Below are 115,974 nucleotides of genomic sequence, written 5' to 3'. Positions count from 1 at the left end.
CGGGGTGCGGCCCCTTTAAGGCCGAGGCTCTCCTGCGCCTCTCGGCGAGTCACCGCGCGCCGCCGGGGAGCGGCGGTCACGTGGGGCGCAGTCTTGTGACCGGCCGCGAGCGCAGCAGCCGGGGCCGCCCGCGCGCCAGGGGCCGCTCAGCCGCTCCCCCCCCTCCCCCCCGCCGCTCCCTCGCGCCCGGCCCCGAATGCGCGGGGCGCCGCCGGCGGGGCGCTCGCGCCGCCGCTGAGCTCCGGCGCCCCCGGGCGGGGCGGAGGGGCGGCGCCCGCCGAGTTGGGCGCTGAGGCGAGGGCGCCGCTTCCTCCTCGCCCGCCCGGCGCTCGGCTCGGCTCGGCTCGGCTCGGCTCGGCCCGGCTCCGCGGGCAGGCAGCGCCGCCGCCCCCCAGCATGGACAACAAGCCCCTGCTGCAGGAGCGGCCCCCCGCCTACAGCCCCGCCGCCCAGGGCGCGGGCTACGAGTACGGGCAGAGCAACTACGGCGCCATCCCCGCCCCGCAGCCCGGCTTCCAGCCGCCCCCGCCCTACCCCTACCCGGGCGCCGCGGCTGCCGCAGGTGGGTCCGAGGCGGCGGGGAGGGCTGGCCGCCGGCTCGGGGGGCTGGGGCGGGGGGGGCTCCCGGCGTGGCCCCCGCCTTGCGCCCCGCTGCCCCCTGCGCTGGGACGGGGGGCGGCTCTGGGGAGGCTCGCCCCCGGCGGCTGGAGGCGGGGCGGCGGCGGGGGGGCCCCGGGGGCCGCGGGCTCCGGAGCAGGGCCGTGGCCGCGGCGCGGAGCGGCTGGCCGGCAGGGGCGAGCGGGGCAGCCGCGGGAGCCTCCCGCGCGGGGTCCCCCGTCAGGAGCGGCGCGGCCGGCTCGTCGCGGGTCTCAGGCTTAAAAGCGGCGCGGGGAGGAGGCGTGCGGGGGACCCAGGCGTCTCCCGCCTTCCCTAGGTGCCTCGGCGGTGCGCCGTCGCCTTTGTGTTTTGCCCTCCCTAAAACACCGGCCGAGCTCGCGTGCGCGTCTCATGTGCGGGTTTTCCGCCTCAGAACAGCGGCCAAGAGGCAGAGCCGCGCCAGCAGCAGGGCAGACCCGAACTTGCACTTTTCCCTGCGTGCGCTCCACTGTACTCTGGTTAATGTTTGGTTTTTTCTGACACACTTCACTAGTCTTGGAGAGACGTAAGCAGGTGAGTAGATACAGTACTTCTGTTAACCGTATTAATACTAATCTCTGTCAAAGGAAGAAGTAGCCTCTCGGGAAAAACTCTGTAAGGTTGAGGGAATGCTTCAAAAGTTACAAAAAATACACTGAATACGGCAGACACGGGCCCCAGTCATCAAGCATTGGGTTGCATCTTGGGGCCATGGATTAATTTCCTGCTAGTAAATTGGAGCTTATTTTCTACAATACAAAAATCACTGATTATTTTCAGTTTAAGTAGTGAAGTTGGAGGGTTTTAGAGATGCATAACTTGATTGAAGAAAATCTGAGAAGTGTGCCCTGGGAGAGAAGCTCAAAATGGATTATACCTGGGCAAAAGTGTACCTTCACAGTATGATTATGCTGCATACATCTAACCATCCCTTTAAAAAGCATTTTTATTTTTGTTTAATTTTTAATGTTAATGCAGTAGTTAAGGGCTTGTGTTTTCTAACTACAGCTGTTAAAATGACACACTTGGATTTTCTGAAAGGTGTGGGTTTTTTTTTTCTCTGCTGTGCAGCCTTCTTCCTTTCCACTTGCATCTTATCACTCCTACCTCTGTCTCCAGTTACAAACCTAATATGTGGAAGTTAAGTGGGAAACCAGAGGGAGATTCATTCTGTTTCAACTAGCTTGTCTGCTGGCGTGGGACATAACCTAATACATAATGTCAAGAAGTGAAAGCTGTGATCGTTGTTTGTTTAAACTGTCTGTCTTTCCCTGGTCCTCAAACAGCGTTGAAACAAATTCGCAAAGTTAATTATTAGCTCGGTGTCCTTTTTAGATGGTTAAATTGTGCTAGATACTTGGATTTATGAAGTGGCTCTGGTATTAGAGGTGCTGAGTAGTATGTTCCAACTCTGATAGAGCTTCTTAAAGTGCTCAATCAAGACTACATTTCTATTTATTTTTTCCCATGTTGTATTTCCATACTTTTAAATTATCATTGTTCTTTGTGCCTTACATGTGGTGATTGAGGGTTTTTTTTTTTCTTATTTTAGGGTATGCTGTTCCTCCACCGACATCACAGCCAAACTATTCGAGCACGTACACCATTATTCAACAGCCTGCTACCACCACTTCTGTAGTAGTAGTTGGTGGCTGTCCTGCCTGCAGGTAAAATAGCTCTCTAATTGAGCAATAAATTCAGTCCTAGGTTTTGTTCTTTAAATTACAGGTATCTGTATAGTTCCTTGGTTTTCAATAGTTTCTCTTTGTGTGTGTGTATTAGAGATGAAGTAATTGAAAAAGCACTGAAATTTAGCATTGGGGTGCTTTAATTTACGTGGTGTGAGCTTGTCCTAATGGACTTGTGACAATCGCTGTAATTAATACAGTAGACTTTATAGATAAACATGAATCTGGTTTTTATGATGGAGGAAGATCTGTAAGTGGTATTTTTAATGAAAAGGCAGTTCAGTTACAGATGTAAAGGGTCAGCTCTTGGGAGAGAGGATGATAGGAAGTCCTTTCTGGTGTGTTTATGCCCTGTGATAGTGAGTAGCATGATTTTATTGTGAAACTTTTGCTAATCTTTGACCATAGCCACTTCTGGTTATCTGGCAGTCCTGTGGAAGTGCTTCCGCTGCTGTGGTGTGTGTCCCCCTTCCCAATGTCCAGACTGTGCAAAACCAGGCCGGGTGATTGTCAGTATTGGTTGAAAACATCAGTATCTTAAGGCTTTATAAGATCTCTTTCTTTAAAAATCCTTTTACTGCAGAAGAACAGGGAGATTAATAGATTTGATTCAAAGTGTTAATCTGATGAAATGGTGAAAACGCGAAAAAGCAGTCAGCTATTAGTTGGGAGTTGCAACAAGAGAACAACTTCCCCCTCAGAGATCAACAGCCATAAAAAAAGGGAAGCAAGCACCCTATTTCCACATGAGTGCTGTAAGTCAGCTGTAGGCCCTTCTTGTCCCAGGATATTAACTAATGGGTGAGGGCAGCCAGATTGCTGCTGGTGCAGTTCAGACACTGGTGCGCCAGGCCAGCTCTGACTCAAATGCAGAATCATTCCCCTTCTGTTAAAAATGTACGGGAGTTACCCTTGTGGCATCTTGCGAGGAGGCACTTAATATTCTGCAAGTCTGAGCCCTTGGCTTATCTGTTTCAAAACGTGTAGGAAACAGGCTTGCCAGAATAGCAGAAATGATACCAGGTGTCAGCGTGATGAACGTGATAGAGATTGCCATCGTGGCAGAGGCTCTCCCCCAGATGCCTTTTGGTTTTGTTAGAATTGGTGTTTGTCTGAGAGTCAGTGCCTGCCTTCAGAGGTGGATTTAAGTAAGAAGTATCTTGTGGTGCTATGCAAAAACAGGTGCCTGCTGAAATGCCACTAGTTAAGGTTGAAAAACCTGTACCAGCTAGAGCTATTGATCTAGAAATTGTATGTTTTAAACAGTGAGGGGAAAGTAACCACTGAGCTGTTCAGAGGATATGGTAGATGCTGCCACCTAAGTAATTACATTAAAATGTACATTATGCTTTAGCTCAATGAGAAGATAGGAAAGATGCTATCTGTTGCTTGGTAGAAGGCAGGCAGTGTGTTTATACAGACCTTCTGGCCCTAAATGCCAAAATGTTTTACTATGGAAGCGGTCTTTGCAGTAACTTAATATTGGTAGACTCTTGCTGCTATTCTTAGGATTTTTTTTTTTTTCTTCCTGCAAGTTATCCTGGGATGCTCTAGGAGGCACCTTTGAAACAATCATTTGCAAGTATAGTATCTAACTTTTGCCAAATTTGGGAAAATGAGCAATCTTTTGTAAGGTGTTTTCAAGTGACCTCACTTGAATAGTTAAGAAAACTATTAATCAGCAAGTCATCAGACTTGCTTTGCTGGAAGTACCCAGTGCTCTGTAAATTGTGGACTCTTTCCTAAAGCAAAACACCCTCCACAAAAACCTTGTTTACTCTTGGATCTTCAGGTTTTGTTTTAGGTGGTGGGGAAAAAAAAAGAAAAGTTGTGAAGAAAACTATGACACGTTGATTACTACGAGGCATAATACCGCACTGCTTAAACTGGGGGGTGGGACTCTTCTCAGCACTTCTGAAATGCTCTTGATCAGGGAATCCCAAGGACGAGTAACTGTAGTAATGGTGTGTTATAGTCTTTCTTGCAGTATTGCTGTGTTTTTTCCTAATTGTCTTTAGAGGAGTCGTCAAAGTGTCAGGGTAGGAGGGGAAGAATCTCAGATTGCTTGTCTTTTGACTAGTTCAGGAATTGATAGTCTGGTACTTCAAGAGAAAGGACAGGGAGGCTGGGTGAGAAGCATAATATTAGAAATATTCACAGCAACCTGAAGGATCAGGGTTCATGTTCTGGAAGGTCACACCGGCTGCTTCTCTTAGAGAAAGCTCATAATCCTCTTTGACTTCCCAAGACCTTAAACATAGTTCTAGTTTACTTCCTCAGCCTGGAAACCTATTTTATGAAGAATGCAACATGCAGTTACACTCTGAATATAACACTGAACAGTAAAGTTGTTGAAAGGGCATTGATAAACATAAAAAGCTAGTAATGGTACATAAAAAACTTTGCTCTTAAACGTCAGTCATCCTGTTACTCTTCTGATTTGATGCTGTGCATCTGAGGAAAGAGCCTTGCTTGTGGCTGTGGAATAATGTCACTGATAGAGTAGGCTAAAGCCCATCAAGAGGATTTCTGCCATCAGAAATAGAAGCTAGTCTTTTGTGCTATGGCATGTATGAACGTTGCTAACTGAAATCAAGACCATTTCCAACTTAAAATACATGGTGTTGAGGAGAAATATGCAGTATAGGTCTGTTGTTTGGGTAGGAGTCTTTTTTATTGCAGTCACGAATGACCTTGGGATTTATAAGCTAGCTACAGGAGAGTTGATCTTTAGGCTTGATTTATGGTACGAAGTCACAAAAAGTACAAGGTATCTCCAAAAGCAGCCTCTCTACAAGTAGGTAGTATGCCCCGGTCACTATGTAATTGCATTTTTTTTTCTTCTATCTCCTGAAGTGTTGCTGCACCTGAGAGATGACTCTTGCTTAGCGTTATTCATTAGTCAGATCATCCTCATTCATTGTTGGTCAGTGTTGCTTTCTAATTAGACTTCAGTATTAATGTATGTTCCATCCTTCCTTGCATTATTAAAATGTCTTGGGTGGTTATAGTCTGTTGTCTTAGTGTGAGTTCTCCTCCCAACCCTCATGTACAGAGACTGAGTTGCAGAATGTGGTCAGCTTTATTGCTTGTAGTTGACATCTAAGGATTGGCCAAGTCCTGCTTTTAAACTGTTTTACGTTCCCAAGTACAAATTGAGTCATTACAGCCACTAACTTTAGAGATCCAGCTGTGTAATTATCTTTTTAGCATGGAGAATGCAGGCTTGCTGCTTCTCTTGTAGTCACTTTCATTTTCTTTTTCTCCATTTTGCCTTGTTGGGTAGAGCAAACTGCAAAGGAATGTTCGCTTTCCTATTACTTGACAGAAGAAAGATGCCTTTAAAAATTGTGAAAACATTCTCTTGATGGGATGTTTGCAAAAGCTGATTCTTTCAAAATCTGGGACAGGGCCTGTGATGGGCCCTGTTGGGTTTTTATTTTCCTGTTTAACAAGTAGTCAGTTGTTCGGAAGAAGGGGTTGAGGGAAAGGACATAATGCTGCTGCATTGTAGCGGTTTTCTCTTCTGACAATTACAAAACATCTGCTTGAGAAGTATTGTAGTGGGTCCCAAATTACAATCACACTGAAGCTTCTTTCAGGATTGGAGGATGAGACATGTTTGATTAAAACTCTTATTTATTCTTGGATCCCTTACAGCCTTCTACCTGCCACAGTGTTTGGTGTTTTGTTTTGGGGTTTTTTTTGACTTGACAAAGTAGTGAGTTCTCAGGTTTTGGCTGAAATTTTGTTTTCTTCAATTGAGTGCATCTCTCCTGAGAGAATAGACTCTGGGAAAATTGCACGTAGGTGATAAAGTCCTTCAAAACTTCAGTCTTCTGGTTTTTCTTCAATTCTTTCAATCACAAATGCTGTGTGCGATCTGATAGAAGGCCATTCAGGATATAGGTTTTCTATAGTTATTCACAACAACTATATTTAGACCTTATGTAAATATTCTTAATCAAATTTCATGATACATACTGGTCAAATATGCAAGGAATTAAAAAAAAAAAAAAAAGACAGACCTAGCTATTTAGAGAGCATGTCTGATATTCTGAGGAAGACCTGTGAATTTTTGGTTTCTAACAGCAGGCTGACATGCTAGAGATCCATTTGAATCTTGTGAGTGAAGCCAACTTTGAAATACCTTTTCAAGAGTGCTGTAAAGAGGAATAGCTATAATAGTGCAGCAGCTCCCGACATTGGTTTTTGTTACAAAGGTGATCAGCCTGTGCTGGGAATCAGCGTAGCTCCCACATACTCCAGTTTGCAGCTTTTTGTAAATGTATGCTGTTCAGGCAGACTGGGGCGTTCATCCCTGCTGTGCTGTGATTTGGTGGCTGGAGCAGTTAGGGCATGAAATTCAGCAATGACTTATGCATGTGATTGTGAAGAAGAAAGCCTTGATACAGCACACTTGAGCAGATGCCATGAGTCTGCCATTTGGAATTACTGACTAGGGTAGCTGTAACTTTTTTTTTTCCCCCAGCCTAACAGCAGAGGCACGCAGCTGCTTAGCAGGAAGTCTGCTACCTAAGCCCAGAAGAGAGGAGGTGGTAAGCCTGTTAATAGGGTCTCAAGTGAGAACAGCATAGCTCTTGCTGTTTCTGAGGATTTTGGTTCTACTGCTCTGAACTGATTTATGGACAGTAATCAAAACACATTTTTCTAATAAATGAGATTTTATGTGATTAATAAGATACAGCAGGAATGCATTCCCTAATGGGACTGTATAAAAATGGTAATCTGGTCCCTAATGCTCAGTCTGTCACTGGGCCTGAGTTGATAGCAATTTTTTTTTTTTTAATTAGTGTCACTGTTTGTCTTGGTGTCTGTATTCTGGTAATTAGGATTTCTTTGTAGCAATGAGTTGTTCTGGGTGAGAGGAAGAAACTGGTCATCTTTGGTAATCAGAGGTGATACTGATTTGGCTGTGTATGCAGACAAGTGGGGAAAAAACACACCAGATCTTAGTCTAGTTCATTATGGATAGATGTCCACCATCTACACAGAATTTTAGCTGGCATGTTTAGCCTCATTTGTGAGGCTAGGCTGTTGCTGTGAAGCCATGAAGCTTGTCTCTTCATTAGTGTGTTCTCAGAACTGGAATTAAAGTAGTGGTGCTACTGCATTAGAGAAGGCTGGTGATGTGTAGGCATTTCAAGAAAGACAACAGCTAGATACAGGCTGTTCCCATTGCCAGAATTTCTCTGGCTCTGCAGCCAGCCCTCTGTATAGGAACTGGGACCTAAAGCATAAGGAAGTTCAGACAAATCTGCAAATACTGTGGCATCTCTTACTTGAAGGTGACTTTTAAGGATAATTGCATTTACATATACGTACAGCTTGCGTTGAGGAGGGCAAGCTGGTGGCTATGTATAGATTTGGGCTCCTTTCTGTGAATATGGATCAACAACCATTCAATATGCCTTCAACCTGAGGCTAGAGGAGCGGACACTTCTCTTCATGGAAATTAAAACTGTAAACATCCCATGCTTACTCAGTAGTTGCCTATATAATTGTCAATTCTTTTTCTTCTGCTGCTTGCAGGTGAAATTTAAACACTTAACCTAGCTGCTGTTGTTGCGTTAGCTAGGACAGACATAAAGAAAAGCTACCTATGTTTGTTTTCACGTTCAAAATTAAAAGATTCAGTGTGCAGCTTCCAAAGTCTGTGCTCGTCACTGGTCTGATGTGTCCACTGAAACCTAAAGTTAAAGACTCGACCAACCTCAGTGGCAGGAGAGATGGGATACTGATTTGAAAATTCCACTTGCTTGATCAGTGAGGGAGTATCTGCGTAGAAGACAGCAGTCGTCTTAAGTGCACTTTCTTTTCAGGTCTTGCAGAGCTTCTCACACAACTAAACTGTCCCTCATTACCTGGGATGACCCTTTGACTTAATTTGTAAGGGATGAAAAATGCTGATAAGCACACATTTAAATACTGCGATGTAATGTTAAGTCTAAAAATGCATGTGTTTAAATTGTACTGATGCTGTGTCTGCAGATCTTGCTATTGGCCCTCTGATCCTGAGCATTTGACTTAAGATAGTAATGTTTTAAGACTTATTTTCAAGAAGGGGGTTGTCTGAAAAGTAATTTGGTTTTAAATACTTGTCAGTGGGAATAATTGACCTTACTTATGGAGTTGGCAGCTGCAGTTACAGCTTAAATCTAAGACACTGCTTGCAGTATAAATAAACCTTTCCACTTTATTTTTAGATTGGGAGTGGTGCAGTTATAATCAGCTTTTATGTGGTTTATGCTGTAGAACAAAATTTGTTTGGTTACATTAGTGAATCTACAGTTTGAATATGGAGTCTCTAATTACTCTGCAGCTCAGGTAAGATACACAAGCAAAAACTAAAATATTAATTCTCTGTTATAAAAAGCTTTTTTTTTTTCTCCTTCTAAATTTAGTAACTGGCTAAGCAGTGATTAGGTAAGTGTTCATCTAAAATTAGGTGGTGACACAAATCGACAGGAGCCAAAAAGTATTTGTGTAGCTAATGCTGTAGTAGTAATCACACTGCTATAGACGTGATAGGAACTGGTGCTGAAATAACAGGTATGTTGTGGTGGAGGTCATGCAGATACAGCTCTGGTAAGCTTTCCAAATGAGGGTCACTTGGAGCTGGCTCGGTCTGCTGCTTGGCTGGACTGTCCCCAGTCTTCCTCGGTCGCTGATCCAGCAGCGCTTCCTGTGGCTTGCTTGGTCCTTTTCCCTGGGTCCAGTGTTGACTATGGATAGTGTGTGTGTTTGATGTTGTGGGTTTGTTGGGGTTCTTTTGGGGGGTGGTGGTGGTGGGGGTGGTTTGGTTTTTTTAATTGGCATTTTGCATTACCACAAAACACTTCCCGAATAACTCTGTTAGGGGTGAAGGGAGTTGAAAATAAATTGTCTTTAAAGTGTCAGGGACATCTGTTGGTCACAATAGACTTGGGCCTTGCAAGCTGATTAAGAGGGTTGATTGTAGTGGGTTAGACAGCAGTCATCTATGCTTGTGTTTGCAGCTACTCAGGGGTGACCAGAAGTACCTTGATTGATCCCTCGCTGATGTTTAATTAGTGTGCTTATTCTTTAAGGTCAGATCAAAATTACGCTGCTTATACTCTTTAACGAAACACTGGCTGGCTTGTCACAAAGGTAGACTTCACAGCAGGAACTGAATATGGAATTATTAAGAGACAAGGAGAAGATTTGAAACCTAACAAAGCAAGAGTTGAGTGCCTGTAGGAAGGGAATGCTCCATATGTGTGAATGAAAAAGATGGCATTAGTGTAATAGCAAAACAAGGCAGGAAATACAATAGCCTTAACGTGCTGTGTGCTGCACTTAGTATGCATTTTCCAAAGTAATATTATTTTGGGTGTCATTGAAATGCCTGGAAAAGGGACCTTTGCCTTTGGATCTGTAGTGCTGAAAACTGTCTAAATCTTTAACTACTCGGAAACATCTAGATTACGTCTGAGCCTCTCGGAACATACAGTGTGTTGCTGGGTTAACCTGTGGAGGGCGGAAAAGGAGAGGCCTCACCGCCTGAGCTTCTACTGCTGAGTTTTATTTGGTCTGAGGGTGCTCAGCACTTCATGCATTTCACAAGTACAAATTGCCAGATTCAACTTCTGCAACCAGGCTTCCATTTTTGGTTGAATGCTAGTGTCCTTTCTGTCACTGTATCTGCACCAGCCTGTCTAAACAGCTTTGAACTGCTCTGCATTTCAGTCCTATTAAGAGATTCTTCCCAGGAGATGGCACTTCCAGTAGCACACCTTTTCCCTGGTGAATGAAGTGGACAGTATGAGAGCCTTGTTTACTGACTCCATTCTTTAATTGCAGTCTAATTTTGAGGGTCGCTTGCAATGTAATTTTACAGTTTTAGTGTCCAGATATGCCCTAGGCAAAGAGTTGTACAGCAAAAAAGTTATGCTAAAGCTTTCCCGTTAGCCTTAAGCCATGCTACATAACCCCTCCTTGTTTGTACACAATAACGTGCTCAGATAGGAAGGACAGCTAGTTGGAAATTGCTGGAAGCAAGTGTTAATAGGAGGCTCTTCAGTGCTGCTTTAAGAGTCAGTCTAACAAAAGCATCTTTGCTTGGGTTAGTATGCTCTGAACTTGACCTAGCAAGCAGATTTTGATGTTTCCTGGCACAGGCTTATGGTATAACAACTGGTTTGGGATTAGGATTTGAAGGCTGGGTAGTAAGGGTAAGTTGATGGGAGCTACATTTTCTTTACTATTTTTCTTTCCTTTTGATTCTCCTTCATTAATTCACGTTTTTTTTTGCCTCCCCCCCCCATGAGGACCAAAGCTCTATACAGTGGTCTGGATGAAGCATTAATAATGCAGCGTATATGGGAAAAGTTTACTTCATGATATGCCCTTGTATGATACTGCCTTTTTTCTAGTAGTGACAGTGACTGCTGTTCTGTTCATAATTTTTCAATAACTCCTTCCATATTTCTTTCCCTGGCAGTACTATGCCCTCTGACTGTTTTCCCCATCAGTATTTCACTTTGCTGGGGAATGCTCTGTGGGGAGAGGGGAAAGGAACCAGGCACTGCTCCCATGGGCTGAAGTTCTTTGTAGCAGAACACTAGACACAGACTAAAAAGAAAATATTAACCAAGCTGAGCAAATCTAGTGCCTGTAGTTTCTCTGAGTGCTGTTTGCTGAGGTGATGCAGGGCAAGTGCTGTGAGTCAGTGACTGATGTGCCAAGACAAGGGTGAGTTTCTGCTTTGCAGCAGAAATGGCCCGGCTCCTTCTTGTCTGCTGGCATGCAGTGTAATTTGTCAGCACTTTCACTGTAGAGGTAGAAATGTGTTGCATGCCAGGTGGGGGGTACATGATGCCTTTCTCTCTGACCCTCATAAACCACTGGACATACTTGTCATCAAGCCAGCAGAAGCGTAGAGGCTGGCTGATGGCACACAAAACTCTGCTCAGCATTCCCACAAGAAGCGCTTGCAGTATCAGGTGGACAGATGTAGGCATTGCCAAACCTGACCTACAGAAGAAAGCTCTGGGAAACCACGTCACGAAGATGATAGTGCTATTTCCAAGGAACTTGCTGCTGCTGAGTGTGCCTGTAGTCGATGGTCAGTATTAAAATTTGTAGTAGAAATACCAGAAATGAAAGTGGGATTCTGTGTGCTAAGTCCATACCTTCTGTAAGTCAGCAACTCTTTGTGGCAAGAATCAGTAATTTGAATCAAATACAAAACCCCAGCAGGTAAGTTGGACCAACTGTCTGGTATGGCAATCTGTTTAGGTCTCATAGATGGAGACTGTCATATGCTTCTGGAGAAGATGGGAAGAAATCTATTTATAAAGAAAAAAGTTCCACTGTTACGTTACGCTTGATTCCTTAAACATTGCTTTTGCTTCAGTTGGAGAATAAGATGCTACTGATACTGCAACTATTTTACGAAGTACTCAGTAAATGTTTGGGTTGGTTTTTTTTTTTTTTTTTTTTAGTGCTTCTGATATTCACAGTACTACCTGTGGGTGACATGCCAGAACTATTGTCCTTTACAACATGTGCTGACTGTATCAGTGCGCTGAGTATGGCGAGTCCATCCTGGAGAAAGGCAGTTTTATGAATTTGCGCAGTATCATGGATACTTTGAGTTTTATGTTAAGCCAATGCTGATATCTGGATTTGTGATTTAGTGACAGAGGTATGGGAATAGGAGGTAAAAGAGACTGGTGAGAGAGGTGAAACTTCTTCCATGTTTGAGGAGGCTTTCCTGAAGTGCTTTAGAGCCATGGGGGGAAAAAAAAGGTGGCACCTACACCACCGAAGCTAATTCTACAAAAATGTGTTCCAGCTCTGGGAAAAACGGTAGGATCTGAAGTCCTGGAGAGTTTGTCGTAAAGGCAGAACACCCATGCAGAGCTGATCTCTCATTGTCCTTATCTCTCTGGACCCACAGATATCAGTGTACAAGAGAAATCTTACATTGTTGTGGCAAAATAAAGTGTTTGCATGATAGATGGAGATCTGGTAGTGCGCGTACCCACCTTAAAGGAACAGAGGAGCGATGTTACGTTGAGTGTGTAGGAGTAGCCACAATGAACAGCACAGGCTACGAAAGTTTGAGCTTTGGGACACTCGTGTGCTGAGCCTAGAATCCGTATGGTGATTTGAGCATTAGTGTACATCTTTTAACTTGTTGCCTTAAAGGAGTGTTATTTGAGGATATGAAACTATAAAGCTACTGCTGGGATCAACTGTACCCTGACAAAAAGTTTATACCGAACAGAAAGTTGACTCCTATCACAAGAACTCTGTAAACAGAAATAAAGTAAGTTCATCAAAAGGAGGGGACTGATGTTGAAAGCTTAAGCTGAACATGAAGTTGTGTAAGCAGCAGAATAGCAAGAACACTTTGAAAAGCCTTTGACTGCTTATGAGGGTTGAGGGGAAGGAGAATGGTTCTTAAGTTTAATCAAGTTGTAGTATTTTGCCAACTGGAGTAAGGAAATGGTCTCTGAGTCTGCATCTTCCTTCCTTCCTTCACTCTACTTACATGTGCAGTAGGTTGTTGTGACTGCTCTGTAGAGGAAACAACAACTTGTTGGCCTTGGCACCTTGCTTGTAGCATGTATTTCAAGGTCACTTAGCTCTGTTTCTGTTGACTTTCACTGTACCAGGGAATCGAAGAGGACACATCACATTCAAATGTTTTGCTAAACTCCACATTTTTGCTATTAGTATAGCTGCTCAAATTCCAAATACTCAGGCTTTACAGTCTGTCTTCATTTGGGGGGATGTTTAGATACAGTATTTCAGAAGGACAGGGACTGAAATTTTAGAGGTCTGTTCAGGTAAACTTCTGCTGTCACAGAACTGGGCTGAAACAATTTCTCATGTAGGGTGGTCATTCAGTTGGGATGCAGCTGGAGCCAGATGGCATCAATAGCAGGTTCTCCTGCAGTTCTAAAGGGACATCAGTTTTGGAAGTAGAAACCAGGAACACCTCCTGAGGGTTATTTTAAGTGATTGTATTGGGCATTTGGACTTCTCTAGCTACTAGAAGTAAACTTGTTAAACAGCTTATGACAGTAGTGCTGCGCCTCTGAGCTGTTCTGGTGACTTTGGAAGTCTGAATGTGAGTAGTTAGCTTAGTCCTCTACACACTTACTTAATTGGCACCTTCCACAATGAAGTGCTGACATTTGAAGTATTCTTTCACTGTAAATCTACAGTTAGAATTTTTAAGTCAAGTCCTCCTTCTCTTCCTACATTGGTCAGAGCCCTAAATGCCCAGTGCACCTTGCTCTTTGCATGTTAATTATTGACTTGTGCTCTCTGAAGAAAGATATGCCAGCACATCTGAGAGAATGTGCTGGCAACTGCAGGAACCAGACATGGCCAAGTTGTGTATTAATTTGAAGTAACCAGACTGAAACAAACCTATTTGCATCTTGCTCTCTGCAGTGGTTTTAACTTACTTAGTGAAAGCAGGAGCTGGATGATTCACCAGCAGCCCTTAACCAGCATTACACAACTCTGCCCATTCAAACTTTTCTCTTAAGAAGGAGCTGAGAAAAAGCACCAAATCATCAGATCAAAACATTCAGAAACCAAGGATTATTTTTTCTGAAAGAACTCCAGTGCACATATGCTGTGGGAGACAAGAATGAACGAACTGAGAGGGTTCACCCCAGGATAATTGTGGAAACTAGGTAGGCAAAGCATGTGACACAAGTGTGACTGCTGCCTGTTGTAGAAGACCTAAACAGCTGAGAAACAAGAGTTGTTTGGTGTGCAATAACCAGTATAACAACACTGGTACAGTTAAATCTTTAGCACTGTACCACTCCAGAAGAGTCAGTAAATTATTTTAAAAGCAGGCTGCTTTTCATTTTTATGAAAGTACATGTTAGTGACACTAAGGTTTAGTTCTAGAAAACTGTAACTTCACCTATAGAGAAAAACTTGACCCCAAGAAGGGCTAGCAAGGAATAAAGTTTGCTTACAGTCTCTGTCCTGAATGTGTGATCTTTTATTCCTGTGTGGTTACTTGGCAAGGTTAGTTGAGCAAGAATACAGGAGAACCACCATGACTTTCAGATTCTTTAGGGCTCAGAGATGGCTGCAGAGGCACAGGCTTTCATGGTAAAGCTTTCTGAATTGAGAGTGCATGCGACTTGCTCCCACTGTATAGCAGGTGCTGCACCTGTATGCGTTCTTCAGTGTACTTGCATTGACCAATACTTGGAGCTGATACAACTGCTCAGAGCTGCGGTGGCTGTTTTGATCTAAGTGCCAGTCCTGGGCTACAGTGATAGAGAAATGGTTGCTGTCTGGAATGAAACAGCGAGGTTGAATTAAACCTTTTAGACTTCTTATCTACAGCCTGATCACCTGCAACTTTCCTGTTTTTCTTTTAAGTGGTATAATCCAAACCTACTGCTGTAAGCTATGAAAATAAAGCCCTTTTAAAGGAGGAAAAAAAACCCCAAACCAAACCCAAAACCTCTTTGTACTCTATCTTGTTACATAAAATGATGTGTTTTTACCGACTGCCAAAGTGGTAACTTTGGGGTGAACTTGGTGGGTGACCTTGACTGAGTCTGTTTTCCATTTTTACAGGGTTGGCGTGTTGGAGGACACTTTCACCTGTCTTGGCGTTTTGTGTGCCATTGTATTCTTTCCAATTGGGATTCTGTTCTGTCTTGCACTGAGGCAGAGAAGATGCCCTAATTGTGGGGCAGCTTTTGGCTGAGGGGCTGAATGTGGACATGCTTATGGAAGCTACAACTGTTAGCATACTCTTTCTAATGTAAATGTCATGTACAATCATTTTATTTGCTTCAGACCTGTTTTGTAAAGTGTGAAGAAATTTAGTCTCTCGCATGTAATTTAAACTTAAATCTTTTATGAGCATGTGCATTGCAAAACATGAAAACCCAACTTGTTTTCCATGTTTAATGGCACCTGTTGAAAACTAAATAAAACTGCTTTTCCTTTTGCAATCCTCAACTTGTGGCTGGATTATTAAGTATATGACTAGTGTGTCTGGTAACATGTAGTCTGAAAGTAGAGTTAGTAATCCTAGCTACAAAGAAGCATAAATGATAAAAGAAGGACATGGTTTAGGGCTGTACTTGTTCAAGCACATTGGCAGTTTTTGAGGAAAGTATTGCAAGTGTAGTGTGAGAGGAGGAGGTGGCATGAGTGGACTCTACCTCTGCAGCCATCACATGCTCATATATTATTTTTTGATATTAAGTAACTGAAAGGCATTTCACATGACTTGAATTCACTGTTTATAGTAGTAGAAGCAGGCACAACAAAATGAATATCCACGGGATACTGTAGGAAGCATGTACATATGTAAAGTAGAATGACTTAATATAAGGATTAATCACTGGCAGTAGTCACAGGACAGACTTCATGCAGCAGGTGGGAAATATCACCTGAACTGTACAATGATAAAGCACCCAACACTGATGCAGAGTGAAGAGTCAGTTTCTAACATTCTAGGCTAATATCTGAGGTAATTGTTACTATAGGAAAAGTCTTCCAGACAAGCTAGCTCCATTGGGTTTAGCAAATCTGAGCCTGATGTAACAAACTGTACAGCTCAGCTTGTGACTGAAGTTAAAAGCTGTGTTTCACATAACTCACTGTGCTGTGCCAGCATTTATGGCATCACTAGGCTCCTTCACCAAAAATTTTCAGACTTAATCTGTTTTTCTTTTGTGGAAGGCTGCAGTAATGGAGTAACTTCAAAGGCAGCTTTTTATATTATCATTTGAGGAAAAAATCATGACACTGTTTTATTACAACTTTTTATAAGACTGAAGTGTGACAATGTGTTTTAAAGAAAAAAATTACCACTGAAGAATGTATTGACAGTGCTACATGAGACTTAAAATGGGTTTGTTAACACTTGAAAACTTGTACCTGAACATTAAGCAAAGCATTACAAATTGTCTATTCTTAAAGGATAAATATTTATTTATAACCTAGGGTGTCTTTCTTAAACAAAATAATGTATAATCACTTTATACAGGCAATTCTCTATTCTGGAATAAGGCAGTTGTTACATTGTTCTGTTTGGGAAGAAAAAAATTAATCTTTTTCTTATTTAGTAAGTGGCATATGCAGGCTTATATTCTAGAACTTACCATTGCAGTTTCCAAATAATGAATGCTAAAGATTCAGATTTGAGAGCTATTATACTGCTTTACTAGAGTATCCAAACTATCTCCAGTATTTTCACAATTCCTACTACCAAAAAAAAGCATACTGTAATATCAAGCCAAAGTGCTCAAACATTAGCCCAAAGCAATTACCTCATTAGAAAGTATAGTTTAAAAAAAAAATCAGAAATCCATTCCAGTATGCTTCTACTGTACAGTAATTACATTTAAATAAATTTTTAGAACAAGTTTAGCTAGTAATTGTCATTATTGAAAATGGTGTTTATGAGGAGGAAGTACATGTGTATGGACCATATATTCATCGAATAATTGGTGCTGATCTGTCATTTGTTACTGTTGGTCTGAGTTTCACAGTTGCAAAAGGATTTTCTCCACTGAAAAGAAATGCACAAAGTTACTAGAAGGCTTGCTGCAATACAAAACCAAATTTATGCCATGCAGTTTCTTCATCCAAGTTGTTTGAAGACTAAGTTATGGTTTTAGACTAAAGGATTCTGTGCAACTCTTGGTTTACTTGAATTTTTAAAGCAAGCTTACATACGAATACTCACTTCGCAGTGATCCAAAATTTGGGAAGTTAATGCCCAGTTAGATCTGGATTTTTTTTTTTTTTTTTTAAAAAACAGCTCCTTCAGTCTTCAAACAGCTTCAAAGATTTTTGTTTTTAACCCTCATAGTTTAAGTCCTGCTCCCTGTCAGACTACTGGAGAAACACTTACTTTTCTGAGAAGGGCCTATGCATTGTATTTTACTTGATGCTACTCCTGAGAAAAGTGCAACCAACTTTAGCCATAATGTCTTATCAATGCCTAGGAAAGGTCATGGAGAAATTTGGGAAAAACATCCTTATTTCCCCTCACAATCAATACTATAATATAAGCCAATATAAAAATCAACACAACTAAATTTGTGTAAAAGCTTTAAAAAACATACCTTAGAAAAGGTGGTTTTATAATGCCATTCATATCAGGTTTCTGAAAAAGAAAAAGAAGATATTTACATAGATTTACAAAAACACACTACAGGTGATGTCACTAGCCTGCTAAGGAAGAGACCCTATCATTCAAGCAGGCTAAAATATTTAGCCATTTAGAATACTTAGGGTGTAGTTCAGTTGAAGCTGTGGAGGGGAGAATTATCTCAGAACATCAAAATTAGAAAGGTAAAAAATGGTGTTAGTATTATCTGTTTGTTTGGGGTTTTTTTGTGTCTGTGTGGTGTCCATTTAATGTCAGTGATCACCTGAGGTCTGGCTGGGCATTTTACAGGTTAAAATAGCAAATGAAATGTCACTGCAACAGCCATCAACCAAAAAAAAAAAAATGGACAGAACTACTTGCAGCACAAATACACCATACTGTTTCTATAGCATAATATAGTGTTATGTAGAGGGTGGGGTTTTTTTTGTTGGTTTTTTTTTTTTTTTTTTTTTTTTTTAAATGCAACCTACTGTGTTTAGCTACTGTTGATTTACACAGTACAAGTTCAGGTATCTCCCGTGGCTTGTGGGAGTACTGGTGGTGAGTAAAAAAAAAAAAAAACAAAAAAACCAGCAAGGAAACAGCTGATGGCATGTACATATATAATTTGCACTGTTTGTATGGGAGTGATACAAAAGGAGGAGCAGTTTTGCATAGCTATTGCTAATATTTCATTATAATGAAACTGTCATGTTTAAGCGTACAATCTGAAGAGTCATTTTTATAGCTACAGTTTGCACTGTACTGTGAGGTACTTCATTCTTGTGAAGTTAAGCGAACCCAGAAGATGGCAGTGTCGCTCTGGCAGTGCTACTACAGGATGCAGTGTTTCAGGTGTGATAAAAGGGAAAACTCTTGCAAAGTACTACCCTTGGCAAGCCTGTCGTGCTATGTGGAAGTTCTGGCAAACAGTTAATTTCTACTCCCCTCCCCCCCCGCCTTTTAGTAATAATCATACTTAAAAATTACATATTTCAAACAGCAAACTAATTGCATTGCTTCTAATAGGTGTCAGATAAAGTTCAAAGTGAAAATTTGAATATACATTCTTGCACGCAGAAGCAGAAATATGCAGTCACCTTTTATGTAGCAGCTTGACTTGTAGTAACCATTCAATACTTAAAATTTTGCTGCTGAACAATGACCCGTAAGCCTTTCCTTTTCAGGTACACTATCTGTTGTACCAGCGGTTCCTAGCTACCATAGTCACAATACCACGATGCAGGTGAAAAAAATCTCCATTTTTTCAGGACCTAATTCAGCAGGGTTCTTAAGCACGTGCTTGACTTGTGATTACAATGAAATTGCTCATGTACATCAGTCATAAATAGAATTAGACCTTAGAATTAGGCCTAATTAGCCCTTAAAATTAATCAGAAAGAACAAATGCCTGACTTACGTGCTACTTCTTCCTGAACACCAACCCTATCAAAGCTCCATCAACTACTAAGTCATTTTTAGTTGATACTGTTCTGCATAATACTGTCCTACATAACCCAGCATGAGGAATTTAACTTGCAAGAACCATTCCTCATCTTTCCTCCTTGAAATCCTGAGCTATTTTTTCCTGTGTGTTCTGCAATAAAAATAAGATGCCTCAATGATTCATTTCCTGCTTCTGCATAAAAGACACTGTAAGTGTACTGTTTTACATGTATGTAAATTCTGTACAAGTCTACAAACCAGCCTGGTATAATGTTGAGCTTATTTCCAAAGCCTTGGAAATGGTGGTGTGGGGACTGGTGACTTGCACGGAAGCGGGAAGACAAGGAAGCCCTGCAGCTTTCCACAAGAATGAAAGTAAATAGTGACTTTGAAGCAAAACACTTGGTTTTAAGTGCAGCAACTCTCCTCTACAGTTCTCTTCCTTATTTTGTATGGTAACAGGTAAGAATAATCATGGGGTCACAGTAAAAATGTGGCTGCTATGAGTTATGGGGTACCTCAACAAGAGTAGTCATTATTTTATATTCCAGAATTCCTGATTTTTTTTTTTAAATCTTGCTCTCGCTGTGGAAATTTAGAATCTCAAAAAAGATGTATTTGTTTCCCACTCCTAAGAGGCTATAAGCCCATTCTGGCCTCCAAAGAGAATAGACTGCTCTAATTAGAATTCTGTCCGAGTGTCAACTAAATGATCTGGCATTCCTCTTGGTTTTTCAGTTCAACAAGAATGTTAGTCCACAAGCCTGAAGTTTATTCCTAAACCCCACAACTAATGCCACAGCGCAAACAAGACAGCCCTTTAAGGTGACTACTCTTGTGAGCCGACTGAGGACAGTTAGCCATACTACAGACAGCAGCACAGTGCAGTGACACTGAGACGATTTAACGGCTCCAGTAATTTTAAAGCTCTATAGTAAGTCACCTTCCACTTGTCACAGAACTCACTGTACTGCTTGCTTGGCAGCTCCCACCAGCTGATACATCTTTTAACTGTTGCAAACATAATTGCATTTGAAGGACACGTTGATCCCATAGGTCTCAACAGCTAGCCACAGAAAAAATGAACCAATGTATAAATCTGACATTACGTAATTGTTAAGGCTCATTGCTTCTTAATCCAAAAATGAAAACCCCAAATGTGTCAAAATATAGATGCTTGTCTTCATAATCATTTTAGAAGTTCCCAGATATTTGATTTGGAAGTGACTGAACACTAAAATTTAGATCTTATTTCTTGATATTCATTTCATGCATTGGAAAGGCTTTCTTCCTCATAGAAAAACATTGTCCTAGAAACATGACATTGCTGCACAAACTACACACCTCCTATTTCATTCCTGATAAATAAAACCACTTACTTGAATGTGGATTCAAATATGCTACATTCAAATATACAGATACTAATATTAGACTGTTCTGATGAAAAAAAAATCAGCTAATCTTTTAATAGCAATATTTAGAAAAAAAATATCCAAAACATTACTAGTCTAGTCTACATGGGGTAAGATCTCTAACTGAGGTGAGAGCTTCACAAGTCCCTGTCAAGCCATCCTTTTAGTTACGAAAGGCTCTTAGCTCTGCTTCTAGTTCTTCATGCATTTTAAGGATCACAGCTTTTTCTATAATGGGAAGCACTAGCCTTTTTTCCCCTTCCTGCCAGAGAAAAGATACTTTTTTGTTTCAATTTCTGCATCTGCAAGAGGTATTTTGGCAGTGGTTAGCAGAAGTGTGTCTCTCTTGTATCAATAGCCGTAGAGTCACTTTACAAAGCCAAGTACAACTGGAGGGAAGATTTCCGAAAGGCCTATACAGCCAAACCCCCAGCAATTTTTCCACATTTTTTGTATTTGTAAAGTTGAGATGATCTGTTCTTCTAAGAACTAGATAAAAGTCTATGATGTGATTACAAAAGTGACTTCTTTGAAGACACACTATTTACTCAAGAAAATGATACTAATTTCATTTCCTTTCCTCACATTTGTTAAAGTTCTGTCTTACTCCATGCTTCTGAAATGTAGGTAATAGTTCAAAATTCAGGTATTACTAACAACTGATGTAATTTGTGTCACACTTGTGTGTTTCCAATGGTAGCTTTTTCTAGAGTTTTAGAGTGATGTATTGGAAGTTATAGTTATATTTTTGTTATTATTAAGCAAATGTTTCTATGTTTACTTAAACACAGTTCATTCTCTTTGCTTGTCAGTATAACAAAGACCTGCTCACCACCTCCAATGCTCAAGACCTCTAAGTAAAAAATGTTGTAGATATACATGATATCCTAATAGTAGACTTAAATGAAACAGGAGAGGAGGCTTCTTAAGATGACCGTTGTTTCCTGATGCCTTTCCATTTTACAGGAGTACCGTTACAAGTATTCTGTCATCCTTTGAACTTAAATAGACTCTTTCACCGTTAATCAAAATGTGATGCAATAAACTTCCAGTTTCTACTTTTTAAGCTTCTTTACTTAATTTTACTTCCATAAAGTACAAATTTACAAAGGCCACTTCAATTTTACTGTATGATTCGACAGATTACTTAGAAAGCAAAAACATCCATCAGGACAACCCAAAATTTGTTTAGAAGTTACATTGATATACAAAATATTTTACTCATACCAATAAATAATAAAATGTGAATTTTTTAGCTACTGGCAGCCAACTATAGGATTCCTGACTTCCGAGAAGTTTGCTATGGTACCTATTAATGGAACTCTGCATCTTACTCTGGTACAGTGTCTCAATTTTAGCTGCGACAACTATAATATATTATCTTAAAATCACAGAAGGTTTTTTGCCATCAAAATGTGATCTCTGCTTCAAGAGGCTTTTTGAGGGAAGTCTCAAAAACATTTATCACCATTAGATACGCATTGGCAAAGTATTTGTTTAAACAAGCAGCAAGAAAAAGACCAGTAATTGCTTAATTTGATTAGATTAGTCTTCAGTTTGAATAATTGAATGCGGACTTAATAGCAGAAATACTAGCTTTATATAGCATTATCTATTAATAAAAATGTATTTCCACTCAGCTGTGGTTCTGCTGAACATAGATAGTTGTTAGTATATATATCCTTCAGCAACATCCACAAAAGCAACACTAACTTGCACGGGGTTGGGTAAAGCATTCCTGAATACAGAGTTTATGCTGTTTTAAATCCCCTGTCTCACTATAGCTCTAAAATCATTTAAGATGATGGATTTGTACTACTTTCCGTGAGAATTTCTTTTTGTTTCACATATTTCATTCCCAAGAAGTTTGCTATGCAGAGTAAGTCTCCTAGTACTCCTAGTTATATTTCTGAACAATTCTTCTTCCTTCCTATTACTACAGATGGATTGAAATGCCAAAAAACCATGATACTCCTGAGGACAGCTGCATCGAAGGGCTGCTGAAGTGAAGTATGAGTAGCTAAGGTAGAATATTCCAGGGCCTCATTTAAGAGCTCAACTAAGTAGGTCAACAAAAGTAAGTAGGGTAGAACATTTGGATTCATGGCATAGATTACTTACCGGACCTGCATTTTCTGGTCTGTCGGTTGGTGTTTTAACAGTAGTACCTTTGGAAGACTCCATTCTCTTATCTGTTGGCAAAGATCCCAGATAGTCTGGTGGTGGGAGGACAACATCACCTTTTTCCACAAGATTTACAGAACTAATACTTCGGATTGGTGCAGGGCTGCAAGACAGAACCCAATAAATAACATTTTCAGTTCCTATAACACATCTCTCGCTTATCTTTATCCCCAGGAAAGCACAAAAATGCACGAGCTGAAAGCTAACAAAGGCGTACAATCCCACTGAAGTCAGTGGGACCCTAAATTAAAGTTGGGGTGAAGCTAGTTTTTGCATCTTTGTGTAACCATTAACACATTAATGTAATCAAGGCAGCATACTACAGACTGTTAGAAGGTATTTACTATATATGTTACTGAAAAACAAAGAACATGAGCAGAAAAGTAACATTTTTAATAAGTGTTAGAGAAGATGTGGGCATTTCTGCAAGTCCCACCCAAAGCGTTACCTTGGCACTGGGACAAATGCTTTTTCTTCCACTGGTTCTTCTAGCGGTCTAGTATACGATGATGGAAACCATCCTTTTCTGTAATGGGAAAGTTTTTCAATTGCAATGACAGCCAGCAAAAAGGGTGGAAAACCATTTACTAATATCTGCTAACAAAATCTGATGTGACAGGTTTTTCCTTCATGTTCAAATTGGATAATATATTAATTATCTTACACTTTAGTTGTGTCATGTTCCCCGTAAAGCCAGCCATCCTTTTCTTCAGCTACAAGAAGTGTGATGATATCCCCCTGTGCAAAGCTGAGCAACGTCTTGTTACTTCCAGCAGTATGTGGGAAGATTGTCTTTACTTTTTGCTTTTTCATTATATTTAGTCCTGTGGCAACAGAAGTTGAACGCGATAAACTGGCATCACCTGAATTCTCTGTCAAAAAAAGAAAAACAAAGCAAAAAAAGCAAAATTAGCCACACACTAACAAAATTAAATACTATTAGTAGTCTGACAGGAAAAAAAAAAAAGTTGACACAGGAATACTCAAGCGCAAATCAAGTTCTGAGACTTTGTACTGCATTGGTTTCCACTCAGACACCTCTCAATTATCTGCTGATGTTTCTTATCATCGTGAAGTTCTTAATAGCATGTCCATTTATATACACCTATACATCCCCCCCACCACAATAAAGTTGAACCAACAGACGTAAGTTATGTAAATTTTAACTTGCTACTTCATTCCTCTTTTGGCATGAAAAATGCTAAGCGTTCACAGTCATAAAAGACCTCTGAAAATTTTCCATTCTAAAAAAGTGTAACTGTGTATAAAGCCCAAGATTTCATTTTCAAATGTGCCTAGCACTCAACTTCAGCTGAATCGATGAGAGTTGCAGATACTTGGCACTTTGCAGACACCAGATGTTTACCAAAAGCCAACGTAAAGGAGGTCTCAAAATTGTATGTTATTTGACCAGTACAGTATATTGTAAATGCATTTTTAAGGAAGAAATGCTGGAATTGCTATTATCATTTTGAAGAATTCTGCATTTCTTATGCTGCGATCTAGGCTTAGTTCTCTTCCTTCCTTCTCTATAGCAGAAAAAGTGTAAAAAAAAAAAAAATCAATATATTAGACAAACAATCTTAATAGGATTTTACATTTCAGGAAAGAAATGCAAGACGGTGCTCATTTTGCCCCATGTGCATTCCTCCCTAACTGCAACGTGCCCTTAAAGGAAACCAAAGCAAGACTGTAATAGTAGTTTACGTTTATTTGGGTGTACTGAAATAATCACTCGGATGTATCTTATTCAAAATTATAGAATGTATTCTTCTGATAAGATTGGAAGTCATAAGAGCAGTGAAGCTGGGTTAATCAGGGACACACAGAAAATGATTAACATAGAATGTACCCATCTTGACCTGCATTTTACTGCAAACAATTCTTCTCTTACAACACATATTTCTCCTGTTAGGTAACTTACATGAATACTTTGTAAAGACCATTTTCTACTCCTTTATACATCCTGCAATTCACATCATCATAGTAGTCAAGAAGTCCTAAGATAATTTCAAACACTACAGTATGTCATTTACACTTACATAGTTTGCAACAAAACAACACTCACCTGCTGAATTATTTAGTTTTTCAGAAGACGTCTTTGGAAACGTTGCAGGACTGTTAAACATATCAACTAGTGGACTAGTGTACGCCCTACCTGTAGGAGCAGGGGGCACCTTTGATGCATTTTCATGATGAGGATAAAAATCATTTCCAATCTAGAGTCACAAAAACAGTGTCACAATACTGAGGAGACAGTGACAACTTATTTGCAACATTAAATTCTAGAAAGCAGTGCTTAAATATTCCCAAATGATACATATTTAGACCTGTCAGAAAGTGCTCATATTCGTATAAAATTGCTGATAGAAGAGTTTGTAAGAGGCTTCTGTCCCTTGATAAACATTTGTTAGTGGGAATGCTATGATAGCCTTTTTTCCCCCACAAATAGCATAGTTACACCTAGGTAATCTCCAGTTTTTTTTTTTTTTTTTTTAAAAGTTTGCTAATATCATGTAGAAATTCAACAACTAATGGTGACACAACATATAGATAGGTAGAATTTAGAATTTAATCTGTACTCTAATAGGTTAATAAGAATCCTGGAGGGAAGGAGAAAAGAAAATAGAAAGTAATATTTTATATGTAATTACTATTGCTTACAGGTAAGAACATAGGAAATGGAATGGTTAGAACAAAAGTAGTCCTGAGGCTGGGCTCTGCAGAAAAAACCCTAGGCACCCAACTGAAAAAACTGAGCCTTGTTTGGATATGTGCTTCTGCCTACTGTACTGTGTATTTTTCCAGTAGCAGAGCTTCAGCTCAATGATTTTGTTTTCATACCCAACCCCAGTATATTCCAGCTGAGGTACATCATAGACTCAACCCCAAATGCTTAGGTACAGAAGAAGCTAGTGAAGCCACTCTACTCCCATTTAAGAGAGAAAACCTTTAACCATTAAAGAACAACGTACCACGGTATTTCTCTCTATCATTGGTGAAGGCTGTGGAGTTCCTGATACTGGAGTGGAACCAGGTGTCCTTATTTCATCTATCATCATTTTGACTTTTTCAGGCACTTTGGTGGCATCGCTACAGATTTCCTGCCAGCCAGGCAGCTTGGATTTTAGGAAGTCCGCACACTGCATCCAGGTTTAAAAAGTACTTGTCAAAGATATGCTTTTTCATAAAATTGCACAGATCTACTTGTTAATTTTTATTATACCAAAATGATAACACCAGCAAAATGGAAGTCTTCTCAAAGACTTTTTTAATACCTCTTTGAAACAAATAATATGTTGTAGCAAGAGATTGTCCCTTTTCAGGGTCAGATACTGGAAATACCTGATCAGTCCATACATTTTTCTCTTAATGTATGACTTTTAAAAAGTCACAGTAACCCTTTATTGTTGCTACAGTACTTTTAAGAGAATATTGCATTGTAAACATTTTCTGTGAAATGATCATAACACTTGTCTGGCACTACAGTGTTCCTAAGTGCTATCTTAGCTATTTATGGCAGTCTGGCCTCCTATATGATTAGATTTCAGGAGTTTCATTTCTGTTTACACTCATGCCACTGACCTGAATGTGATAGAAGTGGATGTGCTGGGTAAAGCTGCAGTGCTTGTCAACCAGAAAGCAGAATCTTCTTTTTTCTTCAAGGAGAGCTTCTCTGCAGCCTTCTGCAATGAATCGCTGAATATCACTCTGTCGAGAGCTCACGGTTTCCAAATACTAAGGAAAAAAGAAAAAAAAAAAAAATCACATAAACAGTATCTGAGTTTTATTTGATACTACTGAAGCAAACTCCAAAAGCCTTAGAAAGAGTTTTTGGAAAGGCAGGTGGGGTAGGGTGGCTCTAATTGCAAGTCTTCCTCTTTTCATGCACACACCTAACTTCCCTAATCTCATCAGGTAAATGTATATTCTTATTACAGGCAATCAATAATCTGTTGGGGGGCGGGAAGTGAAGCAAAACAAGAAACAGTCTTTTAGCCTCTGAATAAAATGCTGCAGTAAATAAGAATATGACATCAAAGCAGCAACTGTGCTGAGCAATTTTAAGGCCACAGGTGTTCTAATTAGACTAATTAACCTTCATCTGCTCCACAGCAGTTACATTTACTCTCAGAAAGCTATGATGAATCTCTACTTCATTTTAGAGAGAGGAAAATGAGTTACTAAAAAGACTAAACTATATTTGTCTGAGGTTATGAGGATTCATGACTAAACTGTGATTGTTAATCCTTGAATTCTCAGTCCAATACCTAAAAAAAACCCAACAAACTGTTATGAATGCAGGTTAAAAGATAGGTATTAAGAAATAGGAGCTAGTACTATTTATGTTTACTGTACTGTTATAAACAAAGCTTCCTTTGAAAAGAAAATTAAAGTAGAAAATGGAGGAAAAACCCCATATAAGCTAGCACAAAATAAAAGTATTGTGCAAATAAAAATATCAATGGCAAGTATTTTCTGAGAGATATATGACAAGCAGAATATGACTCACTAAAAAGTTTCTCTTCATTGCCTTGCCATTTCTTATGTCACCTCAAGATGGCAATGCTGTTTTAAGATCGGTAGGAAAGGTACTAAAAGTGCTAACAGAAGTTGGCATTTGCCTACTTCAGGAAATTAATTTATAGCAAATAACTACTGAATTTGCATAGTATAGCTGACTCCCTATGTAAACCTCTGCATAAAGCTGTAGTTACAGAGATACTTTAAAAAAAAAAAAAAAATTAAGTAGTGGTCAAGGGATGAAACCTAGAAACTGAAGCAGAAGTCTCTGAATATGTACAGCAGAGCAGTCCAGAGCTTAATTTCAACTGGAATACATACTCTAGGAGTGCCTTTAATATAAACCAACTTTGAGGAACCAAAAATGCATGTTCTTTGAAATTGTAGTTTATCTGTTGCCAAACAACTTAAGAGGAGTTACATGTATTAACTTATAACATTGCATATACAAAAACTGTGGTAAGCCTCAGAAGTCAAGTTTTAAAACAGACTCAGATGTGACCTGTAATAGCTCAACATTTTCTGTTGATCAGTTCTCATACAACAAAAGAAACAAATAACTTAAGAGACAATACACTGACCTCCATTTCTTTATGCTCGTATTTCATTACATTTCGTGCTCCTTGGCTTTTCCTTCTGATTTTTTTCAGCTCAGCCTGAGACTTCTCTAAAGAATCTAATTTGCTTCTGTGTTCAGTTTGGTACCTCTTTAACGTTGCCTGCAATCAAAGCATTTAAAACATCTCATAATACACTCAGCAACGTAACTGGGTAACTGACTAAAAAGCATGCCCATAATCGAGGAGATATCACTAATACACATCAAATGAGTTAGGTAATTGCCTTTCTCAGCTTTAGTTCAAAAATGCTATTAAGTTACACATTGGTTCCCTTTTTAACTCAAAATAAGCATGAAAATTTTTGTCATGTTTATGTATCTAAAGCTCAGGTTTAACATATTGATTAATTAACTGTTCAGAAACAATTTCTGAAAAATTCTTTGACTTGCAATAGATAAAGAAAATATGACTTTTAGAATTGAATGTACTTACATTCATATATTTTACATCCAAGTCTGTTTTCTTCTCCAGTTCAGATATAATTTCTTTATGAAATGTTTTGAACTTTAAAAGCAAATGAATGAAGGGTTATTAAAAATCATCAAAAGTAATTTCTAATTTCAAAAGGAAAATAAATTAAAAAAGAATTTTTTAACTTACACTCTCCTCTAGACTGTCATTAAGTTTCTTGTGTGTTCTTGAAATTTCTATGAGAACTTGGCCTGTTGATAAACATACAACCATATTTGTTTCTTTCATAGAGTTCTGAAGTTAGTTAGAGAGCAGTAATAAAATATATTTACTGATATATTTACTAAGTAGAATATATTTAAGAGGGATAGGAATTTTCTTGCTGTTGCTTGCCACAGCAGTTTAAATAACTAACTAGATCTGGCTACAGACAAACCAAGAAGCCCATAAGTTATACAAGAATAATTAATCATGTATTATTATGCAAAAGGGAGATGGAGTGCCAGACAAAATAAATACTTCCTTCTCTCCAGAATAGCTCATATTGATTTAGTAACAGCCTGTTTTCTTGCCAAGTCAGAGAACAGCACACAAGAGCTAGAGATAGTTGTTACTATCAAGATAGCTGCTATCCATTTAGTCTGAAAATTAAACTTTAATGTTTATTAACTAACTGCACCTTCAGAATTAACAAAGTAACCTTTCACATTCATTCACAGCACACCTGCTAAAACAGATCTGATACATATGCTGACTAATCCCCCATGCTGTTTTATCGGCGATTGCAGCCTGACTGTACGGCACTAGCTAACAGCCAAGCAGCAGCAGATCTCAGCATCCTCTCAACAGATCCTAAATGTGCCTGTTATGCTGTGCTGTCTTCCAGCACAAAGTTACACAGTTTACTCTTAAGTGCAAGCAGTTAAAAGCTGGACTGCTTCATTTTGCTTTAGGAGGGTATAGAGGAAAAACACCTCCATCCTTTGGGTGTGGTGCTGTGTCCAAACCAATGTAAACTGTGCCTGGTGTGGTCCTGCCCTGTATGCGGACAGCCACATCATCCTGCTCTGGATACAGATGGCCACATCATCCCCGCTCCCTTCTTTGTGCTGGCGCTGACAGACTCCCTGCCTTGTCCGGGAGATTGCAACATACTGCTGAAAAGAGTAGTTGGAAGTGTCCTGAAGTGCCCAGTTTGACTTCACCCAAATTAGACCCGTAGACCGTTACCAGGTCTCCACCTCAGCCTTTACAAAAAACTGAAAGTGCCAGGGCCACGATCAGATTCCCAAACTGTGTTGCATCTGAAAGTCGTGACTAAGAGATGTGTTTTACTGTCGTTCCATTTCCATGGCAAGAACAGCAGGTTTGGTTCACTGGCATGCCTCCTGCAGTAATCTATTCCTCAATCAACCTTGCAGTTATCCCACCGTGAAGTCTTTGCTTGCAGTATTAAACCTGCAATAGTGCTGTCCTAATATACAGGCAGGCCTTACAAAGCTACACACAATTCTGTAATTCTGATTACATAGCACTGGCAGAGTCACTGCATGGGACTGCTCTGTATATCCTCTCCTATTTCTTATCTTACACAATTCTCAGTTTCCTTTTTTCAAAGAAAAAAAAAAAAGGATGCATTAACTGTTCAACATGCTGCTTTACAAATCTTGTTTTCTACCATCCATATTCTTTGAGAACCCCTCCTGAGTTAGTCAGCAAAGACTTATGATCCTATAATGCTTCAGATCCTCCAGGTGCACACAAAAGCTCCTAAAAGGTGCAGGTAATGAAAAAAATTTGGCTAAATAAAATGAATGACAGAATTTTTCATGAGATCCTTCTCATTTTCTCCTGTCTCAACATCTCCCCAGCCATCAAAACCAGTCTCCTCATAATGCATGTTAGTGATTTGGTATCCTTCCCACATAACATAGATGCATTCCCATAGTGCCTGGGTATGTATTATCACCTTTCTCCCTTCTAATCTGTCATTCTCAAATTACAACATCTCAAAATTTTAGTTTCTTTGAAATGAGAACCGTACCTCCTGTCCCGTGAAGCAATATGACACAGCAGATCTTTAACTAAATAATGTAAAATGTGGGTCTGCATTATTGTTTATGGGGAAACATGAGGTGGTTCAGGAAGAAAAACATGCATGTCTCCTGACTTTCCAGGAATCCCTCTTCATGCCCCAATCCCCCAACCTCTATGTCTCTTTGCACATCAGGCTACAGGAGACTTGGAAGAAGGATTCAGAATACAATGAGAACAGTCAAACCCTTGATTAGCAAGAAAAAGTAATTCGCGCTCAGGATGGTAGATGGGAGAGGCAGAGGGGTGCCTACCGAGTGCTATGCTTTCTTTGTATTTAAAAGTTGCTGGTGACTACAGAAATATAAATACTGTGAGAAGTGAGATGTGCTATAGTAATTAGTTGCTCATATGCAATAGAAAAGTAAATACAATGTAGTTACATAAACACTTGAAGTAATGGACATGAGTAAGCCACCTTGTTATTTTAAGGCCATAGAAGTGAATGCACTTTAGTCCATAGTGTTTCTGTTTCACTGAACTCAACTGAAAAGATACAATTTAGACTGTAACGGGCCTTAAAATTAGAAGAGTTTCATAAATACCTATCCGCAACTTAAAAAGGAAAACAGTGTTAAAAGAAATCAGGAAAAAATAATAAAGAAATACTAATAAAATTACAAAGTTAGTTTGGTTTTAAATATGCAGGCTAGAAAGCTATTTGAGAAGTTACAGAAATTCAGGGTGAGTGTTGAAATGGCCCTCAGAATAACTGCCCTTATAGATTTTTGTTCCTTTTAAAATGAACTTATTCTCCCTCTTTGTAAAAAGTACGTTCTGAGAATCTGCTGCCAAAGCAGCACACTTAGCTAATACTTGGCAACGCTAAGGCAGCCAGCCCTAGCGTTCCAAGTACTGAGAGACATCCAACAACGTCGGGTATTGACTCAGCTCTCGCATCGCTCTTTCACCCTCCCTTCCTCTGGCCTGCCCTGCCACCACAGTGTAAACGCTCAATAAAACAACCCATTCACCTGGTGTGTCAAGAATGGAAAACCTGACGCTCAGAGGTTGTTATTTTTGTCTCACACAGCACTTGAACTGACTGCAGCCTTCAAGTCTTTCAGCTTTGAATGCTTGGTTAGAAACAGGTTTTTTCATCTTTATTTCAAAGAATACTGCCAAAACATGTCCCGAAACAAAGAGAACTTTAAAAACTACACTTCCTTCTAAATGGTTTGTGCTGGATTATTTTACGAGTTTATTTTAGAGTGTTCTAGAACACTTTTAAATAGTATTTTTAAATATCAGTGACTGTATCTCTGATTGCATTTTCTTTTTCTCTCAACCAAAGATTCCCTGTATGCTGTGCATCAGGCAAAAGCCATTTTATGCTGGAATCTCCTTACTGCCACCGGTAATCCACAGGCACTGTATGTACTGGCTCACCCATTTAATTTCCTCTTTCAAAATGTTGATTCAAAACATGAAAAGAACCCATAGTAAGTACACTCTGACCTATTAAGATTTAAATTATAGTTTAAATTATAGGTCAGATTCTCCACTTTGAATAAATAGAGAACATTTTTACAGTGAACATATACCATGTTTTTTTATTGCCAGTTTAAGATAATGGGTTAGCTGCATTTTGATGGCCCTCCCAAATAAGATTTATACAAAGAGATAAGTTTTTTGTGAAACACTGACTCAGGAAAGGCAAAACAACCCCTAGCCTACATGTAACAGTGTCCAAGTGGAATGGAAATTGAACAACTTCAAGACAATATTTTGATTTTAATTACAATGGTGAATTATAGAATAGCTCTAAAGACGATGGGTTACTCTGGATTAATAACAGCATAACCTAAGGCCAGGTTCTAGTGTTCAGTAATTATTCATCTTGTAAAAAGGTACAGAAAACTACTTAAGGTGAAGACAAACATGTATTTCTCACATCAACTAAAAAAATACTTTGCTACGTATCAAAGCTGCTCATGATCAGGTTTTATATATGAGAGCTCGTAATACACAATAACCAAATATTAACCTTGTCATCATTTACTGGCAAACCTGAAACCTATCAAACATAATGACATGACTAGACTGCATGGTAACAGACCACTTAAATCCAATTTGCAGCAGACATACTGTAAACTTGAACCAGTTTTAGGCATCATATTATGCAATGAATTAATAAACCAAAACTACCGGTCTTGATGATAAACATAACTATTAAAATACTTGCCTTTCAAAGATACTTTTTTCTGCTTTCTAGTCCCCCACAACCTGAATGTGAAAGCTTCGTGACTAAAAGACTAGAGGCACATTAGATATTCCCACATTTGTTTTAGAAAACAAAAATGTAGTTGTAAATGTTTATAGATACTTGTTCTGTTATTTTGCTATTACCTTATAAGTGCACTACAGGGAAGAGAAGAAACCATCTCTTTCAGATAGGGATTCTGGGGGAACATCTCATATACCTTAAATAACTTAAAAATAAACCAAACATTTCTCATATATGGTTCTTGAAACCATGCTGTGTAATACAGCTATAATCTGAAATATGACCATGAATAGTAATGCCAAGTTGCATGGTAAATTTATTTTAGTTTCAAATAGGTTCCATGCACAGGTAGAAAGATCTTTTAAGCTGAAACTTCAGGAATTTGTGGAATATTTTTAGGCTTAACCAAAGCTGTTGGTTTTATCTATATTCTTTATTGACACAGTCAGATAGACTAGAATTCCATTCATGCTGTTGGTTTTGTTACTCCCCCTCCCACTCCCAAATTACTAACCGAGAATGTGTAACAGTTATTTCTCCATACACAGCATCCCATGAGCAAGAAGACATCCTTAAAGACTGTCTTCACAGTAGATGAAAAACAAGGAAAGCAATTTGTAACACATATACTCATTGTAAGACCAGAATACAGGACTTCTGCAGCAGTTACACTTCAGCCTCACTGTTTGCATTGGCTGATTGTACTGGTTATTTATCTTTTTAGCATATGTTGACTGTTCTTACGAATAGAAGACTAGAAAAATTAGTTCAACTTAGAAACAAAAGAAGAACTCAATCAATAGAGTTCTGTCATAGAAACAACTATTTACAGCTACCAACAAAACATAAACATTGGTTTACAACTTAAACTTTTAAAATACTAACTAGCTATATTAGAATCAATAAAAGTATTAATTGCATCACCTTACTTGAAATATACTTCAATTTTGTTTTATTTAGAGGAGGTTCTCTTGAAAAATTTCAGGTCTCTTAACAGAGAATCTTTCTAAGATGTCTGGGAACAGACAAAGTGTTTCATTATATCACTCATTTACCTCCTGTTCTCCTATTTTGCATTCCGGGCAGGTCTAGTAACTTCATGTCTTAGAGATGAAACCACATCATTATTTACATTAAACAAGAGAATGAAAGGCTGAGTCAAAGCTACACATGGAGACGTCAAAGCTACACATGGAGACAATATAGTTCCAAGTGTATTATTAGATGCCATTTCTGTCAAGATGCTCTCTTTTTTCCAAGTTATCCTTTGCCCAGAAGAAAGGCATTTATGACAAGGGAAAGTTAGAAACAAAGTCCTCCGAAGCCAGTAGCCACTGAAAGGTAGTAAAATAGAAAGTTTCAAAGGAATACAGTGTAACAAATAAATATGACTGAACAAAACATCCGTTAAGCCTCAAATGCATTAAATTTATCACTCTGTCATAGGAAGGATTTATTGCAGAAGGATTTAATTGTGCAACAGATGCTTTAAAGAAGGCAAAAAGTCTTGATGGAATTTAATGTGAAAGAATACAATCATAAAGAAGGACAAAGGAATGTAAAACTTCCCAAACTCTAACTGCACTTTGCTTCTAATACAATTTGTCCAGAATGCTTTAAAAAACTCCCACAATCTGTAGAATTAATACTAATATGTGTATAAATCAATAGGACTAGGTCAAGTCTACCTTTCCTTACTGCATGAATGAACATGAAATAGGAAGCAAGGAGTAAATCTCTCTGTAGTTCTTTTTATAAAATGGCATTGACACATGACCATTCAGTGCCATTTCATGAAGGTGACTGCAGAAGGTGAAGGGGAGGAATAAAAAAACCCACCCCTACAATAGAGAAAGAGGGAAGAGATTTCAGAGTATAATAAAGTATTTTAAGCCCACTATACATGCTAGATGCAGTGCCCCAAAGCAGCACCTCCAAATAGATACTTATGTTTTGCTAGAACAGCAAATAAACAAAATCTGAAAATAAAACAAAAATAGAAGCAAAGAGAACTTCACATTCTAAATGGCATTCTCAGATCAATTTTTAAACATGCAGATTCTCACTAAGGCTATGAACAACAGATATGTTTCTACAATACAACAAGCAAATAAGATAATTAAAACAGATTAAGCATGGGTTAAAGGAAATGAAAAAACCCTCCACAACACAACAGCTGAAATCTGTGTATTCATGTACTAGTCAGTAAAATAAAATCCAAAAGTTATATTGATTATGAACCATGAGGAATGAAACCAAGCATTATAATATTATTGGACATGTAAAAATTAAAGTACTACACAGTTAAAGATACATAAAGATATAAAAATGTAGTCCTGATAACAGCATGTGTTGTCAAAGTTATTTACATTAGGTTCCCACACAAAATAAAATGCAGCAATTATTCATTTAACATACAAATAATCTCATGCTTTCAGCTCCCCTTTAACTATGTAAGCATTTTAAATGAAATTGCTTTCAAAGCATCATTTTTCATCTAAAGTTAGCTCACAATATTTCAAGTAATTACCTGAAACTGATTTAATGCTCAAAGTTAGGAAGCTTCAATTTCTCCATAGCTCAGTTTTAGCAGTATTTTTTTCACAAGTTCCATTACTTCTAAGTATTTAAAATCTTTTTCGATATTTCAGTCTCATTGATACAGAAGAAAGAAACAGTCTTCCAAAGTTCATAAGACCCTGGAAGATGCCTAAGTCTAAATATGTTGCGTACTTTCCCAATACATAAGACAATTAAAATTACAATTTTTCTTTAAAACTTTGGAATATTTAAGTATTAGAAGATACAAAGAACTCCTCATCTCTTTATGCCTCAGAAAGTCTGACTATTTAAAAAAAAAAAAAAAGCCATATTCAGTTAAACCCAAGGATCAACTTACTTATTTAAATATACTTAGAATGAATTCTTTCAGCTTGACAAGTGATTTTAAGAAGTACTACAAAATTCATACCATGCACTGCACGCTATAAAGTGGGCAATGCACTGTTCATAAATCAGCTATTCCCACGTAAGTATTCACTCTCGTAAAGTCTTAAGAAGTTACCAAGACCATTACAATTTCCAGTTACTTTGCATTTGTTCTTGGTGTGATGCTCCTATTTGACAATTTTAAACAGAACAAAAATATTAGCTTATATTATATTTTAAAGAGGAATGTGCCTTTATTACAGTTTTAGCAAAGTTCAGTCTGCTAGCCTAATTCCCCTTTCTCTCCCAAGCTGTTTTGATCTCTTAGTCAAAAAAATTCAGAGATTAGAATTTTTTAAACCTACTATATCATTGAACAGATGTTAATTAACATGAAATATTCATCTTGTTTCAGGTGATTGGTAAGCATAGTAACTAAATTTTAATGTTAAAAAAAGGAAAGGGAAAGGATATGCCACATAAATAATGCATGAAAAATGGCAAACTTGTTTTTCCACCTGTTACTCCATTACTAATATATATGAAGACTGCTGCAGGCATTTATTTTTTTACCCAAACATACAAAACCACAATATATTAAGGCATGTTTGTCAGAGACTGATCTTTCATAGCCTTGAAAGCCTTATATACAATAGCTTTTCATACTTGAGCTGCAACAGTGTTAAACAAGTGATTTGTAATCCTTACACAAGTCAGGTGCAAAGAAAATAAGTTACAGCACAACCACAAGCCTGAACTTGTCTGTCTGAAACCCTGCTGGTTTTAGGCAGATTAGTTAGGGAAGATCATACAACAGAGCTAATCTCTTTTTCAGCAGGACTGGAACAAATCATGCTAAACAGCAAAAACTGAAGTTCTTCCTGGTTTTCCAGTACTAGAGAGAAGAAATATTTAAGTTATCATGAGAAATGTTACATGATATTCAATAAAATGCAAGGAATCACTGCAATTTTTATTAGAGCACTTTGGCGCTGGAGTTTCCCAGTCTTAGCAACATTAAAAAAAAAAAAAAATCCACACCCAAACTGAGCCAAAAGTTTCGATAAAAGCCTTTTTTCCTCAGAAGTCCAAGACAACCGGTTCCAACCCCCGCCCCCCCCCCGAACATTAATGAGATCTACAACTGATACTGGATTTTTTTTTGTCTAGAAATAATTCATCAGGAAGAGCTGACTGTACATACAAAAATATAGTTAGACCTTTGGTTAAAGGATTTACAAGCTAATTACAACATTGTGAAGAAAATGACATCATATATATAATTTACTTTCCATTTTCCATCTATTTCTCTCACTGTAGAGGACAACTAAGTGTGTTTTCTCTACACAAGCTCGTTTCTTTGCCAACAGACATACCTGGGGGTGGCAGTGAAGAAAAACTATGAGTGCTAAGCATCAGCTGAGCGAGAACAGCCTCCTGCCTGCTGCACTAGCCCCCGCCCCTTGCGATCATGCGACGTTTGGGTAGGTGCAAAGAGCTGCCGGGGAACACGCACCTGCCGTGCACGCAGAGTGCCAGCTCTCACACTCTGAATTACTCTTTCCTAGGCAGACACTAGCCACAATCTAGAAAACATTGCGTGTACGCACAGGTGAAGCTCAGGGCATCCTTTCCAGGGTTTCCACTGCGAGATGAAAGATGTCTTCATTACCTATGAGACTCATGTGAAATGTAATTCTTCCAATACAGTCAGAAAATCTTAAAGGATGCCCTTCATGGTATTTTTGCTATTTTCTCAGGCCTTTGAGGCATAGCATGAAGATATCAATTAACTACACACTCACGGTAGGTGTTTTGAATATCTAACTTTTCCCTCGAGGGTGTGCGGTCACATGCATCATTATGGAGTTCTGTGCTAAACTCCAGAGTCATTGTACCCACCACGTAGGCGTGCTTACAGCAACAGGTGTAGAGACACATAGCTGTAACGCTATGACTGCAACACTATAACAATGCATCACAAGGAACAGTGCGACCTATAACTTAAGTTAACCACCCTGAGAAATTCAGGGCTGTATCTTATAAGAGTGTTATACCCGTATCTTATCACTGACTAAAATCAGGAGAATCAGCTTCAGTTTACAGGTTGCTGTAAGGAAAAAAAGGGGGCAGGGGGGAGAATAAAATACTGAAATTGACTCAGAAATATGACTAATTATCTAGAATTGAATCTGAAAAAATAACTGGAAAAATATCACTAAAGTCCTAATGTATATCTGTCTTCCTTTTTCCCCCTGCTGCTAGTATTCTGCAACGTCAGTGCCCTGCAATTGTTCCCAGAGAGCCTTATGTATTTTCATATTCTATTCCTCCCTTCAGCCATTTCTAGAATTTGCATCTTATCTGGAAGTCTTCATAAGAGCAGTTACAACAACATGATTGTATATAGAACAACTTTTTTTTTTGGGATAGTCTTACAAGAACAAGCTGCAATATCCATTTTTAAGCATTTACATTCTTTATGTTTAATAACAAACCCACCTCCTGTTCACACCGTTTCTTGGTAGGATCATTTGTTTTATATTCTAGCAGGGAAAGATTATAGAACTTAAAAATAACAGCAACCAAAAGATCTTAAGCTAACGACCGTTTGTTCAGCTTCATTGTATGATGCCACCTGATCACTCGTGGCCCAGGACACGTTTTGCAGCAAACTTCTACAGAGATTATTTATTGCCTTGCGTTTTCTGTTTGTTTGTTTGTTAATAATTGTTCCGAATATCAACATGGTAACAGGTTTCTCTTGCCCTTCGTTTTGGTTTCTTAATAGCACAGTGCCAAGTATTCTCCACCATTCGTGAACACTGACTTGCAGGAGCTTCTGCCAGGCCATTGGCAGGGCACATGCTTGTGAATATCTGAATAGTTAAATTGATTTATAAATCAGTGAATAGATACAGCTTCCAATAGCTCTGCAATAGATGGGCAGGCAAATTATTAGATGTGGGTTAAGTTGTTCATATTTAAAAATCTAAGACTGAAGTTTTTCTTTCTTCCAGCAGACTTACCAAAAGTTTACATGCAGAATACTGAACATCAAAAGCCACAGTACTGATTCTAGAGGAAAAAAAGTTTGTCGATATGATTGTTTGGCTCCCTTTAACCTCATAAATGACCGTGAAAAGCAGAACTATGAATAGCAGGAAGTTTCCAGTAATCCAGTTACTGTTTTCATCAGTGGAAATGTTATCTAAAAAGGCTGGCTCATCTCCTTCTAGCTTTCTTATAGCAGATTGGAGGGCTATATAGCACAAACCCAGAATGTTATTTTAAAATTAGAAGATACAAAACCCCACTCCTGAAAAAAACCCACACGACTACTTTGTATTTCCTTTTCAAGATAGCTCTCTGTGTACCTGCCTTTTATAAGAAAAAAAATGGAGTGGCTTCTTCCAATGAAATTTCATTACAAATACAGTAGAAGAGCGTTTTATTAATGCTCCATAGGAAAAGCTGGCCTGATACACTAACTACTTAAACTGCAGCCTCTAAGCTAGTTTCCCAGAAGTTTCCATCAGATGAGGTGCTAAAGGGGTTCTGTACTTGCTGGCACACTTCACTTGCCTTTCTCTCTGATACAATCTGTGCCAAAAGCAGAACATTTGTACTATAGAAGAGACGACACCAATGCGGCAAGTAAGATGGGACAAGATGACAGATCTCTTTTCTTTAGTTGAAATGAGCCGGTGAAGGCAAGGGTGCTAGGTGTCATCTTTCCAAGACAAGTGAAATAGGATTCCAGCTGAGAGGGTCAATTTATACACTAAAGTAAACCAACAACTCCACCTGCCTGCCCCCCCCTCCTTTTTTTTTTTTTTTTAATTGAAGTGCAACTAGCTACATTCATCCTAAAGGATGGAATTTTCTTTTTCTGCCTGGCTTTCTCAATAGAGACAGTGACACTCAAGTGCTGTATCACAGAAGTAGCAAGAGAGCTATAGCTTTGAAAAGTACCCGCTCAAGTGGCAATTTTGCTTATTAATCAGGAAGGAAATTGACAGTTTTGAATGACAAATACTTGCAAAATAAGTGTTTTAAAAAGATGGTATTGCTTTACATTGCAGTCTGATTAGAAATTCTTCAGCAAGGAGATATGTTCTTTTTAGCAAAATAAGAATTTTCCAGTTGAGTTCCAAAAATTTTTTTTAAGTGAGTTGGCCACTTAAAGCTCACAGTTGCCGATATAGAAAAGTCTCTCACTTCTGCAATTAGAAATGAGGCGGGAGTAACAGAGAGAGAGAAAAGTCCATAGGGTTTCTCTTACTTGGAAATGTAAAATGAAGTGGTTATCACCAGGCAGGGGGGTGGAATCAGACAGAACTCTCTATAGATTGAACTTCACACTACTTTAATATTAAATTTACATTATTATCAAATTTTTAATCACTAGTTTGCTTTAAAAAAAAGCTAGAAAACAGTTACCAAAGGATCTCTATGATCCTGTTAGATGTTACTCAAGGGCTCTGACTTACAAGCTTACTCATGCAGGTTCATAAGAAATGCTACCTATTGGATAAATTGCAGGCCTATTCACTAATCATTAGCTTATTCTCTTAACTGACTGATGGTTTATCAACCTTGACTCTCAAACTAATATGCAGTTACCCCAATAACTACAGACATTTGGCTAACTGCAGAGAAGTAAAAGGGCTCTCAAAAAAAGGAAACATGCATATAGAGAACCCCTGCTCCAGTCATCCATATCATAGTATTACTGTAATTACTATATTACTATGTGTATTACTATATCACAAAAATTGAGATTTTGTATTTGACAACACATGACAAAGTTGTGGAGACCTTTAAAATTACACCACTTGATGAGCAAACCTGTGTTTCGTGAATATGTTCAAATACTGTCTTTTAGACACTAAGAACATCCTTTCTTTTGTGCATGAGAGGAATATCAAACTCAGGGCCCATCCTCTGTCAGGCAAGAATTCCACTTACTTTGCACACCATTAGAAGTTTTTGGGTTTTTTTCTCCCCACTTCTCCCTATCTTGTGACTACCACAACACAGAGCAATCTTTTAGTTCAAACTTGCTTCTCTAGATTACCTGTAGAGGTTTTTAATCAGAAAATTTCTCCTGAAAAGACGACAAATTTTTCCAAATTCTTGCATTTCAGACTGTAGATGAGCATAAGCTTTTGCATACCTGTTTCCAGATAAGTTTGAACAGAATGAGACTGTGGGGAAAGAAAGAAAACCCACCCCTGTAACACAGAATAATCCTTTAAATAAATTATCAGTCTTGGTTAGATTAGGGAAGAGATTTTTGTCTCCTCTCATTTTCCTTTTAACATGCTGAAATTCCGCAATTTAGTTCCATTGGTCAAGACCATGCAATGTAACATTTTTCTTACAATTTGGCTTTTTATAGTTTGACAAGCAAGGAGTAGTTTACACTTACTAGTTCTTGAGCAATAAGCTCTAGGTACAGACCCATAATATAACTGTGGGTCACTGCTATAGATACCGTTGCCACACAACAAATAAATCGGGACTTTACACCCACAATATAATAAATGAGTTGTAGCTACAATAACTGGCAAGTGCTAAAGAGGATAGTTGGGAAGATATGAGAAGTAGTATTCAATGAGTGAGCAGGAAATAACTTCCCACTTCTGTGAGCAAGTGAAGGCTACAAAGACAGCCTATGTTACTAGAACAGTGAGTTTATTAAAGTTATAAGCACTAAAAATCGATAAGACAAAGCCTCATAAACCCGTATTTTGGGCAAGACAGAAAAGATTAGCAACACATCATGAAACTTACTATTTTAACACTCTACCAGTGGTATAGTATCTACCTGAATTTTTTTTTTTAGTGGATTATTGACATACAAAATTTCATTGTGCTGATGTGGTGTGCTGGAATTTGAATAGTATGAAATCTTAACATTTTTAAACATGCAGTTTCTTGTTTCTTATCTTTTCTTCCTAGTGGGATTTCCAGAAGGTGCCTAGGAAAGAAAGATATGCAAATTCCATATTGCAGAATAACTTGAACTACATAAAATCAGGTTATGTTCCTAAACGTTCATAGCCAAGTCTGAGGGACTACAAGCTTAGAAATTTAGGGAAATAAAAAATTAGAAAGAATGCTGGCCTAAGTCAACTTATCCCTTATGAATAAGGACTGTATTATGAATGCAGTATATTCTTCTACTTCCTCAACTTACTCATATTAAGTTATTCTGTATTAAAATAATTCAGAGAGCTTCAGCCAGACTTGAAAGATACAGATACTCAGTACAAAAGCTCTTAATCAGCTGACATATCCAGATTTCCATTTCATTGTCTTGTTCCCCTCTTCTGTTCCAATCTCATTTGACAGAACAAAGCACTTTCTGGCACTTTTATTTGATTTTTTGCCCCATTTCTTCTCTGCCCTCTATGCATTTTACCCTCTACTTCAAAAATATTCTTTCCTATTTCTTTTCCATTTCAGTTTCTACCCCGCCTATGTGGTTGGTATCCATTTTGCTGCCTCATTACAGGAAGACCATGTTCTGCATTTCCTTATGAGAGGGAAAGATTGACTGTGCTTTTGATACAAATCTTTACATCACACTTGGCAGTAAATATGCTGCGGGTCACCCAGCAGGTTTGGGTTTGAACTGTAAAATGACTCAGTGCAATATTCCAGTAAAGATTCTCCATAAATTCTAAAGAATATCGTGTTTTAGCAATCTGAGCCTGGTAGTCCTTTTGTAATTAAGTGTAAGAAGTTTAATGCAACATGACTGAATTTAGAATAATACATTATTTTTCAACTGCCTCTGCTAAAGGTGAAGTTGCTACAGGAAAGACCCGAAACCTTGGTTCCCATCTCATTCCCCTGTTCTGTTCATTACTCAGAAAACTAATTTTAATATGAACTGTACCTGCAAAAATTACAGCTTGATTTGCTAACTATCAGAGAAAGGGGAAGAGGGGGGAAATCTTGTTCTAACACCTTCTTTTAGAGCCAAAAAGTACCTAGTGGCTGATGGGTGAAACATGGAATGGAATGCTAATGGAAGAGGCATGCACATTTAAGATGAGTCAAATATAATTAATTGGCAGATATTATGCTTTCCCTTCATTTCTGCTGTAGACGATACAATGAGGTAAAAAAATCAGCACCGTGGATTTCTGACTACTATGCAGTCTTGCCATCCATAAGCCAGTTGGCCCGATTGTGGTTAAACTCGCAAGCCATGGTGAGGGAGGGGCTTGTTTGTTTTTTACAGATTAGTTTCAAGCATTAGTTTAAATATTTACTTTGGATGTTTCAAATTTTTATTACTCAGATAAAAACACTTATGTTTCCTGGTTGTCCAAAGACCTAAACACTGGAAATCCAGACCACAGTACCTCAATTTGTGCTCAAATATTAAAGTATTCCAAAATGCTTTAGAACTTGGTCATTGTCAGTTTATCTAATTCATTGTTAAGAGCCAGGATAATGTCTTAAATATTAAAAATAGAATGATCTCCTACTGACATCTGTGGGAATGTTGCTATTGATTTCAGTTAATACAGGAAGAGGCCTTATAATTTTAAACAAGGGAGAAGTAAAGCGTTACAGAAATATTCTGAACATCAGATTTGGATACAGATAACACACACATATAAAATTATGGAAATTGCTCCCCTCTGTTTCTTTGCCAGTCACCTTTAGACTGTTGCTCTTATAAAACAAGCTACTGTGTCAGCTCACTCGATGCTCAAGAGAACACAGTCCTGAAAAGTAGTTCACAGGCATATCACAAAACTTAACTGATGACTACTGACCTCTTTTTTGGCAAAGATAACAGGAGTATTATATGTGATAGAGTTGTTAGTGGCCAATAACATGTCTTTTGGCAAGTCTAAAGGATCTCACAGAAGAGACAGTTCTGCAGTGGGCTGGGCCTACAGTAACTCCACTAGGGTTTATAGGGTCCACAAATGAGCAAATCACAACAAAGTTTGATCTAGTCTTTACCCATCCAATACTGCTCAGCATTCATCTTAATATTTTTAAAATACTAAAAGGTGCAGTAAATTATTTTTTTCTTTTTAAGCAAAGATACTTTTAGAGACATCTGGGGTGTATCATATTTCTTTACTAAACACGTCAGTATTGTAGTCCAGCTTCAGAACTATTAAGACTTTTTCAAGAAAACACAAATAATCTCTCACAGACTCCTAACCACATGATCCTGCCTTTTCCAATGTTCGTTGACTTTCCTTATCTCTAAAGTAAGTATTCTATCACAGAGTATGCTGAAAGAAATCCAGAGCTGCTGTTTTCCTCAAGAAGAAAAGATTTTTCTGCAGTAACAGTTTAAGTAGAAGATTAATAGAAAGCAGCGGTAGAAGCCTGACCCTGAAGAAGGCCATGTTTTCTCAATACAGTATATCTAGAAAAAGGTTTATAATTGCAGGGTAGAATTCACAATTAAACAAAAATATATTTTCAATCAATATATTTCAATCAAGTATTGGCCCCAATAATAGGGAAACCCAGTTATTTTCATAATTCAGCTCGAGACTATCCAATAATACTATTTTCAAACAAGCAGACAATATCCCACAGCTATACAAAATTCAATAAATAGATTATTTCCATGCATATGACCAACTGCTTGATGGCAAAAATTGTAATTATGAATATGTTGATATTTTTGTAAGACTCTGCATGGTTGTTACTTTTAACTTTCTCATACTTTTGTTCTATAGTTTGAAACCAGCAACTCTCCTTCCTGTAAACAACCTGCAAAGCAAATACAGAAAGCAACTACATTAAGACTGTTTGCTTTGTACTGTTTGCTGTTCTGCCGCTCCCAACTTTCAACAGAGAATGTTAACACTCACACAAAAGTGATTTCAGAACAAATCATAAAAATGTATGCAGGCACACAGAAGCCAGTGGCCACCGTCAAGGAAAGTCTTTCCACTCAATTCTGCTTCAGCAGAATAATTAAAAAAACATTTACTAAACCCATCCTTTTTAATCAGCTGAATTAACATACTATTGTGAGTTACAGGAGCGGATGGATGTATATTGCATCACTGAAAGAGTCCTACATTGCCTGTAATCAAAAGTTCAGAGACAAGACACTTTATCAAGATATTTTTGTGAAAAAGCAAATGTAGGCTTTAAACAAATGTTTCCTCTTTACAGCATAGTTCCTGTTTCTTTGTTTTGTAGTGATGTTAGAATCTTTTGTCAGAAATATTACAAATACTTCGATGACATCTTCACTTTTGTGGATTGAGCAGTATTATTTCAATGCTAGTCAAAGGAGTACAAAACTAAGTGCTGCTGCCAATCTTTCAAAAACTCAGAAATTATTTTCAGGAAAGTACAGAACTTGGATTAATTGTACATTAGTGTAGACATACTACATCTTTGACTCTACAGTTTCTCTTTCAAAAGCTCAACTAGAAAATAAATATAATGCATCTGAAAACTTTTAGAGATACACTTGATCAAAAATAACAAAGTAGAACTAAACTCTTCACAGCAGAACTCATCCAGAAAATTGTTTTAGTTTAGAACTGCTGTCATACACTAGGACTCCTCATACCAATATTCTGTTGCAGAAATATTTCAAACATTCATCTCTGTACTAAAAAAAAAAAAAAAAAAATCAAGCTACACATTTTTCCACATTTATTTATTATAGAATTATGTGAATTTAAAAAATACATGCTTTCAAATGCATAAGCAGAAATATATTCACAAAAGTAAAAGAAAAAAGTGCTTTTGTCAAAACATTAAGTGTCTTGAGAAATAAGGTCTCAAAAGGAATCTAATCCCTTCCATCTATGCGTTATTTAAGAGTAAAACACTTTCTGATCCTTCTCTACTTTTCCAATCCTTCTCTATTTCACATTAGTTCTGTGAACTGCCAGCAGGAAAACAAAAACAAAGTCTATATTTTGAAGTAACAAAACAAGATATTCCACTTACCTAATTCTTTAGAAACTGGAGAATCAGCTGATATATCCCCAATCTTTGCAAGGCTATCATAATATGCTCTTCCAGCCACTACCATAGCTTGGGTGGAGGGGAGTGGAGAAAAAAAAAAAAAAGGTATAAAAGGTGTTAAAAAAAAATCAATGTATTTTCCATTTTCATTAATCTGCAATCCTATGAAATTTTGTAATAAAGGGCACATCGTAAGAGAGGGGTATACGGCAATAAGGAAATCCTGCTATCAGAGAAAGTTACTCAAGGCCCTGCGCTACCTGCCAATTTGTGAAACCACGTGACAAAGACAGAACACCAGAATATATTAATGAAGTCTCAGCCTGTGATTTAGTTCCAACTTCCACGCATATCCAGGAGCAATCAGCATTCAGTGGGTAGGTTTAGCCATAAGCCATTGGTCAGGACATAACAAAATTCCTTGGTATAGATAAAGCTGTTGGAAAAAAGCAAAATGCAATCCCAAATTTACTAGAAATGCCATGGTCTATGCCCTGTATTGGCCAGCCAGGCCACTGATCTGAGAAAAGGCTTCTGGCCATGAGACAACGGATCTACAGTTGGAACAAGGAGACATGGAGCCATTCAAAGCAAATCATCGTTTACTGTTTAAGTTAGCTGAAAGAGTAACTCACTTCAAAAAAGCTATGATGAAATACAGTTCACCAGGTGTGATATATTTAAAAGAAAAATGAAATGCAAAAGGTTCAATACATCGGATACAGCCGCTCCTGAAAATTACCATTATGGATAACACTGTAGAGTCATCATATACTGCAATGGCAAAATGATTTCTTGTCAAAACAACACATTGAAATCTGAGGATTCTACATATAAACACCAACTTTTCCACTTTAAGGAAATTTTAGCCCTTAAATGCTAAAACTTAAAAAATTAAGTCTCTGAAAGATGATGTTCAGGTTATGGAGATAACCCATTTGGCATTCTTTTCTCAATTTTCGTCATACCATCAATGTTCCCGAGATTATTATAAATTACATTGTTCAGCAACTTAGTGACCTTAAATGTTGGAAGATACCTGGTTTCTTGGACAGACATGGAAGATTAGCATTGATATATACAATTTCTGCACTGAGTTATTTTGACACTCCAGGAAATTGCCTACTTTTATCTTTATTACTGAACTCAGGATGGCAGAGAAATCTGTATTCCAAGTACTTTAAGCAATAAAAACCTCAGGCAACAGGGGCATATACATTTTAAGGAGAAACCTGAAGGTTTAACATTCCTGACCAAAAAGACATACCCTAGTTAACACTTGGATGCTCGTTCCCCCCCCCCCCAACAGTTCTATTGTTTATAGTTCAATTCCAGTTCTACAGGAACCAATATATATATCACTGAGGTTTCAGTTATTCTCAGTTAATCATTTCCTGGTTATAGCTGATTTAAACAGCAAAGCCAGTTTTGCTAGAATGAACACGGAAACATCAAGACTGAAACTGCACGGAAGCCAGTAGTGAGAAACAGATTACATATGTAGTAGATCTACACCATGCAATGGTTGCCTTGCATCTTCACAGTACCTAGGTCTGAACTACACACCACGAAAAGAAATAACAAGGACAAACTGGAAAGGTTTTGTTGTAAAAGGCAGTGAAAAATACTTACTGAAGTAAGCCTTCATAATTTTTTTTTGTAGTAGTACATTTTTTAACCTAAAGTGGAAGCCAAGCAGACTCTCACTGTTGACTTCAGAATACTTCTTTCTGGGGGGAGATGGCAATTGCCAATTATAGTATTTTAGGTCTGTATTTTATAGTTTTCACTAGCAAAGGTGACATCTTTGGTTACCTATCAGTATGTTCATTGAGAAGCCTGAAACTCTTCCAAATGGACCAAAGATTCTTTCTGAGACCCTGCTGCATTAGACAAGAGTAATTTCTGTCCAAGCTGCACCTCATACGTGCTCTATATTCAAACTTTCTGAACAGAAGAACTATACCGGTGCTACTGATGGAGCAGCATGCCACCCATACATGAAGATTTTATGCCATTCCAACTCTTCCTATCTAATGTTTTCTGAAGATAGCCCCAAGTCAATCTTTTATCCTAATACAGGCACTAAAAGAGGAAGAAAATGTGTGCTTTCTCCTGTGCTAATCAAGCTAAATCAAGAACTCCACTTGTATAGTCTCTTCTCCAGTACTATGGCTAGTAAAATACTTCTGCAGAAAAGGAGTTTTGACCTTTTATCCTCAAAATGTCTAAAAATACATTATAAACCTATCAGAAGGTCTTGTAATTTTTGTTCTTTGTCAGCCTACTCTGACTTGTTTGGAAAGCTGTGAAGTATCTGTTCAGCAACAGAATATTTACTTCTTGTTACAGATCTATTTATACCACTCAGAACTTCCAGAGAAAAGATTAACAATTTATGAGAGCCCAAAGATTACTTTAATGTAGTTTCTCAACAGTTGTTGCAACATCATAAACATTTATTCATTTGAAATTAAGCATTCATGCTAGATATGCTTTATCAGCCAGTCTTAAAAGGCAAACTTGCTAGAACACAATACCCATCAGCCTCTCCAGTGTTGCTGTGCACATTTATACTGTGAATTACTGATGACAAATTTAATTAAAAGAGAAGCAGCACAATGTATCAACAGTAAAGTATGTAAAAAGCAGAAGCCTCAGAAATCAGTATACAAATCTTTCAGCCAAACATGAAAATACTTGTTATTACTTCTGGTACTGCCTATAATCCCTAAGGTTAGGTATTAGGCAACCATAATGTTAATCCATCAGGTTAGGTATTACTGCAGATAACTCAATATTTCCCCATTTTCATCTCCAGCAGGCTTTGGCTTTATCTTTTTCTCAAGCCTCATTAAAATTTGCATGAAGAGAGATTTCAAAGTCTATTTGCCTATGCACTACTTCTGCAGTATCACATTGCTCAGAGTACTAGATTACATGTAGGGGAAAAGATATGCCACAGACTTGAATGAGGCAAAATGAGAGATTTTTACATTGCTTTAATATGGTATCAAGCAGCTCAACAGGTCTGCATAGGTGGAATGGAGCAAGCTCTAACAGGTCCTACAATATAAGCTTGGGGAATCTAGAGCCCAGTCTTGAAAACGCATTCTTAAGATGGATAGTTTCTGTCAAGTCAATAACAGAAGTAAACAACCACATTACAAAAAGTTTAAGAGATTTGGTCCTTAGATTCAAATTTATTCATTCCAATTTTTACTCCATTAAAAAAATACCATCAGGTTTAGTATGGATAAGAAAAAGAAAAAATGAAGCCACTCCTGCAGCTCTTATTCATTCCAGTTGTTCTGTTCACAGGGTTACTTATATAGTGATGTGTATAGGTCAGTGGGAACAAATCTAAGAATGTGAAATACCTTTGAAAGACATTTCCAGGGGGAAAAAAAAAAAAAGAGAACATCTAATTTACACAACTTTTTTTTTTTTCCTATTTATATTATTATTCTAATGTAGGTTATTTACACTTTATGTTCAGTTTATTTTGCAGTAGTTCTGTGCCTAAGTGTTTGGGATGCAACTTCTGCAGGACAGTTAAAAAAAAAGGGGCAGGGGGAGAAGGTACATATGTTTGGGTATTTGCACTTTTTTGTTTGTTTTTTTTCTTTTTCCCCTAATTAAACATATCCAAAGGTCAACTTGGAAAGTAAGCTTATACACAACCCTCATATCTAATATGTATATTTAAATGAAAATTAAACATTCTTTCTAAAGTTATCACCTAGAAGACTTACCATTAACAGCTTTTTCATAATTCTTCCCCAGATTTATTAAATTCCTCAGTCCTGGATTGAACTGCTCCATAACATTCTAGTGAACAGAAAACAAAATTTGTGTTATAGCCAAGGCAATTCAACAGTGGATGAAAGTATTTCTCTCAGTGTGACTTAGGTCTAGTTTGTTTCATATCTGAAAAGTCTGTGGATGGATGAAAAATAGAAGACTTGGGAGGAAGAGGAGAGCGAAGGATGGAAGGGAGAAGAAACTGAGCATTTAAGATCAACAAACAGGAAAAAAAAAAAAGGTAAACTATTTCAATAAGGGTAAAAAGGAAACTGGCTGTTTGTCATATAAAAGGATGCCAAGTATGGGATCAAAGTTTACACAGATCCTTCTTTTATGGTAGGTGATGGTGAAATAAGAATGAGAGAAACACCTTTATCCACTAATTGTTTTATGAAGTCAGACAATAAAGTGAACTTTCTGACAATGGTTCAAGATTTGATTTCTTCATCCCCCTCCCCCGCCACCCCACTCCCCCACCCCCACCCCCACCCCCAAATGCTGGAAAAGGAAAAAAAGAAAAGAAGTTCACCAGATACCTGATTAGAGAAAGACTAAGCACTTTATTAATCTTTTCTAAGTTACAGATAGCATTCAGGGCAATTGGTTTTTTGGTGGTGGGGTTTTGTTTGTTTGTTTTTAGTTTGAAAATGCTGCATTTTGTTGTGCGAAGCTGTAGTTGTGCCTGAAAGAAATGAAAATTATGACCTTATTTAAATAGGAGGGGAAAAAAAAAAAAAAAGAAATCCACTACAGCTGCTTTGGCTGTTAAATACAATTACTGGCTGAAACAACCAGAATCTGAAATCCAGCAGCTCCAAGCTTGACTACTCTCATACTGAGCAAATTCTATGCACTGCTGAAGTGGTAGAAACTGTGACTGGCAGTTTCATAGTGCAAGAAAATAGCTACACCATTAAACAGAAAAGTTTCAAGTCTTTGCAAAAAGTAGAAAATAAGTTAAGCCTTGAAGTTTGAATCCCAATTTGAATTTTCCCTGAAGTTCAGGGGTAAAGAAGAGGCTTTTGCCCACTCCAAAAGGGAAAGTCACCCATAAAGTTTGAGTTGTCCCTACTCACAGGAAAGCTTCTATTTCCCTCCTTCTGGTCGAAGACAATAAATCTCCCCCCTCCCCCCAAAATCAATAGTCAAAAATTACTTTTATCTTGTTATAAGCACTGCGCAGGGAAGGAGAAGCTGACATGCTGATATAAATGCAGTAGTTATTCACTCCTCAGAATCAAGCCCTTTAGGATGTATTGAACACATGTAGCACAAATAGTGATATTCCAAAATATTGGATGTTGCGATTAACTTTTGAACAACACTAAATAAATTTGAAATAGAGCCCTCCTCTGAGGTTCACTTATTTGGTGGCTTCTTGGTTTCTTCAGGTAGAATCACTCTCTGAATTAAAGACACGGCATGTTTATTTAACAAAACCCCCTTTGTATGTATGTGAATAACTACATCTGATCAAGTATTCTAGAATTTGCTGTATGTGTCTGGTCATTTAATAGTCAAGTAACCACACTGTTCTAAAACGTTTCTTTTCTCTCCTCCCTACAAAATACAATTTCATATAACACCAGCTGCTAAGTCTCAGGAATAATTTGGTAACGAATATTTTCTTTCTCTTAAAAATAAATTTAGTACAAGCCCTATATTCCCATAGAGGAGAACCTTAGAAGTGTGCAGATTCTAGACCTTCTTTTCCCAGAATCTTCCTAACAAAACTATAGCTGTGACATTACTCTGTAAAATTTTAATGTCATGAAAGGAAGATCATGAGATACCTGAAGACACCATTCTGTTATTCTTACTATTTTTATGACAACTCACATCTTTCTAGATATTGTTCACACAGCACAACTTTTGAGTTCAAGGAATTCAAAACAGACACTTTCTGTTTACAAGAAATACAAGATGCCTGACAGGTGAAATAGTATCAAGCTTTTGTCTGTTATACTACTAACAGAATGAAAATATTTATATTTAGTATATACATAGACCCAGAAAGAACAGGAATACCATCACATTTGTCTTATTTTCAGGCAAGGTCATTCAGACAGAACTTTATTATTATTTTTCAAATCTAGTGCTATACCTGAACTCCAGTCAATTTAAAGAGTGAAGAAAAGAATTAACTCCAGATTTCAGCAATAATACTTTATCAGTCACACTGAGTAAAAAAATATAGAAATTAAAAAAAAAAGGATATAACAACTATTAGGTTCTGATACTGGTATAGTATATATGACATCAAAAGCAGACACAGAACAACAATACCTAGCCCAGCTGCCTTCATTTGTACAAATTAAATGCAACTGGGATTGTTTTCTGGTCTATACCATTAAACTCTTGCCCACCCAAATGTAATCATGGCAAGCAAACTATCTATTGTCCCCAGGTCCCTGCTTTGTGTTAACTCACAAACCACATCCAGAAATCATTTGGAAAAACGTGTTTCAGGTTGGGCCAACAATGCCAAGAGCTATTCTAACAACTTAACAGTATAGATTTTCAAGCTCCAGTGTCTGGGAAGATCCCTCCTTCCACCCCAACTCTTTAATTTACTCCTGCCAACGGTGCTGCTGTGCCTCTGTTGCCCTCTCCGTAGCTGAGGCAGTGCAACTGTGAGGCTTTTGTTCCAAGGCATAAGTCATCTCTTCCTATTCCAACTTTTTGCCATTTCTTCCCAGCAGCATACTAAAGCTGATGTCTGTTGGCATATATGGAGTCAATGAATCACAAGGAAAAAAAAAAAAAAGGGTGAATTAAGGGATTGTGTTAGGATATAGAGTCCCATATTCCAAGGATATGGAGGAGAAGAAAGGCGTACATGACATAAAAACCTTGTGTACTCATGGCAGGTAAGAATCCCAGTGCCACCTTGAATTGCCACCCTGGACTGAAAACAATTTCCTGAAAGACAGATCCTGTCCCTGCTTACCCTGCTCCTCGCAACAAGAACTTACAGAGTAAAACCCTTACTGTCACCTACCCCAAAATTCTCATGGTAACATGATAATTACTGGTCTTGAAATACTGATTTTTGGAATGACTGTCTTAAGGATTCGGGAGTTAAGATTCCAGTTTTCTTGACATCTTCGAATTCAGATTTCAAACAGAAAACAGTGATTGCACCTGTGTCATTAGTTGTTTTCATTTAGGAGGAAGTGAACAAAACCCAGCAAAAATGCCCCCAACAGCTCCCATCTCTGAAGCCCGACCCCATAGCTCCTTATTTTCACTAGCCGACTTGGTATGTATCAGGTATTTATGTATAGCAGATATAGACCATGCTGTGGAAACGCAACAGGTACACTGAAACACAGAGAACTCTGAGGAAAAGCTCCAGTACATCACATCTGCTCAATGTGTATGTAAAACGGCTCGCAAAGATGAAGAAACAATTTATAGCTCAGTGCCTTCAGTAGCTGGAAGGCATACAACTAATGGATCTTTTCTCCATTAGACCAAGCAGTCCCTGGAAGTTTTTCAGTCTTTGCACTGCCACAGTGGTTGATTGTTAGCAGAATCGCCTGCACCAGTCGCTAGACGTGAACGCCTGAGAAGCAGCAAAAACCCTTCGCAATGGAAATTCCCCTTTGGAATTTGCTTGGTTTAACACAGGGTATGGTTAGCTGATCCTCACAGCACTGTGCAGGGCTCACCTACTTCCCTACTAAGGGTTTGTGTCTGATAGAAAGACTTGCCTCCCTGCCCCCCTGAGCTGATCTAGTGAAATAATTCTTAGATGATTTTCCTCTCCTCAACATTAGAAAGGAGCATAATACGTATTTTTTTCTTCCTACTGAAGACTAGATTCTCAAAGCAAGCAAAAACCTGGCCATGCTTCTAGCGCTCTTTTTATATAGTTAATGACTGTTGCTGTCTTTGAAGCGCTGTCCAAGAAGAAATATCTAGAGCACTTTTTCAAAAAGGGAGACTGTCACTGGCAACTCCCTCTTCAGGATCAGGTATAAATTTGATATTGCCAAGACATTTCAGATAAGTTAAAATGATTGCAATGTTTTGTTCAACTTCAGAAGTTATAGGGAAAAAAAGCAACTCAGAAATCAATTTGTATAGCTATCTATTTTCAGATGATGTCTTATAGTTTTATAGCTTCCCTTATTTACAGTCTAAAGAAAAGGTCATGAAAATGAGCGGAACTGAACACCAGTACAAAAATCACAAGTCATACATTAAACCCAGATCTGAAAACTTCTAAATGCAGGGACAGAGGAAGAAAGAAGAATTTCTGATCAAGAGAACCACTAATTTTAAATCGTCAAAATTCTCAGAAAATATCACAATCTTGTTATGTGCCATTCTGTACAAAGTCATGGGAATAAAGCTTTCATCTTAATCCAAATAGACATGACAAAGTAAAAAAAAAAAACAAAACTGGGAGACAAAGTAGCTCACAACACATCATTTGCCTGTACAGTGAGGAACACAAACTAGGCCTGCTAATTATCAATCTAGCGTCCTATATTCTAGCGACACACTACCTCTCATGAACAGAATAATTAATTATAAGAGAAGAGGAGGCACATGATCAGATCCTACAGCTTTCTATTATTTAGGATGAATGGAAATAAACGGAAACACTTTCAAAACAGGCAACAGGAAACATCTTTTTATGCACAGAATTCCAGAGTCAGCAAAAGGGACCTTCCAAGAAAAAGCATAAGAGAAACCTACTCTGGTCATTCAAGTAACTAAATCCTCCTATAATCCAGTATGAAAGTTGCTGTGTGCCTTTCGCCACATGAAACCAACATGAGTTAACCAGCCTGGCAGCAAGGAGCTGACTGAAGAGGAACAAGCCTTATATTTCCGCTTGTTGTGTATAGGTATTATATCTCCCACAGTTCCTGATGGTCATATAAACAACGCTAATCTTCAAAACAAATGAGAGCCATTGTAAAAGTGCCTTCCTGTAAATGCTCAGCTTTGCTTTTTACTTAAAGACACACCTCGCAGAACAATAGCTCAGCAGGTATGAATACAACTAAACAATGCATAGACTCCCTGTAGTTTCAAGTTTACATCCTGCAGGCAGTGGATAACAATGTATTTGGGTAGAAATCCGAAATTATAGAACTAGCACAGAAAAGTAGATCTTGTTGTCTAACATTACTCATATTACCATCACTATAGCTATTAATAGCTAACCTTTGTATAGCTACTAAGTTTAGATTGTTATTCCTCAATTTGGAAAACAGTAAAATTAAGTTTTTTGAAAAAGTCTTTAGTGTTGCTACACGATGTCTGAGAACCCACCTGAGAAAATTTGAAAAGCTGTACAGAAAGTAAATCATACTGTGCTCTACTGTACTTGAAGCATTTTGTACATTATTGGATTTCATCTCCGCCTGTATTGTGAATTTCAAAAGCTAAAGTTTTCAGAAGGGCACAATTAAGCCCTCAACACATCTCATGTTAAGCTCAGTTGTAAGTTAGCTTAATATTAAAACAGGTTTTTAATATTGTTTTGAAACAGGTTTAAAAGAAGGGAAAGAAATCCGGATGCTAGTGTTTATTGAAAAGGACTAGTTCTTGTGACTAATAATTAGTCAGCTTGATGGAACATTTCTTGTTTAAGAGAAACATTAATACATCATCCATCAGTGTGTTTCATATACAAACTTTTTTCAGGTTATGAACACATGAGCCAGGATAGACTCTAAGTAGGCATAACTCTCTAAGTAAGGTCAAAACAGTTAACTTGCTCTAAGATAGAGCTGGACTTTACATACACACAAACTCCCAAAGGCTCCTCTTCCCCAAGTTAGATTTATATTTCAGTCACGCAAAACAACAGCCTTACTGCAGCATGTCCTAGGACCATAGCTGAATTTTAATTTTGGTAAATAAGTCTGGTAGCTTAATTTAATCACAAGTCTTTTTAAAATATGGAAACATGGAATTTAGGGCTTTAAACTGAATTTATCAGATATATTTCCATCATAAACCAATATAGCCTACCAAAATAATTCTATATGCCCCTGTAGAGAACACAGCACTCCACTGAACAAAGTTGCTGCTTTTTTTTGTTTTTTTTTTTTAGTTACACTTTGGCTGATAACCAAACTTTCTGGGTAAGATTTACTTGAATACAGAGAAATACATCTTTAAAATCCAAGATTACTAACACCAATGAATTACAGCTATCACGCTATTATTAAGTGCTCTGGAAACCTCAAGCTACAGGAGCAATACGCAAGCTGCCTGCCCAGCCCTTAGAGCATACAGACAGAACGACGGGTCTGTAACTCAGTACTTTCCTGTTTTGTCCCCTTTCCCCTGCACTGCGTGTATTGTAGCTGGATGCCAAGTAGCTTTCCCCCATATGGAGCCGATAAAATGAGCTGCAGCGATACAGGAACACGTAACAACTTTCCCGGGGTTACCGATTGACACAGTCTGTGTGTGCGAGGGGCAGCGCGCCACATCACTGCGGGGAGTTTCAAGGGCAGGGCAATGTCACACCAGTGTCACACCAGCGAACCTCTCGGCAGCTCCTTGGCAAAAGGGAGGCTGCGGCCCTCTTTAGTCATAGGCTCCCACACCCTTAGGCTTCATTTTACACGTGCCATTCCTATCATGCATTAAAGTGATTCTTCAGGTATTACATAAAGAGTAAATGTCAGCCTTGATTTTTGTGTGCACACATGCACGTATTTGTGGATTATGTTGCTTATTTAGTCAGGTTAGCTAAAAAACATTGAGGTATTTGGTTTCCAATGTTGTTGCCAACAAAAAGGATGAATAAGATAAAAATACAAGGGCATTACTTAGCCACCTGATGACTTCTATAAGTATATTTTGAAGCTTTGTATCACACAGGTTACTAGGTATTTAATAAATCCAATGGATTAGCACTGTAAGAAAATTAAAAAAAAAAAAAAAATGGAAAACAGACTAGCAAGGCATTCAATTTCATTTTCTATTATTTTTCCAGGTCACCCAAAAGTTGCAGTGGGTTATTTTTTGGTTTTTTGAGAAGTCAAAAGACTGGTCCTGCAGCACACAGATGCCATCACTACACTACACTGAATTGGTTTCCCCAGACCAAGCCTCTCTTAGTAGGAGAAACAGAAACACTGCTCCCGATTTTATCAATACCAGCATGGTGCTTTGAGCGCTGTACTGCTAAGGATGGCACATGGCAAGAGTAGAAGTTACATGGGCATTATTAAACAAAGGAGAGCACGCTCACTGTGCCGGCTAAAGCACAGCACAAAGAGGTGTTCATTTGTTTTAGATGAGGGAGCTGTGATTACAGTCACAGCAAATGCTGCATACACGGGCTAGTGCTCTCTGCCCTTAAGAAGTAAAGAACTATTGTCAAGATTTTAACTCTGATACAGAAATAACCGCTTTAAAGTAGACCCAGAATCCATTCTCTGTCTGAAGCAGCCTTTATACCTTATCTGGATAAAGTTTCAATTTTTAATGAGGGCAGGGCAGGAGGGTTTCCAGGCCTGTGAGTACTAGCTATGTGATGCAACATAACAGACCTCTCAAAATGCCCACGTAGAAGACATTTCATCACACTGTCAACATTAACTTTGTATTACTGTGTTTTTGCTGGTTGTTTCAGTCTTAAGTATCCCCTTGAATTCGTTTAAAAAAAGAACAAAACAAAGGGTAAACTTTCCCAGGAAATAAGTACTGAGTAACAGGGAAGGTTTTGTTTACTTAGAGGTCTGCCAGTCCTTTAAAGCCTATATTATATCCATTAAAACACACATGAGATTTTTCTTCCCTCTCCTCTGTAAAACTGTTTTAGCTACATTCTGGAAGTCAACAGACAGGGTAGGACATTCCTTTGTCGGCACAGCCCTGAACAGTCAACTTCCCAGGCTTCTCTTCTATGAGCCTGTATTTACAGCCTGCTCTTCTGAGAAAAAGGAATTTATGTTTGCCTATGGCCTTGCCATGAACGTAACTGATATCAAAAAGCACCAGACCGTTTAAGATGACCTGCACCAATTCTAGAGGACAAAATTTATAGCCAAGTAATCTCATTTTTTCAGTAGTTTTGCATGCACTTGATGTTTAACTCCAAAGAAAGTAAACAGCAAATACAACATGACACCAATATAACTGGACTACTTGAAGGAGTAAAGCTGACTTAAGTGTGTTGGAGAACAACAAAACTAACAGCAAAATACTCCAGTAAGTGTTTGTGGTTTTAGAGACCTTTAAATGATAACAACAACATCTTCAGAAATACGAAAACATTTGATAGTAAACCAGTAAGATTTAGTAAATAGTAAAACAGAACAATTCCAGAAAGCTTTCCTTCGGACTCAAAGCTGCAAATGCACGGCAGCTGTAAGTTCATTTGCATGATCAAATGCATTTGCAAATTTAAGTGTTTTCTCTACTACAACACACTGTACAGAAGATTACGGATCCAACACGGCCATTGCTACTCAACCAAAAGTATGATTCTTAAGGGAACTTCGCCCAATTAGAATCGGTGTGTTTTGGAAGGGCTGAGTTTACAGGGAGAAAGAGTTAAAAACAAGTGTCCAGTGCCCATACGCAAAATATTTTTAATTCTACAAATACTGAGACATTTTAGAAAGTTTAACAGTCTACCAACATAAGCTGGACTACCCTCACCAGTCAGTACTTTGAGGCGGTGCTAGGGTGTACCACCATAAATCTGATTATCGGCTCGGGATGCAGGCAAGCAACTTAACTCAGCATTAAGCCATTTTGAGGCTCCGGCCCGTATGAAGAAACGGTTTAAGCAGAGGACCACAAGCAGCACGATCTCCAAACCACCTTATCATCAAAACACACTGGGGGAATTACGGCTCGCTGGAAAACTGAGCCTGCTAGAGAGGGAGAAACCAGTCTTAAAGCCTGCCTTGTCCCGGAGCTGTCGCTCCCAGCTGTAAAGCGGCCCAACCCGTGCGGCCGGGGCCGCGGCCGTGCCCGCCGGGGCGGCCGGCAAAGCCCCGCCGCGGGGAGGGGGCGGCCGGGCCGCAGCCGCCTCAGCCGGAGGGCGCCGAGGGGGGCCCGGCCTCCCTCAGAGCCCCTTCGCGTTCTTTACACGCGAGCACCGAGCAGTCTTGCACACGCCGGGATGGGCGAGATCACTCGCAAGGGAGGGAAAGAGGAAAAAGGGGGAAAAAAAAAAAAAAAGTTCGCTCCCTCTCTGCGCGAGGAGCCGAGGCTGCCCTGAGCCCTCCCGCCGGCCCCCGCCAGCGGAGCGGCGGCCACCTTTGCCCCGCTGGCCAGCGCCGGAGGCGGCTGAGGCGGGGGACGTTGGCTGCCTCTCCGCTGGCGAGGCGGCGGCGGCGGGGAGCCCCCCCGGCCCCACTCACTTTGTAAGTGCTCTCCGTCAGCTTGTTCACCTCCTCGGGGCCCCCAGACATGGTGCCGGCGGGACCAGCCTCGTCCTCCGCAGAGCGCCTCGACCCCAGCCCAGCGCCGCCACAGCAGACTCGGCTGCTCCCACCGCCGCTAAGAAACTGTCAAAAACTTGTGGAACCAGCCGGGCAGCGCCGCCGGGGCGGGGCCTGCGGGGCCGCGGCTGCCTGACGCGGCAGGACTGGCTGGGCGGGCGGGGATCGCCTCGCCTCGCCTCGCCTCGCCTCGCCTCGCCTCAGCGGGGAGGGCGGGCGGCCCGCGCCGCCCCTACCTGCGTTGTTGCCGCTGCCTGCTTCGCCCGGGAGGCGCCGCCTGCCCGCCTGCCCCTCCGGGAGGCGCTGCCGAGCCTCCCCCCCGCCGCCGCCCCCGCCGCCGCCTCAGGGCTCGGGTCGCGGCCCCGCCGAGCGCCCGGTGCCGGAGCGCAGCCAGGGCCGTGCGGAGGCCTTTTCAGCAGGCAGCTCTGCTGTCGATGCCCGGCCAAGCCGGAGGTAAACTCTTCCTCCCAGCAATTAAGTGAGGGTTCTGTCGCAATTAATTAATGAGTCTTGTCAGAATTAACTTAGCGTAGCCCTAGCAGTGCTAGTGAGGCCGGGGGTGGTCCCCTTTCTCCCTTCCACCGCAGCCCCACATAAGGGAGAGGTGGGGGGGTTTCCTCAGGCCTCTCAGGCAAGGACAAAAATGTCTTTCTCCTGAATCCTGGTCCAGTGCACCACCTGAGCTTCGTGCTACGCGCTTGTTTTCTATTTCTTTTAAACATACACCAGTAAAACAGTGCCTCCAGTCATCTTGCCTCTGTGAAATGGGGAAGGAAGGCTGGGGTAAGCTATAAATTTTTGTAGACCGTAAATTGTCCACAGATTGTGAGATTAATTTAAAGTATGCTAGTTGGAATATCTTTCTGATAATGTAATACCACCGCTATCTTGAAGGACTTTGTGGGAATTCCATAATCTTGGGTATTTAAAACTTGGACGCAGTGCTAGGTATTGAGTGCGTGAGGCGTAATCATCCTTACCCATTGCACACCCTTCTCTTGGTCGCTGCTTCTCCCTCCTTTTCCACCACTTTATTGCAGCAATAAAGTCATGGCAGACATGCAACAAAAGCTGGACTTGGAACAGAACCCTAGATGTTGGACTCTGGTGTGGGAGGAGGTTGTTATCAGGTTTCGAGAGCTGTAAAAATGTTTTCATTCAAGCATGTGGAGGTGTTTATACCTTTAGAACTACAATTTACCTTCTGGGAAAAAAGTGGGCACTTAGAGCGCTATCTTGAATACAGCTAAAATGCTGGGCAGAGAAGGAGTTTTATGAGACTTCATACTCCCAGCTAGTCTTTGCAGACTTCCGGTATTTCTGGTATTAATTGCCTTTCTGTAATAATTCAATTTATAATGTTATCCTATAGGTATAGCGAATTATTTTGGGCTCAAGTCTACAATTTATGTTCCCACGAAGCAGAGTTTGCTCATACAAATGGTCCTCTTGAATGTGATGTGGCTGCTTGCCTGAGCATGGCATGAAGAACTGCACTGTTTATTCCCAACTCTTTTGTCTGAAGAGTTTTTTACAACTCCGGAAACAGACTGTGCCTGGGTACTACTGCTTTTGTGTTAACCATATGCCAATGCGTGTAAAGGATGTTCCTCCCTAACAGGCTGGCATTCAAATTTGAGGGAGCAGGTACCCAAAGGAAGGTGTAGAAAAGGACTTTTGCTTTCCTGACTCCTGCTAAAGGAGCTGGGAGTATATTGTGTAGCAGGGAGTGTATTATTCCCATTAGCGGCAAAGCATTTGTCTTATTTCCTCTGAACATTATGGAGCTCTGGGAGCTCACCTAGGATTTGGTGTGTTTGTTTCCAGTTGGCATGCTAAGTTCAGTCATAGTAAATGGCAGTGTAAGTATTAAAATATGCATATCAGAAAGAAATTATATGGATAATTAATGTAGGCAGAATGTTTAAGAATGTTATGATACTTAACATATTGTGGGCATGGATGCTCTACGTTTCAAAATATACATCTCTAAAGGTCTTTTTACTTTGTAAGCAGATGTAAATATTTTAAAGGTCTACTGAACTTCATATTCTCTTGTGTTCTTGACCTTGGTATTAGTTTCTGTGGTCTTCATGTATATACAATTTTTAGAGTTTTTACATAATCTTTTCTAAGTTTTTAGTGCTGTAGACTATTAAAAAAAGGAAAATAAAAGTTTGAAATTAATAATACAATTGTGAAGTAGTGGAGGAAAAAAAAGAAAACAAAAAGCAGGTTTTAAAGAATAGCTAAGTGGGAAATGAAGCTAGCAAGGAAGAATCCTTATTTTGGGGTAATGATTGCATCTATTAATTAATTTATGTATAGATTAAAATAAAAATGACCATAAACCATTGAGACAATTAACATAGGAAAAAATGTTAACAGATGGAAAATAGCAGGACTGACCTCTCTTTTAAAGTAAAAGAATTAACAATGCTTCCTTTAAATTCCTGAAATGAACATTAGAAGTAATAATTTACAGAACCATTATGAGATTAGGTTTTGTGTTTATTGAGGAAGAAAGCAAGAACTTATTCTATTGTTGGAAGTAGATGCTAGTATAGAAAAAGTAGTGTGGAAAATAATTTTGTATCTTTAATAATGTTTTCCTTTGTTACCATAGTTTTGTATTGTTTTTCCCAAATCTTTCGAATATTACAACTGTATACAGTATTTGGAAGCATTTCCTGTATTTTCTTTCTGTTGTGCTGTTAGAAATATTTTATGTATCAATCATAATAATTAGTAGTATTACTCTGTTCTAGTTTAGTGTTGTGTTTTACTGTGTGACTGACTGAAACACTTGAAACTTGACAGGCAAATCCAAGTCTTAATTTATAAGTATCCAGACCTTTGCTATAAATCATAAATTTTCAAATTCACTCAGAAGAAAAGTCTGCTTGAGCTTGTAATACCAATGCAAATATTTTGTTCTCTTAATAGGGGATTTTTTGATCTTAAATTGTGTTATGATTAGTGTTAAGTTACTGACTTAGCTGGAATTAATCCTGATGTGTACAAACAACATGACTTTAGAATGGTTCAATGAGATCTCATTTTTGCAAGTTGCTTAAGGATGCTCTTACATTTAAACGTGTGTGCAGTAGTCCTCTAGTAACATACCAGAGTGTTTTGTCTAATCAGGACAGACTTTTTAATAGCTTGCAAAACTGATCTTTGTCTTTATGCTCTGTTGCTTACATACTACTGTAAGCATTTATAATAAACATACTAATATGAGACATTTTTATTTAGAAGTTTCTGTTTTCTCATATTCATCAATAGCACTGAATCTTGGGTGCAGCAGTGTTTGAGTACTCAGGGTTGTGCATTTTGGAATTGTTTCTTAGAGACTCTAAAGAGTACTTGCTAACTTTGCTCTGGGGAGGAGTTCAGAGCAGGACTCTAGCTGTGATCACTGATCATATATGCTCTCTGAACTGATTGGACCTAAAATTATCTGATTACTTTTTTTGATGCTTACTTTTAACATATATTGTTTTGATGGCCAGAAAAGATGAAGAAGGGAATATTGTTACTTTGGCGGTGAACACATTCTACGGTATGTCTGTTGACTATCTTTGTACTGCGTCTCAAGCAATAACTGCATCTCAAGAATAGTTCACGTTAGAGGGAACCTGGCAGGTTAATAGCTTACCTGGTCCAGTCTCCCGTGAGAGTAGGGCTAATTTCAGCAGTAGGTTGCTCAGGGCTTCATCCAGTTGAATTTGGAAAGTCTCCAGGAAGAAAAAGTTGAGGAACAGAATGGAAACAGTTCTGTTTGAAACAACCTGTAACTCAACAAGTAAAGAAAATCCTCTACAGTGTTATTTGTTACATTTTATGTAGGGCTATCCCCTGAGGTATGTTACCCATCCAGCAGAGTTGCCTGTCCTTAACAGATATCCTCCATGTTGTAACTAGAGCTTTGATATTAGACTGTAACACATTGCCTATTGAGAAAACAAAACTCCTCTCCTTCCTCGCTACCTGTCATTCTGCCTCACATTACACTTTCCTGATGTCGACAGAAATATTTGTAGGCCTGTAATTATGCATAATCTCCAACAGACCCCGTTGATACTGCAGTTTAAAAGAGATGACTTGGACGTCAGCGTCTCCTGATCTAGTCCTTGCAGTGGCTAAGATGCTTCTGGCCCTTCACACGGGTGCTTAGCTAACAGGAGCAGCCAGGCACAGGGACTGGCCTGGAGCTGAGGCTGTCTGAATCTGAACCCATCTTCCAGCAGGTATTTCTGTGAAGTGCACGCTCTGGGCCCAAATCCGGCAGTTGATTCCATGTTGGCCAAAGGCAGAATTGCATAGATTTGCTAGCAAAACTGCTGTTGAGAGACTAACTCAAAACAAGTGCTTGTATTTATTCCATACAGAAGGCCAGTTCTCCTTTGTAGCATTTAAGCTTTGGAACACGAGTAGCAACAACAAAAATTTCCCCGTGTATTGTCAGCTTTACAGAATTGTAATGAGAAAATGGTATCATTGATATATCTTTTGGAAAAGTACATACTCAGAAATATTCCTTTGAGTAAATATATCTATTTCTTTAAAATCACTAATATTTTTATGTATGATTGTTTTCTGTGTCCTATTTGCATGTCAGCAGCATAGTCAAATATTCTTTGGAAACGATTTAAGCAAGCTGTAATGGCCCATTAATGTCAGCTCATCATTAGATCCTTAACATGTGTTTTAAATAGCTTAATATGACTGTAACTAATTACATAAATTGTGGCTAAGCAGCAATTGCATATGCATGATGTAGCCAGCTGTGGCCTATTTAATTCCCTGTGGTCATTAGCAGACATTTAACTCAATTAAGAAAAAAAAATGTACACAGCATGTTATTTAGTGATACCAAACAACATTCAGAGTCAGAATAAAATTTTCTGAACAGGAAATTAAAGTGACTCTACCAGCTTGTTTTTCTGATTGCTATATATTTTTTGTCCTCTGTTGACACTTAGAAGGAATTTTTCAAGTATTTTAATCCCCTTCAAGCTGACAATACAAAAGCACACTAAAAGTGACACAAAGTGTCATTGGAAAGAAGTATGTAGAACTTTTGAAGGGTTACTGAACCTTTTGCTCTGATTCAGCTCTGGTTAGTTAAATAGAATTACTCCATTTTTAAACTGATGCAAGCAAGCACAAAATCATTTTGTTCCCTGCTGTTCATTGTCCGGAGCTGGTTTCAAAGCAAGCGAGCTGTAACTCAGACCCACAGGTCACCTCAATAAGGTACTGAGCTCTCTGATCAAGGAATACACTTAATCAAATGCTTAATTTAAGCATGTAATTAATTCACTGCACTCGGGGGGGGGGGGGGCAGGGGACGACGGACATGACACACGGAGGGATGGACACCAAGGAGGTGCAAAATGCTTTTTATGAACTCCTCTTTCTTCAGGCTAAAAATGCGGTTTGTTTTGTCTTGGAGATGAATGCTTTGGATATTTGTATTTTGTGTCTTAATTGTCTCATCTTGCAAATTATTTTGGCAATATTATAAGATGAATTATGGTCTGATTTCTTCATTGTGTTTTATTTTTTGGGAGTGGAAAGAATGTATGGCATAGAAGAATGCAGTTTTAAAAAGGTTTTTTTTGAGATTGCCTAGGATTTAGACAAAATTCAGCATTCAGGGGAATCTGATAGGCAGTACTATTAGCAATATTATTTTTTTTTCTGCTGCTAATTGAAATATTTAATTAAAATCTGTTATACCCACACTGTGCTCATTTGTTGCTGAAAGTAGATATGCTTACTTTAATTCATATGCTGTGTCCACTAGATGGCAAGCAAGCTATGCATGATGGAACCAAATAAACTTGCATAATCTTTATGCTCAAGGCTTTCTCAAAGTGCTTTATAATGTAACAAGATGGATATTAGTGGTAAGCAAATGGAACAGCCTTTATATTGCTCATACACAGCCTTGGAATTTTTTCTCAAGAGTGTAAGTGCTGTTAGGATGTTCATGTTATTAAAATCTAAATATGCCTTGGGATTTGTAACTATTTCAGAAGTCAGCACTAGTAGCAAGCCAACATCCTAGTGAAACTCTGGTTATAAACTTCTAATCCATTTAAGTTCCAGTGTTTTATGAGGTGACTCATGCCAAAAACACAGTATTTTAAATAACTACATATTTGTTATTCTCCCTTTTGTAATTTGTCACCTGGGGATTAACTAACAAGTGTACTCTGTTCCAATGGATAAACTGGTTTTGCCGGAGGCTGAGTGTAGAGTAGTGCAGCTAAACGTAGCATCTGCACATTGCTGGTCTTAGTAATATCAGTAGATTGCATATTATAACCAGAGTAAGAATTATCAATGTTTGTAATGGGGTAGAACATAAAGACCTCAACTGGGATGTGATGCTATTGCTGGGCTGGCAACTAAACATGCACCAGGTGTAAAGTAGCATTTCTGTGAGTATTTTCAAAGAACTAAACCATAAATTTTGATGCTGTCCTTACCTCTTCCTTTTCACAGCTAGAAAAAGATAAAACAAGTACATAATACTGATAATTTGATTGTACTTTAAAAATGGCAAAAACCCTAGAACTGCATTTTCATATTGAAAAGAAACTTGTAGCTCATTAACACTTCTCTTTTATGCAGCCTGGGGAATTACTAGAAAAATGTTCAAGAAAGGTTGTATTAATAATAAACAATTCAAAGAAAATACCATTACATTCTTCCTGTAACTTATCATTTAGTTATGACCATTTTTTAGAATCTGTACTGATACCAAAAAAGAAATCCATTTTTATTTTTCGGTAATAAAAATATAATTATTCCAAAACCATACATAGATATTTTTGGATTGAACCACACTGAAATTTCTTTGTATGGACTCCTTATGAGCCTACCGCCTTCTCTTATGTTCAGTTGCTGTTCCAGGAAGCTGCTGAAGTAGAATATAACACCGCTGTGCCTGCCCACTCCCTGTTTCTAGACACCCACTGGCTAGTGGCAGTACTAGCAATGCTTTCTAGAAAATGTATGGCCAGTGATGGTTGATGCTCAGCAACGCAAATCTTGGGAGTAATCCGTGCAGCCTGTGATGGATATTTATAATCATGCCTGTCACAAGTGTGTGTGCAGCCTGACGGTGTGCACTGAGTGTGTCTCCGTAGATTACTCCAAAGCAGGTGCTGACAGCTGAGGTCTTGCATCTGGCTTGCAAACCACCTGAGAAGTGAGATGGTCGGAGGCAGTGGGCTGTTCCACAAACATGGGAAGATGCTGATTAGATTAGACTGGCAAAGGCAGTCTTGGAGATTTTGGTGGAGAGGATGATTAATCTGGTTGTCTGAAAGGTGGTAGCTCCAGGGTCAAACTACCTCGCTTCCAGTCACATAAGATTGGGAAAATAGCATGGTTAGGAAGTTAGAGTGATTGTGGGTGGCTTTTCAGCTCCTGATTAACTGTCTTAATTGAAGTCAGTACAGTTCCTGTGGGTCTGCTGAAAGAGTTTGGCTTGATGTTCATCATTTCCGCTCAGCTTTCTCATTTGAAAATAAAAAATGTGGGCTATATCACAAGGAATGATTCTTAGCCTCAAGGCAAACTGGTGTGGGATGGCTCAAATCCACCTGGTTCTAGGTGGGTTTGCTCTAGGGCATACTAACTGCATCCATACTGGCCAACACGTGGTTTGGGTCACTGCTGGGCTCCACCCATAGGGCTGTAAACCCTTAACCATTACTTTGTTTTGTGTTTTTCAGTTCAAAGTGTCTGAACTAATCCGAGGGCTGTGTTGTAGCTTGCCTGAGTAACATTTGCATGGAATGATACTGCGGGTACGTGGTGCATGCCCTGGGGCTTGGCACGAGGGGTGTGAGAGTCTGAGGGTGGTTTGAGCTCCTCAAGCATTACAGCAGTGTGCTGTGGAGGCGGCTAAATCCAATGTGGTTGTACGTGTTCGGCCTTTAAGGTGGGTCCTTGCAATAAGCTTTTCTCAGGGTGCAGCTCAAATTTCATTTTAAAAGTAAGTTAGGAGCAAGAGAGATCCTGCATGTAAAGTATCGTGTTATGTAGATGATCAGCGGACTGGGATGTAGGAGTGAACTAAGGAGCTTGTTTGTCATCCTCACCTGACACATGAGGAGGAGAAAGCACTTGGCTTCTGATAACTGTGCAGTGGGCCACTGGCTTTCAGTGCGGTTCTAAGGCATAATTCTTCCATAATAAGCCAGTGAATTATTAGAGTTATAGATAACTTATTAGGTAAGAATCGTTTATGTCATGCTACAATATGGACACTGCAGCTGCTCTGAGGAAGAAGCATTTTGCTATTTCTTTTGTCCTTTTCACATAAGGACTATAGTTTCAGTTTCAGGGATTCCTGGGGATCTTTTAGAGCTAACTCTGTCCTGGAACCAGAGAACCTTGTGTCTGGGTGCAGGAGATAAATGGAGTTGCTTCTATGCTGCTTATTACTGCCACTCCATCCTAGAATTCACTGAATTGAATATTGAGATTCTCATTAACTTCATGGGTTTCTAAATGGATGATATGTTAAATTTTGAAGCTCTGTTTCATGCAGAAAGCCTGTACAGTGCTGCTTGTCCAAACTAGGAAAGAAGGCATGTAGTAGGTCTTTTTTTGACCAATCTTGTCTATGAGATTCGTGTCTCTCTTAAATTTAGGACAAAATTTTGCTTGAACTAGAATCAATGGAAGTTTTCAATTTATTTCAGTGAAGCCCAGCTTTCATTTTCATGCTCCTGGTTTGTGAACTTTTAGAGAGAAAACAGTTCCTCATAAACTCTTACACTGATAGGATTTGTGAAACATAATTTGATACTATTTCCTCCTTCTTTGACTCTTAAAATATCAGAACATAGCTGTTATACATACCACATTTTTATTGCCTGCTCTTCATCAATCAGTTGGTTGTGCTGTGTATGGAGATGTAATTTCTTTGTAAAGCTGTTTTTCATTAGTATCAAGGAATATACATAATTTGCAGCAAAGCCTTATATAAAGTTTTATATCTCTGCCTACATTGTTACTATTGTAATATTGCTTAGCAACTAAATCAAAAGATCAACAATGAAAAAATGCTTAAACTCCCTCTTTACAATAGAGAGAAGGGCCTAAGCTGCAAAATTCAGATACTGGTTTGGATCTGAAATTTCCAGAAGTTCAGGGATATGACACTGGGTTTACACTTTTAAGTGTGAAAAGTCATCAGAGTGACCTGGTTCTGTATATGGCATTTACAGACCAAGACACAAAGATGAAACAAAAGTATTACCATACATAGTAATGAATTAAAAAAAGACAATTATGATTGTCCCCTTTTTTGGAATACCCAGAGAAGATGTAATATTTTACTGGGAGCTTATTCTGGATCAGTATACTAAGTCCCCTTCCTCCCCCAGTTGACAGAACAGATGGTTCATCTATCCTACAATTTCTGAATCCTTCAAAATCCACACTGTGAGGAACTGGGGATAGGTCTTTCTTTCAAGAAGTCCTATAGCTCTAGTCCATTTTAATTCTCAACTTCATGGCTAATGCTTCAAGTATTAACCTGTTTTGTTGATTTTTCTGGAAATTTCTAAGGGATGAGGTGGTGTGTAGAATTAATACTGCTGATGAAAATATCAATACAAGTAGTACTTCTTCAGGACTGCAGAGGAAATGTACAGGGAGAGTATCTACAACCTCTTTTCCCCAAACTTGTTTATATAAGCCCATAGCCTTTCAGCAGCAGAACTACTTTACTGCGAAAGCTGCGTTCTGGGGAACCTGACCAGTTCACGTCTGTCTATATCCTGTGGATGGCTCTTTAGGCAAAAAAGGATATTGCAAATTATAAAGGTGAGATAAGAGCTGTAACAGTGTAACAATGACAATATTACAAGGACTGCTAAGGGGAGGGCTGAAATCTGGGTTTATTATGGTTGGCTATGTATTCATAGTAGAATAATGCTTATAAAAAGAATAAAAGCATCCTTGACAGTCAAGGACCAAAATCTGTACTCATGGAAAACAAAAAGGTGAAAGATAGGCAGCATTGTAGCAAATGGACAAGGAGATCTTGAACACCTTGATTAGTAGCAACCATAAAACTAATTACTGGAATAACTGCAGGCAAGGAGGGAATAAAAGATAGTTAATTTCTTTTTATTTTCTTTCATTGTGGGGAATTTTCCAAGACTTCAAGAGAACTATGACAACTACCTAGCATCACATCAGGAATGACGTGAAAATGACCAAGTCAAATGGGCTGTGTAATTGGGAATTTAAAACCATGCATTGCTTACATTGATGGATAACTTTTTACAGAAATGAACATTTTGTTATGGTGATTCACCAGCTAGCAGCTGGATATTTTTCCCAAAATATTCAGAAATATTCAGCTTGCTAAGTGCAGCCAACAATTTGTGCTGTTTGGGTATTGTTAATGGATTAATATAAAAATGAGTAATATTTTGTTAGCTCTTGGTTCTAGACTATGTGGGCCAAAATGACATCTCTTCATCAGCAGCACAAAGTAGTTGAAAAGGCAAAGTGGCCAGGTAGGAATTCCACTTACATAGGAGGAATCCCTTGATAACAGACAACTACCATAGCAGCTTAATGTAAACATTTCTCCAGTGTCCAATCTGTTGAAATTCCTGAGCAAAATGAGAATTGGAAATTTGTTTTGAAATTCCCGAGCAAAATGAGAGTAGGAAATTTGTTTCCGCTTCTGAGTTAGTCTCAGCTATCAGCACAGTCCACCAAGGAAGTGGGTAGCAGCATATGAATTAGGGCTTGAATTCTGTTTGATGTTAATGCTGGTCTGACTCACACTGTGATCTAGATTTTACCACAGCTGCCCTGGAGTTTGAGGTCTGAAGACAGAGCTCCCGGGCTGCCACTCAGCCTGTAGTATTAGATGCAGCTGGGATCAGGTACACTTCAAATTCTGAGCTCCCTTTTCTTTTTTTTTGAGTCAGTCTCTTACTCTATTTCTTTAATTTTCAATTTCTCCTGCCCCACCTACAGGTACTATTTACCAATACAATAAAATTAAAATATTGTATAAGATAAACCACATACACAAAACCTAACAGAAGTCCTGTTCCCCCTTTTCAGATCTCTAACATTGTGTTCCCTTTCTCCTTGCCTTCCCTGCTCATTTTGTGGCTCTTTTCCATCTCAATTTCTCTCTGCACTCCTTGATTACAGATGTAATATTTCCCATATCAAATTCAGAGCTATAAAAATAGGCCACAATGCAGAAAATATTTTAGAGAGGGGCTGGTTTAGTTGAGTTAGCGAGGTTATGTGTTGGAGAATAGTGACACATTAATTTATTTATCTGCAGGGAACCATTAGTGAAGTTTCTTGTTTATGCCCTTTCGCTCTTTCTACTGATTCATTCTCACCTGTTTTCCAAGGCTGTAGTGACTGTGTAGAAATATGTGACCTCAATAGCTCAAATTCGTTAGAACATGATTATCATGAAGCAAGAGGGCTAGCAGATACATTTTAAGTGAGAATGTAACATAGATAGGTAGCTCGTTTTTTTATGAAAGTGTGAAAATTTGAGTTACATTTTTATTGAGTTAAGGCAACTGTGTCTCCAGCATCATTTGTGTACCTGCTGTACATTCAGTGATGTGAAACAAGCTGGAAGCGGCATCCTTCCGACTACTTCCTCCTGCTTTTATTGATTTAAGTGAGGCTCTTGGGTATCTGATCCTATCCTGATGCCTGAAGATTTATTCGTATAACTCCCCATGCGTCAGCATGATATTATACCACTTGTTCTCTAGAGAAAATAATTAAGTGAATTACTAACGCATAAAATGCTCAAGTTAAAATGCTTAAATATTCCATTTGATGCAGTTATATATAGCTTAATGTAATGTAATAAGTGCAGTATCCTCTTAGTCAGAATGCCTTGTGCAGTATCCTTAGTCAGAATGCTTTGGCTTTCATCTCCATTAAATGGAATACTAATTAACAGTTGATTCCAATTGTGTCAAAGTTGCTGTGTTGTTATATTTTTAAACAAGACCAGAAGGTGAAAAAGGACTAACCTGTATATAAATTGAAAGTAATCATCAGAGGTCAGTGCAATAGTCCTATTACTGTATAAAAATGAAGAGTTTTGGATTGCAGTTGCAAATACTGTGTTGTCACATGGGGTTTCTAAAATGAGACAGGAACTTAATCTATTGACTGACTTGTAGCAGAAGTTGCTCCTGGGGAAGGCAAGTTAGTTCAGCTTAAGTACAGTTATTGCAAAGAAAGTGAGAATAATAACCAAATACAACCAGTGATGAAGCAGGTGATAGAATTCAGTATTTCATTGAAGGAACTAGCATGAAAATGCAATTCCAGAAGACCTGCATGTAACACTCAGCACCTAGTGGATGCACATGAGTTCCCAGTATCTTGGCCAAGAAAGCTATCACATAACTGCCAGTTATTTGATCAATGAATAAGCTATTGATAGCTGGAACATTTAATTCTTTTTCTGATTTATTTTTTTTTTTTGTTAGAAAGGCTAATTAATTTAAATTGACCTTTTACATGAAAGATGGTTTAATTTTGGGGGGGGGGAATTTTTAGTCCTGAAACTGCTTAGATGCCATTTATTACAGTGAAACAAAATCTTTTTATGTTTGGATTTCTCCATATTGTTTAAAATAAGATAAAAACTGAAATAAATATTTTGAAACATTTTATGTTACATCAAAAATTTTTTGCTGGATACAGTTCTGTTCGGCTGGGAACAGAACTATCAGTTCCTGATTTTTTTTTTTTCTCCTTAATTTTTGCCTTTTGTCTTGTTTCACTATGGAAACAGGCACTTTAACCCCCAAAATCTGTAGTGAAAATACAGCTGAAATTCTCCTTTTTACTGCAAAACATATATGTGTGTGTTTTTGTATTCTGATTATATTCAAACAAGCCATCACTGAACACAAAATCCATTTGGGATTATCCTAATATTCATTCATCTTTATGATTCTGGCTATATTGCTTTGTCTCTGTACTTAGACATTTATATAACAACTGTAGTGTACTGGAAATTGAACACTGACTGCGTATGAGAGAGGACATGAAGAGAAGGAAAAAAAAATTTTCCAGCAGAGCGGTGTATGTGTAGATTTCATGGTGCAGGTGCCCACCTCCTTCATAGCATTCATTTAGCACTAAGAGTTTGATTCAGTTTTTGCTAATTTAATGAACTGAAACAGTATCTAAGTGCAAAACTCACCTTTTAGAATCAACTTTTCTTTGGGGCCTGGTAAGAAATACAACGTACTGGCTCTGTTTCTGCTTGCTGGGAAGGAACACAGATGATCAAAGCTTGCTGATCTATTGGCAGCATTGCCTTCCTATGGTGATCATAAAGCCCTATGTACTTTATAAGTAAAATGTATTGAAGCTAAGAGTGTTGGAGTTTACTCCAACATCATACATTTTTATACTTTGGCTCAGAGAGGAAAATGAAAAATAGATTAAGCTATAGTATATTGTCGATCCACACTTCCTCTTTACCTAGTCTCCATATAACAGAGATTTTGAACAGATTCTGTGCTACAACAGTTTCACAGCTCGAATCCATTTAGCAGATCTACACAAAGTGCGAGAAACTAGTAAGTTTTGTTCATCTTTTAAGTAGCTTTTGCGTCATTATGTCTTTCCCCCTCCCTAATACTTTTCTCACCTTGATGCAAATGATGGGCTTTAGGTCGGATAAACCTAATGCTAATTAACATTTCTGGTCATAGAGAGATGTGCAAATGTAAGAGCAACATTGATAGGCCGATGTTGATCTAAAATGTAGAAAGTAGTGATGCATTAGTAAGGTATCTTTCATCTGAATAAAAAGGAGGACCTTTGATTTTGTCTGGAAATGAAATGGATAGACCTTCTGGCACCTGGAATTGCAGTTTAAAAGTACTATGCAACTTGGATATTTGTGTAAAATATGAATATTATTTGTGTAAGATAAGAGATGTGCTAGTATTTCTGAATAAATTTAGTATAAATTGAAAACATTGAAAAATATTGCAGTGTAACAAAAATACATTATGATAATATATGTACATTATTTCCTGTTGTTTGCCAAAGCTGACAATTCATTGTTTAACTAGGAGGTCCTTAATCTCTCAACCCACTTACTTTTTTGCAATGCTTACTTCTGGGGTTGTCTGTACATGTAGTGAAGTCCACTTTGCATGGAATCAAGTCTAAAGTCAGAGGCAGATTGTTCTGCTTTGGCAAAGGTAGGTGTAAGATAAAGCTCCTAGTCTGGTCACCTGGAGCCTTTCTTCAGGATGCTGTTTTTGTTTTGCAGTTTTGTCCAGGATATGGAATCTGTCTGCTCTACTCTCTCAATCAGTGGCCCTGATATACACATTCCCAGTGTTGTGATAGGAAGGCAGGAGGAAGGGGCCCAGGCCTGCACCCGCTTAGAAGATCACATTCACTGTAACCTGCCTGCATCTCTTATTTTTCAGTCTCTTTACAATAAAGTTAAGCATAAATATTTGTGTAAGTATAAATACATGCGTAAGTGTTGGCATGGTGTAGATCAAAATACATAGGCGGCATTTGAAGGTGAGATAGCATCTTCTACAGTGCAAGAAAATATCATAGTAAGTATCTACTGTGTGGTTTATTTCTAGAAGATACTGTATTGAGATGGTCTGATTGCACCTGAGTCTCAGTGCCATACTTTTTCCCACTGGTTTGCTCAAGGTGGCTTCCTGCTCAGAGCTTTATCTGGGCTCTGCATTGATTTTTGGAAGTGACTAGGCACTGGAACGTAGGTGTCTCTTAATCTACCTGAATATACTTACTATAATAATATATTATCTTTTATTTCTTCAGGAACTGCCGCTGCTTTTTCCTGCATTATTTCCCATCAATGTACTAAACCTCTTCTTCACATGCTTTGTGCAGCTGTTGTATGAATAGCCTTCTAGGTGGTGTAAGTTCAGGGGAGTTTGGTTTGGGGAAAAGTTTGCAAAAGGGAGCTGTAAATTGTTGGGAAGCGTTTAAACTGAGAACAGTGTTGCAAGTTTCCCATGGAGATTTAAGTCTGATTAACTTACAGAACTGAAATACATTTTTCAATTTATATTCAAATAATGTTAATTATTATTTTCTTTATTATGGATTTTTAAGAACTCCAAGGGGAACCTTTCTCTACAGATATCTGTCTTCTTTACAATAATCCCAAACATTGCCATTGACCTTGAGTATTTTCAAGAGAGGAGAGCAGGGGAGGCAAATAAGTGCAATTTCAGCACCCATTTATGAGCCGTCTCTTAGTATGCCAAATGTCACAACTTCACCAACTTTGAAGAACTCTAGTCTTCAAATGATATGAAACCTAGATATGACATTTATTTTGAATGTGTTATAAAATGGCAGTTAATGCATGTCAGTTATTCAGGAATATAATGTCAGAGCCAAAAAAGATTCTAAGCTGAGTAAATTTAGCTATAGTGTAGGCTCTCTGGTCTAAAATCGTGATCTTAAAACTTCCCAAAGCCTCAACTTTAGGACACCTGAACTTGCAGTTCTTTTGTGTGTGCTGCTATCTGTGAAAAATATTTGAGATTCATTATCACTGAACATAAGGACGGGATGAAGTAGATTGTAATATTCTAGTGATTCATGAAGTCAGCTGTGAGTGGAGAGCCTTCAAACCTAGACGTTATTACTAGAGCTGTTTCTTTATTTTTTCTAGTCACTTGATGCTTATCCAGCAACTGTTTTACATGAAATACAGAAACAGTCGATACTCTAATTGAGCATAGTAATTTTCTCGTGAGAGATGTCAGCTATAGCTTTGAGTTACTTCACCTTGAGGTGGGACTTGAACCTGGGTCTGTTGTGTGTTGGGTAAGAGCTGTAGAACTGAAAGTGGGATCGGCACAGTGTTTCCAACTTTTTTTGGAAGTAGGTAGCCCTTTTTTGTAGTTTTGTTTAAAGAAAACCAGCAAGATTTAGGTGATGGCAGTTCTTTGAAAGGATGAGAGAAGTACCTGAGTATCTATAACACCTATACCTGTTTTTCATCAGTAACATGTAATGTCATGTTCCTATTATAAATACGGTTGCGACTGTAGTGTTTTGCAGCCCTCTTATTTAGACAGGGATTGCACCTATCCTTATGGATCCCAGTGTTTTGGTCTAGACTGCATCAGGTGTTGACTTTAGGTATCTCTGTGCTTAGCATATTGCTGTTCTGCATGCTCTTTTGAAGGGTCTAACTTTCCCTATATGGATATAGGTCACCTCTAAGAGCTAGCTGTGCTTAGATTTTATGTTCCTGAGTCCTTTATTGCATCCTTTCTCCTTTATTGTAGCTTGTTTTGTAGAATGGCACCCTCTTCTATTTTCTACTTAATGTTCGAATAATGAGTATAGCATCTGTCATATTTGTTGTTCGAGGAATCATTCCTCTAAAAGGCTTTTATAGTGTTGAAAGCCAAGTAAATGTGTTTTTCAGTGCTGACCAGCATGTGTAGACATCTGTCCTGTGTTATGGAAGAATCTTACCTTTGCTGTAGGCACACTGTTTTCTAGAAAGATAGTGTTTTGCCTTTCCATATTTATTTGCAGTTTCATTTAAAAGTTTAAAAAACTCAGCATGATACATTACGGTAGTGTTGGATTTATTTGATGATAGTTTTGTGTTTCGGTTAATGACAATGTGTTGCACTGTCAACAGAGACCTTTTGAGGCAGGCAATACAGCTGTTCTTTGGGCCAAAACTGTTATAACTGCTGGTGAGAGTATACTGCAATTCATTAAAAGTCTGTATTTTAGATAAGAAATTGTTGTCCTCTCTCATTGAAATTTGTAGGAGACCTTTGTTCCCAATCCATTTATTTGTATTAATTCAGAAACACTCCGTTATCGCTAATGGAAACAGTAAAGTGATTCTTTACACTCCTGTAGTATCTCTTAACTACAAATGCAGATGTTTTCAATCAAAACCTTCTTTAGGCCTCTCAAGGCCTTTGTGAAGGTAGGAAATTTAAAGTTTATTTTAAGCAACTTACACAACTTGTACAAAGTTTACTGCAAAGTCAAGAACAAGAAAAGGAACTTGTAAGCTCTTGATCTTTTATAATTTATTTTGTTTATGTGGGATTATCTCTTGTATTGAGTAATGGTTAAAACCTCAACAGTTACTTAATTAAAAAGAAAATTATTTTGTAATTTATAGATCAGAAGAAGCTCCATATGTTTTGGATTGCTATCCTTTTGTACTAACATGATTTTTTCCTTTATTAACCTGCAATACCTTTGGCTTTCATGAAGCCGTCTAATGTCTAGGAGAATAAAATAGCATTTTGCATATGGTGTTACCTACAGTTTGTCTCTGAGTTGCTAGTATTTTTATCCTTTTCAAGCAGGTGATCTTTAAATAAGATTTTTTTTTTCCAGATAAAACATTTATTGCCTCAGTACTCTGCAAATGAAGTTATTTTTCATCTTTAAAGCTCTGCAGCAGCATTATTCTGTTCATTAAAGTGCTAACCAATAACTACAGCAGTAACTATACCAGTGATATGCTTGTTTCAAAAATGGGCCCAATACGCATATTTAATTTTGTGTCTGTTTCAAGAGTGGTCAGTCGAGGCTGAGCTCAGTCATGATATGATGACTCTGCTCATCAAGTCACAGCAAATACGAAAGAAGCATGTTAAAGAGAATAAAGATGTTCTTCAAGACATGATTGAAATGTTAGCTGACATGTCATTCATTTGGTTTGACCAAGGAGGATAGTACTTACTCTGTTGGGAGTTAAATTGAGAAAAGAGAAAGGAGGGAAAAAGTGAAGAAATTAGGCTTCAAATATATATTGTGATAAATTTCTAGTGGAAGTTTTGGTGGAAATCTTACAGGACTTTTCAGAGTAACAATTATAGCAAGACCATAACTTCCTATTACCAGTTGCATCTGTGCCAGAGATTGACGGGTACTCAGGTTTGTAGTCATCCTTTTAAAAGATAGCAATTCATCTTAGAAGAACATGAAGAATTGTTGTTCTTCAGGAAAGCAACTGAGGAGATCATAAAAGATAACAAAAATCTATTATATATGTATTTATGAGTGATTTTTTATAAAGTAATACAAAGGATAAATCCGCATAGCTTCTATAAAGTTAAATGATGTCTTTTCAACTGCTACAAATTCTTGAAGGATTTAATGAAACATAGAATAAAAGAGAACTGAGAGCTATAATATATTTAGATATTTGAAAGTTTTTGCTAAAGTAACTCACACAAAATTATTAAGGAAAATTTGAGGAACTAAGGCGGGGGAAAGTTTTACTAGTCCATGCATTTTGCATGAAGAGGTGGGAAATATAAAAAGCAAGATCTCTGACTGGGAAGGACTAGAAAGAAGTCAGACATTGGGGTTATTTGGGGCTTTGTACACCAACTGATCTATTACTATGTTATCTGCCTAGAGTAATGGTGGAAAGCAGGATGTCAATACATGGTAATATCATAAATTTATTTAAATTAGGAAATATTAGAAAAGATTTCTAAGAGCTCCAGGAGAATGTAATGGAACTTGGTAATAAGATGTCAGATTAAATTCAATTTAGAAGAGTGCATGGGAATTAAAATATAAATCACTTCAGCGTGTGCAGTTCTAAATTAGTCCTTAAGAAAAGTGCATGATATTATATTGGATTATTTGAGAAACAATGTTTTGATTATGTAAGTAAAGCTTATAGTAAAAAGTACAATAAAGGCATAGATATTTTAAAATTGTATGGGCTGTATTCTTGCACTTCTTGATTATTGATCATTGATTATAGTGATTCTATAAAGTGTTCCAGGTGCACGAGGCCGTGCCAGATTCGAGTGGCTTGGTACAAACATAGAAGTCCCATTCACAGTGGAGAGCTTGGTAAGCTTGTAGATTTAAAAGTAAAGGTTCAGATGTTAATGTAAATTTTTGGTGTTTTTTCCCCCAAAAGAGAAAAAAAAAAAAATCCCAACTATATTGAGACTATATTTCAGGCATGGACTCAGTTCTTGGCTCCTGAGTGGGCACAGGGACATTAGACCTTTCAATCTGTAGACTTTCAAAGCTAGACAGAAAATATGTCACCTCACTGGTAAAAGCTTTAAATGCACAGATTATCATAATCTTTGAATCAGAAAAATAGGTCTGTTCTGAAAATGATATTTATAGTTTTCAATTATGCTAACTAGTTACCATAATAGTCTGTTTCACAGCTCCCCAGATCAGCAAAATTGAGATCCAGGTGAGGGACGTTGCAATCGCAGGCTGTGGGCAGTGTGGTGAGCAGGCAGAAGGTTATCCTCGTCAGTCTGCTGAAGCCAGGCCATGATGCAAAATGGGCCCAGAAGGAAAGGATGAATAGAAACACTTGATTCTGCAATCTATTTATTTGGGAGTTATGTGGGCAGGGAATTCACTGGTCAGGAAGCACAAATAACCCAGGGATCTGGCAGTGCAACCAACATCTTTCCCTTCCTAGCTGAGTTTCATTATGAAGGGGACTTCTGCTGTATTTGGCTTCTGCAGAGATGTAGGCAGAGTGGCAGCATCTTTACATATCGTTTCTGAATCATAATTAGCTAGGGATAGGCACTGAAATGCTTCTGAACCTATCTGAGTTTTAGTGTTCAAAACATGGGGGTTGATTGAATTTAGTTGCATATATTTTTTAAGTATTGCTGGAGAACCGATTTCTGAGTTGATTTTAACTAAGCTTGGGGAGGCTATTTCTGTAAAGATGTCCAAGTTCCAAAATGTCAAGCTGCATGAGCAGGGTATAGTCTTACAAGTACATGGTAATACTGTAAGCATCATCTTTCACTTTCCATAATGAAAAGATGGCTGAATTCATATCTCTGAATGCTTAAAAATAACAGCTCTAAACTGAAACTGAGACTCGGAAATTTCAGCCCACCTGATGAAAATCAGTATTTTTCAGCCTTGTTTAATTCTGCTGCTTTCCTGAAACCACTGGAAACTCTGCTGGAGATGGTAAGCACAGGATATCACCTGCAAGATTCAGAGACCTCTGTGTTATAATGAAAATTCTGATGTAATCTACCTATTGTGGCTGCTCTCAAGTGTCTGCAGTAAGAGCGCTTCCAACTAAATAGTTGCAGATTTGACCCTAAGTGTTTTCTAAGTTCTCTGCTAGTTTATAGTGTAGCTCCTCTAGAGAGCAAAGGCAAATCCAATTTAAAATCTTGTCTGTGGAATGATCTTATCTTAAAAAAACAATATAAAGAGATTTAGATAGTATTTAGCCTTGTGCTTGCTCATTTATGATGCCTGTTGCTGCTTGCTACATTATATATTTATATAATGAGGAAAGTGTTTTTAAGTGAACCGAAACACAAATTTGGCTGGACTATAATGTCCCTTCAGGTTTCAAAAGGAAATTTTTCATATTACATATACATATGTGTAGGCATCATATACATGGTTATTTGCCATTTGGCTCTTTCCAGCTTTTAAAAATATTCTTTAAAAGGAGCAAAAGTTGCAGAACTGGAAAATTACCACAGCCAAACATAAATAATGAAATGATATAATCTTGTTTAAAAAAAAAAAAAAAATCAGTTACTTATGTATTCCCTTTGATTTCTTGTTTGCAGTTGTAGGATATAGATCTTTTCTAGGTTTTTCCCTACCTATTGCTTTTATATTTATTTATATGAACATAGTTCATGGTAAACCTAAAAAGTGCAAAGTATGGAGATTTGATATTATTGCCCATGTTTTGTTACACTCTTTCACATTTAATATATTTAATCTACTAATATCAAATACAGTCTATAGAAATAAAGCAGAGCTGATAACACAGTGACAATAGGAGAACAAGCCATGATAAAGGAAGTTAAAAGATGATTACTTTTGGGAATTAATGTTATTAAACCTACAGTGGTTTACACAGTAGAAAAATCAATTTTTCGTTGTCTTCAGGTCTTTGAAAATGTTTCTATACAAAAAACTGTATATTCTACTGCTGATGAAAAACAGAGTAATTTCAAAAAGTATTTTCTTTTGGTAGAACCTTCAAACCCAGAACTCCAGGGAGAGAAGAGCTTTCCAATTTGTAAGTAGAATGGGAAGAAGCTATGCTGCTGACCTCATTCATCAATAGATAACATAAGGGAGCAGAGATAATTAATAGAAATAACAACAGTACTTTTAAACATTATCTTGCAAAAGCAACAGCTCCAAAAGGGAGGAACAGATTTTGATGTTTCTACAACGAAAGAAATAATGACCATTTTAAAAAATACTCATGCAAAATCATACATTAAGAAAGAAATTTCTAAACATCTATAGAAATTTGGCTGAGGAGAAATTATAGTCTTATGTTTGCAAAATCTAGGACAGGAGCTATAACTCTTTTCTGGCATTAAGCAAAGAATTTAGCTGCCAGCTCAGTTTTTCCATCTGATATGTTTTGTTGGAAAATGCATAGTGCTTATGCTGGTAGTGTTTGTCATGAAAACACTAATGCAAGGTCCAAGTATAGTACTGCCAGTCTCAGGCATTCTGAAGCAAGACATACCTCCTGAAAATCAGAGGATTGGCTTAAAATAAAACATGAGATTTTAAAATTGTTTGGGGTTATCCTTATTTTAATTTTTAAAACTGAATTTCACAAGAGAGATTAGTAACAATGCTAAGATAGGACTGCATGTTGAATTTAATTTTTGGAATCTTATGTAAAAGCTAAGCATTTTGGCCTAGTTTACTTCAGAAGTTGCAGAGTTTGGATTTAAATCCAGGGAAAAGGTTTTTTGGAATCAGTATCAAGTTCAGGCTAATCTGTAGACATGACATATATTTTTTGAAGTCTTAAGAGTATGTATGCTGTGGGGGTATATATAGTTGAAATGATAAATGTAATGTGGAGTATGTCACAATTTTTGTAGAAACTTTTAAGGGATTTTATCTGTTGGTATTTTATTTACTTATACATTTTAAGGAGCAGAATATATTTCACCTATACATAAGAAATTAATTAAACTGAAGAGGGAAACAATCCCAGTTAGATGATGATGGGTTTAAAAAGGAAGGCCAAAACATACAGTTATGAACAAATTTGGGGGAACACCCTATATGTTCATGTAATTCTCTCACCACAGTGTATTCCAAAACTCCCAATCCTTTAAGCAAGGATGATAGCACCTTTGATAATGTGACCTGACCCTTAAATCATGCAGCCTTGTGTATAAGTTGGTTTGCTGCCTACTGAAGAAGTAATAGTCTGCTTGTTGATGATTCTGACATTACTGACATTTTCTCTTTTGCTTTATCAATCCCTGCCTACTGTGTAAAAGTCTTGGAGAGGACTTCTGCTCTCTAAAACTCTTCAGCAGTCTTTGTGTTGTCCTTGCAGTTCGTTATTCAGTGTGAAATATTCCCTTTCACTATCCATTTATACTTGGGCTCCAGTGAGATTGCTCACCTTGTCAAATGCTTATCACCTGTTAATATGAAAAATTCTGTATTTTAGAGAGAGGACATTGATGACTTGAGTTCTGTGTTAATAATAACTGTTCTCAAATCATCATGAATAAAGGATGTCCTTTTTTTTTTTTTTTTTTTTTTTTTTTTTGTTGCTGGCAAGAGAAGTATGCTTAGTCACTGCAGTTAATTTTGCCTATGGTTCCAGAGCTTTATAATGAATAAGTTCAGTTTCCATTTTTGGTTGTCTCTGGAAATTTGAAAAAATTGGGAACAGTTTTTAAAGTAAGGTTTTGATGCCATCTTAAATGACATTGGTTGCCTTTTCATGTAATTTGGTGGAATTCTTTGCTTTTGTACTTTGTTTCACCAGTACAGCTAAGTCTGTCATTCACTCCCAAATAATACATGACCAGCTTGCTTTGCAACACAGAGGATTAATATAGACAGCTTACTGTTATATGTTTTAATACTATCTGGGAAAAAAAGGTTTCCTCTCTATCTGTTTTCAGAGGCATTAAAATGTTTTACAATTTCAGTCCTTACACATTGTCTTTGATAACGCTGTGGTAAAATTATGGAAGCAATAAATCCTTTCTATCTTTTAATTCGAGTCCTTTGATACCACTCTTTAGGGCGGCCTGCGTTTTGCAGTTATTTGCACATATTCAGTAGAAAACATATGTTCTTGTAATTTCTACAGTCTTTTTCCTTCACCATTGTGAATCTCATGGCCCACAAATGTTTTCCATGTTGTGTGGTCCCTGTTTATGCCCTTTTTATTTGCTGCATAGAGCTCATGTTGCATCGTTTTTATCTTTAGACTCTATGGAAATAATTTTAGTGCCTGTTCAAATCATGAGGGTCAAATCAGCCTTACACTCAGTTCCTCTCCTTGCTAACTCTAGTGTCTAGTTCTAGCTCTGTGCAAATTAAACCGGCATTACTATTGAAGGCTACAGCCCTGCGTTAACTTCTGTTCTGGCTGCGCAATCCCACCTTCTTGCCTCTCCTTCCCTGGTGGTAGGGTACAATGTTCAGGTAGCAAATTGGATCAGGGAGCAGATTCAGCTCGTTAGTCATAATCTGTCATGTGGCTGTGTTTTACTGCTACAGATATTTGTGTCAGCTTGAAGGGAGATTAGGGGCACAGGGATGGCAATGGGTACTTGGAACTGGGAGGTGCTGCATCTTTCCATCAACATTGCAGTTTGAAATTGTCAATGGATTTGTAAGGCTGGCCAGGGAGGAGGAGATGTTCTCTGTGGAGGCTGCAGAAGTAGCCAGAGCCTGGTAGAGTGCCTGTGCCAGTGGTTGCACGTTCATCTTTCCAATGCACTGCTTCCACACTGTCGGTCCTCCACATACACAGTCTCTGGCTTTGGGTCAAGGCGTTGCATCTTTGGCAGAATGAGAGCTTTTCTGTAGGGAAGTATTGCCAGTTCAATGTGTCTAGGAAAAATACGTGGTTTCCCCTGAGTTTCTGAGGAGAACCTTGTGAGGGGTTTTTTAGATTTAAGAATTGTTCAGTATTTGTACCCAAAAAGTTCTTGCCAAGGGCAACAGTTGTCTGAAGCATTAGGCTTAAGAAGTTTCTCTTTTGTATTTGTTTTCTTTTAAATGAAGATAGGACTGCTGTAATAAGATATGGCATGTGCGTGATATCCTGTTATGGAGCCATTATAACACTATAGTGTAGGCAGGGAAGGAATTTCTTTACCTTTGCAGTCTCTTTCAGTTGGGTTTTTTTTTTTTAGAATCATAGAATCGTTTAGGTTGGAAAATACCTTTAAGATCATTCAGTCCAATCATTAACCTAACACTACCAAGTCCACCACTAAAACAATTAAGGGTAGAGTAATGATTTCATCTTTCCTGGCTTGGTGGCTGGATTATTTTTTTAATGAAAGTAATTACTAGGAATCATTAAGGTTGGAAGGGATCTCTAAGATCATCAGTCCAACCATCGGCCCAACACCACCATGCCCACTAAACCATGTCCCAAAGTGCCACGTCTACCCATTTTTTGAACACCTCCAGGGATGGGGACTCCACCACCTCGCTGGGCAGCCTGTTCCAGTGCTTGACTCCTCTTTCCGTGAAGAAATTTTTCCTAATATTCAATCTAAACCTCCCCTGGCGCAACTTGAGCCCATTTCCTCTTGATCTATTGCTAACTACTTGGGAGAAGAGCCCAACACCCACTTCACTACAACCTCCTTTCAGGTAGTTGTAGAGAGTGATAAGGTCTCCCCTCAGCCTTCTCTTCTCCAGGGTAAACAGCCCCAGTTCCCTCAGCTGCTCCTCATAAGACTTGCTCGCTAGACCCTTCACCAGCTTCGTTGCCCTTCTCTGGACATGCTCCAGCACCTCAATGTCTTTCTTGTATTGAGGGGCCCAAAACTGGACACAGTACTGTGTGCAGATAGCATAGAAATGTAGCTCTATTCTTAACAAAAACAATGTGTTGTACCAACATTGTCTGTATAGTAATAGTAATTTTCTATGTTGTATAAAAATATGAGCAATAACTTTGCTATTCACATGCTGCTTATTCTTTGCAAGTTTCTTTTCCTGTAAAAAAACCCACCCACAAAACCCTGCCAGAACTTTGTAAGAAATAAAGTATAGTAAAGTAAAGTACCAGTAACTGGGATGGATATGACTGTACTGAGAAGAAGATGCCATGTTCATTTGGGAATTACCCTGTTTATATTGCTGTTAAATCTCTGAACGTGTCCATGGTGAAATATAGACTTATATTTACAGAACTCTGAACAGTTTCTAACTGAGTTTCAGACTTATGTAGTTAATAAAAAGCCAATTCTCTTCAGACAGCCTTGAATTCTTATTAAATGTATAAGTTTCATTTTAGGCAGCAGGTTTCTACATACTGGAAGCCTCAGGCTAAAGCAAAAAGAAAAGGGAACTTGCATATGTTTGTCAGTATAGTGCAAAAAGGAAAATTTCTGTTTCTGCTACCAGGACTTCAACTAACTTCGTTGTATGGTGTTTTTTCTCCCCTTTAAGAAGGGCAGGTAAGAAATACAACTTGAGGAGAACATAATTTCATTTCTGGTGCTCTCAAGTAGCTAATGTACTTTTAATTCAAAAAAGCATTGAAGGGGTGAAAGCAACTGCTGTTTCTTAATAAAAAAATTTCTATGTCCTGCACAAAGAGCAATAGAAGTCCACCTGAGAATTTTCACTAGAATTAATGGGACTAGTTGTAGAAATGGTACTTACTGTAAGGAATGAAAAAACAAGGTCTGAATTTATAAAGCTTACAGTAGTACTATGTAGTAAGTGCAGAAACTTCTTGTTTCTTTTACAGCTTGAAAACTAAGGCAAAGAGAAGTCACACGACTTGAATATAGCATAGTTTTTCTGTTAGAGCGAGGAAGTGAATCCAAATTATTAATTCTTGACAATGTCTTCCATCCCACTTAGAAAACAGCTTTTTTTAATGCTTAGAGGTGGTAAAATCATTGACATATTTGTGATAAAAGTCCATGTAAACAACATTGTCTTATTTCAAAAGCGGAACTGAATCAAATGAAGTAACACAATAATAATGGCATTTCTAAGTAGGATGCTCTTCACAGCAATACCAGCATACTTGTAAAACTTAGTAAAATCAGGGTTTTTTTCTTTAACTTGATTCATATAGTCTGTCACTGAAAAGATATTCTTATAAATGAACTGCTGCTGTGGGCTTTGCCATTCAACTTAATTGCTTCCATTTCCAGGCAAAATGTCTCTCCTGAATTCTGCATTGTTTTCTTTTGCCTAACAAAAGGCTAATAATACTTCCTCATGGAGGCAATCCCGTGTAGCAGAAGGTAGGAGGGCATGTGGAAATGGTTGTTTTAAAACTGCTCGTCTTACCTGCTGATGGGTGGTAGAAGTGACAGCAAATTTCACATCAAATAAATAGGAAATACATATGTGTCACTGGCACTTCTGTCTAAGGCTGAATACTTCTAGGTGTCCAACACAGCAGTAATTCTTGAAGCAGCTGCTGCTGTGAATAAACACATGTGAGAATATTTATCTAGAATGCAAAGCTTAAAAAGTATTTTGGAACCATATCACTGACATACGGTACAACAGTTTAAATGAGATGAGCAGAATCATTGTTCTGATACAGACTTTACAGATAACAGTAGAAGAAGTAAAACTCATGAAAGGTGCAGAGCCTTATGGAGTGATTTACAGAGAAACTGGATGTGACAACACTAGTCAGTCTAAAAAAAAAAACAACAGCCCACAAGTTAAAACAGTGGAACAGCTTTTTCTTAAAGTGTAATGATGAAGACAAACAGACGAATGTAGGAGGAATAAAATAAATCAGCTGTTAACACCCTCTTTGAAAGCACTTTTAAAAGAGAATTACTTTTTAGTGCTTTTTAGAAATACTTTAAACTTTTCATCCTTTTAAAGAAGAAATTAAAGTATCCCTTGATTCTGTACATATTAAAAAATGAAGTGTTGCCCAATTCTGTGAGTACTTGCACATCATGAAAAGTGTTCTGTCACAATGACAACTGTTAGTTGTGAGAACAGATATCCTTCAACCTATTTTTAACAAGTGCAATAAGATGACTTAACTGCCATCAGCTATCACGACTTTGGCCTCCAGTCCAAATTCATTTCATGTAAAATTCTGGGGAGGAGATGGGCTTCATCCTGGGAAGAGAAAATTAAGAAATTTGGGTCAGAAAGTGTTCCAAGTTTGGTGGTTCTGTGCCAAAACCAGTCAGTAATTTTTTGCCTAGATTTTACAAATCAACAGCAGCATCTATAATTGGACTTCCAAGCAAAAAAGAGCATAGCATAAATAGTCCTGATATAAGATGCTCAATAATGTCAGTTCACCTAAGCAAACGATCCCATAATCTCTTCCAAATCCTAATGGGATGTGTCTGACGTTATCTCCTCCCTATTTCTCCAAAAACTAGTATTCTTTTCACTTCCGATCGTGAGTTACAAACCTGATTTCCTGGGTCTTAAGCAATTGCAGCAAGCTTGAAGTTTTTTTAGGTCTGTCTTTCCATGAAGATACTCTATGCAGTATTCAAAATTATAATCACAGAACTGAAATTAGTGATACAAACTCTAGTTCTGAAGAAATGTAGAGCAAACAAAGTAACTAGAGTGGCTGAAAGCAGAATTGAGACTTCCCGAAGTTTCAGAATGGGTATATTGGTAAGGTCTTGTTTATTTCAGGTGTGATGAGAGTACGTTTTTAGTTTTAAAATAGAAAATACTGTTACATTACATTTTTTGAAACAAACCACTGAAAATTAACTATCAGACAGTAATCTGCTTTTTAATTCTATGTCCTAATCTCACAGGTTCATAATTACTTTGCAACAACTGCCAAATCATTAAGGAGTGGAATATTTTTACCTGTATATGCTGATAAAAGGGGAAATCTTTTTATTTTCAGATTTTAAGCATCTCAGCAGATATATAACTGCTTTAAACAATTCTGTTGCTACAGCCTACTGGGTGCTTAAAAAACTTGAGCAGCTTAAAGTTACTTTTCTATCTTCTTCATGTATTGGGTTTTTTTGGGGGTAATGTCTCTTGTTTCAGTTTGTTTTCAGTGCAGTGTAAAATACCTTACAGAATCATTTTACAACTTTGAGTGTTTTAGAGAGTGTTCTTTCCTGCAGCCATTTTTTCCTTAGAATAAAAAAAGAGGGGAAAAATACCAATGTTAAAAATAAATGCTTTTTAAATGGTATTGTAGACTTAATTTTCAAAGGATGTGGCTAAACAAATTAATATTTAGGCATACATGACCAAAAATTGATTTTTATCATCAGAAATGCTGACAGTAGAACATCATAGACCAGACTGAACAATGAGGGTGGTTTGGAAAAGGAAAGATGAATTTGTTTGTCTCTGCACTGTGGAGACGGCAGTGGGTATTCCACGGGATGACACACACATGCTCAACTCTACTAGTATGGAAAGTTCAGGGGAACCCTAGCTTGGCTTCCTGGCCACAGGTTACACATGTATGAGCAGAACTGCTATGCAGCCATCCCACAGCCACTTCTTATCGATCGTTCCCTTCTCTGAATCCAGCGTACTTAGAGACTGCATGAAAAACTTGTCAGTACGCTGCTCTCGATCTTCAATATTTTTATATTCTGTTTAAACATCCATATTTATAAATTGGGTTCTGTACTTTGTACTTTCTGTTGGGGGTTTTTTGTCTGCAATTTGCCATTTTAAGGTAGATTTTCAAATCTATGAGTATATTCTGGTAATTTCAGCAAAATTTATTGCTTACTAGTTAAAATGATGTATATTTGATCATGGCATGGTGGATGAGGTAAAATAAAATGCCCTTGTGGTTGTGGTATATATTCTAAATATTTATGTAAATGTTTTATTTGGTAGCTGCCATTCTGCCTTAGCTATTTAAAGGGTGGGTTTTTTGCTTATTTTGCAATCATATATGGACACCCAGGTATAACCAGGGGGCAGTGAAGTATGTCACATACGGTTTCACAGAACCATATTAGTGTTCCTTAATCATTAAGTATCATAAATTGTGGTCACATATCTTTTAAAATAACACACATGATTATACCTCAAAAATGCATTAAGAAACTTAAACATAAATTAAGAGCATGAAAACCTTGCTTAGAAGATCTTGCAGACTCCATTCCATTGTGAACAAACTGTGCTTGTTATAAGTGGTGGGAAAGGATAATTCTTACAGTGCTTTCTGTCTGTGGATTTAAAAAAGGGCTTTACAAAGGTTTGTTGTACCTATTTGCAGATGAGAAGATTGAGACAGAGAGAAAAGAAACAATTTATCCAAGGTCACCTGGAAGGCTACTGATATGGCTGGAAGGAAAACCAATGAATTCAGAGGTCTGGCCCAGTTCTCTGTCTGTGTGTTGTACTGCCTCCTTTACTTCCAACAGTTCCTAGTTTCCTGAAGAAACCAAACATCTCCACTATAGTTTCCAACCAGAATGCAGTAAATATTCCAAGAAAAATTCTGCTATGAATGGCTAGTTTTATTGTTTGCTCCTAGCAACATTATACTGTTAACCTCAGTGAGCCTAATTTCTTTTACTAGTTTACTGTAATTCCAGTGTTGTTTTTTTGAAATTAATTGAGTTGTTGTCTATTTTTACCAATACAAATGAAGGTAGTTTAGCCCAAATTTTCTACATTAGAATTCCTAATGTTCTGTCTTTAAAGAGAGTGATGCCTCCTGCTGCAATATATCTCATAATCTGTTTACATAAATAGAAATGGTACCAAAAGAAAAATTAGAGGAAAGGCCTTAACTTTCTATTAAAGTTCTTTTTCAGATTTAAGTTATTAAAAAAGAAAAAAAAAAAGGAAAATGGAATTACTTTTCTTATAGTTCTTGACTATACATGAAACTGTTCGGTTTATTTCTGTGAATGGTATCCTGCTCCTTGGTGAATTCCTAGAACCGCCATTATAAATCTTAACTTCACAAGGTCTGTTTCCTCAAGACAATACTGTTCTTGCTATGACATTAACAAAAACTACATTTATATTTTAAACTTTCTGATGGGAACATTGCTGGTTAGAGTTGGTTGAAAATCTTTTAACAAATCATTTTCACCTATCTAGTGGAGCTGGTAAATTCTTTTCTTTTAGCTAGTCCCTCAGTCTCCAGGTCTATTGAGACTATTTAGCTATGTCACTCTGACTCATGAGTAGTATGTATTAATGGACTTGCAGATGACTGTACTAGGAATTAGAGGGTTGTCCTTCTGCACTGACCACTCGACTGTTGTAAGCAGTGTTAGTAAGCCAGAAAGATTTGTAGACTTTCAATGGATTTAATATGACTACTCATGATCCCACTGGATTTGACTGACATTTTGATAATGGCTTCAGTGCAGCAGAAATAAGCCTTTAAGACTCAAACATTTGCTGTTTTGAAAGGATACCCTTCAAATTACTACAGCAAGCCTAACAATGAGGAATGGCTCTTGTGTGCACTAAAAGAAGAGATCATATTGAAAAGCAAGATAACAACCCAGTGTTTCAGCATAGACACAAGGATTTGCTAAGTTGAATAAACACAAACAGATCTGATTCTGATGCTTTCGAACTTGTGCATAGCTGACTTTACAAGTCAATAATACTTTTCAAGACAGACTGTGTGTACATTATCTGAAATTGAATAGGTGCCTTTCTTTGCGTAGAATTTTTTTTTTTCATGAGGCAATGCAGTAACATACACAAAAGTGTCTGGACTTGTTAAAATGTATACTTTTTCCTGAAATTTGCAAATTATGTATTGTGTATGCTTTGAAAATATTAATGCTAAATTTTATAGGAAAACATAATAACCTGATGTTTTTTGACATCCAGATATGACCTTTACTTTCTTTGAAAAACTGGCTTCCAACTTCAGTATTCTGTGATGTAGTGTGTCCTGCTTATTAATGGAGGAGATCTTAGTCTATTCTCTCTTCTGAAATCCAAATATTTTGTGCGTAAATTTCAATCCATGAAATTAATAAAAGAACAACTTTGGTTCCAAGATCACAGTTAGTTACATGTGTTCAGACTCTTAATTTTTTCATCATAACTTTGTTGGTATCTTGTTCCTTATAATTCCTGGCTAAAATCAGTCATACCACATCATTTTGTGTGGCCTTTTCAGAGGTGCTGTTTGTTCTGTCTCCAAGTTTCCTTTTTCATATTATTCAGTACTGTATATTCTCCTGAGATCTGTTTTCTACAGCAAATTGGGGTTTTTTAGCATTTTGGTACAATAAATGGCAATAAAATGAGGTGAGTTTTCTAAGTTGTAAAGAAAATCGTGTCATTGATGTTTTTATTGAAAAAACATTTAATTACTTTAAAAAAATTTTTAGTCATCTTGGCAATGTGCAGTATATAGAAGCTAAGAATATGTGACTCAGGAGTAAATGTGTTGATACTCATTTTGGAAAAAAAATCCAGTTGTATTCATACAGAGCCTGAGCTGAGACCCAGGGGAGCAAACAGAATGCTATTCATTACACACTGGAGAAAATCTGTAGCTGATGTAAATTTCATAACTCAGTTGACTTCAGTGACGCTATGCTGATTTATAGGAGCTGAATAGATTTTGCACAGCGGTGGTATTTTCTTTGTTTACTTAAAAACCAGCTGTGCTTAATATTGGACAGAACAGCAAAATAATGTTCTCTGACCTGTATCCCTATCCTCGGTGAAGTTCTTCTAGATTTACATTAATCAAACTAGGATCAGAATCTGGTTCAATATATGCAAAATACTGAGAGGCATATCTATCTCTTTTTTTTTTTTTTTTTTTTTTTTTCTTCTTCTTACTGCTTTGAGCCACTTTGTTGGATCAAAGCTAGTTGAAAGCTGAGCTAACCAGATGGTTGGGGATTTCCCTGTGGAAGACTATCCTGGGGAGACATAGAACTAGAATAGGGGATTACTTGATTGGAGAGGTACTGAAAAGCATTTGGCTAGAGTATTGCTGCTCACAGGTGATTATAAACTGCTAGAATGATCTGGGGGGCTGGCATAATGTAGAGCATCCCTAAAGCTGTCCTTTATTACACTGGGTCTGAGATGGCTGTGGGATTAGTAGAGAACAGAATGTGTCCCCTCTTCTCCTAGTTGTATGGGGTGCATCTCAGCTTCAATGAAAAATTCAGTCTGTGAATTATAAATTTTACTTGAAAAGGCAGAGTTTTTTATTTTCATTTTGAGGAGCACTGCTTTGTGTGCAAACCTTCTCAAGCATCAAGATGAGAGTATTCTCTAAGTTGTGTTCCTGCTGCTTCAAGTACATGGTTTTGCAATTCATTAAACTCTGCTTTCTTGCGTGAAAATGTTAGTTCATATAAAAACCTGTAACGTATGTCTATTATAAATACTGCTGTTTTATTATAATATTCCTACAACTATTTCCAACACCAATAAAGAATTTTTAGGACTTCTTCATATTATTTTCTAATGGTTAAACTGGCTTACCCATTAAATGTCTAAATCACAGTATGAATTTAATCTATAAAGACCCAAAAATCTTGACTATATCTACCCGAGACACTACCTTGTTCTCTAGGGAACATAGTGACAACTGAAATTTTTTAATAGTTTGAGCAAGTAGTTCCCACATGCAAATGGATGGCAGCTAACTTTTCAGTCAGAAGCCCATCACAGCTGAATTGACGATATATGTCATATTGTGGGATGATATAGGAAAATATATCAAACACAGGTTTGACATATTTACAAAAATTTCTTCTCATACCATTTGCATTGTTAATAATTGTGCCTAAATTTACATGCAATCAGCCTGTACTTCTGTTGTTTATAAGAGCATGTATTGGCACAGATGTGATGGCCCTACCCTATGTACAATTAATGGAAGAAGAAAGAATTGGATGTTTTGCAATTTGAGTAAATGTAATTTATAAAAGTTGCATAAAAATGTAATCCCTTTGGCTGCTGCAAATATTAGGAGGAAATCTTGGCCAAGCATCTGAGTTGGTGGTGGAACATCATGCTTAGAATAAGGATTAATGTACATTTCTATATTTATTCGTATGGGTTTTTCTTTTTTAGTTTCAGCACATATCCATGGCTGCTCTCAGTCAAAACATCTGTCTTAATATTAAATGAGAGTGCTTCTGGTTGTTAAGAAAACAGTGTTATGAAATGTGAGGATAGAATAATCACCTCTCTAACACAGCATTATGAAATTCTCTGCATGGAGAAAGACAGATTTACACTTGCTTTATCTTATGTGGGTGTAAGACATAATGGGAGTATAAATCTCTGTAGGATAATAAAATGTATAATTTAGAATCTCTTCATGAGATTAATGCCATACAGTTTTTTCTTTTTTTTTTTTTTTTTTTTTTTTTAGTTCATGAGATTAATATTTTTGTGGGTTACAGTTTCCTTATCAATCAAAGTAATCAACTGAACATAATCTAATTACAGGATTTGGGAATTTTAGGGTTATTGTTTTTAGGAATAAAGTTGTTCCGTAATTATTTTAGTGTAGACTCTTAAAACTCAATTTTTATTCAATTGCTAGGGACTTTTTATTAGGTGTATTTTATGATACTGTTTTTAGTTTAGGAATCGATGCTGTACAGAAATATGGTACATTGTGATAATGAAGAAATGGAAATACAAGAAGAAAAAGTAACATGTAAAGAACAAATGTTTTCTAGTGTCAGTGTAAGCACTGGTTACCAACATGCAATAAAAATACAGTAATTTTGTGAGGTACTTCATATTATTAAGCCTGTTACCAGATGTTCGTACTTCTAGAAATAAAGCTATTGTGTTAATGAACTCTGTTCAGAGAGACCGAACATCAGAAGCCTCTTAAAACCCTTTGTAAGAAATGTTGGAACACAGTGTAATTAAGGATTTGGTTACTAAACTGAAACAGAGGTCACTAGTCCTGGCTCTCCTGAGTGGTTTGGCATTTCACCTCATTTTCTGTGTTTTAGTTTACTAAGTGAAAGTAAGGGCAGCAGTACAAAGCTGCTTGAAGATCCCAACTGATCCTGGTAAAAATGTAAGTATTAGAGGATGCTGTTCTATAATTTTGTTGCTAGGAGTTAGTGTTCAACATACTTGTTCTAGTAAAACCTCATCCTGTTCTTACTTATTTACTTTGAAATGTTGCTTCTTGGTGCATGAGAATGCCCTCAGGCAAGTGGTTCTTGTGATCATTTTGTCTTTTTAAACTTTGGATTGCTTATTGTCTAATTTTTTTTAATGCTTTGCAATTGGATTGGATCCATTTTCTTTTTTACAGATTGAAAATGGTTTCTCATTGGGGTTAAACTTTCACATTCAATCTACAATTACAGCTGTTCTGGAATTTAGTTTTTATTTCTGGGTTGAAGATAATTTCCTTTGTCAGGAAACCATCTCCTCCTATATGCTTTTTACATGCCTTTTATGCGTTCATTTAAACTACTCAAATGAAATAAATGCTTCAGTATTTTCTGGAATTTGGTGGGATTTAAACATTTGTTATTGATATCAGTGTGAAGTGTGCTGTGGTACTCTTTTCTTAAAATCTTTTGCTGTATACTCAGAATTTAAGCTATTTATTTTTAGAACTCACTAGAATTATTTCTTAAATATCCTTCAGCAGAAATGGGTGTGTGAAACATGCTGCAAAACTTCAGTCATTCCAGCTGTTGGGAAGCATATTTTGCTCTGTCCAAGAAAGCATTACTCAATTATTACTCATGTTTCCAAGATCTACAGAGTATACTGAGCCTTATTGACAGCATCCTCTCCCATCCACTCTACCTTGCACCGTCTTTGTTCATCATGTGACAGCGATAATGCCATAATTTAAGAAATCAGTTCTTAACAAAATTAACCATTATAATCCGGTTACAGAGAAAAGTAAGGAACTGAATGGTTTGTTTGTTTTTCCACCTAATGAAAACACTCTTTCATAGCCTTTGGCAATGCTCCTAAGTGAACAGTTTTGTGTAGTATGCAAAAAATACTCATGGTTTGCCTTGATCCTGAGAATCATACAGAATCAGAAAAAAAGGGTGAGGTGGAATTGGGTGGAAGTGATGTGCCTGGGAAAATACTTTGAAAATACCTGGCACACTGTGTATGCTGCATTATTACAAAGACAAATGTTTACTCCTCATAAGTGAGCTTATATTATATATCATTTCTGGCACAGCTCAGTTAATAGAATTAGAAAATGTGGAGATGCCATCAGAGACAAACAAGTCCTTTTAGTCTTTTCCTAAAATGGAAGATGAGAATGCTCTGATCTGCTTTTTAAACATTACCACTGTACATTGTATCCTGTGTCCAGGAAAAAGAACAGACTTGCTTTGTATCATTGTTCCAAATATCTACTATAATATGAATATTACCAGAAAGATGCTTCCAAACCACAATCTTCAGGGCTTGAAAGTGCTTTTTCCCTGAGCCTTCAATCCATCTCTCTTCTACAGCTGCAAATTGCAGAGCTTGGTCTTTCAATCTGTGTTTCTTTCTATTTATGCCATAAATGTGTCAGAAAATATCTGTATATCCTTTCTTCAATCTGATACAAATTCTGCAACATTTTCTTCTTCGGTAATCTTAAAATTGAATAATTGTAATAGTTATACTTAGCTTTTATGTTGTACTTTGCTGGGTAAAAAACACTGTGTAAAAAAATTAATTAGTGAAGGTTTAATGAATAGCATTGTTTTTCCTTACTTCTGCCTCTCATTGTGATAATTAAAAAGGTTTTTATTTTTGAACTGTGAGAAGCCACACTGCATTAAGGCCAACACAGTGTTTACAAAGTAGTGATAGATGAGCTCTGTGTAGCCATAAAATGCAGTGAAGTAAGCTGACATTGACTTGGCTTCTATAAGTTTCTGTTATTACAGGTCTGTAATTTTACTTGGAAAATTGTGAAAGTTTATTTATATAAATGCTAGTGATGTTGTTAATAAGTGTGTCCTGGATCAGCATAGTACATCATTGATCAAACACATTGCAGCTTTGTTTTAAATCAAATGTGAGAAATTTGACAAGCCCACAGCTGTCTGCTATAGATTTTTTTTTTTCCTGATACGCTCCAGGTATCAAAGTCAGAATTGCAAAAATATTAAAGAACGAACTCCAATTTACAAATCTGTCAATAATGGCAGCAGCAGCGTTATGATTGATGTAATATATTATAAGATTGCATGGGGAAAACTCAGCACAAATGATTTCTGTAGCACTTGCTACTTACAGATTTTACAAGTAGTAACATTTAGAATAATGACCATCTAATATGCTTCTCTAAAAATCACAGGTCATAAATTTCAGCTGTTGGTTCAAATTGTGAATTGGTAGCTCGTGTTTAGATACTTACTGTTGACAATTCTTTAGGTCCTTTTAAGAGTCAGGGATTGCAGTGTTTAATTTTGATATTGCAAGCCTTGTATTTGGCTGTTTAGAAGAATCCTTCGAGTACAATTTACCAAGCAAACTGTATTGTTGTGGTGGTGTTCACTCTTTTCCATTCTATCCATCCTTACTCCTTTTGCAAACATTACCAGCTTTAATTCTATATTTGCAGTAAAAGAATACATTATGTCATGGGCTGAGAATCAGTCCTCTAGGTAGCTTTTCACCTTAAATAATTGATAATTGCTTATTAAGAAACGTAGTATCAAGAAAGTATTTTCCAATTTGATATTGCCGTATAACTTCTGAGTATTCCTGTCTCTCAGAATCAGAAACTTGTATGGTATTGAGTTCAAAGCTTAAAACATGTTCAGAAATATGTTGTTAACAGTTTCTGTCATTTGTTAGTGGGAGTATTTGATCTGACAAGACTTATCTTCCCCCAAAACCTGTTGAGTACTGTAAAATATAATTAATCCTTTAAGAGTAAGTAATAATCTTTAATCAGATATTGGCTGATTTTCCTTGAAATCAATATTGAGGTGGATGACTCATAGCAGTATAAGTCACACTATTTACTCTTTTGAAATATTGACAAAACAATGAAATTCTTTTAGTCTTTTAGATTTTTCCAAGTTAGATTTATTCTAAGGGAAGTATATCTGTTTTCTGAAATTGAATAAACAGGAAAAAATATATCTTGAGACATGTGTAAAAATGTGTTTAAAAAAAAAAAAAGTTCCTTATGTACTGTATTCTTTCCTATAGATGAGTAAAAAATCCCTGAGCTGGAAAATCAACTACCTTTCTTCACTGGTGAGGAATATATAGACAGAGCTGCTAAAACCTTGGCATCTGTTACCGTGCCAGACCTGAGTATAGCTGTAGCGGGACCCTCAGTGGATTGATCTGTGAACTCTGCTCAGCACTCCTGAGAGGGTACAGAAGGAAGTTTTAAATTACAGTCACAGCCCATGATCCTGAAGCTATTCTAGTGTTGAACCTTTTGTCCTCTGACAAGAGACTGTTTTAACTTGTGTCAGAAGTCCCATATAGGGACTGCAGGTTTTAGGAATACTTTTCCCTGCTCTCTACTCCATGCTCACTTCCTGCACAGTGAAATGCAGGAGACATCTAATATTGAAGAAATCTTCCTCTGCAACGTCCTCCTTGGGACAGCTTTAGTTTTTGTACCATACGAAGTTTTACTAAGTTCTGAGGCACAGTGTTTTTCACAAAGGTATGATAAAATTGGATTGTTGGAAACCTATAATCAACATCCACCCTACCATTAATATTTTGATCCAGCATTAGTGAATACATATCCTTGTTCACACCCACGCTACATTGCTTTGACTTATTGTAATGTAATAGTCTTTTGAGTTGTGGAGAATAATCTTGTGCATGACCTCAGTTTCAGCTTGGGGAGTACTTAGAAACATTTAATCTGATTTGTCAGATCAATGGAAAGAAGTTTGTGTAATGCAGTATAAAGAACTTCCAGTAGTATTACTTATATCAGATAGAGGAGTTAAAATTGATTCTTACTTGTTGTTTACTATTTAGAGCTTTATTAAGCTCTAATCTCTTTTTAACATTATTTAAAGAAGGTGCTGTCTGTGTTCTAACTTGTCGTTGTCCTGTTTTTATATAGTTATTTCCAATTTTAAGCATTCTTACTTTAACTTGGTTTTACCCTTCTAACCTGAGTACTTCCTTCCATTGTCTATAGTTTAGAAAACTTTGTCTCATAACTTATTCCCCAGGTTAGAAGTTAACTCCTAACTGCCCCACAGTTAGCCAACAGATGCTGTCTCCTTACGTCCACCCTTGAGACCCAGCTATATATTGATGTGTATTAATCATTCAGCATCTGTCAAAATGCTTACATACATCCTAATGTGGATATACACCTTTCTTTTATACTCGAGGGTGCCCAGAATATTCAATGCTTTGTCTTTATACTTGCTGGGCTAGTGGCTAGGGAACCCAATTCAGTGCCAAAGTAGATTTTTTTTTCAGTTTACGTATCAGTAAAAGAAGCCTGTCCACACACATACACACATACGTATCTCCATGTCCATGTGCTTTCCCCTTACAACTCACCTAAGAACTGCATTGAGATCATGGGCACAGTTTGCTAGTTTCTGGTCCAGTAGAAGGTCCTGTGGTATTTATAATGAATTTGAACTCGATGTACAGTTTGAAACATAACTGTTCCAGTCAGTGTTTGGTGTTGATCTGACAGAGGGAAGAGCAATATTTCATTGACACAGCCAGTTCTTATAGCCCTGTGATTTTTTTTCTTCTCTGGTCTTCTATGCATCTATAAACTTTTCAAGGATGATCCTGCTTAGTTTGTGAGGTCATAAGTCATACTCTGTGTGATTGTTACTGAGTTGATCCTTCTGGTTTTAAGGCCAGTATTTCTAAGCAATTTGGAAGGAAGTCACATCTATTACAATTCTAGTTTTAATTTTTTTTTATTATTATGTACTAATAAAACAAATGCTAAAAAGTCTGTAAAGTATATCCAAGAGTTCACCAGGGCTTTAGGAAAGCAGCTCAGAGTTACATTTAATGTGATGTAACTGCAGGCTGCTCCCAAACCGTTCTCCCCTATTTTCCGCCTTTATCTGTGCATTGCTGCTGCCTCCCTTACAGGAGGTGACTGTACAGCATCTGGGGGATGTTTGTGCATGGGGCAAGGGCAGCTCAGGACCACCTTTTCAGTGACAGTTCACTATCAGTTTGGATTGAGTACATAAAGTCCTGATCTTAATGTTGTGAACTGCCTCGCCTTGGTATGGTGTAACTGTGAACAGAACCACAACGAGCCTCTTTTTTCAATTAACTGGACCGAACCATTTTTATCTGAAGTGCATCCCATCTGTTTAGGCTAGCTTTTCTGTTCTAGTGAATGAAAATCTGTGTTTGTATATACATAAACGTAGCGTGTAAGGAAGGATCTCCATGTGCATGGAGGGGAGTACGGTCGGTGCACCAAGTGAGGCCGCTCCAAGTGCCAGCTGGCCTGGTCAGCTCTGAGGCATGGTGCTACACACGGATTTGCTATGCCAGAAGCAGGCTGAAGATGAGAACGTGTCTCTCACAGTTGCAGTTCTTTGCTAGCTCACTGTTTTCTGCAGAGCAAACCAATCTACACTGGGCCTATTCAGTGTTACAGGTCCTTCATTGTAGCTTGTCTGCTGGTAATGGTGTGCTGCTGATGGGATTGAAGTCCACCAACTCTCTTCCCCTGGGCTATTTCCTCCTTGCCTGCATCAGTGAGGGAGTAATGACTGTGGAAAGAGCTCTCTTTTCCTGCATCTTGAGCCCTTTCAGATAGACAATGTGAGCTACAGACACCTTCTGATAGCATATTATACTTTGGAGGCAGTCTTTTTCATCCACTGTTCATGCGATGAAGGGGTAATTGTTTCTGAGCACTAATGAAGCCAAGCACAGAGTGTTCTCTCTTTATAACACATCTTTCTTTTCCCCTCCCCCCCCCCCCCCCCCCCAAGGAAGTATTTCAGTTACATCTTTAAGTTAGTCCCTGATGCCCAGTGTAGATTTTGCTTTCCAGCTAAGTATAATTTGGTATTTTGCCAGGAGCATAGATCTCTGTAAAGTACAGGCTCCGACTTTTTTAAGAGATGCTTTGGGATTGTGTTTATCAGAATTGGGGAAGCCATACCTTATTAAATGTTGTTTTCCCCTGCCTGAAGTTTGAAATTTTTTTTCTGAAGTACATCAAAACTAGAACATGACAGGGCAATTACTTTTTTTTTTAAATTTATTCAGTAGTAATCAGTAAACAGATACTTTCTGATACTCGCTCAGCATGTTTTGTATATGCATTTTGGTTTTGTGGAGGCAGATTGCTGTCAAGTTAGAAGCTTCAACACCATTAGTAGGATCTCTTTGTTAGTATCTATTGACAGGAATTTGATCGTACAGTGTTAGCTGGAGCTGGGACTGAGTATTGGCTCTGGCAGTGTTATTAGTTGTGAGATAGTTGCTTTGTTCCTCCAGCTGATACTAACTGGCACATAGCTTGGCTGTGCATGATAAATAGCCAATGGTGAAATAGTTTTAGAAGTCTATTCAATAATAACTTATATGAATAATAGCATTACGTTTGCTTTTTCACTTTCATCTGTGAATCCTGCATCCTTTCTGTGCAGCAGAGCAATTGCTGCTGTACAAGAAAGGAGGAGGCTGCCTGCTCTCCAGAAGAGTCACAGCTTGGACGCTTCTCCTGGGATGGTGGGAGATGTGCTTTGCAGCCTTTCAGGCTAATGAAATTGAATCTAGGTCTCCCACTACTTGGAAGAGTTTTCTGATGTCCTGGCTATTACTAAAATACACATATCAAAATAAGCACCTGTATCTTAGAAGAAAAACTTATCAACTCTATTATTCTGGCCACAGGATGTTTTGAACATGTCCTGGGATTAGACCCCTCAGCAAACTAGATTTTAGAACTGCTCAGAGTGGGTCATTTGAGCTATGCACAGAGGAGAAACTCTAAGTGTTCAGGGAGCTTTAAGGTAAAAAGTAAAGTGCAGTGCCTGGGAAGCAGAGGCTCATCACTGGTTGGGAAGCAACTGTGGCAAGGCTGTTTTGGTTGTAGTTTGAGATGTATATGCAGAAATTGTTCCAAATAGAATAAACATACTTTATAGAAGTTGGGGTATTCCAGTACTGTCTCAAGGGTCAAAGGAGAATTTGCATTTTTACAATGTGAAATAAAGTGAAGACTAGCTGAGATGACAAGTGCTTTTCAGCAGCCATTATCTCCACTGAGAGATAGTTGAATGGTTCTCAACAATTTGCTGAAACATTATTTTCTGTGCATCTGAGTACATCCATAGTTGCAGTGCATGTATTTTATTGCTGTGTCTGATAAAAGTATGATGTAATACAAATTATGCAGGTAGATTTTAAAACAGCTGTGTGGTTTTCTGCAAGTTTGATAACTTTTTATACTCTTGACTTAGAACGGTGCTCTGAACAGTCATTTGCCATGTGTCCATAGCCAAAAACCCCAGACAGGTTTTTGTGTGAAAAATCCATGCTCTGTGTGTTGGGCCAGCAGTTAAATAGAAGTAAAAGGCTTTATGGTGGCTTCTCTGTTGTAGAATGCAATACATTATTCATGACACCAGCCTGCCTTGGCAAGCTTGAATGTATTTCTAGCATTTAACCTCAGATACATATCCAAATCCAATTCCAGAAATTATAGTGTGACATAGCATCTACCAGTTTGATCCAAGCATGTCTTAATAAGCCTCTCACATCTCTGTCAGTCACTAGAGAGGAAGCATGTGAATGGCTAGCCTGAATATTACTGGATTTGAAATTTATTGGAGAAAAAAAAAGAAAACCTTTGACTCTTGCCTTGCTAATTAATCTTCATTCCAAATGGTAAACATGTTGGTAGAGGTGGATGAAAAGCCTCCAGAGTATAAATAATAAATGCTTCTTCCAGCTGTACAGAGCGCTTTACGTTTTTGAAATTATGCCAGTTTTTTTTTTTTTTTTCTTTTAAATGGATTGCATTGTTACATAGTACTACGCTTTCTGCTAGACTCTGTGAAGGTCTTTATCTGTGTTCATAACTGTTCATTTTATATAATTGCTAGCATAAAACATCATATGCTACAAATTACACAAACAAATGAAATGAATATTCAGGGAATTCTTAGCAATTTGTAGTATTTTGTATAAGTTCAGTGCAGCTGTTAAGGAGTTTCTCAGTTCTTGACAAGTAATAGATGATTTTGTTCAAAATGTCTGAATTATGAATATATTTATGTCCTTTCTTACTAGGATAATGTTTGTGAATTTATCTTACCTGAGTTATAATTATTACATTATATCCACGCTAATGATAATAGTAAGTAAAATCGAAATGCATCCCTTCCCTCCGCCCCCCCACCCCCCCAGCATTTCTAGTCAAGGACTTTTCAGCTTCCCATGCTCTGCCAGGTGCACAAGAAACTGGGAGGGGGCACAGCCAGAATAGTTGATCCAAACTGCCCAAAGGGCTATCCCATACCATATGGTGTCATGCTCAGTATATAACTGGGGGGAGTTGGCCGGGGAGCAGCGATCGCTGCTCGGGGACTGGCTGGGTATCAGTCAGCAGGTGCTGAGCAATTGCATTGTGCATCATTTGTTTTTTATATTATTATTATTACTATTATTATTATTTTCCCTTCCTTTTCTGTCCTATTAAACTGTCTTCATCTCAACCCACGAATTTTACTTTTTTTCCTGATTCTCTCCCCATCCCACTGAGGAGGGGGGGAAGTGAGTGAAAGGCTGTGTGGTGTTCAGGTGCCTATTGGGTTAAACCACAAAACCTTCATAAATTCCTTTGAAAATCACAGTATGAATCTTTATAAGGTTCCAGCTCTCACTTAGGAGACAAACACTCACTTTTCTAGCAGTGAAAAAATGCCTATCAGAAGACCACAAAGTGAAATCTTAGGAGCAAAGATTGGCTTAACCTTGGATTTTCTTGGCAACTGTTGTAGTATACTTTGTTTGCATAGATCTGAGAGTTGGTCAACAGCGGAAATAACTCATCTTTTTATTTCGTAGTAGTGGTATCAGTACATAATACTGAATGAACATACAGGGCATTCAGATAAGATGGTATGGTAGGTCTGCAGCGTATAAAACCACAAGCATGGGCTTTGCACATTTTGATAAAGGGTGAAACCAGAATTATTTTCCCAAAGCAGTCAATTTGTAGGACTAAGTCTTTTCAGAAAGAAGTTCCAGTTGAGGACTAGAAACTAGTATTTACTGTCTGTCAGCATCCTGTTGAGATATAGTTCAAAGCAAAGCATATAAAACCAATGATAATCTTCTGGCTGAACTGCTGTTTATTATGAGCTGAAGAGAGGTAAGAGAAAAATGCTCTGTGTTGGAGAATATGTTGTGGGAGTCATAAAGTAAGCAAGTCATAGCAAGCTTTAGTTTTTGCATTGTTTCCCCTTTTTAATGTGAATAAATCTATTGCTAAACCACTGTCTGCAGTTTCTTTCCTGAATAGTCTCTGCTTTAAGACATGGATGAAATTCCAGTCAGAGACAGTTGCTTTTGTTTCCTGAATGCGTGGTCATATAATATGATTCTGTATTAAATAGTATCTGCAGATAGAAATTTGATAATGGTACCTTAAAAGTTGTCCCATGGAAGTAAATGGGTATTTGAGCCATCTGTATCGCTGGAAGTGTGATTAAGGCAAAAGTGCAAGTTTTTCAAAGGCGGCAAAGCTTCAGTGGTGAATGAAGTCTTAGCTTTCAGAAGGCATTTGCTGTACAACAGTATGGTGAATCCAGAGCCGAGATTTGATCTCTGATTTGATTAAATTTCCTTTAAAAGAAAAGGCTTCCTTCTCTTTTTTTAGGTATAGGAAAATTTCATGAGAAATTGGTCTTACTTAGACTGCAGAATGAGGTGCTTAGCTGCTGTTTTGCTGTATTTTCTGCTCTCTGGACATGTATTGCCTCAGGCTGTTCATTCTCAGCTCACCAAGGCATTGCAGCTCTCACAATTTCTTATGCTTCTTTTGAGGGCAAATGAATTTAATCTCTGCTTTGTGCAGTGTTCTGGCCCTGTTTCATCATCATGAGTTAAATCCTCTTCAGACTCCTTCAAAACCTTAAAGAGTCTTGACACAGCAGAACTTTTGCAGCTGAACTGTATTGTGCACCAGGAGTGCATCCTTCGCTCTCTACTGGAGTTTTCTGTCTTCCAGCATGCAGAGGTCTGGAGAGGTAGACAGCTCCTGAGCCATATCTGAAGAGAGCTCAAGAGTAAGTGCAGGAGTTACTGGAACCAAGTGGCGATTGTGGAATAAAAACACACAGTCAACAGACACAGACAATAAAAGAATAGTCACTGAATCTGTGAACTCATTTAGGATTTGGCTCAACAATAGCAGTACATGTAAGCAGATGATAATCAGCTCCTGCACTGTTGGTGCAGAGGGTAATGAATGAACATTTACTGCTTCTGTTCTGAGAAGCCATACTGAGTTAGCAGCAGCATTTGGCCAGCTTGGCTTTGATTTTATTACAAGTGTCAGGAGCTTGTGTCTAGACTGGTGCTTTGGCAGCTAATTGATCTCCAGCATTTGATATGCTAATTATTTCTTTCATAATATGCTAATATGTGTACATTGAAAAAACACCTTTTTAATGCTATAAGGCTGTCTCAGAGGCATATTTGGAAATGGAAAGTGAGACCTGTTAATCTTGATTTATATCAGTACAATATACACTCAGTACAGTGACTGAGTGCTTATAGTTGTGGGAATTTAGCTTAAAAATGGGGGTGTTAAGACAGGTATTGTTTAGTCATGCAGTGACTGTACAGGGCACGTGTAACAGGCTATCCTGCACAGCCCAAACAGCTAGAAAATTGGTGTGGATTAGGGAATATACTACTCTGTTCAACGCACTTAACTTAATAGACCTTGGTGGCTTTTTTGCTGCTACTACATGGATGTTCTTTTTTGTGAGGTCAGTAACCTGGACATCATAGTTTTTATTGTATTTCCTTCAGTTAGAGAATGAAAAACTAATAGTAGAGAAGTATAGTTGAGTCACCTTCCAGTTCTCCTCTAGGATAGCATGTACCTCTCTACGTTAAGACTACTTCTCCAGGTAACTGAATTATTTGCTGTCTGTCTGTGAATTCCTACCATTTGACCATTCAAAAGTAGATGGTACTTGACTGCTTTCTGAGCTGTGCTTGTAAGCTAGATAACTTCATTCCCAAATTTTTTGTCCCTTTTTGGATTTTCTTCACACTCTGGGTACTTTTGAAATACAGTTTGATGTGTCTCAGTCATTAGCTTTCTGTAGCTCCATGTGGAATTATAATTGTACATGTTCTTCAATCTTTGAAAGAAAGGCACCATCAAGGAGAGTTTTCATGCACATTTTCTTTTGTCTGTCTCCACTCAGGTATTTTTAAAAATACTTTTATTACATACATAAAACCATAAATGTTTATGAAAGCTATCAAAACAAGTCTGTGGAAGGACGACTATTGAGCAGCCTTCCTGGGACCTAGGACAGAGCTGCAAGAACACATTATTAATATAGTAGAGAGACAGAGGCAGAACCAGGGTCCTTACTGACCTTTGGAGATCAGCCATGTTTGGCAACTGAACAATTTCATTTCTTTAAATAGTTTTAAAAGAAAACTGCTAGATTTTCTTCTATACAGACACCTTTTGCGTAGACTAATAGGCTGTCCCAGTGCCATTAAGTAGGTAGTAATTAGATTACTAGTATATACTTAAAGTTTTAAATAATAGGAAAACGTCTGATCTACATTTGGCTTCAGTCCCTGGCAGCAGATTACATGAACACCTATCAAGTGTTATAAGTGCATGAGCAGATTCTACAACTGTTACTGGGAACAGATTCCATGTCTGCTGTAATAAGCTTATCTGTATGCTCAAAGCCCTAATCACCCTCTTGTTGACTAGAGAGGACTTTGATTTTATCCACAGGGATATAAGAAACTGATTATTTAGCTCTGCAGACCAAATCAACCCAAATAAAATCATCCATTCATTTGACAGAGGAAAGTTAGTGAACTGATTGCTGAAAATGAAGTCAATGGAGCTATGCTTACTGAAGACCAAAGCAGTAAGTCAGAATGCTTTCTTATGTCAAGAGTTATTACATACAATTAAATTCATCCAAGTACAAATCCTGCAAATGATGTGGAATCACAATAGTGTTCTAGGCAGAGAAGGTTACATTTTTATACTGAAGTTTAGTGTGTTGTATTTAGTTTCACTTTGGGCTTCCTCAGAACTCATATAACACTGGTGACAAAGTAAAATTTCGCATCATGACACAAGTGTAAGTGATAAAAGGATCTGGTCTCCCATAAATGACATACATTTGTTCTTGTTCTAGCTTACTTTTCAAACATTTAATTTTTGTCACTTGTAAAACTGGGTTTTGGAAGCAAAAAGTATCTAGCATCCTGAATCTCCCTCTCAAGCTAGGGTTCTCAAGGGAATAATTTTAACTGAAATGGAAAGATAAAATGTATTTTTGCATCAAAATAAGGACTCCTTGATATATCTTATTTGTGTCCCTTTACTTCTGGTTCAGGAAATTATTTCCTGGATGCACTCGAACCCTACAGCAATAGACTTGAGAATTAATACTTGGAATACATTGTGGGCTTTTTTTGTCTTTTAGCCCGAAGAATTACATCTGGTTGAGGTCATGTAGTTATACCATAACTGTTCCTTTGAGGCTTCATTGATGAGGCTAAAACCTTTGCCACTTTCATCTATGTGCATAATATATTACAAATGCCACATAAAATAATGTCTTAATATGGTTACAGATTATTCAAACATAGCACACAGAGGTAAGGTGATTGATACAGCTTTGACAAGGGATGTGCTCCAACTGGTTATTGAAATACAGCTTTAATAAGGGAAATAATTAACACTTGTGATTTAAACAATGAAGTGTAGTGACTTCACTATAAAGCAATTTAACATGCTTCAGAAATTTCACATGCAGCTGGGTAGACTTTAAACAAATGTGTTTTGCAACTGTTTGTTTGAATGTTGAGTTGAATTTATTTTAGCCATGTTGGTGCCTCTTGCATTTGCTTTCTATAAATATTCTAGAAGACAGGATTTATGAGTGGGAACGTTCACCAAAAAAATCACAGCATAACCTTTGTAAGCACAATAGTCTCTATAAGATACAAGCATCCACATGGAAGATTTGATGTTATAAATTTCATCCCATCAACAAGAAAAAGAAAACGTATCTTGGAAGAATTAAGTCACATGAGACAAATTTACGTTGCTAAAAACTTGGAAGAAAATTCTAAAAATGACTCACAAATAAGTCAGTGGGGATGAGGAGAGTTGACAGATAAATGATACTGCATGAAACCAGTGAATGGTCAGGAAGAAAGAAATAACAACTAGAGCATGAATTCCAGATAAGACTTGTGTATAGAATAGTTAACAAATTAACAGAAATAATTCAATTAAATGTGGAAAATTGTCCTTCAGAAAGCTAACGTGCAAAATATATGCTCCCTTGATATGATACATACTGGCTTTTGAATATAAACATGCCCTTTTAAAACTATACCAGGTATCTCATGCAGTCACATCATTATGCTCAAATGCAAGGTGCTGTTTCCAAAGTATTTGTTATGCAAGCAATACACACACATCGGCAGTTGGATTAATGGTACTCAATGGATTAATTAGAGGCTGCCACTGCAGTACGTTCAGTACTTTCTGACAGTTCAGTAGTGCACCTAGGATACATCAGTTTGTATCCTGTGAAACAAATTATTCCAAAATAATTTTCTCATGTGAGATTTTTTAAATAGCACTTGAATTTTTAAACCTCTCTCAACAAATGCTTCCAGATACTCCAGGCTAGCTTCAGACAAATCAGGGACTCTTTCTCTTGCCCAGTTGAGCTTGGGGCTACCCTGCTTTTCTTATGATGGGTGTTTAAATTCATTCAGTGTCTGTTGAGAAATGTGTACAATATACTGAGTTATTTTTAGAAGACTGGAGTGCTTCTGAATGAATAGCACTAGGTAAATAAACCATATTATAAAACAATGTGTCTCACTTAAAAGATGTAAGCTATGATTTCGGCTTAGATACAAGGATTGCTGAGTTGGCCTTAGACTAGGCAGCTCTGTCTTGCAGGGTGGTGACTTACGGCAGGCTAACTCAGGGACTCATGTGAGTGAGTATTCACTGAGTTTGAATGAGTACAGTTCAGAGATAAATACACCTCCCATTTTTACATTGTAAAAATTGGGATACTCTGGACATTAGCATCCCATTTGGCAGTACTCGTGATTTTGGGTCAAATTGAAAACAAACATCTGCAATAATAAAACTATGGCTCAGGAGAATAATGTTGAAGTGAGAGCGTACACCTGTTAAGACTCTGAATTTTAAGCTGTGATGTTTCCTCTACTTTACTAAATATCTCAAATTTTGTCCAACCTCCTTAGCAGCCACAAAGAACTGTGCTGTAGATAAAAAGTCTTGAAGATGGCAGTTGCTTTTTAGGTGGTTGGTATGGGAATAATCTAATTGTCATAATCTGGAGCCCTCTGGTTGCTGCTCAGCAATCCTTTTTGTATCAAAGTTACACTTACTGTAAAGATCAAGCCATTTATTCAAGAGTCCCAGTGCTGCAGTCAGCAATGATATACTTGTACAAATCTTACCTTTACTGCAATTGGAGGCAAACTGTGGAGCAAATCTGGATTTGTAATAAATCTCATTAACAAGAGCTCCCTCCCTCTGCCTTGCTCTGGAGCAGTGCTTACGCTTGTTCTCATCCTGTTTTACTTTATCTTTGTAGATCCTAAGTATCAAGAGCTTATATCAAATCTATCTAGAAGAAAAAGAAAAAGCAGTTACCAATAACTAATTCCACAGTAGAGCTATCTTTCCGACTAAGCAGAAATATTACAACCTCTGCCAAGAGTTCTTTAATCATCAGAAGAGGTTTAGTTTTCCCAGCAATTGGTTTCATCACTGTTGCATCAACTCTATCTTCTAGCTTGGAAAATGGAGGAAGAGGCTTGGTGATTGAGCCCAATGGAGTATGTTATAAAACACAACTCTGAATTGTAGCACAGTGGCAAGTAAGTCGGACAAGATTTTAAGAATACTTCCTTTACTTTTCCTTTTATTTTTAGAATAGTCTGTTTAGGGGCTTTCATTCATAAACAATATTTTATGTAAGTATGACAGGATGACACTAAAAATTAAATGTGAATGGAAATTAGTAAATATTATTGAAGCCTAATGTTTGTGGCACTTACAAAAAGGTTAAAAATATTCTTGCAGAAAAATATATATTTGCCATTTTTTTCATATATTAGGGAAGAGATTCCAGAATCTCCTCCTGCTTTTAAGAATTTAATTCTTCTCTTCACAGCATGGTGATGGCACATCAAGCTAGGCACATCTGTAACTTGTGGCACTCTACTGTGCCTGGTGCCTTTGGCTTCCAGCTCAAATGGCTAAGTACTCTTTTACCACTGCTCTGTCTGAGTGTGGTCTTTGGCACACAACCCAGGATCAGGATTTGACCTTACACTTTTGGATTTCTAGCATTTTCTTGAACAGCTCTGACACTAAGCCCTTTATCAGATCAAACAACAGAAAAGAAATTCCTTGACTTATTTGACTGTGGTAGCTCAGTGGCTCTGTATTGAATTATTTGCCATTGATCCAGACTAAAACAGCATCATACATAAGCTCATGTGTGCTGGATAACTTCAAGTCATAATTTTTGGAAGGCATCTGGTTGCAGTCATTTTACAAGCAGAAAGAAGCTAAGGTGCTTCTCTTAGTCTCATCCTTACAATCTTAACAGCCTACGGAATCATACTGTACTTCCATAATCACAGATAAAAATTAGTTTTGTATATACTTAATGATTCATGGAGTTAGTGAAATAAGTTGGTGAAATAAATAGATGACTAAGGGTCTTAGCACTGTACAAACAGATTGATTGGATTTTGATGTATACACATCTAATTATTTTGAAAATTTGTATGTAAGTGCTCTACTTTATCATTACTGTTAATGTTTTAAATAATTTTATGAGAGCTTAGATTTTGATGCTTTAATCCTCAGTTGCTTTTTAATAATTTCATTTAGAAGTTTAGCTTCGTAAGAACTGCTGCGAAAGTGAGCTTTAGTTAAACCTGTGAAGTGTGAAAATCATCTGTCAAAGCAGATGTACAACATGTCTACTGTTAATATCTCTTTGGCCTTTAATCCTATTTTTCTGGTTTGTGTGGGCACTGACAGTTAACTCAAGTTGCAATCAAACCTAGACAAATAGGATTTTTTCCTGCCCTCCAGTCAGCTAGTCAGACAATCAGTGATTTTTTCACACTACTCACAAACTCATTAGACCTTTGTTCAGACTGGCTGAGGCACAGCAAGGATGTAGAACATGCTTTTTCATTGTCCAGAATATTTTTCACAGGCTGAAGGTTAAGGATTTATGGGCAAAATATTTTCTATTTTATTTGAAAATGAAATCTCTGTAATTTGCAACTGCAAATTTTTTACATGCATTATAGAATGAAAACATTGAAGTGGGATCTGTTTCACAAACGGATTCTGTCAATGCCATTCATTTCATAATACTTAAAATATTGCTGACCACTCAAATGCAAAGTATTGAAAATGTTTACATTGTATTACTGCTATTTTGGTATATGTTTTCTAGTTAATGTCCATTGATGTGCAAAGAAAGAAATTTAGTCTGTGACATCATTTCATGATGGCGTTGTGTGTGAAAGATACTGAACAAAGCAATTAAATATAAAATCACCAGTGAATTCAGATTTTAGATAATGAAAATATTGATGCGGTAGTACTATTACAATACTGAGTATTTGTATTTGCTGTTAGTGGGGAGTTAGCTGGGTAATATAAAACACATAGAAAATGAACAAACACTTCTCCAAAGATCTTGTCATCTGAAATGATGAAAAGATAACAACAGGTTAAACCAAAATGGAACTAGGCAAGTGGCAGGAAGGGTAAGGTAAATCTGTTACAAGCATTAAAATCAAGTAAGTTTATTTAGAACTACCCTTCTGAAAATATGATTGCAGCCTGGCCAAATAGAGTTAGTACAATGACAAGTAAATGCATTTTTGACAATTATAAGCTGAAAAGATTTGTGCTGGTTAACTCTTCTCACACACAGATACCTCTTAGTGCAAATAACCTTACCAGAGTCAGGGGATGAAATACCCTACACAGGTCAATAGTGGAGCTGGTATTGATTACAGTAAAGCCAAAATACTTTACAATTTAACTGCCGGTGTAAATAAACTAATCTCCAGATTCACTATCAAATCTACAGCCTGGCCCCAGGTGTTTTGTCTGAAACATACTTGGCGCAGAATCCTTAGCTAAAATTACATAACCATTTATTTTGTAATTTTCTTGTGTCAATCTTCTTCCATCTGTGCACATTCTAGTTTCTTGCAAAAACTATCTCCACAGACAATGACTTTTTTTTTTTCCCTTGGCCTACCAAAAACTCTGTGAGGCCTCTCCATGGATCGTTACTTTGTCACACTCATTAGAACTTGAGATGAAACCTATTGAGGTGACTTAACATCATCTCAGAACACCAGGTGCTTTGGCATTTCACATGTCGTATGGGTCAAGACATAATAGCATTTCTAATTGTCAGCCACAGAATGAGACACACAAATAGTGAAAGGAGGAGGGAAATCCCTGTAGGGAGCACTCAAGGTTATCACTCCACTTCTCACAGAATTGAAAAACTAACTCACTGACATGAAAGACTGAGCTTCTTCTATAGTAATGTTCTCTAATGGAAAGGCACTGAAAGTTGTTCTGCCTTTTGTCCTGGATTTCTAATCTTTCATGTATTCTTTTCTTTCTTTGTCACAAGGTGGGTACATTACATTCTGTTCTGTGAACTCTAGCTCTAAATCCAAGTGTGTATTTCTGGCATGGTGACATATATATTCACATATATATGTGAATGTGTATGTGCATCTAGTACACACATGCAGTAATATAAATGACCGATGCAAACATGTATTTCTGGTTTATGTAACTGTATTGTAGAAAGAAGACAGAACTTTCCAATACTATAATGACAGTGAACTATCTGGTCAAAGGACACAATTTCCCGGCCAGCAACAGGGAAACTATTCACCTGCTACTGGACTTTAAAGTTTTGTAGGACTAAAAGGATTTCAAGGGGCTTCCATAAGCTTGTTGAATCTAGAAACCCACCAAAGCAGGCCCAAGTGTGGACTGTAATAATTATCTATACTGCAGTATTTGGAGATGTAACGGGAAGTAGTTTATTGTGCTCCTGTGCAAAGCACTGAGACACCTGCAATGGGGTTTAGTAACTGCATCACAGCTACTGCACTGAAAGCTGTAGTCCGTGTGGGAAGTGGGCTAATGGAGTTAGCAGAGAGGAAATGTATCTCACTTGCTACAGAAAGAAGTGCAATATTAGGTCTTTTCACGGCAATATCTTGTTTTGCAAAAACACCAAATCTAAGAGGACTCAGAGTTTTGAAAAGAAACTTGAGCAATAAATATCCAGTTCTGAACATGTAGAAGTATTTGATGCTGTCGTGGTTTAGCCCCAGCCAGCAACTCAGCACCACGCAGCCGCTCGCTCACTCCCCCTGCCCCGATGGGATGGGGGAGAGAATCGGAGGAGTAAGAGTGAGAAACACTCCTGGGTTGAGATAAGAACAGTTTAATAATTGAAATAAAGTAAAATAGTAATGCTAATAATAACAATATAATAATGATAATAATAATAATATACAAAGCAAGTGATGCACAATGCAATTGCTCACCACCCGCCGACCGATACCCAACCAGTCCCCGAGCAGCGATCGCTGCCCCCCGGCCAACTCCCCCCAGTTATATACCGAGCATGACGTCACATGGTATGGAATAGCCCTTTGGGCAGTTTGGATCAACTATTCTGGCTGTGCCCCCTCCCAGTTTCTTGTGCACCTGGCAGAGCATGGGAAGCTGAAAAGTCCTTGACTGGCATAGGCAGTACTTAGCAACAACTAAAACATCAGTGTGTTATCAACATTCTTCTCCTACTAAATCCAAAACACAGCACCATGCCAGCTACTAGGAAGAAAATTAACTCTATCCCAGCCGAAACCAGGACAGATGCATTGCAATATATTTTATATATATGCCAACTTTAAAATATATTGGCGTGTATTTTGCATATCTCTAGCCAAATTTAGTGCTTTGTGTTGCTCTTGGAATTGGGCAAAATTCTTTCAACTTCAAGGAGAGATGCATTAATAAGAATTGAGTAATAAAGGTGAAGGTCTGAGGGTTTGTTCTCCATGCAAGTAACCTATTTCACTTCTGAAATGTATTTCTAAGCCTGGCATTTTGGGCTAAATGTCTGTAGAGTACCAGGAAGATAATAGGTCCTGCAGTGGCTGACCCACTGTTTCACTGGGTGGAGTTTAGTATCAGGGTGACAGGTAGCTTGTGTGTATTCCTGGAAAAGTCTCCTATTCCTGTCCTTTAGTCACCACCAGCATAGAGGAACGCTGGAGGCAGTAAATTCTGCTTTAAGTATCTGATGTTCTTTGAAAGTTCCTGCAGTGAATCTCTCTGACACAGTTAGTTTTTACAGTGAGTACCTCTACAGTAAGTTCTGTTTTCCTTCTGCTAGAAGGAAGATCATCCTAATTAACAATTCTCAGAAAAGTAGTGTATCATTTAGATGATCTAGAGAAATCCTGAATTTATTCAGATCAATGGCAAAAATCCTGTTGACTTAAAAGAGAATACATTTTTCATTTATGATTTTCACAGAACAGCCTAGGATATGGAAAGACGAAGGGAGTATGTCTCTTAACAATTGGTTTCTTCTAATATTCTATCTGTATTTTATCCATTAAAGCTATATAAGATGAGAATATTAAGAATGTCTGAAGTATGTTGCACAAAATCCTCATGCTGCAATATCCCTGGATGCTGTGACTTTTAAATTCTACAGGTAAACCTGAGTTTCGTATTTTTTTTCCTGTAACTGGTTCATTGCCTCTCTTCCCCCCTAAATTTCCGGATACTAACACTTGCCAGATACCAAGTTTCTTGAACTGTGCTTAAAAATTTTGGAGTTCAGTTTGTGGCACATGTCTAATCAGTAGCCAGGAGACTTAAAAGTCAGAAGTAGAGAACAGACTTGCAGTCAGAAGTAGACATTAAAGATTAAGAGTCTGTTCATATCTGATTACTTCAGTAAACATGTTAAGAAGGACACTGAACGAAATTCATAATTAGTCTTCATTGCTGGTGAATAGTTCTATAGTTTTGCTAGACTTGTTATGATACAAGTGAAATTGGTCCTTTTGACAAAGTAATGCATTCTTAAGGAATTACTCTTTTTTTTTTTTTTTTTTTTTAAACTTCTAGGAGTTGTAAATGGCAGCCCAAGTAGCATTTTCTTAGATGCAAATGAATTAAATAAACTAGTATAATCTAGCTAATTTAACTAATACCCTGATACAAATAATAGTCTCACCTGATGCTTATGTCCCATTGTGATGCACAGACATAGAGGAATACACAATTTCTGCCTGGTGACATTTTACAATCTGAGAAAGGCTAGGAGGAAAGGGAATAATGTGTTAATTTTATAAACAGAGAAAGGAGGTGTAGAGAAATTAAAGATCATTTTTTTTTCAAATGTCCCTAGGGCCAAACTGTAAAATTTAGGTACTTACTGACAAAGCTGGACAGTTAAATGCTTAACTTCCATTACAATAAGACCTGAATTTCTAAGTCACCTATAAAATTTGGCTAAACCTGTATCTGTAGGTCTAGGCTAAGTTGAGCCTTTCAGATAATTAGGCCAATATTTCACTGAACATCTGGACAATAGTGAACAAAACCGAAGTATAAAGAAAAAGAAAAAAGCCTATCTTTCATCTAAAGTCACTTGTACACTGCCTTTCACCTTAAAAATGAAGCACAGTCTCCTAATTTATTTAAAAGTTTTTGCAAGGTTGTGTTAGTGATAGTGGCCAGACAGAAGTGTGTTAGCAAAGTTTTATGTCAGATCTGCTGAATTCCAGACCTTCATCCAAAACACAAAAACTTTATATTATTGAGAATCCAACTGCATTTTACATACATATTGAAGTTCCAGTATTAGGTATTACAGTTGCACATCAAAGATAAAGACAGATAGCAGCTAGCATGCAAATGCTGTTTCCAAAGAGAATAAAGACCTTTTGAAGGCAGTAGAAACTGCCAAAGTTAAATTAAAAATTAAAAATCCATTCTGTGGGCCACAGAGATGCTAGGCTGCCTGACAGCCGCAGAACCAGAAAGTTTTAAAAAACCTCTCAAATGCAATAGTAAGTTATCTGTACTTGCTGTGCTTCCCCCTCTACCCCAATCAACTTCTATGCCACAGTGAAATATAATCACTGTGCCTATAAACTGTTCATCTTGGTCATAAGGAAAAAAAACCCTCCTTGCAACTGTTTTTTTAAACATCTCAAATTATCAAGCATTCAGCTTGCTTATGCCTTAACATGTAATATACTGGTGTAAAAATGATCTACTTTCTCAATTTTTTAATGCTTTATGATTTATTATTTATGATAATGTATTGCTGCATGTTAGTCACTCAAAATGGAGATTGATATGGCCTTCAACATGAAAAAACACTGGCTGCAGTCACAAGCAGTGTTTCAATAAATTATTATGTCCATTAAATTTAGGTCTCAGAATCTGGAAGTGGGGTAAAGTGGGGTAACTTGTGGTGTTTGGAGTTTTTTTTGAAAGCACTGAAGTACCAGAGAAAAATATTAAGGATGTTAAGAAGGATGGTGGATAATACCTGCCTCTCTCCATGTCCGTCCTCCCTTCCTCCACATTTATGCCCCTATTGTGCACTAACTGACATTTCTGAGCGTCTTGGTTGGGATTCTTTCCTGTTTTACTGACCTCCCCTGTCAAAAAGAAACAGTATAGTAATAACAGACAGTACTTCTGTTGTCATAAGCAATTTTCTGCCATATACCTTACAGAACTTTGGAAGTCAGATGTTTATTGCTTGCTGCTGCTTGTATTACTTCTCAGCTTGCCTGAATAAGAGATTATGACAAAACCTATCTATAATTAAGCAAAACCCTGAAGCTATACATTGCTTGAATTTGAAAAGCAGCAATGCCTTTATCACTGTCATGCATGGAGTCAAAACCTGTTTGGGAACAGCTCTGAATTGTAAAGTGGGTTTTAAAATGGGCATCAGAATTTTGAAGTTTATTTTTAAGTAATGTGAGGTTATTTTCATAGGGTAGCATCAGAATTCATATTATAGAGCATGGAATCAAGCTGTATAAAAGCAATAGACTACTGTTGTCCTACAGTATGGTGACAGGCCTTAAGGATGGGCAAAACCAGCATTTTACCATTATTTTATTAAGTTTTTTCATAATGCTTCACATGACAGTCAGGAGAAATGAACTATAATGTGATACAGATGTGACTGAACAGTCTTACATGTAGAGAAAAAAATTTTGGTACATTATTGCATATAAGTTTCAATATTTCTTGGACTTATGTGGCCTGGAAAGACACTGTGTTGAGAGATGAGATGTTCCTAGTGTGCTTGCATGGTCGTCCTCATTGCAGCATTTTAATTTTAACCAGAATTTTAATCAACAGAATGATTAAGCAATGATGTCCTGTTGATTTCATTGGGAGTTAGATGTCTACCCAGGAATTAGTGAGTAGGGACTTTTTTCCCATTCTTTTCCATTCAACCAGGAAGCAGTACAGTCTCTTGAGACTGGTTTCCAGACAAAAGGAGTTCAGACAGAAATTGGAGCTTCCGGTCACTCCGTTTGTCCTCTGTGTTCTCTCCCCTTGAAGAAGCAATATGAGCTGCATCTCTCACTTGCGTGGCTTAACATCGTCTGCAGTTGGCTTCGAGTAACTTGACTTTCAAACAGGCCATTGCTGGAGGAGTTGAACAAATAAACTGGACTTCCAAAACAATCAGATTTAGCTATCACTGTGATACACACTCCTTGAAACTTGCTAAATCATTCTGTAACATAAAGCAATTCACACGTTGACTGGGAAAAAAAGCTAAAAATCTTTTCAATGACTTACTCTTTATCCCTTATTTTTATTCATTATTATTAAAAACGTTATGTATTTTGTAGTAATAGCTACTCACCCTGTGGCAAAATGTCTTTAATTTCCATGTGTATAAACTTTCTAAAAAATCTGAAATTCTACTGAAAGGTTTTAGAGTCCTAAGAGCAGCCTCTGCTGATGCCTTAGGAAATTGTTTCTCTATTTTTCCAGGAGAGGTAACAGTTTTCATTGTGTATCT

General features: G+C 37.8%; 2 protein-coding genes across 2 annotated transcripts; one reads left to right on the top strand and one right to left on the bottom strand.

The window, feature by feature from the left end:
- The first annotated feature begins 396 nt into the window (after positions 1–396).
- On the top strand, positions 397–15,326 carry BRI3 (brain protein I3). Its single transcript, XM_075718650.1, has 3 exons — positions 397–562; positions 2,189–2,303; positions 14,937–15,326. Exons 1-3 carry the CDS (start codon positions 397–399, stop codon positions 15,067–15,069), a joined length of 414 nt encoding a protein of 137 aa, XP_075574765.1. The 3' UTR covers positions 15,070–15,326.
- A 1,485-nt stretch (positions 15,327–16,811) lies between these two features.
- Positions 16,812–58,519, bottom strand: BAIAP2L1 (BAR/IMD domain containing adaptor protein 2 like 1). Its single transcript, XM_075719042.1, has 14 exons — positions 58,469–58,519; positions 49,061–49,136; positions 45,288–45,374; positions 28,259–28,320; positions 28,091–28,162; positions 27,620–27,757; positions 26,100–26,252; positions 25,490–25,657; positions 24,583–24,733; positions 23,179–23,386; positions 22,963–23,040; positions 22,452–22,617; positions 17,447–17,487; positions 16,812–16,887 (listed from the first exon to the last, which is right to left on the bottom strand). The coding sequence occupies exons 1-14, from the start codon at positions 58,517–58,519 to the stop codon at positions 16,812–16,814; spliced, it is 1,527 nt and encodes a 508-aa protein (XP_075575157.1).
- Positions 58,520–115,974: the final 57,455 nt, after the last annotated feature.

This window comes from Pelecanus crispus, chromosome 11 (assembly GCF_030463565.1).
Source record: "Pelecanus crispus isolate bPelCri1 chromosome 11, bPelCri1.pri, whole genome shotgun sequence".
In the NCBI taxonomy this organism is placed as follows: Eukaryota; Metazoa; Chordata; class Aves; order Pelecaniformes; family Pelecanidae; genus Pelecanus; species Pelecanus crispus.
This window is presented reverse-complemented; position numbering and strand designations above follow the sequence as displayed.

Bases quoted from the DNA above. Each gene is read 5' to 3' on its own strand.
- BRI3 (XM_075718650.1), top strand. From the start codon at position 397: ATGGACAACAAGCCCCTGCTGCAGGAGCGGCCCCCCGCCTACAGCCCC. The intron at 563-2,188 runs GTGGGTCCGAGG...TTCTTATTTTAG, and splicing joins GGGCGCCGCGGCTGCCGCAG to GGTATGCTGTTCCTCCACCG. The intron at 2,304-14,936 runs GTAAAATAGCTC...CCATTTTTACAG, and splicing joins GGTGGCTGTCCTGCCTGCAG to GGTTGGCGTGTTGGAGGACA.
- BAIAP2L1 (XM_075719042.1), bottom strand. From the start codon at position 58,519: ATGTCTGGGGGCCCCGAGGAGGTGAACAAGCTGACGGAGAGCACTTAC. The intron at 28,321-45,287 runs GTAAGTGGAATA...GTTTATCAACAG, and splicing joins TCCAGTTTCTAAAGAATTAG to GCCAAGTTCTCATAGAAATT. The intron at 27,758-28,090 runs GTAAGTACATTC...CTTTGATTGCAG, and splicing joins TGGATGTAAAATATATGAAT to GCAACGTTAAAGAGGTACCA.